The sequence below is a fragment of the Artemia sp. Qi Xiang Cuo genome, chromosome 1 (genome assembly GCF_049724085.1).
Source record: "Artemia sp. Qi Xiang Cuo chromosome 1, ASM4972408v1, whole genome shotgun sequence".
NCBI lineage: Eukaryota > Metazoa > Arthropoda > Branchiopoda > Anostraca > Artemiidae > Artemia > Artemia sp. Qi Xiang Cuo.
Window position 1 is genome coordinate 38,031,846 of NC_142794.1, and position 144,179 is coordinate 38,176,024.

At 36.5% G+C, this 144,179-nt stretch overlaps 6 protein-coding genes across 11 annotated transcripts in view; 4 read left to right on the forward strand and 2 right to left on the reverse strand.

Moving 5' to 3' along the window:
- The window catches only part of LOC148956275 (uncharacterized), a 14,068-nt gene extending 362 nt beyond the window's left edge, over positions 1 to 13,706 (forward strand). The window contains exons 1-4 of one of the 2 annotated variants that reach the window (XM_089101505.1): positions 966 to 1,032; positions 4,370 to 4,570; positions 9,078 to 9,306; positions 13,524 to 13,706. In XM_089101505.1, the coding sequence (XP_088957631.1) occupies positions 4,409 to 4,570; positions 9,078 to 9,266 (351 nt within the window). In that variant the 5' untranslated portion in view covers positions 966 to 1,032; positions 4,370 to 4,408 and the 3' untranslated portion in view covers positions 9,267 to 9,306; positions 13,524 to 13,706. Of the gene's footprint in view, positions 1 to 965; positions 1,033 to 4,369; positions 4,571 to 9,077; positions 9,307 to 13,523 lie in introns of those variants that run through there. The other variant, XM_089101431.1, reaches the window with a different exon arrangement.
- A 7,318-nt stretch (positions 13,707 to 21,024) lies between these two features.
- Positions 21,025 to 36,201, reverse strand: LOC148956276 (uncharacterized). Its single transcript, XM_089101325.1, has 5 exons — positions 36,179 to 36,201; positions 30,955 to 31,998; positions 22,599 to 22,752; positions 21,663 to 21,828; positions 21,025 to 21,231 (listed from the first exon to the last, which is right to left on the reverse strand). The coding sequence occupies exon 2, from the start codon at positions 31,915 to 31,917 to the stop codon at positions 31,207 to 31,209; it is 711 nt and encodes a 236-aa protein (XP_088957451.1). The 5' UTR covers positions 31,918 to 31,998; positions 36,179 to 36,201; the 3' UTR covers positions 21,025 to 21,231; positions 21,663 to 21,828; positions 22,599 to 22,752; positions 30,955 to 31,206.
- Positions 36,202 to 53,246: 17,045 nt separating this feature from the next.
- Positions 53,247 to 53,816, forward strand: LOC148956277 (uncharacterized). The gene has a single exon (XM_089090158.1). The coding sequence runs from the start codon at positions 53,247 to 53,249 to the stop codon at positions 53,814 to 53,816; it is 570 nt and encodes a 189-aa protein (XP_088946284.1).
- A 2,255-nt stretch (positions 53,817 to 56,071) lies between these two features.
- LOC148956278 (HEAT repeat-containing protein 6) lies at positions 56,072 to 111,040 on the forward strand. Of its 4 annotated transcripts, none has more exons than XM_089101614.1 (2): positions 56,072 to 56,146; positions 107,936 to 111,040. In XM_089101614.1, exon 2 carries the CDS (start codon positions 107,941 to 107,943, stop codon positions 110,812 to 110,814), a length of 2,874 nt encoding a protein of 957 aa, XP_088957740.1. In that variant the 5' UTR covers positions 56,072 to 56,146; positions 107,936 to 107,940; the 3' UTR covers positions 110,815 to 111,040. The 4 variants fall into 4 exon arrangements, with proteins under 4 accessions (XP_088957740.1, XP_088957815.1, XP_088957922.1 ...); XM_089101689.1 differs by lacking the exon at positions 56,072 to 56,146 and adding an exon at positions 56,211 to 56,397; XM_089101796.1 differs by lacking the exon at positions 56,072 to 56,146 and adding an exon at positions 59,343 to 59,363.
- Positions 62,496 to 63,164, reverse strand: LOC148956279 (uncharacterized). The gene has a single exon (XM_089090213.1). It carries the CDS (start codon positions 63,162 to 63,164, stop codon positions 62,496 to 62,498), a length of 669 nt encoding a protein of 222 aa, XP_088946339.1.
- Positions 111,041 to 126,117: 15,077 nt separating the features above from the next.
- The window catches only part of LOC148956280 (diphthine methyltransferase), a 65,644-nt gene continuing 47,582 nt past the window's right edge, over positions 126,118 to 144,179 (forward strand). Inside the window, exon 1 of one of the 2 annotated variants that reach the window (XM_089101949.1) lies at positions 126,118 to 126,281. In XM_089101949.1, the coding sequence (XP_088958075.1) occupies positions 126,260 to 126,281 (22 nt within the window). In that variant the 5' untranslated portion in view covers positions 126,118 to 126,259. Of the gene's footprint in view, positions 126,282 to 141,995; positions 142,105 to 144,179 lie in introns of those variants that run through there. The other variant, XM_089101915.1, reaches the window with a different exon arrangement.

Sequence of the window (144,179 nt, forward strand, 5' to 3'; positions counted from 1 at the left end):
GTTGAATGTATTTTACATGATATGCAATATGATCTGAGTTAACATATTTGATACAAGTACATTAAACATACACTTTTATATACTAATTACATTAAATCGCATTGTCCAGCAAAATAAGGAAAGATCCTGTAGAGTTGCTGGTCAGTGATGATGGGGAGTCACTGGTTTGGTGGCGTCCCACTCTGTTTTCCATGGTTTGGTGGACCAATTCTTATCAATGGCAATCTTGAATGCATTGACAGAGGGAGCGGTGACAGCTGCATTGGGAAGACTGTTCCAGGGGCCCACCTCTATTGGAGAAGTAGTGGTTGCAGAGTCTGCTGTGAGCTATCTTCCTGAGTAGCTTCTTACTATGCCCTCTTGTCCTGAATGAGGTATTTATTTAGCCTTGTGACACCTGATAAGGAGACATGTTAAGAAAACAATTCTTACTTTAAAATATGTATAATGATCCTAGTTCTTATATTATCCAAGGGAACAACCTTTATCATCAAGTCTTTCCTCTAAAAATCCTCAAAAGAGAAAAATTTTCCAAATCTCACCACATTTTTAATTCAATGCTTAAGTCTTTTGAAATTGCTGCTGTAAACTGCTGCCAAATAAGTTGTTTTATAGATAGAGTTTAGCACATGTGTCAAAAAACATGTTTAAAGAAAAAGTAGTGGTAAATTGAAATTATAGAAATTCCGTGCATCTTTTGTAACCAAAGCTAAGCTAACCAGTGCTATTAATATTTTGTATTTATGCCACTGCTATTCGCCTTTCGCCACTGCTATTAATATTTTGTATTTACGCCACTGCTATTTGCCCTTTGCCACTGCTCTTTAAAAAAATATATTAAAAAGACCCGCATGAACGCTATCTATAAAAGAACTTATTAGGCGGCAATTTAAAAAGACTTAAACATTGAATTAAAAACATGGTGATATTTGGAAACTTTTTCTCTTTTGAGGATTTTTAGAGGAAAGGCTTGATGAAAAAGGTTCTCCCCTTGGATAATATAAGAACTAGGATCATTATACATATTTTAAAGTATGAATTGTTTTCTTAACATGTCTCCTTATCAGGTGACACAAGGCTAAATAAATACCCTGAATGATTTGTCAAGTTGTAAAGGACTCTGAGAAGAGGTCCCAACACTCGTCTGTAGACGAGTGTTGGGAGCTGTAGTTTGTTCAGGTGGGATGGATAGTTGAGGTTCTTGCATCCATCAATAGCTTTGGCTGTGTGCCTTTGAACAGACTCTATTTTCTGTTGGTCACTCTTATTCAGAGGCGTGGCAACACACATCCCAAAATCCAGCAATGGTCGTAAAAGACCCTTGTACAGCTTCGTCATGACTTTAGATGATCTGCTACGTACTGTACACTTAATTATTCCAAGGGTCTGAGATGCTTTGGCAACCGCTGTTTGGGTGTGTTTGTTGAATTTTAATTCTTCATTGAAGACTATTCCCAAATCTCTTTCAGCTACCAAGAAACCAATCAATTGTCTAGAGCCATAACCCACCTGATGACAGACAAAACCCACCAGACTGGTTATTTCAAGAGACCAGTGGAATGCAAAGATTAGTTTTTATTGTATTTACAATATTTAAACTGTTGTTTTTTGGGTAAAGTTCTATGAAATCATATTACTGAGTTAGGACTAAAGTGAATACATCATTCGATGCCTTTTTTTATGCTGATTACGAATATAATAAGCATTTCTATCGGAAATGGATTTCACCCCCCCCCCTATATAGGCTAGACCTAACCCTTAAGTGGCATATGTAGGGGGGGGGGGCTGAAATTCATTTCCAATAGAAATGCTTATTATATTCGTAATCAGCATAAAAAAAGGCAAAAAATGGTGTATTCACTTCAGTCCTAACTCAATAATATGATTTCGTAGAACTTTACTGTTTTTTGGGGTTTAGGGGAGGAAAAAGGTACCTAGGTTATGAATTTAACATATGCTATGCTTTACACCCCCTCCCCCTAATGTTCAAATATATAGCCCAAATTTGTTTCTAAACTATTGTATATTCATCCTATTTGTATTTCATTAGCATTAACCAAACTTGACTTCTTTAGCTATATATAAAAGAGTATGTTTAATGCACCAGTACCACATATTTTCTAGGGGGAGAACCTTTATCCTCACTTCTCTTTACAACTTTGCAATAAAATTTATTAGAAAAGCCATGCTTTTGATAAACATTTTGTCTGTTTTCAAATTTGTGCTGAATGATATCTCATCCTACAATTTTTTTGTATAGATGGCTTACATTGTGGCTGTTCCTAGTTTTATACAATCCTAAAAAGGGCTTATGCCAGATCTGCCTCTCAATCAATTGGACTATCTTTCTTGGCTTTAGCCATGTCTTGGTGCATACAAAATACTTGATTTCAATTCAAACCTGTCTTGGCTTTTTCTACAGTTTGCCATGTCTTGATGCCTGCAAAATACTTGATTTTAATTCAATGATATTGAAATTCACTTAATTGAATTAAAATCAGGTATTTTGCTGGCATCAAGACATGGCAAACTGTAGAAAAAGCCAAGACAGACAGTCCAAGTGATTGAGAGACAAACTGGGATAAGCCCTAATACATGTTTACAAACCTGCCCAAGAATATTTTTTTTTGGGGGGGGGGGGGAGATGTGACAGTTTTATTTAAGGGGTAGGGGAAAAGCTTTCAGTATGGGTGCTACCAACTCCTTGCTGCACCCATGAGTAATATTTTCTTGTAAAACATAAATCAGATTGTCAAATTGTTAGAATTTCAATAGTGGGGAATTTCAATAGTGGGGAATTTCACTCCCCACTCACTGCCCTTTCCAAACATAGTAGTCACTACTGTTATAGTTGTACCCCAGCCCCCTCCCCCTAATGGGTAGAAATAGCATAGTTCTTGGCAATAAACAAAATATTTGTGCTTCTAATGGGGATTTATTTTAATTGGCATTATGAAACAAATTTTTATGAGAACTACTTGCAAAAAATAATTCAAACCAGCAAAATCAGAAAACCTTTGGGTAAAATTCTGGTTGGAGGTACTTTTTGTTTTCTTAGGAAGGAGTTAGATTAGAAAAATGAAAACTTCCAGGATGGGTGTACAGACAAAATTTTTCCTTGGAAAGTATTTTGAAATACCTACCTCTACTCCTTCTCACTCTAGAGGGCAATGGTATCTCTCTCCCTAGCTAGCTGAAGTATTTTTAAGGTCTAAACACATTACACAGCCTTAGGTAAATTCCTTGTTGTTTTGTAATTCCAAGCATTTGCACATAAGGGCTTTAAACCTCTACAATGTGGTTCTCTGATACTAATGGGGTTTTATAATAGTGAAATTGATTTTAATTTTATTATAATTATATCACTCATAGAATTATTTGGATTGATTCACATAAGTATTATCAACCATCTCTGTGGCACAATCTTATGTATGGAGAGTTTTATGGTGGAATTCCCTAAACTATTTCCATTTGGAACCTGTTTAAAGAGACTTTATTGTATCTTTAATACTCAACAAGTTTTGTCTTCCATATATATGTGGAAACCACCTCAAATAGAAACACAGTGCTGTGAATAAAGTCTAAGGAACTGTTAAAGTGAGATGGTATTTTAACCAGTACAAAATTGTTTTAAAGGTGTTTTTGCTTATCTGTGATTAATTGTCTGGAAACATTTCTGGAGTGAATTAATGGATCCATAAGCAGTGAATAAATGCTGGATTTATTAGCACAACTGCAATAGTCTGGATTTATCAACTTAAATGCAATAGTCTGGATTTATCTCCTACTACCTACACTAGCCTACCTATCCATAAAACCAAAGGCCCTTTTTGTGGCTACCAAATTTGGAAAAAAAAAACACTTGTGAATAATAAGAAACTATTCCTTTTCAGTTTTTTTTTTGCTAAATAGCAAAACTTTTGTCTGGATTGAACAAAAGTATCAATGAAAAATGAGAATAGTAGGGTAAATTTGGGAGGAAAAAATGTATATTGCAAAAAAGCAAATTGGGTCTAAACACTTGGACAGCAACATGATTACATTGTTGAAGCAAATCCCATCTCTTTTGTCAGAATCATTGAATGCACATTATTTGAATGCATCTCTTTTAGTGAGAAGAAAAATGACTACTGAAGCTCTGGATTCTTTGATTTTAAGTAGTTAAAAAGGACTGATAGATAAAGAATGGTAGATGTTGGCATTCCTTGTTTTGATAAGGACTAACGTTTAGATAAAAATCCTGCTTCAATGTAACTCAACAAATTTGTTACCAACTAAAAATATAAATATTTAAATGACCTTAGAAGAAGGAAAATCCAAAATTGATTATAATTTCAATTCTTTGATGTAATTTTTTTGTATTCCCAAGGTATATATCACAGAGAGGGAATAGATACCATTGAGTGTGATGCCCCGCCCAAAGAAAAACTTATGCTTGCAGGAGCTGACTGACCTCTTAGAAAAAGGAAAAACATGGAAAGAAGTCTCTGAAACTCTTGGCATTAGTATAAGCACTGCCAAAAGAAGACTTTTGCAGAGTGGTCAGTCCAGATCTGTTGTTATATTACAGGTTAGTGAGTATTTTCTTATCACACATTCATTCTCAACTTTTGACATAAATAGGGTAAAAAAACAGTGGTGAAATGATGTTTATTATGTTAAAATATAACACTAATAGCTTGTTAATAAATTCAAAATGAACTGAAATGTATATATCATTGAATAGCTATAATTAGAAACTTAATAAAATATATTTATTACAAATTCCCTAAGAAACAGCTTCTTTGTTTGATTATTTACAGGCTCTTGGCATGGAAAAGGAATTCAGAAGTAATTTGGTTTTACATAATATGGCAAATAGATGCTTGATGGCAAATAGATGCTTGATTATTTTTATATTTGATTTAGTTCAAATTCTCCCTCAATATTCTGTCAAATTTTCACCTTCATATACATAGTCTTAATTTTACTAGTATCAAAGTAGTAGTGGTAGTAGTATGAACAGTAGTAGCAGTAATAGTTTATTATTAGTAGTAGTAGCAATAGTACCTGGTACATTTTGCCTCTTGGTCAACTGAACATCCCACTCATGATGTCCCTGAAGTTTCCTCTCAGTACAATAAGCTTTCCATAAAATATTGTTGGTGGGCCCTATCAGCTATCTGTATATGCTTAGTGTGTTTTGATTTAGTTCAACTTTCTCTTCAACAGTTTCTCAAATATTTTTCCAATATCCTCAGCCTTAGTAGTACTTGCTACAGAATTAGTAGTTTTAGTGATAGTAGTTGTAGTAGTAATAGTAGTTGTGGTAGTACTAAAAGCAGCAGTTGTAGTAGTAGCATGCAAATATGGCCTTTTGATCAATTGATCATCTCCCTTATATTTTATGAAAGTTCTAAATTAACATACTCAGTCATTCCTGAAATAAAACCTTTTGACAACCCATGTACGCATAATAAGTTTTGATTTAGTTCAACACTCCTCTCAACATTTCCTGAAAGACCCATTTTAATACCCTTTGTATTTTTAGAAAGTAGAAGTCCAACATGAATGCCTTTTCTGAATAACATATACAATATGTAAACAATGAACAAATTGCATAACTTACAGCCCTTGACCTGTGGCCTTGGGATAGGGGGGGGGGGGAGGGGGAAGGGTTGACATCCCCAAATGCATAATTACTTAACCTTTCAACAATGCTGATAAAAATTGATGCCTCAAAGTTTTGTTTGGATTTTTGTTTTGGGGGTGGGGGGTGGGTGGGGTTGATTGCTCTTAAAAAGGGCACTATAAATTCCATTTTCAATTCAAATGAGATCAATCTGAATTTCATATGACCACCCATTCCATTAAAACCTTATATGCCCCCAGGACATAACTTTAAGCCCTTGCCCCAAGGTTCTGGAGCAAAAAGGGCACTGGAATTTCTGTTTACCAATCCAATGATCCCCCTCTGAAGTTTAAAGAGCCACTCTTTCTATAAAAAAAAACTTTTATGCCCCCAGGACATAACTTACAAATAGTGCCGAGAGTGCTGTGGGGGGGGGGATGTCATCCTCAGACATTCTTTCCATACACTATGTTGAACCAAATGGCTATCTCAAAATTTTGATTGGATGTGTTTTGGGAACTGATGGCCGTGGGAGGGGGTTCATTGCCCTTCAATCACTTTCTACTGTTAAAAAATGGCACTAGCCCTTTCAATTTCCAATTGAATGAGCCCTTTTTGAAGTTTCTATGATAACTTCTTTGATACAAAGTGCCCTGGTAAAGAAAAATTAATATATAATACATTGTGCCAACATTGTTCTTTGTTTAGGCAGCACTATTGTGCTACCTATGATTCCCCACCATTGGAGATGACCCCTGTTGAGTAGCATGCATGCATGCTACTAAAGAATAAATCATACCATTTAGCTCAAAACATAAGATAATCTTGGATAATTGTGTGAATACCCATTTCCCAATTATATTCACGTTTACGCTGATGCTACTGTTAAACATTCAAAAGCTGGTGCAGCTGATTGTATCCTGGACCTAAACTTGAATGTTTTGTTCCTCTTACAAGCAATTCTTCAGTACTTTCTGCTGAATTGTGTGTAGTACAACTTGCATTAGATTCTGTAATTGGTCTGTTAGATACTTTATTTGGGTTAGACTACCTCTTCAAGGAACATCCTGTTCCTGTCAGAATCTCTTTTAATCAATTCATCTTTTAAGTCATCTTTATTTAATTTTTCAATTCTTTTATGAAATAACAGATGATTTTGCAAGTAAGGCTTTTTGAAACCGTAACAATCACATGTTTGTTATGCGAAAATTTTATAGTTTTGTACTGTACTGTAAGAACTTTGTGCTGACATTTATTATTATATTCAGTAACAGCATTGGATTCTCGATTGTATGGTATGTTTAATTTTTAAGTATCTTGTACCTGATCCATTGTAAAAATATTGATATAAACCCACCATTGAGCTTGCTGGAATAATAGCCTACAATCTAGTATCATCTAGCCTCTATGACTAGGCTCTGTACCTTTGGTTGTTGCCCAAGAGTAATTGGTACTCTAAGAGTGATTCTTTTAAGCTTTAGTTTATTTTTCCCTTTTTTAAATTAGCTACTGTCACTGGCCATTCTCTAGTTCCTGCAGCTGCAACAAAATAAAATTGGATGGTGATAGACACAATTATGCGGTGATCCACGTTTTTTCTATTTTTAGATTTTTTTTTTTTGCTTGTTTTTTGTATGTTTTGAAAACTAAATTAGTATCAGTTTTTTTCTAAGCCAGAGTTTTTTGGGTCCACAATTCCTTTTTACATTTGTTACCATGACTAAAACTCAGACAAAATAATGACAAGACATCAATCTTATCTTCTCTTAAATATTCTTTGAATCTAAATGATCAACAGTGAGACTTTAATTTTCCCAAGAACTTAATTGATCCAAAAAAATGGAGAATTTAAAATTTAACTGAATTTTTAATTCTAAAACTTTAATTAAAATTAATTTACTTGCACTACCTTATACCTATTTTACAAGTCATTTATGTCCCCGTTCTTCATTACAGTACTCAGAAGAAAAAAAATTTTATGTACACTTTACTATTGTTTTTCCTTCAATGGCATTGAAACATAAATTAATGTCAAGAATGTGAAATTGGACTTTACAGTTCCTACTGGTGGTGCTGATCTCTGTTTTCTGGCCCTTCAGCAAGAAAACGCAATGCGGTGGGGGGGGGGGCAGCCATCCTTTGGTTTTGCAAAACCTTCTACCTTCCCCAGTTGAGTTTTAACTGTGAGTATGCTGACCTTTTCTTCATCATCAAAGGTTGCAAATTGTTTAGATTTTATTGCATCTTATTCTTCCTACTTCATTTGATTTTTCTAGACTGTTGAGTTTTAAATCTGTTCTCATTTAGTCGCTAAAAACTAGTCTAAATGTGTACTTTTTCTCCTTTATATTTGTCATTTTGTGCTATTAGTCAGCACACACACACACACACATATATATATATATATATATATATATATATATATATATATATATATATATATATATATATATATATATATATATATATATATATATATATATATATATATATATATATATATATATATATATATATATATATACATATATATATATATATATATATATATATATATATATATATATATATATATATATATATATATATATATATATATATATATATATATATATATATATATATATATATATATATATATATATATATATATATATATATATATATATATATATATATATATATATTTCTCTAGTGTTTAATGCTCTTATTGGTAAGAAATCTACATGTCTATCTCTCATAAAATATATAAACCACAAGTATTTGCTCTCATGTTAGCAGCTTTCACGTGAAAAATTCTAAGGGCTTTAGGCTGTCAGATGAGCAAGATTGGTGTCTTAGTATAACTTTTTGACTCTTAATTGAATATAAACATCTATTTTTATATATGGTAGCATAAACATTCAATTAATCAGTTTTTCCACTTACAGATGAACATCTTGATTTGATAACAAATCAATTGGGATCTGAACATCCTTCTTGGGGCAGGCGAATGAATTAAATATTTCGTATCTTTCGTCATAGTATGTTTCAATTTATTACTTGCCGTTCCTCAGGACTGAGCTCTTAGCAGGAGAGACCAAGAAATTCGATTAACCTTATCTTTGAAAATTTGAGACCTTTTTCTTGATGGACCAAAAGTTTCGGTTAGCTATTCGGGACCTTTTCCTCATCTTGTATTTTAACTATTTGATGATTTGCTGAAAGGTCAAAAAGTCATATAACTTGTAACAAGGTTGTATCCAGTGGGGGGGGGGGGGGTTATAGTTTTTGCCCAACTCGCGAAAAAGTAACAAAAATTAATCTAAAAAAAGATTTATGCGTTTTTGAATTTTTTTTGTACCCGTCACCACCGAAAAAATATCCTTTTGTAATCCTCCCTCCAAAAAAAATTGTATACGGCCCTGACCTGTAACATTTCAGACAAGCATAATGGCGCTTTAACGGCTTAAGTATTTGCTTTTAGGAAGATTTTGAAACCCGTTTTCATCAGAATGATGCGCATCAGGTGACTGTCTCCGTCGAAATTATAAATCCCACATTGTCCCCAGTCAAAGAATCTGCCATATGCATGATCAGGGAGCAAGTGGAAGCTCAAAGGCTTGAAGCTAAAGAAGGCTATATTGCAGTGCGCGAGGTCCTGAAGGATTTATAATCCAAGAATTGACCTGGCTGTTGACATCATTTTAGTTTCGGTAAGTCAGTTTTTTGAAGAGATTTTCCACCCACTTTTAAGATGCAAATTGACAAGTTTTCCAAACTTATGTATTCTTTTTTTAAACTTTTTTCCTTCGAGCCAAATGGGATTCAATGAAATTTTGAAGCTGGAAATTCAAATTAAGTAAAACAAGGTACCGTCAGGTTTTTATTTTGGGGGTCTTCCACCCCCCCCCCTCAACCCCCGCTTTTTCCCTTGGAAAGAAATGCTTTGCAACACGAACGGGGTTGCCCCCCAACTGTACCTCTTAATCCCTGTAGGTTTGAACTTGTGACTCAGCCTCTTTAACTCTTTAGAAAACGTAGTTTTTTTCAAATAATTTCTGCACGTTTTTGTACAGTTTATTACTTATTATTGCTTGACTAACTATTAGCTGATCGTGTCAGGAGTTAAAGTTGGGGGGCTACCGCCCCCCCCAAACCCCCCGCTTTTGAAGATTCTCTTGTTAAGGCTTTTAGTTCCTGAATACTCAAATCAAATGCACTGTAAGATTTTCTTTTTTCAACTTTTCTTCGAGCATGCAGGTATACGGCATGTTATCAAAGCAGTGGAGACTTACCTGTAAGCTGAAGGCCGACTGTGATATTCTTCTGGAGACGCCTGTTGAGCCGAAAGATTTAATAGATTGGATTTAAAAAAGAAACTGAGTTTCTTTTTTAAACTTTAAATTTAAGGGATACTACTTTAAATTCAATATATAAAAAATTTACTCTGATGGGGAATCGAACCTGGGTCCTTCGCATGACAGACAAGAATAGTGACCACTGTACCATCAGAGACTCTTGTTAAATTGTTTTTAGTCTCTGCAATCTATTTTCGACGCAAGCAAATACAAAATAAGATTTTCGTTTTCCGACAAAAAAACTTCTGGGAAAGAGATGGAATTTTGAAAGCTTGCAGTCGGTCTTGTCAGGTTAAGAGGACTATTTTGATCTAATTTAATAATGAAATACTATGCTTTTAGGAATTTCAAAAATTAACATGGGCTCTTATAGGAAAACGAGGTTTTTCGTAAATGTAAATTCGGTGGTTATTTTTTTCGGTCTGAAAATATCAAAAGGCCCTAACAGGTCGAATTCCGCTTCGAATGAGACCTCATTCACCCGGATCCGTTGCCAACTGTGGCCTGTAGGCGTGTCAGATAAAAAAAAAACTCGACATTGTGTTTTTGGAAAACAGAGAAGGAGTAATCGGATTGAGTTGAAATTTTGAAAATAAGGTCCCAAGCCCCAGGAAAGCTTATACTCTAAATTTCAGCCTGATCTGACAACGTTAAAGGGGGCTGTGGTGGATAAAATTAACATGGGCTCTCATAGGAAAACGAGGTTTTTCGTAACTGTAAATTTGGGGGATAATTTTTTCGGTCTGAAAATATCAAAAGGCTCTAACAGATCGAATTCCGCTTCGGATGAGTCCTCATTCATCCGGATCCGTTGCCAACTGTGGCCTGTAGGCGTGGCAGATAAAAAAAAAAAGATGAACATTAAGTGGCTATATTTGGTTTTTGGAAAACAGGGAAGGAGTAATCGGATTTAGTTGAAATTTTGTGGATAAGCTTCCTGACCCTAGGAAAGCTTATCCTCTAATTTTCAGCCCGGTCGGACAACGTTAAAGGGGGGGCTGTTGTGGGAGGTTTTAAACTTCCGGCCCACTTTCCCCCATGAAGATAAAGTGGGAGGGGGTGGGTTTGTGAAATTTTGCATGTTTCTTAGTTTGAGCTTAGGCTACAAAATGTGATCACCGCCGTCTCTCTGCGACCGCTAGGACCGGAAGTCGCTTAACATTGTGGTGGGTCGCCTCTTTAAAGAGGCACAAGTGTGCCTCCTTGATAATGATGCTCATTTGATACTGCTTCTGATTCAGTTAACTTGTCGAGAATTACCGCTCGCGTTGTCATGTGTTGTCTATGGGTACTGCAATTAACTCGTCAAGGATGACAGATTGCGTTATTATGCTTTATCAATGCTTCTAATCATAATGTTGATCTTTGTTATAGTCAGTCATGATACTCATAATTATAGTATTGGTGATTAAGTTAACTAGTTGATAATTACGTATTGAACTGTCTGTGCTTTTACTCTTAGATTGTTATTCGTGGCTGTAGTCAATAATTTCAAAACGACAGTGCTTGTAAGTTAATTCGTCGAGAATTAATGCTCGCGTTATTATGCGTTGTCTGTGCTTCCACTCCTGCTATTTTAATGGTCATTTTAGTCAGTAATGATAGTCATTTGATAATACTAGTGATTCACTTGACTTTTTGACATCCCTAAGTCACCCGGACTATATTAGTCGAGATGATTCATATATTTTTTAATGATGTGTTCATCTACATTTGCATACGTGTTTTCTCCCTCCCTCTCTCCTAAAATCTCGGGTTTCTTCGCGTTTTTGCCGATAAATATTTTATAGTTCATATCTAATTCACCTATTTTCTGTTTTTGATCCACCTTATGTAATCTCTCGAGGGGAATTAGATAAACAAAAATTTTGGTTTTGAAGAGGGGGTGTTGATTTGAATTTTCGCCATTCCCGAAAAACTGACAAGTTATTGCGTCAGATGTGTTTCACCATTCACTGGGAAAATCCTTTGATATAACTAGAAAGAAGGTTTGTCCAAAGAACTACTACTCTCCTCTTTTTATGGAAAATTGAATTCTGTGAAAAATGAAGATTTCAGCTTCAAAGATATTTTTAGGGAATACATGCGTTTCTGTGGGTAATAATATATGCTTCTTTGTCTTTCACCATCCTACATATTTACATATCTCTTATTTAGTTTTAAATGACGCATATGAAGTTAGGAAGTTTTGTCGAACTTATGTTCTTTTGAAGCAACTCGATGGGAAAATCAATCATTTTCTTGTTTTGGTGCTCCCATCTCGTCACATAGAAAGTTTTTCATATTTCATGTGAATTTGTTATCCCTATCACCCCCCCCCCCCAAAAAAAAAAAAAACAATAAAGAAGTAACTAGGTCTTGTAAATCTATAAAAATTTTAACCATCCCACTTTCCTCAAAAAGAAAAATTAAAGGAGTTGAATTCTTGTACTTGAAGTTAATTCATAAGGTATCAAATCTTACTTTAGGCAAATTTGGAGAGGCATTTGAAGAACTTGCTTCTCTTTATGCGGACAAGGCCCAGATTTAGATGAAGAGAGATCTCAGACTTATCAAGCATGTGAGGCCCTTCCATTCCCAATTCCTTATCATACAACAGATAATAAAAATATATGTTAAATATAATATGCTGTGAATAAGCATGGTTCATTTTATAGTCATCCCTGGAGAAATCTGGGGAAGGTAAGCAGGAAGGGTGTGGGAAAGCACAGGATGGCTGGCCCCCAACCCCCCATTGTACTTCCTGGCTGAAGGGCCACGAAACGGACATCAGCACCCCCGGTTTGGACCTTAAGGGTCTAGTGCCGTCACACTTACTTACATCCCTGTCATTTGAAATTTAAGTCTAAATACAGACAACCTGTGACAATTTTTGATTTTTTTATTATAATTACCCGTATTACTATGGTATATGATAAATCTATGCATTATTCAACTAACGTTTAAAAAAAGATTCGTGAATACAAAGTGTTTGGTTAGCTCTTTTTTGTGTTATGCTTTTGCTAATAATTCCGACCATCATCGGGATCTTCCTCTGGATTTCTTATTATACGCACGTTTTTTTTTGTTTTTTTTTGAACCGGTGTTTTTTAGACAAATTTACGAGTCAGAGAAACGTTTTTATTATAAATATTATTTTTAACTGCATTTTAAGGTAGATATAAGAATAGACGAAAGTTTTCTCCAAAACTTCGTTTCAAAACCGTAGTAATCCATCGGGGGTCTTAAAAGGTTGAGTTACCTGGTGAATTTTTCGATGAAAGTCAATTCTCATTGATAACTATTTTTCTGAATATGGTTTTGATCACACATAATTGCGAATGCTCTATTTAGGAAAAGTGTATGTATTTTTTAAGTTACTAACATTCGTTCTAGCAGATAGATATGATTCGGAAGGTATTGTTCAGTATGTCTTTTTATTAAAAAAATCTGAAATTTCTTTCTCTCCTTAGACGATATTCTTTTGTATTCTGTGTGCCTTGTTCATAGACATATTATATAGATATAGAGGGCCAACTAACTAAGGATTGATGGAACTGAAATATTTTTTATTGATTTGAATTATTTTATAGCTGTTAGAGCCATCGACTGCCAAAATCTTTTGGTGTCAGGAAAAATGAATTCCGAGTCCCAAAGCCTGCTGGTGAGAAAATACGAGTATCAGTCCTCTCTGTCTACTTAATATCAAATGGGCCTTGTTTGACAATCATATGCTGTGATTCTTGTAACTGAAATCAATAAAACATATATATGAGTATTCTCTACTGTTTAAGTAAAAGAAATATAATGTTTAGTAAACATAGGCTCGACATTCTAATGACGGTTCAAGCAGAATTCTGAAAATCTTTGTCTAGCGTATAGTAGTGTAGCCAGAAGGCAATTCTTGAGTCAGTGTCTTCTCCTTCCCTGATGTTAAAAACTAAATAGAAACATCTACTTTTCAATTATATTGTGCCCTTAAAGACATATTTTATAGTTCCTCCTCTCCCCTCCAATGAGAACTCCCAAATTCAAATTCTGACTACGTCCCAGTAGACTCGGCCTTGATTGTAATTATAAAGGTTATGTTTGTTTCGCTTTGTTTTTCTTGGTGCTTTAAAATCAAAAGGAGTCCCCCTCATTAGACAAACGATACATAATATACATGTCGTAACTGAACATTTTTATGATTGACTGGTAAATTTTGTGCTTGTGTTTATCTGTCTTTGATTTCATCCAAAAATATTTTCATCAATGTTGCCTTTTACAAACACTTGATCTTCACAAAAAAAATAAAGAGAATTTAAATTACGTTTGGCCTTGACACAGACTTCCATTCTAGAGTGATTCTAGAATGAAGTGTTCTAGAATAGTGATTCTGCCGTCAAACTAACTTTTAATCAACATTAAGTTTACTCTAGCTAATTTAGGAAAAAATTCTTCTTCTTCTATTTTACAGCAGGCGGGCTTTTCAGTAAAACTATTAAGCCCTTTTCCTTCTGCTTCACTCTGTGGGCTACAGAGCTACTGGCTTGATTGCCTCATATTTATTAGATATATTCAGATATCTTTCAGCAGATCTTTCGACTCTAGGAGTTCAAATATAAGATGATAGATGTCGATTTCTATGCTCTGTGTGCAGGTATAGTTGGCTAGGCTCTTGACTGATAGTGGGATTTTGTGGTGTTTGAAGTATTTTAACAGTTTAGAAAGCAAGGTATGTTGTGCAGACGTCAGCATATTACATTCAAATAGGCAATGGTCAATTGTTTCATTATTCATATTACAATGCCTGCAAAGAGGGGACAGGGGAATTGAACCACTTGAATTAGAAATCTTATATGAGAATGCAAGGAAATTTAGTCCATTTGTTCCAGAACGAATTCTATGATAAATTTTAGAAAGATACTTATTGGGAAAGGGGGAAAGAATAGGATTAATCTTATTAAAATTAATATCTGATAGCCTCTATCGGTAAATATCTCTAATTGGGATTGGTCTCCCACTTGGCTGGTCAATATTTAGAGCATTTTTTGCTATTTCATCAACCTGATGATTACCACTTATGCCAGAGTGGCTAGGAATGTACTGAAAGTAAGTGCTTATGCCACTTGAAGCAAGATTATCAATAATACTGAGACAATGATAAGTGTCAATGTCCAACTTATATTGAGGAGCTGAGGCCAGCAACTCAAGGCTTGATAAAGAGTCGGAATAGATGATAATATTATTCAATTTTTCAATCAAAGATTGGTTTTGCTTAAGGTGTTCTAATGCCATGATTATGGCATTTAACTCAGCAGACATTATAGATAAATTATTAAATACTCTCTCGCCCATTGCAATTTTCAGGTGAGGAAGGAAAACACCACTTGCAACCTTCTCATTCATTTTTGACCCATCAACAAACATTTGGAAGTGATTTTTATAGGTAATTGTATTAAGTTCTGCAAATTTTTTCTGAACAAAAGCAATGGGGGTTAAATCTTTATTCCATTTTGAAAAATCAGTATTTATTATGGGAGAGGACCAATTCCATGGAGGGGATTGGGGGAAAGTAGGTGCAATAGACTTTGCTGGTACAGGAAACTTCTTTTGAATATTGGCATACTCATCTGCAATACCTCTATACATGGTTGGATTTCTTAACCAATTATGTAATGTGTGTGAGCTATTTGATTAAATTTTTGTAATGTTTTATCAAGAGAAAGCTACGTCTATCCCTTATTGTTGTTAATCCACTCTCCATAAGCAGAAACTTGGTGCTTGTGGGTTTCCTAAGACCAAATATGAGACGTATTATATCATTTTGTGTTGTTTCAATTTTTTGCATCTAGGTCTTTGCACATGCACCATAGACAATGAGCCCATAGTCAATATGGGGTCTTATATGTGATTTATAAAACTGGAGTAAGGTTTTCTCCTTACAACCCCAGGGTGTGGAAAGAAGTCTTTTTAGTATATTTGTTTTTCTATAGCATTTTTTTATTGTGTTTGAAATGTGGAGGTGGAAATTAAGTTTTTGGTCAAACATGAGACCTAGGTAATTCATATTATTATCTTCTGGAATAGTTGTTTTATTTAGAGTTAATCTTCTGAATGTTGAGAGAATTTTTCAAACTGGAAAAGTGACTTTTGCAGATTTGACTGTGCTATCTGAAAGGTGTTGCCAGATGACCATAGCACCAGATCATCAGCATATTGTAGATTCGTGTGGGGTAGGTTCATGTCCCAGAGATATAGGGCAAATAGGAGGCAACTGAGGACTGCTCCCTGAGGTAGGCCTTTGGATATTGTCTTTTGGGGTGAAGAGGCTGAACCAACACAAACAATGAAACTTCGCACTTCTATGAAGGATTTAATAAAGGATACTAGCTTGGGAGGTACTCCAAGGTTTGCAAGTTTATTTAAAAGGATTTGGTGGTTCACATTGTCATATGCTCCTTCAAAATCAAGGAAAGCTGCCACTAGGATATTATTTTTTGAGAAAGATTCATTTATTGCATTTGTTAGCAAAATGAAAGCATCTGTTGAGGAGTGGTATTTCCTGAATTCAGTTTGAGTGTGTGGGATCATGTTATTTTTCTGAACAAACCAGAGGAGTCTGTGATAAATCATTTTCTCCATTATTTTCCCCATCACAGGTGTAATCACTATGGGCCTATAAGACTCAGGGTTATCTTTTGGTTTATTTTTCTTTAGGATTGGTAGAAGGGACGAACATTTCCATACATTGGGGAACCTAGAAGATGCCCAAGCGTGATTATAATAATTTAGCAGTTCTTGTTTGTATGAAGGTGTGAGATTCTTTATCCATGTAGGGTGTATATTGCCATAGCTGCTGCTAGTTTTGAACCTAATATGATGTATTGCATTATTCAATTCCTGGATTGAAAATGGATTAGTTATGTACTCGGATCCTGGGCGTGGTTGGTAACTAGGGTTCATAGGAATTGTGGACAGATTGCTTTGATTGTTTGACGTTAGCTTATTAACAAAAAGAGTTGCAAATAGGTTAGCCTTTTCAATATCATTGTCATAATGGGTATTATTATGTATAAGCTCATACAGGAGTGGGTTGGGAGAAGTCTTTTTCCCACATATGTGGCTTATGACTTTATGTATAATTGGCTCATGCGTTTCTCTGGAGAGATTATTTGCAAAATTATTCCAGTATTTATATTTAGCATATATTATAGTCCTTTTTAGATTAGATTCTGCTTGTAATTTTTTTAAATATGTAGTAGGTGATGGTTTTTTATGAATTCTGTCCTAGCTGCCTTTTTTATTTTCCATTTATTTAGGCACTCATTTGTCCAACATGCTTTAGGAATTTGTTTAGGGAATGTTTTCTTAGGTGTTGTCCTGGGGATAAAATGATTAGCTGTTTTTATTAGTAAAGATGTCAAGGCTTCAGCATGTGTGTCAACTGTTGTGTTAGAAATGCATGAAATTTGGGTGAAACTTGTAATTTCATCATTTAGCTTATTTTGGAAAATAGACCAATTTGCTTTAGCGTTGATATATTTGGAGGTATGAGATGAAGTTTCAGCAGGTTCATTTAGGGAGCAAACTATAGCAAAGTGGTCTGTACACAGACTATCAATTTTATTTATGTAAATTTTGTTCAAAAAATTTGAAGACACAATTTGTAGGTCAATTGTGGAGAATTTGGCACTTTTGGGGTTAAAATATGTATCTAGGTTTGGAGGGGTAGCAACAGCTAATTCATTATTATTTGAAGTCATATGCTCAATAAATTTACCAGCTTTATTTGCTGGTTTATTCCCCCACAAAAGGCTGTGGGCATTGAAATCACCACAAATAATGATGTTTTTTATCATATTAGAATTATTTATATAATTAAAGAAATCCTTGGCATCTGAAGTTTGGCCATTAGGGTTATAAAAGCTTATTATGTAGGTTTTTAAATTATTCAGCCAAACACTTGTACCAATTACATCAACATCATTTTCAAAATCTGGAAAATTGATGCCACAAAATTTTATATTATTATTAACTAATAAAGCTACACCACCTCCTTTTCTCTCTGAAGATCTATCCTTTCTCAGGATAGTGTATCCCAGAGACTTAATTTGTTGATTTTGGGTTAAATGAGTTTCCTGGAGGCAAGCAATATTAATGGAATTATTATTCATAAAGGATATTAGTTCATTTAGCTTATTTTCTGTAACTGATCATGCATTCCATTGGAGTATTGATAAATGTTGTGTTGTTGATTTATTCTTCATATGACTGTGTATCAATGTTCAGCTCTGTTAAAAGTAAAGCAAGATTTGTTTATGCTTGAATGAGCATATCATCTGGGATGTAGATTTTTGCCAATTCTGCAATAATTTTTGTTTTCTGTAGTTGATGTATGTTCATGGCATGAAGTGCATTAGAGTTTAGAATGAATAAGCATATATTTGGGGATTGCATTTTTGGTAGTGCATCCTGTTTGTTTGTTAAGGGATTGATTCCTGGTAGTGTTTCTGGTTTGTTTCTTCTTGGAAGGGAGGGACAGGCTTGCCTCATCTAACCGGAAAACGAGGCTTGCTGGCTTGGTGATTCTTTCTGATAGGGATTTGAGCTAGGGGGCTTAGAAGATATTGTTTTATATGGGGTGCTTGATGCATTTGGGGCATTTGACTTGGGGGTTTTGGTTGGTTTCATTACAGGCTTTATTTGGTATTGTTGGGCAGCATTTGCTTCCATTGCTGCAAAGGGGTATGGGATGGCCTTCTCTGTTGATATTTGGAGTGTTAGAGCTCTTTTCTTGTATGCAGGGCATAATGATTTATTTGTAGATTCATGAGGACCTTTGCAATTGATGCATGTAGGCTGGGTGTTTTTGCAAGTTGTCAGCTCTTTAGGATGGAAAGATTTACAATTACTACACTCTTGGAGAATTTCATTGCATTTTTTTGTCGTGTGTCCCAGTTTGAAACACTTCTGACACTGAATAGGCTTAGGTTTGTATTCCTTGTGTGGTTTGATTTGCCCAAATAGGAATAATTTTTCTGGGATATCAATTTTATCCTTTAGTGTGAATAAGAAGGATCTACTAGTTTTTAGGCCAGTAGAGTTAGGTTGACTTGGTTGACTTAGGTTGACTAGTTTTTAGGCCAGTGGAGTTGACTTGATAATCGATGAACTCTTTTTCTTGTTTTTCATCTGACTTCCGCTTCTATCAGCGCAAGTTTAAGACAAATTTATCTTTAAATCTTAGTCGTCACATACACACTTCTTTTATTAAATAGCAGCCAAGCCGGACACACTTCAAACCACCATACACTAAAAAAAAATTATATATAAAAAAAAAATCCTTCGCGTAATAGATGTCATCCTCCCACCGAAGGATACCCTTCTTACAATGGCCTTTCGCGCTATTTCAGTTTTTTCAAATGGTGGTTTGTTTTATCTCCCACACAAAAAGGAGAAACTCTTTTATTCTCAATTAGGAAGATAATAAAAAAACCCATTTAACTTAATTAATAAAATGACGAAGGAGAAAAAATCGGTTCCTCAGGTCTGATGACAGAGGACAGATTCCGTCGTCCTTGAAGACTCGACTGGTAAATTCTACCAAGGAAAATAATTTTATGATCCACCAGAAGACTGTGAAAAAAGAAATTTAAGTGTCTTGGAGAATCAATTGGTCAACTGGAGGACCGCCTTAATGTGACTGCCAATTTATGACCCTGATTCTCTTTTCTGTGTATTTTGTACTACACGCAAAATTAGCAAATTTTGCATTATGCTCTACTAATAGTGTTTTGTATTCATGTTTTTTTTTTATGAAGTTTCTCTTGTACTGTATTGATAAGTTGAAATGATTTTAGATTCATATCTATTTTCTTCCTTCAAATCGTGTCAATACTAAATTTTCTCCTCCCTATTTCTATTGGATTGACAAATTTAGCCATAATTGATAACCAAACAGATATTCTGCCTTTCCGTCGCTTTACTGTTACAGAGTTAATTTTATCCCCTAACAAAAAAAGTAAAGAAATCAAACCGACTAACCCATCTCCTAAATACTGACTTACGTGCTAAAATTATTTTCAGTTAATTTGCTTGATGTTATAAAATTGTGTTTTTGATTAAGGTACGAATTTGTTTTATTAAACAATTTACTTGATTAATCGTATATCTTTACCACAATCGTAGTTCTTTGGAATGTTTTTTTTTCTGAGAGTTCAATAAACAGGGTTCATTCTAAGTCTAGATTTCAAAGTAAATTTTCTTCTGTAGTCTTGCGTAAATGTAAAATGAATTTTCAATGAAGGTTGCAAAGTCTTCTCTGTCTTCTAATTACAAAAGAAATGTTGAATTTATAGTTGTATACTTAATTGGTCTTATCCCACCCTATATACGCCGGCTTCTCTTGCCCCCCCCCCTCCCCTCTCCCAGCATAAAGATCCTGGATACGCCCTTGCTTAGAGGCTTTTTGAAACCCCCTCGCTGCCACGGTTAAAGGTGATATTTCATTTAATCTAAAGATCTTATGTTATTGTAAATTAGAGTTGCGGAGTTTCAAAATTAGGAATAAGGTGTAATAATGAAAGTACCATCGATTAAGGTTTTGATGAAGGAGTTTTATTTTTCCTGGGTAAGTTGACATGATTTTAGATTCATCTCTATTTTCTTCCTTCAAATCGTGTCAATACTAAATTTGCCCCTCCCTGTTTCCATTGGACTGACAAATTTAGCCATAGTTAAAAACCAAACAGATATTCTGCCGTTCCGTCGCTTTACTGTTATAGTGTTAATTGTATCCCCAAATGAGGGAAGAAATATTCAGGCCTAGGGAAAGTATTGATATTATAGACGGCACTATTTGTAATACATATTTCATGCAATCTCGATTGAAAATTGTATTGAAAAGTAAAAAAATTCGTATAAAGCATGTATAATTCGTATAAAGCTATAATTATATATATATATATATATATATATATATATATATATATATATATATATATATATATATATATATATATATATATATATATATATATATATATATATATATATATATATATATATATATATATATATATATATATATATATAAATATCACTGATCTGTGAATGAGTTGCATTTCAATGCACTGCAAAAATTTGTTTAAAAAATTTCATAATTCTTGCATTCCATGGGGATTTCCAATTCCATGTTGCATGTTGAGCCAAATGGCATATCTTCTTCAATTTAGCCAATTTTCAGCTCCATTCCGCGGTCGATAAATCTTGTACTTGTTGCAAAAAATAGGATAGTAGAATAAGCACTTGAAGGACCTAAAAAGAAGAATCTACTAAATTTTATGTATCAAATTAACCTAAGAATTAGCTTAGCTACATCCAAAAATCTATCTTCAATCGCAGATTGGGCTAAATTCTGCACGAATTTTTAGAATAGCCATTAGTGCAGGTGACATGACAAGTTTCACATATTGCAGGATTTGAGCCCCTAAGGCAAAAGTATACGACAAAAGATATGTATGATTGGGTAACTCCTTTCATAGTTATCAACCGCCATATCTTAAGTTTTTTGCTTTAGCGCGGGGATAGCTAAAAAAAAAATCAGTTATGAGTCCGAATATTTCCGAAAAGAAGAAAAATGGGGATCTAGCAACCTATAACCAATGGTATTATATCGACGATCAATCTGAACTTAATCAGTCAAGTATGAAAGCAGTAATTGAAGTCGAGTACAACATGGTACTTACTTTCGAAGTTTGCCAGGAAAACTTCATCCTTCAGCATTTTCTCAAAGTAGTTTTTAGCTTCCTCTTCTTTCAGAGTTTCACAGTTATCATAGCTTAGAATGCCGATAAAGGTTTGATAACTTAAAGGGGAAGGAGTCAACCAGTTAGTTGCTTCAGCAGGAAACCTCTGGAAATGGTAAAGAGATACATGATTATTACTGCCCACATAGGAAATTATAATTTAAAGATTTGATGGATTAGGCTCATGGATTTAATCAACATGCAAGTTGATGCAATAAGAAGATAATCTAGTGAGCAAGAATTGCCTGTAAGTTTCAAAACTCTTTTTTACAAACTAAGTAATCGATAACTTTGGTAAGTTATCACCAGGTACTGCATGTGTGATAAGTTTCAAATACTGGTCAATTTTAAAGAATGTATTTCCTCCTCTCTGAGAGATTAATAATAAAAAGTATTTTTTTTCAAAATTAAAATTGCTTTCGCGTATGTTTCAATGATTCTGCAAGATTTGGAGCATTAAATTTTCTCAACAACTTCTGTTCAAGTACCACCCCATATAAGTTGAAGACTACGGACAAAGATCTATTTTGTGCACGAATATAAATGTAATGAAAACCCAACATCACCAAACCTTTACAAAAAATAAAGCCTCCCCCCATTCCCAGTTTTTAAACTATTGTAGGGGGGGGGGTCGACTAAACTTATAAACTGTTTTAGGTCTGCAATTAATTTTTATAAATTTGGATAAAAATACGAATTAAATTGCAGATTTTATAAGGAAAACACTCAAGGACACTTTATGAGCTACTGACCAATGTTACAACATGCTTTTGACTTTCTGGATTTTTTAAATTAATAAACTCTAACAGATTACACAAGCAACTTTTGCTTATACTTAAAAGTAATGTATAATTAGTAAATACAAACAGTTTTTACCTCCATAAGCTCAAACATCTTTGTATGCTTAAGACCCTTCTGAAAAGCTTTCATTCCTTTGGATTTCGATGTAAACATCAAGTGTTCCAGAATGTACTGAACAATGATTTTCTGGTACAATCATGCTGCTTGAAACTCCACATAGTTGAATTATCTGAAAGAATATCAGGCTAGAAGACTGTACTCAAGGGGGGAAGGGGGGGGGTTTGGAATTTCAACATTTCCTGAAACTTTGGAATTAACTCCAAGAAAAACCATATTAGGAACTTTGAGGAAAAGTTTAAAGCTTGTGAAATCATGCTCTAATGAACAGCTTAGGTTTTAACGGGTTCTGTTAATTGACAAATTTTAAGCATTCCTCCTCTTCACCTCCTTAGCTCATGCAATCCAAGCCCATTCATTTGATATGTTACACTGCATCAACAATGAAGAGATAAGTGGAAAATACTTCCTTTTGATATTTCCAAACAAAAAGGTCTGTTACAGAAAGTGCTGGACAGTCAAGTTTCTTGGTTTCAATATGCACTGTTTCACCCAACTATATTGTGCTTGGTTTTATGGCTAGGTATATATAAGAGCCTATCTTTCCTAACCCCAAAAATCTCCTAGAAACAACCTTGTAAGTCTAGGCTCATTCAGATTAATCAAAGAGCAAGACCTCAAACAGATGTTAAAGATTCAGGAGGGGTGTTTGAATTACAGTTATAATTATCCCATCTTGAATGAACCCATTTAATGTCTCAGGTAGTTCAATATAGACTTAGGTTATATTTTTATTGTAAATTTTTTAAGGCCAATTCATTCCTTTTGTGCACTGGCGTACCAGAAGAAATGAATTGCGCTAAGAGATTAGATTTGATTCTTCTGACAAACAGTCCAAGAATCAAATAGAAGAATAAGAAGGAGTAGAAAGAAGAAGAGGTGAATGGTTGAGTTTATCAACAACACAACAGCAACCTTATAAGAAAATCGAAACATATTTTCTTGTGATTATTATCGCTTCTAATCAGCAGTTGTACCAAACCTATCCTGCTCAAGCCATCCTCAGGGCTATACTGTGGTGTTTATCCTCCCCATAGTATTTTGCATACGTTTTGATTTAATCTATTTTCCATTATTTTTTTAGTGTTATATTTGTTTTTAAAGCTTTTTCCAATCGGAATTTTTAAGATGTCTTCTAAAAAAAAACATCCCCCCAGATCCCAAATCAAATTCCATAGTGAAAGATACCCAACCTGGCTGGTCAAGCACATTATCTGAAAGTTCTAATGATAGCTCCAATTCGGAGAATAGGACAATGATAACTGTAGGTCCTAATGCAACCATAAATGATGATAATGGGTTTCAAGAGGTCCTCTCTAGAGCTCTAAAAAAAGGAAAAAAATCTCCTCAATTAAAAGCATTTCCCCTCTCCCTGCCCAAGATCCTCCCTCAAAAAACTTAGGAATTTACCTTAAAATTACTCCCACTACCCCCTTTGAAATAAAAATGATCACTGCAATAAGAGTTGTAATTTTTAAATTTGCTAAAATCAATGTTCTCTCTTAACATTAACTGTGATGGATCTCTGCTAATAGCTGTAGAAGATCAGAAATCAGCGGATACAATAATAAACCTTAAATCCCTTCTGAATATCCCCATTATGGCATCTAATTGGAACCCAAAACAATGACCAACAAAAATTGAAGTTTATAATGTTCCCCCAGAGATATCTACTCAGGAGTTAAAATAAGGCCTCTCAGATAGGGCTGGTAACACAATCCCAGTTGAGGATGTTACCCAACTTGGAAAACCTAACTCTACTGGCCTAAAAACTAGTAGATCCTTCTTATTCACACTAAAGGATAAAATTGATATCCCAGAAAAATTATTCCTATTTGGGCAAATCAAACCACACAAGGAATACAAACCTAAGCCTATTCAGTGTCAGAAGTGTTTCAAACTGGGACACACGACAAACAAATGCAATGAAATTCTCCAAGAGTGTAGTAATTGTAAATCTTTCCATCCTAAAGAGCTTACAACTTGCAACAACACCCAGCCTACATGCATCAATTGCAGCGGCCCACATGAATCTACAAATAAATCATTATGCCCTGCATACAAAAAAAGAGCTCTAACACTCCAAATATCAACAGAAAAGGCCATCCCATACCCCTTTGCAGCAATGGAAGCAAATGCTGCCCAACGATACCAAATAAAGCCTGTAATGAAACCAACCAAAACCCCCAAGTCAAATGCACCCAATGCATCAAGCACCCCATATAAAACAATATCTTCTAAGCACCCTAGCTCAAATCCCTATCAGAAGGAATCACCAAGCCAGCAAGCCTCGTTTTCCGGTGAGATGAGGCCAGCCTGGCCCTCCCTCCCAAGAAGAAACAAAACAGAAACACTACCAGGAATCAATCCCTTAACCAACAAACAGGATGCACTACCTAAAATGCAATCCCCAAATATATGCTTATTCATTCTAAACTGTAATGCAGTTCAGGCCATGAACATACATCAACTACAGAAAATAAAAATTATTGCAGAATTGGCAAAAATCTGCATCCCAGATTATATGCTCATTCAAGCAAAAAAAGATCTTGCTTTACTTTTAACAAAGCTGAACATTGATACGCAGTCATATGAAGAATAAATCAACAACACAACATTTATCAATACTCCAATGGAATGTAAGATCACTCACAGAAAATAAGCTAAATGAACTAATATCATGTATGAATAATGATTCCATTAATATTGCTTGCCTCCAGGAAACTCATTTAACCCAAAATCAACAAATTAAGTCTCTGGGACATACTATCCTGAGATAGAATAGATCTTCAGAGAGAAAAGGAGGTGGTGTAGCTTTATTAGTTAATAATAATATAAAATTTTGTGGCATCATTTTTCCAGATTTTGAAAATGATGTTGATGTAATTGGTATAAGTGTTTGGCTGAATAATTTAAAAACCTACATAATAAGCTTTTATAACCCTAATGGCCAAACTACAGATGCCAAGGATTTCTTTAATTATATAAATAATTCTAATATGTTAAAAAATATCATTATTTGTGGTGAATTCAATGCCCACAGCCTTTTGTGGGGGAATAAACCAGCAAATAAAGCTGGTAAATTTATTGAGGATATGACCTCAAATAATAATGAATTATCTGTTGCTACCCCTCCAAACCTGAATACATATTTTAACCCCAAAAGTGGCAAATTCTCCACAATTGACCTACGAATTATGTCATTAAATTTTTTGAAAAAAATTTACATAAGTAAAACTGATGGTCTATGTACAGACCACTTTGACATAATTTACTACCTTAATGAGCCTACTGAAACTTCATCTCATACCTCCAAATATATTAGCACTAAAGCAAATTGGTCTATGTTCCAAAATAAGCTAAATGATGAAATTACAAGTTTCACCCAAAGTTCATGCATTTCTAACACAACAGTTGACACACATGCTGAAGCCTTGACATCTTTACTAATAAATACTGCTAATCATGCTATCCCCAGGACAACACCTAAGAAAAAATTCTCTAAACAAATTCCTAAAGCATGGTGGACAAATGAGTGCCTAAATAAATGGAGGATAAAAAAGGCAGCTAGGACCTAATTCATAAAAAAACCATCACCTCCTACATATTTAAAAAAATTACACGCAGGACTTAATTTAAATAGGATTATAATAGATGCTAAATACTAATACTGGAATTAGTTTGCAAATAATCTCTACAGAGAAACACATGAGTTAATGATACATAAATTCATAAGCAACATCTGTGGTAAAAAGACTTCTCCCAACCCACTCCTGTATGAACTTTTACATAATAATACCCATTATGACAACGATAATGAAAAGGCTAACCTATTTGCAATTCTTTTTGCTAATAAGCTAACATCAAATAATCAAAGAAAACTGTCCACAATTCCTATGAACCCTAGTTACCAGCCAAGCCCAGGATCCGAGTACATAACTAATCCATTTTCAATCCAGGAATTGAATAATGCAATACATCATATTAGGTCCAAAACTAGCAGCAGCTATGACAATATACACCCTACATGGATAAAGAATCTCACACCTTCATACAAACAAGAGCTGTTAAATTGTTATAATCACGCTTGGGCATCTTCTATGTTCCCCAATATATGGAAATGTTCGTCCCTCCTACCAATCCTAAAGAAAAATAAACCAAAAGATAACCCTGAGTCTTATAGGCCCATAATGATTATACCTGTGATGGGGAAAATAATGGAGAAAATGATTTATCACAGACTCCTCTGGTTTGTTGAGAATAATAACATGATCCCACACACTCAAACTGGATTCAAGAATTACCACTCCTCAACAGATGCTTTCATTTTGCTAACAAATGCAATAAATGAATCTTTCTCAAAAAATAATATTTAGTGGCAGCTTTCCTAGATTTTGAAGGAGCATATGACAATGTGAACCACCAAATCCTTTTAAATAAACTTGCAAACCTTGGAGTACCTCCTAAGCTAGTATCCTTTATTAAATCCTTCATAGAAGTGCGAAGTTTCATTGTCTGTGTTGGTTCAGCCTCTTCACCCCAAAAGACAATATCCAAAGGCCTACCTCAGGGAGCAGTCCTCAGTTGCCTCCTATTTGCCCTATATCTCTGGGACATGAACCTACCCCACACGAATCTACAATATGCTGATGATCTGGTGCTATGGTCATCTGGCAACACCTTTCAGATAGCACAGTCAAATCTGCAAAAGTCACTTTTCCAGTTTGAAAAATTCTCTCAACATTCAGATTTACCCATTGCATCCACCAAGTCAAAAATAATCCAATTTCACCGGAAGCGAAACCATGTTAATGCAAAACTTACTCTAAATAAAACAACTATTCCAGAAGATAATAATATTAATTACCTAGGTCTTATGCTTGACCAAAAACTCAATTTCTACCTCCACATTTCAAACACAATAAAAAAATGCTATAGAAAAGCAAATATACTAAAAAGACTTCCTTCCACACCTTGGTGTTGTAAGGAGAAAACCTTACTCCAGTTTTATAAATCACATATAAGACCCCATATTGACCATGGGCTCATCGTCTATGGTGCTTGTGCAAAGACCCAGATGCAAAAATTGAAACAACGCAAAATGATATAATACGTCTCATATTTGGTCTTAGGAAACCCACAAGCACCAAGTTTCTGCTTATGGAGAGTGGATTAACAACAATAAGGGAGAGACGTAGCTTTCTCTTGATAAAACATCTTAAAAAAATTTAATTAAATAGCTCACACACATTACATAATTGGTTAAGAAATCCAGCCATGTATAGAGGTATTGCAGATGAGTATGCCAATATTCAAAAGAAGTTCCCTGTACCAGCAAAGTCTATTGCACCTACTTTCCCCCAATCCCCTCCATGGAATTGGTCATTTCCCATAATAAATACTTAATTCTCAAAATGGAATCAAGATTTAACCCCAATTGCTTTTGTCCAGAAAAAATTTGCAGAACTTAATACAATTACCTATAAAAATTACTTCCAAATATTTTTTGATGGGTCAAAAATGAAAGAGATGGTTGCAAGTGGTGTTTTCCTTCCTCACCTGAAAATTGCAATGGGTGAGAGATTATTTAACAATTTATCTATAATGTCTGCTGAGTTAAATGCCATAATCATGGCATTAGAACACCTTAAGCAAAACCAATCTTTGATTAAAAATTCGAATAATATTATCATCTATTCTGACTCTTTATCAAGCCTTGAGTTGCTGGCCTCAGCTCCTCAATATAAGTTGGACATTGACACTTATCATTGTCTCAGTATTATTGATAATCTTGCTTCAAATGGCATAAAAACTTACTTTCAGTACATTACTAGCCACTCTTTCATAAGTTGTAATCATCATGTTTATTAAATAGCAAAAAATGCTATAAATATTGAACAGACAAGTGGGAGACGAATCCCAATTAGAGATATTTACCGATGGAGGCTATCAGATATTAATTTTAATAAGATTAATCCTATCCTTTCCCCCTTTCCCAATAAGTATCTTTCTAAAATTTATCATAGAATTCGTTCTGGAACAAATGGACTAAATTTCCTTGCATTCTCATATAAGCTTTCTAGTTCAAGTGTTTCAATTCCCCTGTCCCCTCTTTGCAGGCATTGTAATATGAATAATGAAACAATTGACCATTGCCTATTTGAATGTAATATGCTGACGTCTGCAAAACATACCTTGCTTTGTAAACTGTTAAAATACTTCAAACACCACAAAATCCCGCTATCAGCCAAAAGCCTAACCAACTATACCTGCACACAGAGCATAGAAATCGACATCTATTATCTTATATTTGAACTACTAGAGTCGAAAGATCTGCTGAAGTATATGTGAATATATCTAATAAATATGAGGCAATCAAGCCAGTAGCTCTGTAACCCACAGAGTGAAGCAAAAGGAAAAGGGCTAAATAGTGTTACTGAAAAGCCCGCCTGCTGTTAAATAGAAGAAGAAGAAATGAAATCAATAACTCAGCAGCAACTCTATAAGAAAATTAAAATAAATTTTCTTGTGAATTTTATCGCTTCCAATCAGCAGTTATACCAAACCAATCCTGCTCAACTCATCCTCAGGGCTATACTGTGGTGTTCTCCTCCCCATAGTATAGTGAAGACGGTTTGATATCATTCTATTTTCCCTTCTTGCTTTAGTTTTGTTTTTTTCTGTTTAAAGCTTTTTCCAATAGGCAATGTTTAGAAGTCCTCCAAAAAAAAAATGTCCCCCCAGATCCCAAATCAAATTCCAGTGAATGTGCCATAGTCAAAGATACCCATCTTGGCTGGTCAAGCACACTTCCTCAAAGTTCAAATGATAGCTCCAATTCGGTGAATAGGACAATGATAAGTGTAGGGGCTAATGTAACCATAAATGATGATAATGGGTTTCAAGAAGTCCTCTCTAGAAGCTCTAGAAAAAGGAAAAATATCTCCCCGATCAAAAGTATTTCCCCTCTCCCTGCCCAACATCCTCCCTCCAAAAACTTAGGAATTTACCTTCAAATTACTCCTACTACCCCCTTCGAAATAAAAATGATCACTGCAATAAGAGTTGCAATTTTTAAATTGCTAAAATCAATGTTCTCTCTTAATATTAACCGTGATGGATCTCTGCTAATAGCTGTAGAAGATCAGAAATCAGCAGATCCAACAATTAACCTAAAATCCCTTCTGAATACCCCGATTTTTGCATCTAATTGGAACCCAACATAATCACCAACAAAATAGTAGTTTATTATGTTCCCCCAGAGATATCTACTCAGGAGTTAAAAGAAAGGCTCTCAGATAGGGCTGAAAACACTATCCCAGTTGAGGATAATACCCAACTTGGCAAACCTAACTCTAATGGCCTAAAAACTAGCAAATCCTTCTTATTCACACTGAATGAAAAAATTAATATCCCAGAAAAATTATTCCTACTTGGGCAAATCAAACCACACAAGGAATACAAACCTAAGCCTATCCAGTGTCAGAAGTGTCACAAACTGGGACACACAAAAAACAAATGCAATGAAATTCTCCAAGAGTGTAGTAATTGTAAAGCTTTCCATCCTAAAGAGTTGACAACTTGTAACAACACTCAGCCTACATGCATCAATTGCAAAGGCCCACATGAATCTACAAATAAATTATTATGCCCTGCATACAAAAAAAGAGCTCTAACACTCTAAATATCAACAGAGAAGGCCATCCTATACCCCTTTGCAGCAATGGAAGCAAATGCTGCCCAACAATACCAAATAAAGCATGTAATGAAACCAACCAAAACCCCAAGTCAAACGCCCCCAATGCATCAAGCACCCCATATAAAACACCATTTTCTAAGCCCCCTAGCTCAAATCCCTATCAGAAGGAATCACCAAGCCAACAAGCCTCCTTGTCCAGTGGGATGAGGTCAGCCTGGCCCCCCCTCCCAAGAAGAAACAAACCAGAAACACTACCAGGAATTAACCCCTTAAACAACAACCGTTCTTTGGGTGTCAATACCCTATCACTGGGATTAAAGACTTTAAACTGTACTTTAGCTAACTTTTCCATCTCTGCTTTCTTTTGCTAATCATCCAATTTTGTTTTTAATGACAAATACCTAAGTTTGATTAGATTGTAAAAACTTTGAAACTTAAGATTTGGAATAATGATAAGTATGAACAAAAAAAAACCAAAAAAACAGCACAAGACTATCTGATCACTTTATAGAGTAAATAATTCCTCAAAAGTATTAATTAGAAATTGACTTTAGCAACAAAGAGCCATGAATGATGAGATTGATTGTATGCAAAAAAAGAAACAATAGTACTCACTCCCAAATCCGAAGCATTTGTCAGATCAAAAATATCTTCATAGTCCTCTTCTTTTTCAGAGAGCAGCTTTGTAATTATTTTTGCTTCTACTGATGCAGCATTTTTCCCAATCCCTTCTCGAAGAAGCTGGACATAATCCAATATGCTGTTTTCTGAATCCTCATTCAGGAGCCTATTAGCAGTAAATGGGCAAAGATAACCAAACCTTGGCCCATCATGAAGGAGAGAGTATCCAATTGCTAGTCCAACAACTTACATGATAGATTTATCTGTGCAAGAAAAGTTGAAACCACCTATGCTTTTTTCAAAATACTTCTGGACACATAGCTCAAAAAACTCTGACATAAACTCCCTAAAGGGACCACCAGCATCCATGGCTGGCTCTCCAACAAACGACACATATGGTGACGAATAAATAAAAGTTGGATTGCGACTAGCTCTCTTGAAATGTGCAAAGCCCATTTCAAAGATCATGGATCGTTGCACTGCAATAGCGCCTCTAATAGCGGTATTTATTGCTGCTTGTCTTAGTGTACAGAGTTCACTATCAAAAGTCATAGGAGCCTTTTTGCAGCCTTTGTCAATATGGGCAACCAGAGATAGGATGTCAAACTCTTTGTTACAGTTTGCACAGAAGTCAGTATCAATTGATTCTGAGGTTGATGGAGCATCTAGTGCCACAGTTACCACTGGCAGATTTGAAATAAAAGGATTAGAGTCAACCAATTCTGGGAGAAACTCATCATCTAAAGATGCCCCACATGATTTTAACTGCATTGGTAGCTCAATCACCGGAAGGCTTGCTTCACAGTGTATAGATACTTCAACAGCTTTGCTTAGTTTTGCTGCTGGTTCTCTTAGTCCCATAGTCATTACAGGCAAATTGGACGCAAAAGAAGTAGAACCTACAAATTCTGGGATGAAGTCATCATCCAAAGATACCCCACATGATTTCAAGTGCATCGGTAGCTCAATCACAGGAAAGCTTGCTTCACAGCGTCTACATACTTCAACAGGGCAATCTGGAGATGGTGTTACCTTTACCTGGAAACAAGGGAAAAGCCTTAGAGCATATTCAGGCCTTCTTACTTTAGTAGCTACAGTATACCCATGTCATTAGTAGAGGCAAAATCAAAAAGATTTGCTGAGCAGCTCCTATATCAGATCATTAGAAACTTTTAGGATTTTCTGTAGCTCCACCTCTACTTATGCTATGGGGCATTATATAGTTATTAAGGTAAGAAGGTCCAAACTCAGCCTTAGCAAACACTATTAATACATGGGTTATGTGAGATAATTCTAGAGGCAACCTATTTTCATTAAATATTAAGTCATAAAATAAGTAAACCTGGGGGTAGTAACTGACTTTTTTCTAATATGTTTGAAATAAAAGTTATAAAAAATGAAAAGAGACAGACAAAGTTAAATTTGGTTTGCATGAAGTAGTTTTTATTTTGGTTTGTTGACATTGTCTAGAGATTTATATTTTCTTTTACCCATTTGTTAAATAAAAAAAAAGCTTTTTCTAAACATCTACTAATTTTGCTTAAAGATGCAACATATTCTCTGTGACAGCACTTTCTGAAGGAAGAGCTTGAGATGTTACTGGTAAAAAGTAATTAAAATCCTAAATGGGAAACATGTAAGGGAAATTTTGCTTGTACCTGGACTTTATTTGTCTTACATTGGTTTATTTTATTACCATTGTATTTTTCAAAACTGATTCTAGGAACTTAAAATATCCAAATCTGTGCATACAAAATACATAATGTATTGCAGCAGAACTCACCTCTACAATTTGTGCTTTTAATAAGTTTAATAAATCAATTTTTATTTTAAGTATAGACTAAACTACATGGCCAGAGGGGTGATGCTTTATGTTCAATTTAAACTTAAATTTTGCTCTTTCCTTTCATCAGAAAAAACCTATTTTTACCTTTGTTAATGAGAGATTGCAAGTAAACTATACCACTTCCAGGATATTTGGAACGCAGCCTTCTTGGATTCATGCCATGACCTGAAGTATCTTGAATAAGTTCCAAACTTGCAGCCTTAGAGCCAATGCAGGTTCTGAGAAAACTAAAACCTCCATATCCCTTGAGTTTTGTATAAGCATCTTCAATCAGTTTTATAAAGTCTCTAGAGCACAGGTCTGGGTTATCAATGATTACAGTGGAATGACCAAGGCCTGCTTCATTGTACTTTGATCTATCTTTTGGTACAATTTTTTTATTACAATATACAAGACAGAACAATCTCGTGGTGCCATTTCTTTATTTAATACTGTTATCAATTGGGTTTGCAGTGGGTGAAAACAGTCTTTTCTGTTGTGACTGTGCCTTTTGTAATTGCAAATTTTGGCATTCTGATAAAATCCTGGATGCTTTGGCCATTGTGAAACCCTTATTCACCAAGGAGTTAATGGTCATATGGGAAACTTCTTCAGTGCCCTCATCTTCCTTGAATAAACTGTAGTCAATAGCAAAATTGGAACACAAAGATTTCAGGTCCATATTTCTGCAAAGGAAGAAGTTATATTAGCAATTTTTACATTGAAAATTCTTTGTTGACTCATGATGTCCTGTAAAGAAAATAAAAATGTATGCATATAAGGAACAAAAATGCTTGGCTTTGTAATGTATGGTAAATGGGTATTTTTAGCATTATTCCTAGCATTAACAATTTAGACCAGTGGTCGAGCTATGGGGGTGGAGTGTTAAAGGGACAACCCCCCCACAAAAAGAAACAACAAAAAACATAATGCTCATTCAATGATTGTGACAAAGGAGGTAGGTATTCCTCCAGTAAAGCAATATAATCATGTAACTGTTGAAATGTTTTGACCCATTTGGCCAAATGATTTTATATTTAAAACCAACCCAGTTGGTTTTAAATATAAAACTTTGGAAAAGTATGTAGAATTCTGAGGATTCATGAATATATGTTTACAATTAGCAATATATGGGTGGTTTTGACCCAATTTGCCACATTATTTTTAACAATGCTTTTCCCCAAATTTAACTTTGGGAAAAGAGGGTTGGGGGGGTCTAGTTGTCATTGGATCACTTTTGACTCTTAAAAACAAAATTACAACTTTCAATTTCTAATCATTTCAGTCCTCTCCAAAGTTTATACAACCACCTCTTCTATAAATAAAAACTATATATACCCCCAGGGCATAAGTTACAACCCTTCCCCTGGGATAGTTATGTTGGCCCTGAAGTTTTGTTATCTGATTGTTGGACTATTTTTAACAAACTGGATATCTCAAAATTTTGATCAGATACATTTAGGGAAATGATTGTGTGTGTGTGTGGGGGGGGGAGGGGGGAGATGTCCTCAGATCAGTTTTGACTCAGAAAAACATAGCTAGAACTTCCAATTTCCAATCAAATGAGCCCTCTGTGCTGTCCAATCAAATGAGCCCATAATGCTAATGAAAAAAAAATGATGAAAATAGAATACTTTATTAGCAAAATTATGAAAATTACAACTTGGAAATATGCTCCCAGAACATGGAAATGTCCTCAAGAATCATGTTAAAATGAACTTGGCCTTCTGCCTTTACTGCTGCCTGCCACATGTAGTCTACTAAGTATGAATGTAAATGATGGTGGGATGTACCTTGGTAATGATGTACATTTGTTAACCAGGAAATAAATGAAACAAACTACAGCAGCAAATGGTATTTTTCTTTTAGAAAACCATGTATTGACACACAAATTGATTGATGGTTTTCAAACATAGCCTAGTGTTACACTTCCAAAAATGTTACTTCTAGTAAGAGTACAGAGTCATGGTGTGTTCATTGATGCAGTGTTTTGGCATTCAATGTCTATGTCTAGGCAACTATGTCCAGAATTAAATGTCTAGGCAACAACTGTTCACAAGTAAAATTTGGCGCTTAGCTAGACACACTAGACAATGCGCTTGGCTAGACACAGAGTTCTAGCAGCTAGAACTCAATGTCTAGGATTTTCGATGATGGCCAATCAGCATGTTGCAAATTTCACTACTTTCATCTGTATTTACATTTTAAAATTGAAAGTAATTTTTGAAATAGAATATATTAAAAAATTTGTGCCACATGGAACAGAAAAAATCCAAATATTGGGAAGAACTTAATGTATATATAGAGTGCAATCCATGTTAATATTTTAAAAGTGACCCAAAACATATGGACAAAATTTTTATTGAAAATGTCTGGAGGTGCATCTCTGAAAAAATGTCTTTAGCCTACCCAGGCACTTCATCTAAAGATGTTCAATTAGACTTCCTGTCACTAAGAAGGAAATTCAAAAATGAACATTTGAGGGTTTTGAGGAAGAAGAGTAGGAGTGGAGTAGGGAAGGAGTCAATGTGGGACCTATACAAAAACCTCCAATTCCTCAAACAGCATGTGGAGATTTGGTCTGCTCCTGATGAAAGACATCAGAACATTTTGCAGTCTACCATTATTCAGGTATATCAGCCATATCCCAATTATTTTCACTGACAATTTTTAGATAATGTAATAGGCCTAAGCTATATTAGGGTAAGACACCCAGTAGTCGGCCACCTGCCTATTCTTGGACAGAATGTAACTAACAGGGAACCAACCTCTAGGCTAATGTGCTTAGAAAGTTTATTATGCTAGAAAGTTTTTATACATAGCTGGTTTCCCTGGTCACTATTAGATATCCATATGGATATCTAATAGTGCTCAGAAAGTTTATTATGCTAGAAAGTTTTTATACATAGCTGGTTTCCCTGGTCACTATTAGATATCCATATGGCTATCTAATAGTGACCAGGGAAACCAGCTATGTATAAAAACTTTCTAGCATAATAAACTTTCTAAGCACATTAGCCTAGAGGTAGGTTCCCTGTTAAGTTACATTCTTTCTGAGAATAGGCAGGTGGCCGACTACTGGGTGTCTTACCCTATAGGCTATATAAGCTTATATGCTATAGGCATATAGCCTAATTAAACAATTAGACCTATAGTTGAGTCACTATTTTCCATAATAGCTAATTGATTAGGAGTTGCTTTTAAAAAGGAAACAAGCTAATAAAAAAAGAGTATGCCTATTATAAAAATGTTACCCCAAAACTATTTTCAAAAATAATAATTTCTTCTCTGATGATGTAGTCCCCTATTCCACCTCCTAATAGTGCCACATATAGCCTTATATAATATAATTCTACTGCTCTGTTATATAGCCTACTATTTTTAATATTTTACCAACTGTAAACCAGAGAAGAGTAGGCTAGTAAATTATATTCTGTAAATTTATCACTGACAATTTAATTTTTTTGTTTGAAACAAAGTGCAATTGCCGATTATGACATTGAGGTGTGTGTGTTTCGTTTCATTAATGCTTGCAAGTTATCTCAACCCATAACTATACATACGTTTGGACCTGAATTAGACCACTCTCAAAAAATGGACCAATTCCTAGTTTAAACTTGTACCAGTACCAATGTGGGAGAGTGTGCAAAATCGGGTCAAAACCTTTGAACAGTTACATGATGACATACCTTATTAAGCATTCCTAAAACAAGACAAAACCCATCTCCTTCATCACAATCATTGAAAAAGTATTATTTGAATGCCTTGAAATATGCTTCTTTTTAGTATATAGGAAAATATTACATAGTGTATGTTTCCCAAATTAAAATACTATAATATTCATTGGAATAGATAAGGACGTAATCGTGGAGACTCTCTGCTCGATCAGAGGGAGGACCGGGTCAAATTGATGAAGGTAGTGTATAGAATAGGGCATAAATTATCTAGGACAAATAAAATAAAATACATTATTAAATAAGGGTTTTTTTCAATATTAGAAAATAGTTGTTTTAGTTAAAGGAAATTTTCATGAGTGATTATATAGCCTAAATTATTTTTTTGTTGGCATGACCTTCCTAAGACCATAGGCCGGCATGCCTTGTTTGCATCTCATTCCAGGCAATCTAATGGTCCTATGTAAAATTTAAATTCTTGGTCAACCTGCCTGAGACTTTAGGCAGGCATGCCTCTCCAGACACTAACACACAAGTGTATTTGTCCAATCAGAGAGTCATACTTACTCCCACCATTTACCCATGCCACTTAAACATTTGCCTCTCAATTACTTAGACTATCTTGGCTTTTTCCACATTTAGCCGTGTCTTGATGTCTACTGCAAAATACTTAATTTTTCATTCAAAATCAATGGACTCAGTCAAGGCCTCTGGCCTTGACCTCAGCACAAAGAAACATTCTACAACAGAAATAGAGACACTTTTGGAGTGGTTATTTATGGTCAGCAGTATTTGTTTTGTTTCTGTTTCTGACACTGCCCCGCTCTACTCTCCCCCCTCCCTCAGTTAATTGTCTCATATATCTTTAAAACATATGACAAGTAAGCCGAACTAAAAAATGATATAAGTAATACTATAGAATATTCAACAATTATCAATTAAAATCAGATAATTCAATCAATAATAAGAAAAATCAATTTAAACAAACATGCTGGACTCATATGAGATAATTACAAAACCGATTGACCAAGGCCATCCAGTTTACTAACTGCTGCTAGACTTGAAAGGTATTAAAACTTAAAACTATAAAAAAGTATTAATAATCTAGTACTGATTGCTCATTTTATGACTAAAAAGTTCAGGGTATCAGTTAGTAGTATATGCCCCTGTTGAACCAAATGATGGAGATACTAGTGACTTGGATTAATTTTACTTACAGTTCCAGGAGCAGTAAACAGGATCTAAATAAGAAGACTAAGTCACTAAGGCTAGGAATAAGTGAATATGAAAAGGTGACATACGGTAACAAAAAGATTGATCAGGTGGGCAGCTTCATTTACCTAGGTATAATTATTAATAAAGATGGTGAGAACAGTGAAGATGTTAAAAGTAGAATAGCCAAGACTCAGGGTGTTTTTTCACTGTTAAAAAAGTTTCAAAGAATTGGAAGATAAGTCTACAAATTAAGATTAGAATAATGGAAGGTACAATGATGATAGTGGTAAAATATGGCTCTGAGGCATGGGTGTTCCAAAAAGTATATAAAGATTTACTAGATGTTTCCCAGAGGAATTGCTTATGGATTGATCTGGGTACCTGGGTGACTGACCATATTTTAAACAGTAGACTGTACAAAAAATATGGCTCAATCTTGCTTTCTAGGGCTATAATGAAAGAAAGTCTGAGATGGCTAGGGCAAGTTCTGGGGATGAAGGATGACACATTGTCCTTTTCGGACAACTGTCTAGGGCTAAATAGAAAGCAGGTTGTCCTTGTCTGGGGTGTGAGGATGTCAATAAAGAAAGATTTAAAGGAAATGGGAACTTCCTGGGAGGGTATAAAGAGGGAGACTTTGAATAGATTGGGATGGAGGAAGAGTGTGTGTAGCATTGTTGAACCAAGGCAGCTTGGTGCTGCTGTGATCTGTTAGGAGTAGTAGTAATAATGGTGTTTTATAATTTTATAGCATTTCCTTTTAAGTAGGCCTAACTGTTAGCTAATAATAACTAGTCTGTAAGACAAAAGTTAGCCTACCACTGGGTAACTTACCTGGTAATGGTAAGGTTTAGGTCAAACTTACTTGTAAGTTTAATTTTTTGATGAACAAAAATCTTCTCAATTGAAACAAATCCATCCCTAAGAGAGCTGCCACTTCACTAAAATCTATCATAAAATACTTTATTCATCAGATTCAATGCATGAGTGAAACCTCTTTGAGCTTATGCTGATATTGCTCTGTCAGACTCCTACTTTCTCAAGCCCTGACTGAGTAAAAAAAAAAGGATACTTTATGAGTCAGTCAGTCTTAATAAATAAGAAGTTCATAGAAGAGGTAAGTTTAATGTGGTGAGTTTTTGACTTTTGACTAAAATTTTTTTGACTGGCTATCTTTAACTGCAGAATAAATATTAAGAATAAATGAATATTTGGCTGTAATACCAGAAGCAAGGCATAATAAGAGAACACTTTCATGTCCTACCAGTCTATTTGCAGGAAAGGGTTTTGTGACTCTTTATGGTCTATGTCAATGGATAGAAGGTGTGATATAAATGAGGGCATTCAGGATATCAGGAAAGTGCTTTACAATGAAGTGAAACTGGATCAATTAGCAGCCTGTCTGAAATTGAAGCCAATTTCACTTGGGTGCCACTTCTTTGAAGGAGATGAAGCTCAGCTTTCTGTATCATCCTGTACTTCAATTTGCTACAGCAGCGTTTCCAGGAGACTCTTGTTTGGAAGGATGGTGATTCATTTAATGAAAGATCTAAAGCTGACATTGTCTGGGTCTTGAACATCGAACTCTGTAGCTACATCTACGAAAGTGGCCCATTTTCCAAATCATTGTACTCTGAGACTACAAAAGCTGTCAAATTGGCAGTTTGTTGATGGGCTTGTTTTTTTGCAAAGTTGTTGCTTACAGAAGTGGCTGTAAAAATCTCAGTAATTTGTTTTACTGTAGCCTCCTGCAACAGAATCTGGTCAGGCTATGGACTAGTACAGAGAGAACATAGAAACTGCATCAAGCATGATGCAAAATTCTCAAAACAGTAAACAAAATTCTAATGGTCTATTGGTCATTCAATAGCAAAAAAAGCATTGCTGTGCCGCTTCAGAAATGCCTGAAAATTGATTTGAAGGGTAGAAGGGATGTTCATGCTACCATCATGTCTTTCTGTCAATAGTTAACTGCCATATGTTAGTGGATATAATCTGGTGGAAGATGATCTACCAAACATAGCAATTGAAGATGCACCAGAGGAGAAGGTGGAGCAGCATCTTTATCTTATCTCTTAGTATCTTGGCTTCATCTATCAGGCTAGTAAGAGATAGTCACCTCTTATAGAAAATATCTGAATACTAAATTTTTTATAGTTTGTCACTTGTGTAAACAAGACATTAAATAATCAAATAAAATGATGCAAAAATAATATATTTTTTTTAACAATATATCAGAGACAAGATAATAGTATCTTTTAAAGTCATGAGTATTTGAAACTAACCACTTATGCAGTAACTTACCAAATTTCCAAGTCACTTATTTGTTAAAAGTAAGTTTTGAAACTTACAGAAACTCTTGCACACTACTACACAACCAGCTGACCTACTAGTGACGAGCAATTTTGATGCTACCTCCTGACATGGGGTTTCTCTTTAATTTATAAGTTCACTTTTTACTAAGGGAGTTTTTACATCTTCAGGTTGTTTCTTATTTTTCCTTTATAGGTAGCATAATGAAGGGTTTGAATCACTCCTCCTCTGAATTGTATGAAATGGGATATGATTAAGTTTTGTGACATCTATCTTAAGACTAAGGACTATGTGTTTAGGAATAATATGTTAATTTTATGATTCCCAATGAGAGCATTACCTAGAGTTTGCGAGAGGCTTGTCTGACATCTGACAATACAAACAGGAAAATCATAATAAACAATAAATTTATTAGTACTCACTTAAAATGAACAATTGACAACTGGACAAATATGCATATGAGTTGTCTCTGGATACATTCCTAAGACTGACTTTATTCATAACATTTTCAGTGTTTCTCTACTGTAAAACAACTTGTTTGCTGACCTCTCCCGTGTGTGGTACGATACAAAAAAAAGACTAACACATTTGAATGCTGTTTAGATGCACATCTGACTGCGAAAAAAGTTAGATTTTAATAAGAAAGTGCAAAAACACTACAATTTATATGACCACTCCAAGAAATTTTATTTGCTTCAACTAAATAAGGATGACAGCAAAAGAATTTGAATTCCTACTTGGGAAATTCAAGATAGGCAACACTCATCAAGTATGCTATACTTTACACGTAAGCCATAGCTATTTCAAAATTGTATTTTCATTTAAAACAGTACTTTTTTCAAAAGATGTAATTTTTTTCTTATATGCACATGAAACGCTTTTCTTTTCTATACAGTACATTTCATATCTCCCTTCCCCCAGTTGATGATGCCCAAATCATCTACTTAAAATATTTTATGTTATGGGTGTATTTTTAAAATTAAAAAATTTTTCATTATTTTTATGTAAAAGAAATATAATTCATTCAACATGGGGGATTAATAATTTAAAAAAAAATCCTTTTTACTGAAAATTAAAATAAAATTCATTATATTATATTACTACATTTTTGATCATAATAATGTCACTTAAATGTAAAATAATATTTTAAACCCACTGACAATAATTAGTTTTTTTTTGTTTCTTTTTACTAAAAAGATTTAATTTTTTCTAGTATTTTTAATTTTATTTAAGTTTTAGTAGTTTTGGTTTTTTTTAGGATTACATGATTAAGTATATCTTTGTTCAATTGATGTTGTGTATTTAAAATTATAAACATACATTGTAACCAAACTTAAAAAATATAGTAAAACAAATATTCACAATATTACACTTATTTTCTGGCATATTAATTTTGTTCACTTAATTTTTATTGTACATCTTTTTTTAATCTGTTCTGTTTCACATCTTGCAATGATTCTACATGCCTCTTATCTACACTTTAAACTTGTTGAATTTGAGTGATTACTGTTATTGGTTCAAAGGCAAATTTTAGTCATTTTTCCCATTATCACCATAATTAAACATGACATTTGTAATAGGCTTTAAATTTTATTATTATTGTAAAAAGTTTTAACTGGTTCCATATTTTCCAATGTTTATAAATCAAGTTATATATAAAATCCTTATTTTGTAATGTTCATTTAATAAGTATTGGAGTTTATGTAAGGTAAATATTATCTTTTTTCTTGATGAATTTTTTCTTATAGATTTCATGCTGCAAATCAATTTTCTACTGCTTCATGACTTGTATGACTAAGAGTCTCATTTGATTGTTTTGCTGACTTGTATGACTAATGCTTTTAATTTGATTGTCTTCAGTTGATTATCTTGGATACTTGGATTTGGTCTGCATGTGTTTGACTTCTTTTAATTTGGTATGAGTATCTTCTAGTTTGAGGACTATTGTGAATTTATAACCTTTTGTTGGGGAGTATATGACTCTTTGTTGAGTCATTCTTGTCTTCCTAGTTCTCTATAATATGGGGAACAGAATAGTTACTTTATGATGACTGGGTTACGTAGGTGCCATCTGTTGGGATGCAGCATGACTGTGAAATATAAAAAAATGTATCTTCTTGGTTTTTTTTGGTGGTTGACAAATTATGACAAAGAATGTTACATTGATTAAGACCATGTTTTTATATTTGAGGCATGACAGTTCTTGTAATAAAAACTCTAAGCAGATGTGTTCAATAGCATGTTACTTAGTGCATAAAAAGAAGGTATAAAATACATCAATAAATATATTGTTTATTGTTATATTGTTTATATTGTTATATTAATATATTGTTTCAAATATTTTTTTCACTGGTCCCATTAGTGTTCCTGGCTAAGTGATTAGCGCTCTGGGTTGAGACTCCTTTCTCCAAGGAGCACAGGTTGAATTCCTGGCATTGCCAGTTTATTTGGTTTGGAATATGGGTTTGAGATGGTACTCTGTAAGCTCAGCCCTACATGACCCAGCTTTACATGTGTACCTGGAAAAATCTGGGGACGGTAAGCAGGAAGGGCATGCAAAAAGATAGGATTACTCACCCATAGCTTCCAGTTGCACTTCCTGGATAAAGCGCCACAAAATGGGGATCAGTGCTATCAGTTTGGACCTTAAAAGTCCAGTGATACCATACTTACTTACATAATGGTGTTCAGTTTGCACAAAGCATTTTATCTTCACTGATTTTCAAAAGTATTTTGACAATCAGCCAAAGGCCTCAAAGCATGATTAGGATTAAATAATTTATCAGGACATTCTGACTTTCAAACAAATTTGTTGTGCTGTGTTTAAAGTAGAGATTTTTAAGCTATTAATTATTGAGGAGCCCTTTCTCTAGTTTTGCCAAATTTTCAGGCAATAAACATTTTTTATCACCTTAAATATTTCTGTGGGTCTATTACCAGTGGTTGCTCTTTCAAGTGCACTTAATATTGATTGACATATATTTTGGTCACTAAAAATTTTGAAAATCTAATCTTTTTTACCAATTTAAAAATGTTCAAAAATTAGGAAAAAAATATTTAAGTACGCCTACTGACTTAGCCACACAAAAATTCTTTTAAACACATTAAATGTAAGTAGAAATGAAGAAATGCAAGTAAGATGGTCCTTACTTTTGCCTGAACTGTGGATGTATGGATAAGAGTGTAGGCTATGTCATGAGAGATGGCTGATGAATGTAATAAGGGTTGAAGGTTGTTCAAGATTTGAAATTTAGGACAATTGCTCAGGTTGGCAATTGAATACAGGAGTGACAATTTGTGATTTGTTTTTCTTTGTTTCTATTATGCTTCTGTAATTTCAAGAAATTTAAAGCTAATTTTCTTTTTTTGAGTTGCCATGACCCTATGGATTTAGTGCAATAAAACTTACTTAAGTCCATAAATTTTCTCTAAACAGATAGGAGGTTCATGTTTCCTAGCTTCAATGAATTTAACTGTGATTTTGAGAAAATGGATTCCAAAGTAGGTCAACACTTGCAAATTGACCTCAGGTATGAATAACTTATTTGTAATAAATGTGTATCAATTTAGGGATTTAAAAAAATCTTTTAGGACAAATAGAACCAAATAAATAAAAGCACTCTTTAACAACTATTTAATGAAGAATTGTAAATATATTTCACCCTTAAGATTAAAATGAACAAAGTTTCAATTATGAATCCGTTTTGTTTAAACAGACAGGAGGGGAAAAACCAAGCTTTACAAAATTCAAACTAACTTTTGGCTTTTTTCTTTTGAAAAGAGACTTTCTTTAGATATTTTTAATCACAGCAAAAAAAAGTAGTGAGAGCATCAAGTACAAGTGACCATCTACTTAGCATACATACCCGCAGAAAAAGCATGCAGCTCTATGCTATAATTTCCACCAACCTGCATAGTCATTGAATATATAGCCAACATTATATGTTTCTAATGCATTCTGACACCTGCCAAATGGTTTTACTATTGATTCAATGCCCTGTCTGTCTCTCATAGGTACATAGGTTGAGGGACCTATTTTCAGACTTGATGGGAACTGCATTATAAAATGAGGGGGCACTCCCACTTATGGACATAATAAGTCCTACTTGCTTTTATTTTTAATGTTGTTCCTTATTTTCAGTTGAAATCTTATATTTTATTTTATTTCTGATTTTTTTTAATAATATTTGAAATTCTGGCTCCCCCTCCATGGAAAATTTCCTTCCCCCACGAAAAGATGCTCACATGATGTGGGGGGTTAAGTCATCTTAACAGACATATTTATTACCCTTTTTGACAACGCTGAAGAAATGGCTATCAAAAAATTTCGATTGGGTGACTTTGAGGAAAAAATGAGCATGGAAATTGGGCTAGCTACCCTCCAGTTTTTTGGTCTCTTGAAGAGTACACTAAAACTTTTAATTTCTATTCACATGAGCCCTCTCCTCACCTTTTGCAATTTCTGATTTGATACTATCACCCATAGGAAAAACAAACAAAAATAAAAAAGCATCCATGATCTTTCTTCTAGAAAAAATTTCAAATTTTTTTAGACAGGAGTTTGAAACCTCTATAGTAGGGTTTTCTGGTATGCTGAATCTTATGGTGTGATTTTCATTAAGGTCAGTTGATGTTTTGGGAGCATTTCTTCCACTTTTTCAAAAGTTGGGCAAAATTTCTCAATTTGTTAAATAATTTGTAAAAGAATCAAAATGTTTTTCTTTTGCTGAATCTATCTTCACAAAAAATATGTATTTTAGATTTTTTTTTTCTATCTATTACATAGGATCCTTACTCACATTTTTTTACCACAAACTTCTTGACAAAAAAAAGAACAAGTTTTTCCCAACAAAAGTAAGAAACAAATTTGAAACTAAAAAAAAACAGAAATTATCCCATGTGTGAAGGGGGCCTCCCCTTGTACTGTATCCCCTTGTACTTGTACTATAATTTTATAGTTTTTTTTAAACAGTTTTTTTTATCAGTGCCTTTAGAAGGGGCCTCCCGGTCATACAGATTACTTACTTTTATAATTAAGTTATGATGTTTTAACTTTTTTAATTAGAATTTTTTTTATTTTTTTTTTTTGTATAACCATTTTACAAATCTGCCATTACCACCCCTACGCTCCCCCCCCCCAAAAAAAACTGCCCGCTCGGGTGGACCCTACTCTCCACCAAATTAAAAAAATTTACCAAGAGCAAAAAGGATACAAAGCTATAGGATACATCAAAACCAAGACAATCACATAACTAGCAATCCCTTACCCAGCAGATATGGGTGGGAGTAAGGTCATATCACCTTCAACGTAAAGTTATTGGACCTGACAAAAATTTTAAATAAAAGGGCTTATTAACAACTTTTATCATTGTCTTTCAGTAAAACACAGTCTGCTGGGGGGTAGTTGCAAAGACTATGTGGGGGGTTGTGTGCGGGTATTTTTTGTAATTAGTATGATTGCAGATTAATAATGTCTTCTTAAAGAATAAAATCTCAAGTGAGTATTAGTTTAATTTATTACGAACATTCTAATTCATATTAAGTCAGAAAGAACAAACAGTGATCTGAAACTTGAAAAAATTATCCTATATGTAAAGGGGCTGCTGCCTTTGATCGTAATGCTGGAGGGTCATCACAAACTGCATTGATAGCATGGCTGATGCCTATTTATTGGCATATGGGCTTAATACTGATGTAAAATCACCATTGAATGCAGACTGGTCAGTAAAATAAGGTAGTCCCAAGCCTGGAGACACACTGTGTGCACTCTTAGATAACCAGCTTAGCCTAAATGTCATAAACTACTGTGCATATATATTGTTACTAAATATTTAACAGATAGAGTTGGTTAGGTTAGGTATTTAAAATTATTCATTCTGAGCACCTTCTTTCCATATTTATGTGTTGTTGTTTCCATAATTATGTTAATAATTCTTCATATCTTCAATAACAGTAGTTCTATGTATGGCCTAGAGCTGTGTTTGTACCCCTTAGGGGGGGGGGGGGGTTAGGAGGCATTGATGACCATAGTGATTATAATATTTGGAAATTGCATTTCACTGAATATTTATTGGTAGACTTTGTTTCAATTCTTGCCTTATACTATAAGCTATGCATGTTCAAATTTGTGAAAAGTAATGCAACAATACTTTTATCAAAGCAGTATATGATTAGAAATACTTGCAACGCTTTCTTGACCCTAATATTTGTTTTAAAAATTAAGTTTTATTAATGAAAAGTCATAAAATAATGTAATTGCTTTATTTTATGCCATGGAAGTCATAAAATAGGTGAAGCTATCAAGAAGAGTTTACTGGAAATGAATTTTGTCCATGGATTTACAAGTAAATATTTACTATAAATAAAATTTAAATAAGAAACTAAAAGCCAAGTAGTCTATAGTTTTTATAGCATTTAGTTTAAAATAAAAATTTTCAATCCTATAACACAAAGATTATTAAAGGTCATCAAAAGTCATTGCCCTCTAAAGTGAAAAGTAGAATCAAAGTCACTGCCCTCTAGAGTGAGAAGGAGCAGAAGTAGGTACTTCAAAATATTTCCTGGGACATAATTTTGTCTGTAGAACCATCCCTAAAATTTTCATTTTCCTAATTTAACCGCTTTCCATAATAATAAAAAGTAGCTCCAAACAGAATTTACACTAAAGTTTAAGAATAATAGTAATACAATCTTTGGATAGGCTGTAAGGATAACTATGGCGTAAGTTTAAATGCCAAGAAAAAAATTGTTGTCAATCGATCTCAATTAGACTAGGGTGAAATGTATGAGTAGTCCATTACATAAGAAAACACGTAAAGAAAATCAATTCTTAATTCATGATATTAAAAATGATCCTCTTTAACATACTTTTAAGGGGGAGAACCTTTATCTTTACTTCTTTTTCCAACTTTGCAATAAAATATATGAAAAAAGCCATTCTTTTAATAAACGTTTTGTCTGTTTTCAAATTTGTACTGAATGATATTTTTTTATAGATGGCATTCATCCTGGCTGTTCATAGTTTCTGTAGTTTTGTATTTTTGCCACTGCGTTTTCAACAAACATTTAAAAGGATTGGTAAATCAGAAGTTCTAATGCCATTTTATAGGGTCAAAGTGATCAGAACACAGCATCCCCCTCCCTTCTATTCACACCTGTCATGTTTTCGGACGATGGATCCAATAAAAATTTTGAGACAGTCGTTCTATTAAAAATATTCCAAAAATCACATAACGAAGCTGGTGGAGTTGATACAAACCACCAGAGCCTAGGGGTAATAGTTATCAGTTATGCCGCTGGGGCATTTAAGATTCTTAAGAAGGGATGGTCTTACAAACATTAGAGGCAGTTCATTTGGTTGAAATTAGAAGTTCTAGTTCCATTTTAAAAGACAAAAGTTATGGAGGCCAACTAGTCCTCCCAACTATCTCCACCAAACATATCTTATTGAAATTGTGCAATATCAATTTTGTTCAGGATTGACACATCACCCCAGAACCCTGGATCAGGGCTTTCAGTTAGGTCCTTTGGGTATATAAGGTTTTAATGGAATGGGTGGTCATGTAAAATTCAGATTAATCTTATTTGATTTTAAAAAGGAAGTTATAGTGCCCTTTTTAAGAGTCATTGATTTCAGAGCAACCAACCCTAACCCCCTTCCCCGACCCAAAAAAAAAAATAAAAAAAAAATAAAGAAAACAAATTTTATAAGCAATATTTTAAGGGTAAGTAAATATTCCATTTGGGAGTTCAACCCCCCTCCCCCAACCAACCCCAGGCCTCCGGTCCCGGGCGGTAAGTTATGCACTTTGTTCAGTGTTTTTCCATAGTATATGTTATTGAGAAAGGTATGCATGTTTGACTTTTACCTTCCTAAAATACAAAGGTCATTAAAATGGGTATTTCAGGAAATGTTGAACTAAATCAAAACTTTTTATGTGCATATGGGTTTGCAGAAAGTTTTATTTCAGGAATGACTGAGTTTATTAATTTTGAACTTTCAGAAAATACAAGGAGATGAACAATTTATCAAAAGGCCATATATGCTGGCTACTACTACTACTGCTGCTTCAACTACTATAAATAAAACTACTAATTCTGTAGCAAGTACTACTTAGGCTGAGGATATTGGAAACATATCTGAGAAACTGTTGAAAGGAAACTTGAACTAAATCAAAACACACTAAGCATCTACTGCTATCAATACTGCTGCTACTACTAATAATAATAAACTATAACTGCTACTACTTTTCCTACCACTACCACTACTACTTTGATACTAGTAGAATTAAGACTACATATATGATGGTGAAAATTTGACAGAACATTGAGGGAGATTTTGAACTAAATCAAATATAAAAAATAATTGAGCATCTATTTACCATATTATGTAAAACCAAATTACTTCAGAATTCCTTTTCCATGTCAAGAGCCTGTAAATAATCAAACAAGGAAGCTGTTTCTAGAAAATTTGTAATAAATATGTTTTATTAAATTTCTAAGCATAGCTATTCAATGATATATACATTTTAGTTAATTTTTGATGAATTAACAAGTTATTAGTGTTATATTTTAATATAATAAACATGGTTTCATCACTGGTTATTTACCATAATTTTGTCAGAAGATTAGAATGAATGTGTGATAAGAAAATACTCATTAACCCTGTAATATAACAGCAGATCTGGCCTGACCACTATGCAAAAGCCTTCTTTTGGCAGTACTTATACTAATGCCAAGAATTTCAGAGACTTCTTTCCATGCTTTTCCTTTTTCTAAGAGATCGGTCAGCTCCTGAAAACATGCATTTTTCTTTGGGCAAGGCATCACAATTAATGGTATTTATTTCCTCTCTGTGATATACATAAAGAATTATAATTATAATCAATTTTTGGATGTTCTTTCTTCTAAGGACATTTAGATATTTATATTTTAAGTTGGTAACAAATTTTGTGGGTTACATAGAAGCAGGATTGTTATTTAATGTAGGTCTATATCAAAACAAGGAATGCCAACGTCTACCCTTCTTTAACTATCAATTCTTTTTACTTACTTGAAATCAACGAATACATAGTTTCAGCAGCCATTTTTCTTCTCACTTATAACACTTACGTTCAATCAATGTGTACTCAATGATAGGGACAAAGGAGATTCAGGGATTTGCTTCAGCAATTTAATCATGTTCTTGTCGAACTGTTTAGACCCAATTTTCCAACATTACTTTTTAGCAATATACATTTTTAGCCCCCAAATTTGCTCTACTACTCTCATTTTCCATTTCTACTTTTTCCTTAATTTTGTCGTAAGATATTGGGAAAATGTATATTTGGATGGATGATAAATAGACTTAGGCTATCTACCAACAAATGAAATGACATCATTTTTATAAAATCCTACAATGGGCTTATCCCAGACTTGCCTTTCAATAACTTGGACTATCTGTCTAGGCTTTTTCTATAATTAGCCTTGATGCCTGCAAATAGCCTACTTGATTTTAATTCTTCCCCTGGAAAATATGTTAACTAGGGGTAAATTTTTACAAAATCATATTACTGACTTACAAATAAAGTGAATATACCACTCAATGCCTTTTTTTACACTCTTTCCAAATATAATACTCATTTTTATCAGAAATGAATTTTACCCCCATTCCTATATAATAAATCCGTGTATAGGCTATATTTGCAAATTTAGGGGGTTGGGGATATATTTTAAAGTTACCTACCATTTACATCAAAAATAAAAATGCCCCCCCACCCTCTAATGGGCAAATATATACCTTGAATTAGTATATATAAGTGTGGGGGTAAAATTCATTTTTCCAACAAAAATGATTATTGTATTTGGAAAGAATCTGAAAAAAGGCATTGAGTGGTATATTCACTTTATTTGTAAGTCAATAATATGAGTTGGTAAAGATATACCTAACTAGGATCATTTTGCATAGGCCCTATCATAAGGTAAGAGTTGCTTTATTAACATGTCTCCTTGTGTAATGGACTGCTTATACATTTACATCTTAGCCTAGTCCTAATTATCTAAACGCATGTGCTACGGCATTTAGGCTATAATTTATCACAATTATTACCTACCCCCCCTCCCTTATGGGACCAGATATAGCCCAAGACTATAGGATAAGACCCCCAGTACTCACACAATTATTTTGATCAAGATTTATCTTCCTAAACAGGAACAATAGAATTACAATCTTGGACTTGATTTAAACTATTTAAAAAGAGTATTTAAGATATTGGCTAATCTAATAAATTGTAAAAAGAACATTTAAAATTAAAGCACTTAATGATTGTGACAAAGGAGATGGGTTTGGTGTGCTTTACAATGCTTTAAAGGTAGGTCAGCACGTAACTGTATCCCGTTTTAACCCGAGTTGTATGAAGGTCTACTTTGGGTCAATACTTCCCAAAGTCTCGTAGATAATTTTCCCAATTTTCGTTGAAATTTTAAACGAAATTTAGGGAAGTTTTGACCCGACGGTCTAAATCGGGTCAAAACTTCCAAAATTTGCGTTGATAATCAACGAAATTTTGGAAAATTATCTACGAGAATTTGGGAAGTTTTGACCCGACGGTCTAAATCGGGTCAAAACTTCCCAAATTCTCGTAGAAATATCTACGAGAATTTGGGACGTTTTGACCCGATTTAGACCTTCAACTGATTATTTTCCAGCCGATTGATACCAAAGTCTGTCAAAATCGATAGCGTTTGCCACAAAAATCAAGTTTATTTCACTTAGAATAAATAGCAAGTGTTATCACAGCGTTGCCACTTAAATAATTCTCAATGATCAAATAATGATTTCAATATATGGAAAAGAGCTAGAGCTAGTATAGAAATATATCTATAGAAATGAATTACATTTTTTTTTTTGCACACTGAGCAGAGCACACTGAAGTTGAAGTAGCCTTAAACTTTGACTTGAAACTTCATAACTCGACCACTTCTTTCAGAAAAGAATTTTGGAGGGTTATTCCGTGTTGATAAGAAAAGAGGGTAAAGGTGTAGTTTAGTTCCCCCTGTAGTTTAGGGTGCAGGAGCCCTATGGTAAAGCTGTAGGTTAGTTCTCCCTTATAAAAACTACTTATTTCAGCATATACAAAGATTAAGCTCATTTGCGGCATTCTGTGGGACCCCAAGGTCCAATGCTAGTATCAGATCCCGCGAGTGGCAGTTTCCACTCGTCAAGTTCTGGCTGTACAGGCCACAAGTGCCCCAGCTAAACGGCTTTTTAGCCCGACAGGACTGATAGTGACTGCAAAACGATCAATGGCTCCAGGCAGAGTGAACAAACTCACTTTTGTTGCATTAATTGTAACTGAAGTGATGTAACAGCTGTTTTAAAATTTTTGGTGCTGTTAAGCCATGGTATCTGACTTGTATACAGTGTTTTTTTTATGTTGTTATTTGTTTTGTTGTTTCACTTCCTTTTCGTATTTATTTTATGAACAGGAGATGTTTGAACTTCAAACTTTGAAATTTTTACCCAGATTAGCCCAAATCATTAAAACGAAGACAAAGACTAAACACGGGGTTTTATAGGAACAATGCTGTGTTAAACATAAACCCAACATAGATTGCCCTGGGTCTAGTGGCTAAAAATGAGAATTCTACCTGGTCTGATCGACGGTGAACATAAACACTTTCTGCACGGCCCAACAAATTCCGGTTTTGTCATATTGTTCTTGTATGTTTTTAGCCAACCATTTAAAATCCTTACTAAAATCAAGTTGAGGTTGAACGTGCTAGGTGAAGTGGAATTTTTATTATTATCTATAATCAGAGAAATCGGCGCGCCGCCAAAAAACTTTCGGCGCGCATGGCGGCGCGCTGCCGCTGATACTAAATCACACATTCGCCGCCGTCATGTCGGCGTGGCGCGGCTTCGGGGATTACTCTAAAGTGTCCTGTGTTTATTGATTTGCCTTTTATTTTTGACGTATTACTCATCAACTTTTGGTTTAAAACACCAATAATGGCAAATAAAAACAACAACAACAACAAGATAAGCAAAATAGCAGCCTGGGGTTTTATACACGCATCGGTGGAGGGGGGGGTGTTTCTGTTGTGCAGGTAAACTGGAAGCAGCACTTACAGTTCAAGAAATAGGAATTTCCTGAAGGTAAAGAAGCAGGAATTGTTATTATAGTATACTATTTAGGCACCTTTTAAAAGTTGGAGGGAAGATTTTTAATGATATTACGTAGAAATATATTTTTCAAATTATACAGGCAACAAATGTCCCCTCTCCGCTTTAAGTACCGCTCCTGATTGCAAAATTAAGGCACCCTGTTGTAATATTCCTACCTTTCTGTTCTAGGTGACCTGGGTTTCTATTTCAAATAAATAAACATCGAGACTTTCTACATGGTGTCAGATCCTCTAAAACAACATGGAAGCCAACGTCCCCTACCCTGCAATGGATTGGACAAGTGATAACCTTAAACAGGCGTGGACAAGATTTAACAACCATGCAAAACTGATGTTCCAAGTACCCCTTAGCGGAAAGACAGAAAAAGTGCAATGCGCCTTCCTGCTGATCTGGCTTGGAGATAAAGGGCGAGACATTTTTAGTACCTTTACAATTACAGCTGATGAACAGGTTAAAAAATTCAACCGTTCATGGACAAGTTCAGTGAAAAGTTCCTCCCTCAGTGAAATACAGTGTTTCAAAGATATCTCTTTCATAAACATGATCAACGAGATGGTGAACCAGTGAATCAATACATAAGTGATCTGAATCTTTTGGCTCGTGAATGTGCATATTCCACAACAGCCATGAGAGATGAAATGGTAAGAGACAGACTTGTATGTGGCATCTCTTCAGCAAAAGTCAAAGAGAAACTCCTCCAAGCAGGTTCCAATCTAACTCTGTCACAAGCAATTACAATAGTGCGAACACATATACAAACCCAGGTGCAGCTCAGGACAATGTCACAGCCTGATACATGTGGCAGCCAAGCTTATCAAGAAACATGCATAAAGCATGAAGTGGATTTTGTCAGACGGGCAAAGAAATCAAACCATGCCCCATCTGTAAGACAATGCTATTTCTGTGGAGGGGATTATTCACCTTCCACAAATGCCCCTCAAAAGGAAAAATATGCAGTAACTGTGACAAACCAAACCATTTTGCAAAGGTTTGTAAAAGCAGCAAAAAGATGGTGAACAAAATAAATCAACGACATCAAACAAACGAGCATCAACCAGACAGCAATGATGAGCTCTTCATTGACACCATAAACATGAACAAAGGGGATGATCAACCATATGTGAAGCTCATAATCAACGAACACATCAGTATCATTTTCAAAATTGACACGGGTGCACAAGCCAACATCATACCTGAAGCATTATTTAATACCCTTAAACCAAGGCCTAAAATCAATAAGACACTACAAATTCTTACTAATTTTGGAGGACAGAAGATCCCAACGCTTGGCGTTTGCAGCTTTAACTGCGCATATACCAACGGATGCACTGAGACACAGCCCTTCTTCATAGTGAAAGACGCCCCCGTTCCAATCCTAGGCTTCGAAACCAGCAAGAAACTAAAATTAATTAAGCTGATACTTACTGTGACAAAACCAAACGCATTCATCGAGGAATTCAAAGACGTATTTCAAGGTATAGGACAGCTCGAAGGTGAGTGTCACATAACACTCAAAGAAGGAACCGAACCTAAGGCTGTACCAGCCAGACCAATATCTCTCCAAAACAGGTTCAAGAAGGAACTAGACAGGATGGAGGCACTTGGGGTCATCAAAAAGGTTACTTACCCCCTCAGATTGGGTAAATGCTGCAGTTGTGGTTAAAAAGCCTGACAAAAGCCTCTGGGTCTGCATTGACCCACAGGACCGGAACAAGGCCATCAAAAGAACCCACCCCCCAATGCCCACATTTGGCAAAGTGATACTAACACACTCTGGTGCTAAATTTTTCACCAAGCTGGACACCTGTCTAGGATATTGGTGTCTCATCCTTGACAACGAATCATCTCAACTAACAACATTTAACACCATCTTGCCGATACATGTTCAAACGCATGCCAGTTGGGTTGATTTCAGCGCAGGATGAATTTCAACGCCGTATGGAAGAGGCATTTGAAGGCATTAAAGGTTTTTCCGTCGTAGTCGATGACATCATTATATCTGGGGAAACCATAGAGGAGCACGACGCAAATGTTCGCAGTGCACTAATCAGAGCACGCAAAAGGACTGTGAAATTCAACCTAAAAAAATGTGTGCTCGGGAGCAACAGCATACCATACTTTGGACACATAATATCAAAAGGTGATATCCAACCAATTCCATGGAAGGTCTATGCACGGAAAGAAATGAGAGCCCCATCTACCAAGGATGAACTACAGACCATACTGGGAATGATGACCTACCTAGCAAGGTACATTCCCAATCTAGCATCACTAAATCAGCCCCTACGTAACCTGGCAAAACAGCGACAGCTCAATTGGGAGCCACAAGACGATATAGCATTGAACAACATCAAAGAATCCATCTGCAGCTCATTGACATTTTTCGATCCAAAAGCAGGGAACATCGAACTACAAGTTGACACTTCGAAGTTTGGCCTAGGAGTCACCCTTATTCAAAATGGGAAGTCAATCTCCTTTGCATCACGCTCTTTGAACACCACCGAGCAGAACTACTCGCAGATAGAAAAGGAACTATACGCTATTCTCTTCGGCTGCATACACTACCACCAATACCTCTATGGCCAAAAGTTCATAATCATATCGGATCACAAGTCTCTCCAAGTGATCCTGAATCGTCCAATATCAAAGTCGTCACCGAGACTCCAGTGGATGCTACTGAGAATCCAACCATACGACTTCACCATAACATTCCACCCAGGCAAAGAGATTCCAGTTGCCGATGCCCTGTCACGCATGCATCTCCCTGAAGAGGATGGAGAGATGCAAAAAAGAGATCGAATCATATGTGCATTCTGTTATGTCAATCCAACCAATCAGCAATGACAGACTTAAAAAGCTCAAACTAGAGACAGCAGCTGACACTCGATTGGTTGAACTGGCTAAGACAATCAAAAGTGGTTGGCCAGCATCCAGAAGAAACCTCCCAGCAATTCTCACCCCATTCTGGTATGTCCGGCATGACCCAACGGTCATAGACCAAATTATACTAAAAGGAGATCGCCTGGTCATACCCAAAAACTCCCGCAAAGATATCCTCAACTGCTTACACGCATCACATCTGGGTATCGAAAAAACTAAACAGCGTGCTCGCTCAGCCATTTTTTGGCCAAGGATGACAAAAGATATTGAGGAATATATCAAACACTGCTATGCATGCACCAGACTCCAGAACTCTAACCAGAAAGAGCCCTTGAGGCCACATGACATCCCTGACTTACCATGCGAAAAAATCTCTTGCGACCTATTTTAAAAAAACGGAGAATACTTCCTCATTACTGTCGACTATTACAGTCGATTTTTCGAAGTCGAGAGATTGGGAACCAGTACATATGCTCACCAAATAAATTAGTACCTGAAAAAGCACTTTGCTCGTTATGGAATTTCTTGTATGCTCATTACCGACAATGGCCCACAATTCACATAATCCGTCTTCCAAAAATTCATATTGGATTGGGAAATATCTCACACCACATCCTCACCACATTTCCCCCAATCAAACGGATTGGCAGAAAGGTCCGTACAGACGGCCAAATATATCCTGAGTAAAACCGATATTGCTGGAAATGATTTTCAGCTGGCGTTGCTAGAGTACAGGAACACCCCAGTTGATGGTCTGGCCTCCCCATCACAATTGCTAATGAGCAGAAATCTCAGATCAATAGTCCCATGCACCAAAGAATTGCTTGCACCAAAGACCATTGACCACAAGCAATTTTTTCAGAATCGAATGAAGCAAAGGAGGAAGGATGTAATATTCCTACCTTTCTGTTCTAGGTGACCGGGGTTTCTATTTCAAATAAATAAACATCTAGACTTTCTACACTGCCTTGAAAAGAGACTTTCTTATCAAAAGTTACGTTTTTAAGAGTTGGACCTTACGAAATGTTTTCATCTGGTGGCAACCCTGTGTAGAATCTTCTTGTGGAGCCTCCCTTTAAAAGCTGATATTGAGTTTAAAGTTTTTCACTCTAGGTACTTATTTACTGCCCAAACCATTCTGAAATGCTTACGTATAATTCTAAGAGCACATCACCTTGTTTGTCCTCACCCCCTAATAGCCTATGCAAATATAGAGCCTGGATTATATGGGTGCTTGGTAAAATAAAGTGATTTGTTTTTAGGGGTGATTATAGCCTAGTGTTTCTTCTGGAGAGATTAACCACTAGGTTAAATATAGGCTACACTGTTGGCCTCTTCTGAGTGAAAGCTTCTGAACAGTCCAAGTTAGTACTATTAGATCTCTTATTTTATGGGTATACCACCAGGTGGCTAATTTGACAGTGTATATATGTACAAATCTTGAATTAGCCAACCAACCAACCAGTATTTTACACCTAGGAGTCCAGCTGGACATAAGGAAACATATTAAGAAAACAATTCTTACTTGATTATATGCAGAATAATCCTAGTTAACACATTTAGCAGGGGGAGAGCCTTAATCTTCACTTCTATCCTTGTTTTTCTAAGAAATTCATGAATTTTTTGGAACCTATATATTCACAGAATATATACCCCCACCCCCCTAATGTGCAAATATATACCCAGAATTGCATCCTGAATATAAACATAATATTCATTTGCATCACAAATGAACTTTACTCCCTAATTAGCCATGTGGTGGATGTCCTATTTTATGCTTTTTATAAACAATTTTGTCTGATATTTTTAAAAACCATTGCCAAAATATTATTTGGAAATATTTCAGTGTTTCCACTTTTGCAGTGTTTCCACCATACATCTATAGAATTTGATATCTGTCTAAGGACAAAATAACACAATTATAAGAATCTACAGAATACCTACAGAAAAGTAGAATCCTATTGAAGATATTATTTTAACCTTTTTCTTATAATATTTACCCAAAATCACCAGAGAATTCTGCTTATAATTTTCAGTTCAATGCAACAAGTTGTCATACCAAAATATTGATAAAATGTGTTCTGCAACTTTTCTTGTCTATTGTATTGGGCATTAGGCTAGTACTTTTTTTGTAAAGGGATTTGGACAAAACCCTTACAGAAAAATAATAGAACCTTACTAGGTAGCAAAAGAGAAAAAATTTCAAATCTGGGAAAAATTCTAATCTTGTAACTGTGAACAATTAAGTTGATAAAAGCTGCTAGGTTTTTGCAGTCATGTACTTAGATAATGAAGCATTTGTTGCACCTAGTGGCTTATGGAAAATTCTACTGAATCCAAAACACATTTTTGAATTTTCTATAGAAAATATCCAATGTTTAACAGCTTATGAAAAGGAGCTAGGGGAACCACTGAAAGATTTTGAAAAGTAGATCATCAATGGAAGGAAACATTGTGAAATTCTAGTTTAGGGGACACTTTGCTATCTTGGGAAATACTTGAGCTAGACAAATGAAACTTTAAGCAGTGTGTACAAAGCCTTAGTGATCTCCTGGGAATATATTTTGAAGTATCTACCTCCACTCCTTCTTTCTGTAGAGGCTACTGATCTAAAGCCTAATCTTTGTATTATAAAAGTTAAACCCTATAAAATAAATCTTCTGGTCAAATGAGGTTAAAAAAAAGCAGGTGATAACATCATTAAAGTCAGGGGGGCAAAACTGGAGCCAGTTTTCCCAAAGAAACTTTTTTATCTACTTATTTTAGCTAATTGTGTTCTTATTAAGAAAATTTAAACAAATTCAATGGCATAACAATCCAATTTTTAAGTGGTACAATAGAAATTATACAGTGATTTAACTGTTAAAGTAGGGATTAGCTTTCCAACTAATGGTTATCTCACCCCATTATTAAGGCTATATATGGGACCCTTAGGATAGGAATGGGGGGGGGTAATAATGTCAGAAAAAAAAGGACATTTGAAAACATCATTCAATAAGGAATCTAATGATACCACTTTTATTTGTTTAGAGATTTCCCTCAGAAGAGGTCAATCACTAAATATTTTCTCACATGTTCAATAGAGCTTATTGGAATAATTTATTGAATAAAAATAGTTAATGAGCTGCACCAGGGTGGTAAATGTGTTCTACATATCCCATTAGCTTAACTAACTAGTCTTGCTACTTTTCAGCATTGTGCTTGCACACTGTGAAGGTTTTAGAAGTGTACCAAATGTCCCATGACTATAACCAATGGTCCAATGAAATTATGATTTTCATGTGTTAATAAGCATACTTTTTCTCACTTTTTCTTCTAGTTCCTTCTTTTCAATAGGGTTTCAGGACCAAGGTAGAATAAAATCTTACCTTTTTATAGATATACAAGTTAATACTTGTGACTATAAGTTTAGCCATTTCTCCCTTATGAATAGATAAGAATAAACAGATCGATTTTCATATAAGTTCAGTAAATATTTTTTTTCTACCTTCCTCATTAGTTATTTTGTAGTTTTCGATTCATGTCAGGTTTCAGATAGGATTATATTATGGCTTTATTATATATTCAAACTCAAAGAAGCAGAAACTACCACAAAGAGGAGTAGGTCTAATGCCCCCCCCCTGCCCCCCCCCCCCTGTGCCTTCTAAAGACCAGAGCATAATTTCCACTTTACTGAAAACAATCTTTATTTTGAGCTGTGTTCCTTTTCTTTGACAATTTCTTCTGTGGAAAAAGTTTGTAAAATTAGTTTCTATTTGTTTTTGACTTAGTCTTTTTCATTGGCTCAGAGAATATATTTTAAATCATCTGGGTTCTTCTCTATAAGAATCAAGGTGTAACATATTCTGTCTTCGGAGTCAATAGTTGAATTCAATTATTTAATGGAGACCCAACACCTATAAATAAAGTGCATAAGCATAAGCAAACAACACAAAAGCAAAGCAATCAAATCAATATGTTACATCTTCTTTCTCATGTAGAAATGGCTTCCATCACTGCCAGACTGGACAGAGGTGGATATCAACATGACGATCAATGCTCAGGTTCATACGCAAAGGTGGTTTGGAAAGTCTACCTGAGAGAGTGACTCTTCCTGCATCTGGCGGGGCTTCAGCGTTGGTCACAGGGGGTATGACTGTATCAGTAGTTGACTGACATCATAGACTTAATGCTCTTTCCTCCTTCCCCCTGACGTTTGGCCTTTCGGCTACGGTGAAATCATCATCTTTGACTACTGACGGGTTTCTTCATCAGTACTGCTGTTCAATTCTGCACTGGATCGATCTGTGACAGGCGTCGTACTAGCTCCAACTGTCGCTGTTCCATCCGGGTAAGTATGTAATTCTGGGCACTGGGTAACACGGCCTGCATGTAATGGGTGGGATGGTATAGGCCCCGGCTCGGCTATAAGTGGTTCCGATCTGTGACGTAGGTGGTGCCTGTTTTTCCGAAGAGTACTGTTGTCTTGCAGATGCACCAGGTAAGAGTGCTCTTGTTGTCTCAACTTTTTCTCGACTTCACCCTTGTACAATCTACTACTTTTGTGAAATTTCACCCATACTTTCTCTCCTATGCTCAATTCTTTCAGCTCTTTGGTGTTCTTGTTGTGAGCTCTCTGCTGTCTAGACTGAGCTTTCTCTCTTGCTTTCTCGAAAACTGGCTTTGCAATTATTTTCGGCTGCAGATGGGATGGCAGCGCTGGGACCATTGACCGGGTTTTCCTGCTCATGAGCAGCTGAACCGGTGTGTATGCTCCATCAACTGGGGTGTTTTGGTATTCCAGCAATGCAATGTATGGATCTGTTTGGCTTTCTGTTGCTTTCGTCATGATCCGTTTTGCCATCTGGACCGCCTTCTCGCTCATCCCATTGGACTGTGGGTATCGGGGACTCGATGTGACGTGGTTGATATCCCAGGATGCTGCAAACGTTCGAAACTGCTCCAAGCTAAATTGTGGCCCATTGTCTAAAGTAATCTTCTCTGGTATACCATATCTGGCGAAATGCATTTTTAATTTCGAGATCACTTGCTGTGAGTTTGAAATGGCAAGTTTATCCACCTCGAAAAATCTACTATAATAGTCTACAGTGATTAGGTATTCCATACCACTGAATGTAAAGATGTCCAGGCCTACGTGTTGGAATGGATACTGGGGAACCTCTGAGGATATCAATGGCTCTTTCTGTTGATCCATTTGATGCATGGCGAATATTTCGCAACCAGATACTAGTTGCGTGGTATCTTTCATGATGTTAGGCCAAAATACAGAGCTACGAGCTCTTTCTTTTGTTTTTACAATGCCAACGTGTGACAAATGAAGCTGTCGCAGTATGTCTCCACGCAGTGCCTTAGGCACAACAATGCGTTTGCCTTTCAGTATAATACCATCGTTGATAACCAGCTCGTCTCTGTAGTTCCAGAATGGATGGTACATCTCTTCAGTCGTTAGGCCAGCCAGATTTGACAATGTCTGACAGTGTTTTCAGCTCAACATCTCTTAGGGTTTCCTCACGGACTTGCTCTAGTTTATTTCTGCTTACTGGAATATCTCTAAAGAATGTATGGATGGCTACTTCTCCTTCAATTTGAATTTCTGGTCTTGGTCAGGTAAGTGCATTCGTGATAAGGCATCAGCTACCGGGATTTCTTTGCCGGGACGATACTGGAATGACATTTCATACTGCTGGAGCACTAGCATCATTCTTTGCAATCGGGGTGGTGCCCTATTTATTGGTTTGGACAATATCGCCTCTAAAGGTTTGTGATCCGTTGTCACAGTGATCTTTCTACCACAAATATATTGATGGAAATGCGTGCAGGCAAACACAATTCCCAGAAGCTCCTTCTCGATTTGTGAGTACCGTTTTTCTGTGGCACTAAGAGATCTAGAAGCAAAGGCTACTGTGGCGTGATCCGCAACCAGTTGAGCACCTAGCCCGTGTTGTGATGCATCTGTTATCACTTCCACCTGGGCACTTTTGGTATCAAAATAGGCGAGGTTGCTGCAAATGGCTTCCTGGATTTTGACTCGGGCATTGTTGTGTACTACTTTCCACTTGAACTCCTTTGCTTTGGCCAGGTCCCTAAGTGGCTGGTTTAGGGTAGAGAGGCAGGGAATGTACCTTGACAAATAGTTGTACATCCCTAGAAGAGTCTGCTATTCATCTTTGTTCTTGGGGGCTGGAATTTCTTTCATTGCCCGAATTTTGTTAGGGTCTGGTTCCATACCTCCCTTTGTCAGTATATGTCCAAAGTAGGGAATGGCTACGGCATCGAAAAGGCATTTCTCTTTATTAAACTTGATGCCTTTTTCACGAGCCCTCTGCATAACTGTCCTTAGTTTCCTATCATGATCTGTTGTACTTTCAGCCATTCCAGCAACATCATCCACAATCAGACCAATGTCAATACCTTCGAACGCCTCTTCCATTCGTTTTTGGTACTCATCCTGGGCTGATATGAGCTCAAAAGGATATCTCTTGAAGCGGTATCTTCCAAATGTTGTGCTGAATGTAGTGAGGTCAGCAGATTCCTCGTCTAAAACCATTGACCAGTAACCATTTCTAGCGTCGGTTTTGAAAAATTTTTCTGCTCATGCACATCTCACTGCTACATCATCAAAGCTAGGAATGGGGTGGTAAGGACGCTTGATACATTTGTTTAAGTCCACTGGATCTAGACAAATTCGGATTTTTCCGTCTGGTTTCTTTACAAGGACAATCGAATTCACCCAGTCTGTCGGTTTTTGTACCTTCTCTATGATGCCAATATTTTCTAATCTGTCTAGTTCTTCTTTTAGCTTCGACTGAAGGGCATACGGAACTCTTTTTGGTGGCTGGACTGTTGGAACAGATCCTTCCTTCAGGTAAATGTAACATTTTCCGGGCAACGTCCCAATACCTTGGAAGACATCATCATATTCCTCGAGGATCTGTCGTACTTCAGGTCTGGTTGAAACCGTGGCTGGGTCTTCAGTCATGCTACATGACATGCTAAACACAAACTTGATCAAGTTCATCTGTTCGCTCGTTTGTCTACTAAGAATTGGTCCTTTGTTGGTTTCATCAACATGAAACACATGAACCTGCGGTTCTCGGTCCTTATACTGAATCACAATCTGTGCAATTCCATGTACTTCAAGGCTGCATCCACTGTAGGTTGTCAGGATATCTATGTTGGGAAGCAAGGTAGGTCTTGGTTGTAGGGACCTAAATTCACTTGCTGGGAGAACGTTTGCATCAGCCCCTGTATCAATTTTGAAGGTTATTTCTCGTCGGTATTCAGGTAGGTTAACTTTAATCATTGGCTTTTGGGTTGAATCCGTTCTGCTGTCAACAGACTCGATGAAGTATTCATTGTTTCCTTCGTTCTCAGCTGGCAGGGCTTCAATTTCGTTGACAGACCTGCTTTTGCAAACCTTTGCAAAATGATTTGGCTTCCGACACTTGGAACAGATCTTCCCTTATGCGGGGCATTTGTGTTCGTGGGAGTACTGGTTCCCACAGAAATAACAGTGTGGTGTCATTGTCTTTGGCAACATTTTTTGTTTGCGTGTGGCTCCCACTTCTTGCTTTACAGCACTAGTACTTTGTTCATTTCTCATCTGTGCATGGGTCTCCACAACTGTTTCAATTGCACGGCTAATATCAATAGCTTTTGCCAGTGTAAGCATTCCACCTTCACTCAATAGTCTTTCTCTTATCCGGTCACTCTGTACTCCAAACACCAGTCTGTCTCTCACCATTTCGTCTGAACTATCTCCAAAACTACAATCAAGGGCCAGTAACTTCAGAGATGTCACATATGATTCAATTGACTCTCCTTCTTTCTGATTTCGTTTGTGAAAAACGAATCGGGAAAATATGGGATTGGAACTGGGTTCAACATGCTCACTGAATTTTCTCAGATATACATCCACTTTATTTTTGTCTACTTCTGGAATCTGGAATGTGTTGTATATATCTCGTCCTTTTTCTCCAACCCATATCAGCAAGTAGGAGCACTTCACAGCGTCGGCTTTTCCGGACAAGGGTCCTGTGAACATCAGTTCAGCATGCTGGCGAAATCGCTTCCACGAGGCTTTGAGATTGGCTGACGACCAATCAATTGTTGGATAGGGTGTGCTGTCCATTCTGACACCATGTAACATATTCTGTCTTCGGAGTCAATAGTTGAATTCAATTATTTAATGGAGACCCAACACCTATAAATAAAGTGCATAAGCATAAGCAAACAACACAAAAGCAAAGCAAGCAAAGCAATCAAATCAATATGTTTCACAAGGTTTTGACCTACTTTTATATGCTGGACAATATTTTTCAAATTTTGTTAATAAAAGTAGTTCTATTATGCGTTTGATTAATAAGGAAAAAATATTCAAATATATGGATTTGAAAATCCACAAAAATTTTTGTGGTTCCATAGGGCTAATTAAATTTTAACTTCTGTCATGTTACAACCTGGAGTGTATAAAACTTTTAATCAACTATCCCCCCCCTGCAGGCCTTACCTTAATTTGCACTTCAGAGTGAAATTAAGGTCCATACTGGATCTGTTGTGCTCCAGGTTAATGATGGCAAAATTTTATTACTGTGTTAGGGCCTAATGACACACCATAAGAGAGGTCGGCTGGAGAGATGCAATTTAAGCCCAAAGCAGCATCAGCCTCCTAGCAAGACACTCATTATGAGATCTTACTCTCCTGATAATCCTGTGGACCACCTCCCCTCAAATAGTTCCCCTTCCATACTAAAACCTGTAATGCTGAATGTCAAGATATATCTTCCAAACCTGATTCTTTGCAATGCCCAGTCCCTAACCAACAAGGTTTATGAATTAGAACTTGTCTTGTGTATAAACTTAGCACCATTAGCAGTAATTACTGAATGCTGGGATATGACAAACAAAACGGGTGTAATCAAAAGATATCTGAATTTTTTTAATACCAGATGCAATAGAGAGGACAACCAACGTGGAGGTGGCATAGGAATCTATTGCTGCAAAGACTTACCATGCAAACAACCTGGTATCCCCTCAGATTTGTGCCATGAGACAATCTGGCTCTTGTGCAAGCCAAAGGGGCTACCAAGGACTTACTCATGCATCATAATAGCAGCAATATGCTATCCAGAAGGTGCGTGTAATAGGCAAGAATTAGTGACATATCTGCAATATCAAGTGGACAGTTTTCAGAAACAGTACAGCAATTGAGCATTTATCATAGCAGGAGACTTCAACTTAACTGACAAAAAATGGAGTTCATGTGTGTTGGACCTTAAACAAGTTTTCAATGTTCCCACTCATGAAAGTGGAAGCATACTGGACCTCATACTGACCAATCTCAAAGCGCACTATGAACTGCCATTTTCCTTAGGACCACTTGCAAAATCTGATCACAACATTTTATACTGGAAGTCAAAGAACAGAAACCATATACCTAAATCAAAAAAGACTAGCATACTGTACAGACCACTGAGTGAAAGCTCCATCCAAGCCTTTGGCAGACGGATTGCAAACTTTGATTTTTCTGCAATCCGTTCTATAACTGACATCAATGAAAAGGTTGAGACACTATATTCGACTCTGCAACAAAAATACTGCAAATTCTTTCTTGTCAAAATACGCTTGGTCTGTGATACAGATAAGCCATGGCTAAATTCAGAGCTCAAAATAATGATCAAAAATCAATGCAATCTCCATGCCGTAGGAGAAGTATCAGAGGGAAACAACTTGAGAAACAAAGTCAATTCAGCCCTCCGCTTATCTAGGAAAAGGTATATACGGGAAGAAGTAGCTCCACTCCTCAATTCAGATTCCCACAAGTGGCATGACACAGTAAAAAGGCTTACTGGAAAACAGAAAGGGACTCAAGTACAAATCAGCAACATAGACAGGAGTTTAATCAGAGCCTCAGAAGTTAACGATCTTTTTACACAAATTTGCACTTCTTACCCCACCATAATTGATGAACAGATGAGCAATATCATCAACAGTTGTAGTGATGATGATATTGTAGAAGTGTCCAAAATATCAGTCTTCTGTTAAATTGAACAACTACATAACAACTGTGCCACATAACCAGGTGAACTCCCTGTGAAGCTATTGAAAGAGTACTCATTTTTTCTAGCCAAACCCATGGCATCAATCATAAATCAGTGTTTCTCAGAACAATTGTTCCCAAAATTGTGGAAAGCTGCCTATGTGCTCTTGTTATACCAGGCGAGATGTTGATAATGTAGTGCAAGATGTTTGATAATATCAGACTAGATTTTGGTAATATCACACAAGATTTGGAAACACTTGGCTGAAATTTTATCAATATTGCAACCAATTATCATATAGCACCTTTCCAAAAAAATAAAAATTCACTTGACAGAACCAGTTGCTAATAACCTGTCAAATTTACATAGAAACTATTTCAAACTGTCTTTGTCGACCTCATTACCAACAAACCATGTGTAATTCTAATATGAAACTGAAAAAACCCTTCAATTTTCAAGATCAATGGAGGTTTCTAAGGGTAAATTCCTTGATTCAAGCTTGTTTCCAGTATTTGACATCAAAAATTTCCTTAAAAAAAACCGATTGCAAGACATTTAATTGATTTAAGTCTGCAATTTTTCTCAATTTCTTACCAATTTAATAACCTATCCTCCTATGGTTTCCCCTCCTTAATATATTTGCTTGACATAACCATTTGCTTATAATCTGTAAAATTATGTAGACATCATTGCAAATTGTCTATAACAACCTCATTATCACCATATCATGTCCAATTCTAATATGAACCTGTCATCATGTTCTCTCTTAATAGTGTAGCTATTCTCTTCTCTTAGTTTGTAACCAGTAGAACAATCATTAATCCATTTTGAGTCATACACAACTTTTACTATGGTGTCACATACAGGATCAATATGCAAATTGACATAGGTATTATTGGGTTCATTGACTCTATCTGTTGGTATACAATCAATGGTACTAATAATGCTCACAAGCGCTTTGTTTTTCATCAGTTCGTCTTTATATTCCTCGATGATATTATCTGCCAATGCCCTTTTTGTTTTCGATTTCTCTGTCTATTACCATATTATTTTTACATAGTTTGCAGTTTTGGCACAAAGACAAGATATGGTTTATGATATTGGTAGTGGAATTGACTATATTTTTATGCTCACATTCTATTTGAGTGTTATCACCACTACTACTTGTTTCTTAGTCCAAATATTTGTCTTTGTCAGCATTCAATGCAACAATAACTTTATCATGTGCACACAATTTCTTGGAATATTACATCTTCACTTTTTTAATGTATGATGTAAGCGTTTATCCTTCCAATGTATAAAAAATACTGATTGGAAACACACAATAATCTAGGGAGTGTTGATGACTAGCCATGGAGTACCACGGGGGCAGCCGCATAAAAAAAAACAATAAAAAAACATGTTCACTAAGGATTACATGTCATTCTAAGACACGGGAAAAAATTATATTATTATTATTATTATTAATCAGAAATGGAATAAGCCATAGGCTTGTCTCATACAGCACAATAAAGATATAAGTCCCAAAAAATCCCAAATCCAAAAAATACTAAGGCCCCAAAATTCTAAGTCCCAAAAAGTTCCAAGTCCAAGAAATGGGGGGGGGCAAAAAGTTGGGGGAGGGTATTGGGTCCCCTTGGAGGTGGGACAGGGATGACCATAAGTTCCCTCTAAGAAAATGCCTTAGGAATTGATTCATTGAGGAACATAGGTTCGCCGGTTTAGTTTACCCAAGTGCGTGTCGTAAGAAGAAAGGGGTAGAAATTTTGCAAAATCAGCCGAAATTTAGCAAAATTCTTGATTTCTGCAGAAAATTCGGCCTAAATCAGGTGTGATTCGGTAAAGTTTACGAAGATCCCCCCCCCCCCAATAAAATGAGCCTCAGGACGCCCCTAGCTGGACCTATCATAAGCACAAACTGGCAACCTAAAATCTGACTGTGTATGTCTTCAACTCAAGGGAAGGTACATGCAATCTGTAAGACCACCCTTAGGGCAAATTCCAATGAGATATGTTGGTTCTGCTCAAATTGAAAAAGAAACAGAGGGTCTGATGAAGCTCTACTTTGTGACGAACTGTTTTGGTGGCTAGTTTAGGAACCTGTCATGGTTTTGATATGTGTATTTTCGACAACGACTCTTCTAAATGTTTAGAAAGTAAATCATGTTTTTCAGGATTCATGGCACACGCAGTTAGAGAAGTATACAACAGATGGCTGGTAAGCTGCAAAGACTGTGCTAGTGTTTAAGATTGAGGGAATGTGTATCATCCACCTTATAGCAAGAATAGACTCATTTCAATAAATTTTAAATTTTATTGACAATTACTAGCATGCACAGTCTGATACAAAAGAAAAATGATACAAAAGCAAATGACTTAGTGCTATGAAATGGAACAAGATCAATGTTATTTTTGTGCTAAAAGAGGCTCCAAATTTAGTTCAATTGAGGTACGATTTTGAATCTCACTTCAGGGGATTTTATGTCAGCCCATGAAGTACAAATGCCTCTGGATCTGAGAAAACAGCTGCAGGAAGCTGATCCAAGACTTTTTTTCCTCTTACCCTGGCTAAACAAAACGACTTGCAAGATCTTTGTGAGTCGATGATTATGCTTTACATCTGTCACGACCTTTACAACAAGATACCATGTTCCAAAGTGGTGAGACATGCTACTGAAGGGTCGAATATTAACAAATTTGATCAGCAGGCTCTTAATGAAACAGAATGTGGAATGTGGAAGAAGTTAGCTGAAGCCTTAAATCGGGAGGGGATTGACCTTGCCAAGAACTCCCCTTCTAATATTTGAAAATTATCAATTTTTGGTATTCTCTTTGAAAAATGGCTCTTTTAGCATTTTTTAACAGAAAAAAATAACCATCTAGATTTGAAAAAAAATCAATTTTGACCCCACCCCCTAATTTTCGTGTATTAATGCTGCTAGAAATGAGTTTAATTTTATGGATTTGTTTTTATTTTAATTGATTTTGACTGAATTGGGATATCTGATAGAGGGTCAGTAAGGTACAATAAGCATATTTTCTTGTCCCGCGTACAGATCGTAAGTAGCAAAAGTAGGTAAACCGTTGGGGATAGACATTTGTTTTAAGAATAATACTATCTAAGTTTCCTATCTCTGTTAGGAAACCTTAAAAGCCTGAAATGAGTTTGCAAATTTAGAGGATGAAAAATACTTCCCCTTTATAATCTGTAAATTCACATTTATAACCTTTAGGTGATATAACATTGAATTAACTACGGAATATTTTCTTTGAGAATTTTATTCCAACATCATTTCCATCAAGTTGGGAACAAGTAAAACAATAAATTATGTGAAGACAAATACAAATTCTATTGCCCTCTCAAAAAGGCTGTCATAGCCCCACCTATGCCTGTGTATTTTTTAGAACATTTACGTAAGAGATATTTCCTAATGTTCCATTGGTACTAATGTGGCTATTTTCACATCAATCCCAATAAAGCCTCTCCAGCTTTTTTTTCAATAAATGTCGTCAGTCGGGGTGATGAAAGGAATAAATACTCAGCCATTTTCACCGACAACCCAGCTCCAAGTTTTAGTTGGCATAATTTGAGATTTAGATGGTTGTACTTCAACCATAAAGACAAAAAAAGAATAGACTGCAGGTTCAAACAAAATTCCACGCTAAGTTTTTAAATAACGAAGTCAGAGCCGAGAATCCAGCCCAAAGACAAAAAGAATATGATACAGATGTGAAAGTATTTAATCTTCCGCTGTCAAAAAAGGGTTGGGTATCAGGGTGCATTTTGGCTATATATAAAGATGTTACTGCGTGCTAAAAGCCTGAGAAAGATAAGATAGACAGGCACAAGCACAAAATTGATTGGTACCGAAAAATTGTTTCACCCCAAACAGTGTTATCAATTTACTTTTGGAAGACTACAGGAAAGCATTTGACCTTATAGAGCACCTCATTGCACTGACAAATCTAAAAGAGATTGAAGCTGAAAAAAAACTTGCTGTTATTAGTGAGAGATTTTTTGCAAGGGCGACGGCAATCAGTATATCCGTTATTTTCCAATGATATCCGCTCTGAGTGGACTGAACTTACTTGTGGCTGTCCACAAGGAACGAAACTAGCTACCATTTTATTTCTTGCAGTCATCAATAAAATCCTTGCAGAATTTGAGGAGTGTTTCAAGTTTGTGGATGATTTGTCTTTGCTTCTCAAATACATAGTAGAAAACGCAGTAGCAAAACAGCAGTTTGAACCAACACTTTTTTCGGACTTACCAGTGTAAATCTTTTGTTAACCAGTGTAAATCTCATAGCCTGCAACTGAACGAGCAGAAATCGAAAGTTCTACGCTTCAACCTGCTCAACCGAGATATTACAATACAAGATGTTCCCTTCCCAACTGTTTTGTCCGCGACAATGCTAGGCGTGACTTTTAAAAGCAATTGCTCATTTAAACTGCACGTAGACAATATCGTGCGCAAAGGACACTACTCAATCCAAAGTCTAACGAGTATGCATAGGCTGGGTTTCTCCGATTGTCAGCTCTTACTGGCTTACACGACATACATCAGGCCAATCCTTGAATATTGTTGTCCTGTCTGGGGTCCCCAAGCACAAAACACTCCCTACAATTCAGAGAAACTAGAAGACGTTCAAAAACGTGCTACTAAAACAATTCTTGGACCCAGGTATGAGATTTACGAGCATGCCCTTGTGGTTATGAGCTTGCCCACTTTATTCGCCTGAAGACACGATTTGATAATGAGATTCGGGAAATCACTCAAGTCAAACGAGAAACATTGCTCAATTCTTCCGCCAACAGCACCAACCCCCAAACTCGCCAGGCATCAGAACAGACTACAACCTGTCAAGTGCCGAACGAAAAAATTTGCAAATTCCTTCGTACCTTATTTTGTTAGTGTATTAAATAAGTGATATTTTTTTTTCTTAAATGACTGTAAAAATAGCATTATTTAGTGTTCAGTTTTGTTTGCTACGAAAGCTATTTGATTAAACGAATACGAATTATGATGAAGTTGGCATCAGTCGGTAGTTGAGTGGGACGGACAGTCCAACTCATATTTCCATGGCCTGTCATTCCATCCCTTGTCCAGTCTGGACTTGAAGGACGTAGCCGTGGGTGCAGTCGCCGTTTCAGCTTGAAGGCTATTCCAGTCGTTGACAACACGCTCGGAGAAGAAGTGTTGCCGCGTTCATGTATTGACAGAACGTTTTGACAGCTTTTGTGAGTGTCCTCTTGTATGGTGCTGACCTGAATGTTTGGTAAAAAGGGGGCTATTTGGTTGTGCGTTATGCTTGTAGGTCAGCATCATATCACCACGGCGGCATCTGAAGACGAGTCTTGGCAGCTGCATGTGTTCCAGTCTCTTGTTGTATGGGAGATCTCGTAGGCCAGCTATGCACTTTGTGGCACGCCTCTGAACTCCCTCGATTAAACTGGTATCATTCTTGTAGGAAGGGGAGGTGAGACATGTACCGAAATCCAAAACAGGCCTAACTATAGCCTTACAGAGCCTTAGAAAGACTGTACAGGACTGTGTGGTTATGGTGCGTTTGAGGAGACTAAGGCTTGAATTTGCTTTTGAAGCTGCTTGTTGCCAGTGGCCGTGGAACTTCAATTGTTCATCCATCAGCACTCCTAGATCTTTTTCTTCGGGACTTGTCTTTAGTACTAAGTCAGCCAGTGAATTGGGATCAGACATGTTGTACTGGTGACAGGGGTTGTTGCTTCCAAAGTGAAGGACACTGCACTTCAATGTGTTGAATTTAAGTAGCCAATCTTGTGCCCATGTTTGGATTTTATGAAGGTCACACTGCAGACTTTGTTGATTTGCAGGCCCAAACAGCTTGGAGTTGTCGGCATACAGAGTGATGCTTTTTTCTGTTCCGTTCACCATATTGTTGATGTATATGAGGAATAGGGTAGGGCCCAAAACAGTACCTTGGGGGACTCTGCTTACAACATCACATGGTTCGGAGAAAACCTTGTCGCCATTAGATGTGAAGAGTCGAACCTGCTGAGTCCGATCAGTCAGAAAGTGCATGACCCAATCGATCACGTCCGCGTGGGTACCTGCTGCCGAAAGTTTCAATCTGAGACGGTTGTGTGGTACCTTGTCAAAAGCCTTGACTAGGTTCAGTAAAATCAGGTCCACAGGGATTCCTTTCTCCAGGTGACCAGTTATGATGCTGTATGTCTCAAGGAGATTGGTCTCAACCGATTTTTCTGGCTGAAAGCGGTGCTGGTTGGGGGAAAGTATATTATTGGTATGGAGATGTGTCAGAATCTCACCATTCACAATCTGCTCAATGGTTTTTGCCACCACTGAGGTCAGACTGATGGGTCTGTAGTTTATGGCTTTAGTGCGGTCACCTTTCTTGAGTATTGGGGTGACATGGGTCAGCTTCCAGTCCATGGGTACCTTTTTTGACTCAAGCGACAGTTGGAATTTATTGCATAGTGGTTGTGCAATTTCTTTGGCAAGCTCCTTCAATAGTCTTGGGTGCAAGTTATCAGGACCGGCGGACTTATTGACGTCTAGCGCTTCAAGTCGCTTTTGGACGACAGGGGGAGAGTACAATAGGTGGCATTGGGTTAGGGATGTAGTATGATGGGCTATGAGGAAGAGGGCCATCTGGTTCATTGGTGAAAGCCAATCCAAACTGCCTGTTGAGGAGTTTGGCAATATCCTTCAAGTTGGTCAGTTCCTTGCTATCATCCGTACTGAGTGCTTTTACTGACCGTCTGCTATGGTCCTTACTAGATACGTAGAAAGTTTAACATGCCCTGGAAGTTTTTACTTAATTCCCTTAACTTTTCCCAAGATATTGCAGATATACCCTTTTGACAACTTTGAATGCACATAGTGCATTTTCATTTAATTCAATTTCTCATTCAACAAGCTTGAACAATATTAACTTAAAACCCTTAGCCATTCCTTAGATGTGGCAGACATGCCCTTGGAACAAAACTGGATGCAGATACTGTCTTTTGATTTAGTTTAACATACCCTGAATGTCCAACATAATACACTGAGTTTTTCCTAGGGTATAGCACAGACACCCTTTTGGCAGTGTGGGTACACTTAGTTTGTTTGGATTTAGTTTACACCTTTCTTTGAAAGTTTCAACTTAATACTCTATTGTGTTCTTGAAATATTCCATCTTTGCCATTTGGAAAACCTGGATGCACTTAAACTCTTTTCATTCAGTTCAATAGTAGCAGTAGAAGTTGAAGTGGTAGTAGTAGCAGTTGCAGTTAAAAGTAGTCGCATTAGCAGTCACTAGTACTTGTAGTTGTAAGTAGCTGCAGATGCAAGTAGTCGTTGCAGTCAAGTTCACCTGTAGTTGCAATTGCAGTTCTAAGTAGTCACAGTCACAAGTAGTTGGAGTTGCAGTTGCTGAAGCAAACCTGAAAGGCTAAATTTAGTGCCCTTGGCCATTCCTGAGATATCACTGAAACATACTTTTGATAACCTATTTCCATATTGTGCTATTTTATTTTGTTCAACATATACTGCAACATCCCCTAAAAGTTTCACCTTAACATCCTTAGCCATTCTAGACATACTGTATATTTGTCCTTGCAACATCTGCATCTATTTAAAGATCCCTTTCAACATGCCATAAGAGCTTTGAATTTACCTTTATCCATTTAAAGACATTGCAAATACACCCTAATGACAAACATAGAAGGACATAGTGTCTATTGATATTTGAGCATTTCAAATAACATGCTCTGAAAGTTCTAATGTAACACCCCTAACTGTTACAGAGATATTGTAGGTACATCCTTTTGACATTTTGTATACACATTGTACCTTTTGATTTAGTTTTACACCCCCTCAGTTTTCCCTGAAAAATCAAATTTAGTGCTTTTTTATTTCTAAGACATTATATCTATGCCATTTTGACGACCTGGATACAAACCCTTTTGATTTAGTGCAATAGTAGTAGTAGCAGCATTGACTTGACTTTATTGAATAAAAAACACACAGCTCCAGGGACTGACCAATAGTCTCTTAGGCCTAAATGTTAGCCCTGGAGAACATTAATTATTTATGTTAATAAATCCCAAAATGGGTCACGTAATAATACATATTACATCACAAAGTATTAAACCAAAGGAGATGAGATGAGATGTCTTTTATTTTCAACTAATAATTACATCATACTTAACTGGCGCTTACCACATTTTTTTTTAATAACATTATCAACAAACGTAGAAATGGTAAGAACATATGACGTTTTATTAAGCCACTATTGTGGCTTGAGCAGCGTCACACAATCTTTTATCATAAACCAAACTCATTCACTCTTCCTACTCTTTTCATACCATTCAATACAATTTAACTCTCCCAAATAAAAAAAAAAAAAAAATTCCCACCCAACAAAAACTTTTTTAATCTAATTTTAAACTGAAACTGGTTTTCTGACTCCCTAATGCTCTCCGGGAAACCATTCCACAAATTAACTGCATAATTTTTAATTGCAGAGCTAGATCGACTCGTACTCCTTACTTCTGAGACTAAGCTTCCACGACCTCTAGTCCTATGATGATGATAATCAGAATTAAACTTAAAAAAATCTGTAAAATATTCTGGAGATAATCTATTAAGCACTTGGTAAGTAAACACTCCCGCCTGGCGGTCCCTGATCTGATGAACATTTAAAATTCTAAAACTGATAAAACTTTCACGCGTATTCTCATACTGAACAAACTCACCCAGTACTCGAAGTGCCTTATTCTGAAGAATCTGCAATCTTTTAATATTTGAAGTAAAATTAGATGCATAAATACAGCAACCATAAACAATAAAAGGATGAAAAATAGTATGATATATATTTCTTAAAACACTTAAGGGTAACACGTGTTTCAAACGCCGCATCACTCCAAGACCTCGTGCAAGTTTAACATAAAATAATTTAATTTTATAATCAAATAATTTTAACATTTTGATCACTAAATATCAGTATATGTATATTAAACTGACAATGTACATTCATTTGTATTTTTTCAGTAAAGTGCAAATTTTGTTCTGGCCTTGGGAAGGCATAGGGGTGTTGCGCCCAACTTATGTTAATTTCTGCTCGTTTTGAGTTTGACTCGGTTATTTATTGTAATTTCTGTTCGTTTTGGGTTTCATTTATTTATCGATGCTGATTTATGGTAGTTTTGAGCTTGGTAGGTTATTTGATTTTATTTTTGCTCATTTTTTGTTTAATGGAGTTGTTTACTTTTATTTGAAAAACTTATTTTTTGGAAAAATTTTTTTTTAACTAATATATGTTAGTTTTATATTGACATAGTCTTTTCAGGGAAAAAGAAAATAACACTTTAAATTTTTTAGTTTTTTAAGACTTTATAGTTTGGCCTGCTATTTGTGTGCTGGAGAAACATTTTCAGCAAATTTTAACAACATACACCCTTTTAAAAATCTGGACACAAATAGTACTGTTTAACTTAGTTTCATACCTCCTCTAGTTGACCTGAAATGGAAAACTTGATACCATTTGCAAAAAAATCTGTTTACTTTCATTGATAGCTTGGATACACTTACACTATTCTGATTTGGTTAAATTTTAAGAGCAAAAGCAGCCCTGAAAGTGTAAACATAAGACTTTCAGTTGTTCTTGGGATACTGCTGAGATGCCTTATTGGGAATCAACATTATGGTAACACAGTGCAATTTGACTTAATCTTAAAGCAAAATTTAGTTTTTAAACATAATGGGCGAATGGGAGGGTGGGAGTGGAAGGGGGATTAGTCGCCCTCCTATCGCTTTCGACTATTAAAAAGGACATCAGCCCTTTCTATTTTCAATCGAATGAGCCCCTTTCGAAGTTTCCACGACAACTTCTATACGAAGTGCCCTGGTCTAAACAACAACAACAACAAAAAATATTACTAATAACTTTCGACTATTAAAAAGGGCACTAGCCCTCTGAAATTCAAATCAAATGAGCCCTTTTCTGAAGTTTCTACGACAACGACTTCTATAAAACCTTATATGCCCCCAAGGCATAACTTAAAACCCCTGCCCTGAGGGCTCTGGCAGAGTATCCTCCTCAAAAACATATTTTCTATGTGTAAATCAACTACGCTGAACAAAATGGCTATCTCTCTTATCCGGTCACTCTGTACTCCAAACACCAGTCTGTCTCTCACCATTTCGTCTGAACTATCTCCGAAACTACACTCAAGGGCCAGTAACTTCAGAGATGTCACATATGATTCAATTGACTCTCCTTCTTTCTGATTTTGTTTGTGAAAAACGAATCGGGAAAATATGGGATTGGAACTGGGTTCAACATGCTCACTGAATTTTCTCAGATATACATCCACTTTATTTTTGTCTACTTCTGGAATCTGGAATGTGTTGTATATATCTCGTCCTTTTTCTCCAACCCATATCAGCAAGTAGGAGCACTTCACAGCGTCGGCTTTTCCGGACAAGGGTCCTGTGAACATCAGTTCAGCATGCTGGCGAAATCGCTTCCACGAGGCTTTGAGATTGGCTGACGACCAATCAATTGTTGGATAGGGTGTGCTGTCCATTCTGACACCATGTAACATATTCTGTCTTCGGAGTCAATAGTTGAATTCAATTATTTAATGGAGACCCAACACCTATAAATAAAGTGCATAAGCATAAGCAAACAACACAAAAGCAAAGCAAGCAAAGCAATCAAATCAATATGTTTCACAAGGTTTTGACCTACCTTTATATGCTGGACAATATTTTGCAAATTTTGTTAATAAAAGTAGTTCTATTATGCGTTTGATTAATAAGGAAAAAATATTCAAATATATGGATTTGAAAATCCACAAAAATTTTTGTGGTTCCATCGGGCTAATTAAATTTTAACTTCTGTCATGTTACAACCTGGAGTTTATAAAAGTTTTAATCAACTATCCCCCCCCTGCAGGCCTTACCTTAATTCGCACTTCAGAGTGAAATTAAGGTCCATACAGGATCTGTTGTGCTCCAGGTCAATGATGGCAAAATTTTGTCACTGTGTTAGGGCCTAATGACACACCATAAGGGAGGTCGGCTGGAGAGATGCAATTTAAGCCCAAAGCAGCATCAGCCTCCTAGCAAGACACTCATTATGAGATCTTACTCTCCTGATAATCCTGTGGACCACCTCCCCTCAAATAGTTCCCCTTCCATACTAAAACCTGTAATGCTGAATGTCAAGATATATCTTCCAAACCTGATTCTTTGCAATGCCCAGTCCCTAACCAACAAGGTTTATGAATTAGAACTTGTCTTGTGTATAAACTTAGCACCATTAGCAGTAATTACTGAATGCTGGGATATGACAAACAAAACGGGTGTAATCAAAAGATATCTGAATTTTTTTAATACCAGATGCAATAGAGAGGACAACCAACGTGGAGGTGGCATAGGAATCTATTGCTGCAAAGACTTACCATGCAAACAACCTGGTATCCCCTCAGATTTGTGCCATGAGACAATCTGGCTCTTGTGCAAGCCAAAGGGGCTACCAAGGACTTACTCATGCATCATAATAGCAGCAATATGCTATCCAGAAGGTGCGTGTAATAGGCAAGAATTAGTGACATATCTGCAATATCAAGTGGACAGTTTTCAGAAACAGTACAGCAATTGAGCATTTATCATAGCAGGAGACTTCAACTTAACTGACAAAAAATGGAGTTCATGTGTGTTGGACCTTAAACAAGTTTTCAATGTTCCCACTCATGAAAGTGGAAGCATACTGGACCTCATACTGACCAATCTCAAAGCGCACTATGAACTGCCATTTTCCTTAGGACCACTTGCAAAATCTGATCACAACATTTTATACTGGAAGTCAAAGAACAGAAACCATATACCTAAATCAAAAAAGACTAGCATACTGTACAGACCACTGAGTGAAAGCTCCATCCAAGCCTTTGGCAGACGGATTGCAAACTTTGATTTTTCTGCAATCCGTTCTATAACTGACATCAATGAAAAGGTTGAGACACTATATTCGACTCTGCAACAAAAATACTGCAAATTCTTTCTTGTCAAAATACGCTTGGTCTGTGATACAGATAAGCCATGGCTAAATTCAGAGCTCAAAATAATGATCAAAAATCAATGCAATCTCCATGCCGTAGGAGAAGTATCAGAGGGAAACAACTTGAGAAACAAAGTCAATTCAGCCCTCCGCTTATCTAGGAAAAGGTATATACGGGAAGAAGTAGCTCCACTCCTCAATTCAGATTCCCACAAGTGGCATGACACAGTAAAAAGGCTTACTGGAAAACAGAAAGGGACTCAAGTACAAATCAGCAACATAGACAGGAGTTTAATCAGAGCCTCAGAAGTTAACGATCTTTTTACACAAATTTGCACTTCTTACCCCACCATAATTGATGAACAGATGAGCAATATCATCAACAGTTGTAGTGATGATGATATTGTAGAAGTGTCCAAAATATCAGTCTTCTGTTAAATTGAACAACTACATAACAACTGTGCCACATAACCAGGTGAACTCCCTGTGAAGCTATTGAAAGAGTACTCATTTTTTCTAGCCAAACCCATGGCATCAATCATAAATCAGTGTTTCTCAGAACAATTGTTCCCAAAATTGTGGAAAGCTGCCTATGTGCTCTTGTTATACCAGGCGAGATGTTGATAATGTAGTGCAAGATGTTTGATAATATCAGACTAGATTTTGGTAATATCACACAAGATTTGGAAACACTTGGCTGAAATTTTATCAATATTGCAACCAATTATCATATAGCACCTTTCCAAAAAATAAAAATTCACTTGACAGAACCAGTTGCTAATAACCTGTCAAATTTACATAGAAACTATTTCAAACTGTCTTTGTCGACCTCATTACCAACAAACCATGTGTAATTCTAATATGAAACTGAAAAAACCCTTCAATTTTCAAGATCAATGGAGGTTTCTAAGGGTAAATTCCTTGATTCAAGCTTGTTTCCAGTATTTGACATCAAAAATTTCCTTAAAACAAACCGATTGCAAGACATTTAATTGATTTAAGTCTGCAATTTTTCTCAATTTCTTACCAATTTAATAACCTATCCTCCTATGGTTTCCCCTCCTTAATATATTTGCTTGACATAACCATTTGCTTATAATCTGTAAAATTATGTAGACATCATTGCAAATTGTCTATAACAACCTCATTATCACCATATCATGTCCAATTCTAATATGAACCTGTCATCATGTTCTCTCTTAATAGTGTAGCTATTCTCTTCTCTTAGTTTGTAACCAGTAGAACAATCATTAATCCATTTTGAGTCATACACAACTTTTACTATGGTGTCACATACAGGATCAATATGCAAATTGACATAGGTATTATTGGGTTCATTGACTCTATCTGTTGGTATACAATCAATGGTACTAATAATGCTCACAAGCGCTTTGTTTTTCATCAGTTCGTCTTTATAGTCCTCGATGATATTATCTGCCAATGCCCTTTTTGTTTTCGATTTCTCTGTCTATTACCATATTATTTTTACATAGTTTGCAGTTTTGGCACAAAGACAAGATATGGTTTATGATATTGGTAGTGGAATTGACTATATTTTTATGCTCACATTCTATTTGAGTGTTATCACCACTACTACTTGTTTCTTAGTCCAAATATTTGTCTTTGTCAGCATTCAATGCAACAATAACTTTATCATGTGCACACAATTTCTTGGAATATTACATCTTCACTTTTTTAATGTATGATGTAAGCGTTTATCCTTCCAATGTATAAAAAATACTGATTGGAAACACACAATAATCTAGGGAGTGTTGATGACTAGCCATGGAGTACCACGGGGGCAGCCGCATAAAAAAAAACAATAAAAAAACATGTTCACTAAGGATTACATGTCATTCTAAGACACGGGAAAAAATTATATTATTATTATTATTATTAATCAGAAATGGAATAAGCCATAGGCTTGTCTCATACAGCACAATAAAGATATAAGTCCCAAAAAATCCCAAATCCAAAAAATACTAAGGCCCCAAAATTCTAAGTCCCAAAAAGTTCCAAGTCCAAGAAATGGGGGGGGCAAAAAGTTGGGGGAGGGTATTGGGTCCCCTTGGAGGTGGGACAGGGATGACCATAAGTTCCCTCTAAGAAAATGCCTTAGGAATTGATTCATTGAGGAACATAGGTTCGCCGGTTTAGTTTACCCAAGTGCGTGTCGTAAGAAGAAAGGGGTAGAAATTTTGCAAAATCAGCCGAAATTTAGCAAAATTCTTGAGTTCTGCAGAAAATTCGGCCTAAATCAGGTGTGATTCGGTAAAGTTTACGAAGATCCCCCCCCCCCCAATAAAATGAGCCTCAGGACGCCCCTAGCTGGACCTATCATAAGCACAAACTGGCAACCTAAAATCTGACTGTGTATGTCTTCAACTCAAGGGAAGGTACATGCAATCTGTAAGACCACCCTTAGGGCAAATTCCAATGAGATATGTTGGTTCTGCTCAAATTGAAAAAGAAACAGAGGGTCTGATGAAGCTCTACTTTGTGACGAACTGTTTTGGTGGCTAGTTTAGGAACCTGTCATGGTTTTGATATGTGTATTTTCGACAACGACTCTTCTAAATGTTTAGAAAGTAAATCATGTTTTTCAGGATTCATGGCACACGCAGTTAGAGAAGTATACAACAGATGGCTGGTAAGCTGCAAAGACTGTGCTAGTGTTTAAGATTGAGGGAATGTGTATCATCCACCTTATAGCAAGAATAGACTCATTTCAATAAATTTTAAATTTTATTGACAATTACTAGCATGCACAGTCTGATACAAAAGAAAAATGATACAAAAGCAAATGACTTAGTGCTATTAAATGGAACAAGATCAATGTTATTTTTGTGCTAAAAGAGGCTCCAAATTTAGTTCAATTGAGGTACGATTTTGAATCTCACTTCAGGGGATTTTATGTCAGCCCATGAAGTACAAATGCCTCTGGATCTGAGAAAACAGCTGCAGGAAGCTGATCCAAGACTTTTTTTCCTCTTACCCTGGCTAAACAAAACGACTTGCAAGATCTTTGTGAGTCGATGATTATGCTTTACATCTATCACGACCTTTACAACAAGATACCGTGTTCCAAAGTGGTGAGACATGCTACTGAAGGGTCGAATATTAACAAATTTGATCAGCAGGCTCTTAATGAAACAGAATGTGGAATGTGGAAGAAGTTAGCTGAAGCCTTAAATCGGGAGGGGATTGACCTTGCCAAGAACTCCTCTTCTAATATTTGAAAATTATCAATTTTTGGTATTCTCTTTGAAAAATGGCTCTTTTAGCATTTTTTAACAGAAAAAAATAACCATCTAGATTTGAAAAAAAATCAATTTTGACCCCACCCCCTAATTTTCGTGTATTAATGCTGCTAGAAATGAGTTTGATTTTATGGATTTGTTTTTATTTTAATTGATTTTGACTGAATTGGGATATCTGATAGAGGGTCAGTAAGGTACAATAAGCATATTTTCTTGTCCCGCGTACAGATCGTAAGTAGCAAAAGTAGGTAAACTGTTGGGGATAGACATTTGTTTTAAGAACAATACTATCTAAGTTTCCTATCTCTGTTAGGAAACCTTAAAAGCCTGAAATGAGTTTGCAAATTTAGAGGATGAAAAATACTTCCCCTTTATAATCTGTAAATTCACATTTATAACCTTTAGGTGATATAACATTGAATTAACTACGGAATATTTTCTTTGAGAATTTTATTCCAACATCATTTCCATCAAGTTTGGAACAAGTAAAACAATAAATTATGTGAAGACAAATACAAATTCTATTGCCCTCTCAAAAAGGCTGTCATAGCCCCACCTATGCCTGTGTATTTTTTAGAACATTTACGTAAGAGATATTTCCTAATGTTCCATTGGTACTAATGTGGCTATTTTCACATCAATCCCAATAAAGCCTCTCCAGCTTTTTTTTCAATAAATGTCGTCAGTCGGGGTGATGAAAGGAATAAATACTCAGCCATTTTCACCGACAACCCAGCTCCAAGTTTTAGTTGGCATAATTTGAGATTTAGATGGTTGTACTTCAACCATAAAGACAAAAAAAAGAATAGACTGCAGGTTCAAACAAAATTCCACGCTAAGTTTTTAAATAACGAAGTCAGAGCCGAGAATCCAGCCCAAAGACAAAAAGAATATGATACAGATGTGAAAGTATTTAATCTTCCGCTGTCAAAAAAGGGTTGGGTATCAGGGTGCATTTTGGCTATATATAAAGATGTTACTGCGTGCTAAAAGCCTGAGAAAGATAGGATAGACAGGCACAAGCACAAAATTGATTGGTACCGAAAAATTGTTTCACCCCAAACAGTGTTATCAATTTACTTTTGGAAGACTACAGGAAAGCATTTGACCTTATAGAGCACCTCATTGCACTGACAAATCTAAAAGAGATTGAAGCTGAAAAAAAACTTGCTGTTATTAGTGAGAGATTTTTTGCAAGGGCGACGGCAATCAGTATATCCGTTATTTTCCAATGATATCCGCTCTGAGTGGACTGAACTTACTTGTGGCTGTCCACAAGGAACGAAACTAGCTACCATTTTATTTCTTGCAGTCATCAATAAAATCCTTGCAGAATTTGAGGAGTGTTTCAAGTTTGTGGATGATTTGTCTTTGCTTCTCAAATACATAGTAGAAAACGCAGTAGCAAAACAGCAGTTTGAACCAACACTTTTATCGGACTTACCAGTGTAAATCTTTTGTTAACCAGTGTAAATCTCATAGCCTGCAACTGAACGAGCAGAAATCGAAAGTTCTACGCTTCAACCTGCTCAACCGAGATATTACAATACAAGATGTTCCCTTCCCAACTGTTTTGTCCGCGACAATGCTAGCCGTGACTTTTACAAGCAATTCCTCATTTAAACTGCATGTAGACAATATTGTGCGCAAAGGACACTACTCAATCCAAAGTCTAACGAGTATGCATAGGCTGGGTTTCTCCGATTGTCAGCTCTTACTGGCTTACACGACATACATCAGGCCAATCCTTGAATATTGTTGTCCTGTCTGGGGTCCTCAAGCACAAAACACTCCCTACAATTCAGAGAAACTAGAAGACGTTCAAAAACGTGCTACTAAAACAATTCTTGGACCCAGGTATGAGAGTTACGAGCATGCCCTTGTGGTTATGAGCTTGCCCACTTTATTCGCCTGAAGACACGATTTGATAATGAGATTCGGGAAATCACTCAAGTCAAACGAGAAACATTGCTCAATTCTTCCGCCAACAGCACCAACCCCCAAACTCGCCAGGCATCAGAACAGACTACAACCTGTCAAGTGCCGAACGAACAAATTTGCAAATTCCTTCGTACCTTATTTTGTTAGTGTATTAAATAAGTGATATTTTTTTTTCTTAAATGACTGTAAAAATAGCATTATTTAGTGTTCAGTTTTGTTTGCTACGAAAGCTATTTGATTAAACGAATACGAATTATGATGAAGTTGGCGTCAGTCGGTAGTTGAGTGGGACGGACAGTCCCACTCATATTTCCATGGCTTGTCATTCCATTCCTTGTCCAGTCTGGACTTGAAGGACACAGCCGTGGGTGCAGTCGCCGTTTCAGCTTGAAGGTTATTCCATTCGTTGACAACACGCTCGGAGAAGAAGTGTTGCCGCGTTCGTGTATTGACAGAACGTTTTGACAGCTTTTGTGAGTGTCCTCTTGTATGGTGCTGACCTGAATGTTTGGTAAAAAGGGGGCTATTTGGTTGTGCGTTATGCTTGTAGGTCAGCATCATATCACCACGGCGGCATCTGAAGACGAGTCTTGGCAGCTGCATGCGTTCCAGTCTCTTGTTGTATGGGAGATCTCGTAGGCCAGCTATGCACTTCGTGGCACGCCTCTGAACTCCCTCGATTAGACTGGTATCATTCCTATAGGAAGGGGAGGTGAGACATTTACCGAAATCCAAAACAGGCCTAACTATAGCCTTATAGAGCCTTAGAAAGACTGTACAGGACTGTGTGGTTATGGTGCGTTTGAGGAGACTGAGGCTTGAGTTTGCTTTTGAAACTGCTTGTTGCCAGTGGCTGTGGAACTTCAATTGTTCATCTATCAGCAGTCCTAGATCTATTTCTTGGGACTTGTCTTTAGTACTAAGTCAGCCAGTAAATTGGGATTGGACATGTTGTACTGGTGACGGGGGTTGTTGCTTCCAAAGTGAAGGACACTGCACTTCAATGTGTTGAGTTCAAGTAGCCAATCTTGTGCCCATGTTTGGATTTTATGAAGGTCACACTGCAGACTTTGTTGATTTGCAGGCCCAAACAGCTTGGAGTCGTCGGCATAGAGAGTGATGTTTTTTCTGTTCCGTTCACCATATCGTTGATGTATATGAGGAATAGGGTAGGGCCTAAAACAGTGCCTTGGGGGACTCCGCTTACAATATCACATGGTTCAGAGAAAACCTTGTCGCCATTAGCTGTGAAGAGTCGAACCTGCTGAGTCCGATCAGTCAGAAAGTGCATGACCCAATCGATCACGTCCGCGTGGGTACCTGCTGCCGAAAGTTTCAATCTGAGACGGTTGTGTGGTACCTTGTCAAAAGCCTTGACTAGGTTCAGTAAAATCAGGTCCACAGGGATTCCTTTCTCCAGGTGACCAGTTATGATGCTGTATGTCTCAAGGAGATTGGTCTCAACCGATTTTTCTGGCTGAAAGCGGTGCTGGTTGGGGGAAAGTATATTATTGGTATGGAGATGTGTCAGAATCTCACCATTCACAATCTGCTCAATGGTTTTTGCCACCACTGAGGTCAGACTGATGGGTCTGTAGTTTATGGCTTTAGTGCGGTCACCTTTCTTGAGTATTGGGGTGACATGGGTCAGCTTCCAGTCCATGGGTACCTTTTTTGACTCAAGCGACAGTTGGAATTTATTGCATAGTGGTTGTGCAAATTCTTTGGCAAGCTCCTTCAATAGTCTTGGGTGCAAGTTATCAGGACCGGCGGACTTATTGACGTCTAGCGCTTCAAGTCGCTTTTGGACGACAGGGGGAGAGTACAATAGGTGGCATTGGGTTAGGGATGTAGTATGATGGGCTATGAGGAAGAGGGCCATCTGGTTCATTGGTGAAAGCCAATCCAAACTGCCTGTTGAGGAGTTTGGCAATATCCTTCAAGTTGGTCACTTCCTTGCTATCATCCGTACTGAGTGCTTTTACTGACCGTCTGCTATGGTCCTTACTAGATACGTAGAAAGTTTAACATGCCCTGGAAGTTTTTACTTAATTCCCTTAACTTTTCCCAAGATATTGCAGATACACCCTTTGGATAACTTTGAATGCACATAGTGCATTTTCATTTATTTCAATTTCTCACTCAACAAGCTTGAACAATATTAACTTAAAACCCTTAGCCATTCCTTAGATGTGGCAGACATGCCCTTGGAACAAAACTGGATGCAGATACTGTCTTTTGATTTAGTTTAACATACCCTGAATGTCCAACATAATACACTGAGTTTTTCCTAGGGTATAGCACAGACACCCTTTTGGCAGTGTGGGTACACTTAGTTTGTTTGGATTTAGTTTACACCTTTCTCTGAAAGTTTCAACTTAATACTCTATTGTGTTCTTGAAATATTCCATCTTTGCCATTTGGAAAACCTGGATGCACTTAAACTCTTTTCATTCAGTTCAATAGTAGCAGTAGAAGTTGAAGTGGTAGTAGTAGCAGTTGCAGTTAAAAGTAGTCGCATTAGCAGTCACTAGTACTTGTAGTTGTAAGTAGCTGCAGATGCAAGTAGTCGTTGCAGTCAAGTTCACCTGTAGTTGCAATTGCAGTTCTAAGTAGTCACAGTCACAAGTAGTTGGAGTTGCAGTTGCTGAAGCAAACCTGAAAGGCTAAATTTAGTGCCCTTGGCCATTCCTGAGATATCACTGAAACATACTTTTGATAACCTATTTCCATATTGTGCTATTTTATTTTGTTCAACATATACTGCAACATCCCCTAAAAGTTTCACCTTAACATCCTTAGCCATTCTAGACATACTGTATATTTGTCCTTGCAACATCTGCATCTATTTAAAGATCCCTTTCAACATGCCATAAGAGCTTTGAATTTACCTTTATCCATTTAAAGACATTGCAAATACACCCTAATGACAAACATAGAAGGACATAGTGTCTATTGATATTTGAGCATTTCAAATAACATGCTCTGAAAGTTCTAATGTAACACCCCTAACTGTTACAGAGATATTGTAGGTACATCCTTTTGACATTTTGTATACACATTGTACCTTTTGATTTAGTTTTACACCCCCTCAGTTTTCCCTGAAAAATCAAATTTAGTGCTTTTTTATTTCTAAGACATTATATCTATGCCATTTTGACGACCTGGATACAAACCCTTTTGATTTAGTGCAATAGTAGTAGTAGCAGCATTGACTTGACTTTATTGAATAAAAAACACACAGCTCCAGGGACTGACCAATAGTCTCTTAGGCCTAAATGTTAGCCCTGGAGAACATTAATTATTTATGTTAATAAATCCCAAAATGGGTCACGTAATAATACATATTACATCACAAAGTATTAAACCAAAGGAGATGAGATGAGATGACTTTTATTTTCAACTAATAATTACATCATACTTAACTGGCACTTACCACATTTTTTTTTAATAACATTATCAACAAAAGTAGAAATGGTAAGAACGTATTATTAAGCCGTTTATTAAGCCACTATTGTGGCTTGAGCAGCGTCACACAATCTTTTATCATAAACCAAACTCATTCACTCTTCCTACTCTTTTCATACCATTCAATACAATTTAACTCTCCCAAATAATAAAAAAAAACTGTTTAATTCCCACCCAACAAAAACTTTTTTAATCAAATTTTAAACTGAAACTGGTTTTCTGACTCCCTAATGCTCTCCGGGAAACCATTCCACAAATTAACTGCATAATTTTTAATTGCAGAGCTAGATCGACTCGTACTCCTTACTTCTGAGACTAAGCTTCCACGACCTCTAGTCCTATGATGATGATAATCAGAATTAAACTTAAAAAAATCTGTAAAATATTCTGGAGATAATCTTTTAAGCACTTGGTAAGTAAACACTCCCGCCTGGCGGTCCCTGATCTGATGAACATTTAAAATTCGAAAACTGATAAGACATTCACGCTTATGCTCATACTGAACCAACTCACCCAGTACTCGAAGTGCCTTATTCTGAAGAATCTGCAATATTTTAATATTTGAAGAAAAATTAGATGCATAAATACAGCAACCATAAACAATAAAAGGATGAAAAACAGTACGATATATATTTCTTAAAACAGTTAAAGGTAACACGTGTTTCAAACGCCGCATTACTCCAAGACCTCGTGCAAGTTTAACATAAAATAATTTAATTTTATAATCAAATAATTTTAACATTTTGATTACTAAATATCAGTATATCTATATTAAACTGACAATGTACATTCATTTGTATTTTTTCAGTAAAGTGCAAATTTTGTTCTGGCCTTGGGAAGGCATAGGGGTTTTGCGCCCAACTTATGTTAATTTCTGCTCGTTTTGAGTTTGACTCGGTTATTTATTGTAATTTCTGTTCGTTTTGGGTTTCATTTATTTATCGATGCTGATTTATGGTAGTTTTGAGCTTGGTAGGTTATTTGATTTTATTTTTGCTCATTTTTTGTTTAATGGAGTTGTTTAATTTTATTTGAAAAACTTATTTTGTAGAAAAAGTTTTTTTTAATTAATATCTGTTCGTTTTATATTGACATAGTCTTCTCAGGGAAAAAGAAAATAATACTTTTCATTTTTTACGACTTTATAGTTTGGCCTGCTATTTATATGCTGGAGAAAAATTTTCAGCAATTTTTGACAACAAACACCTTTTTAGATATCTTGACAGAAAGAGTACTGTCTAACTTCGTTTCATACCTCCTCTAATTGACTTGAAATGGAAAACTTGATACCATTGGCAAAAAAATCTGTTTACTGTCATTGATAGCTTTGATACACTTACACTATTCTGATTTGGTTCAATTTTAAGACCAAAAGCAGCCCTAAAAGTGTAAACATAATATCTTCAGTTGTTCTTGGGATACTGCTGAGATGCCTTATTGGGAATTAACACTATCACAGTGCATTTTGATTTAATCTTAAACTAACATTTAGTTTTTAAACATAATGGGCAAATGGGAGGGTGGGAATGGAAGGGGGATTAGTCGCCCTCCTATCGCTTTCGACTATTAAAAAGGACATCAGCCCTTTCTATTTTCAATCGAATGAGCCCCTTTCGAAGTTTCCACGACAACTTCTATACGAAGTGCCCTGGTCTAAACAACAACAACAACAAAAAATATTACTAATAACTTTCGACTATTAAAAAGGGCACTAGCCCTCTGAAATTCAAATCAAATGAGCCCTTTTCTGAAGTTTCTACGACAACGACTTCTATAAAACCTTATATGCCCCCAAGGCATAACTTAAAACCCCTGCCCTGAGGGCTCTGGCAGAGTATCCTCCTCAAAAACATATTTTCTATGTGTAAATGAACTACGCTGAACAAAATGGCTATCTCAAAATTTTTATTGGACGTGTTTGGGGGAATGATGGGCGTGGGGGGGGGGGGTGTTATTTGCCCTCCAATCACTTTCAACTATTAAAAAGGGCACTAGCCCTTTGAATTTCCAATCGAATGAGCTTTTTTTAATTTTCTACGACAACGCCTTCGATAAAAACATTATATGCCCCCTGGGCATAACTTAAAACCCTTGCCATGAGGGTTGTTGGGGAGTGTCCTCCTCAAAAGCATATTTTCTATTTGGAAATAAACTATGCTGAACAAAATGGCTATCTCAAAATTTTGATTGGATGTGTTTGCGGGAATGATGGGCGTGGGGGGGGGCTAGTTGCCCTCCAATCACTTTCGACTATTAAAAAGGCCACTAGCCCTTTGAATTTCGAATCGAATTAGCCTTTTTTGAAGTTTCTACGACAAAGCCTTCTATAAAAAACCTTATATGCCCCCAGGACATAACTTAAAACCCTTGCCCTGAGTGTTGTGGGGGAGTGTCCTTCTCAAAAACATATTTTCTATGTGTAAACAAACTATGCAGAACAAAATGGCTATCTCAAAATTTTGATTGGATGTGTTTGCGGGAATGATGGGCGTGGGGGGGGGCTAGTTGCCCTCCAATCAATTTTGACTATTAAAAAGGCCACTAGCCCTTTGAATTTCCAATCGAATGAGCCTGTTTTGAAGTTTCTACGACAACGCCTTCTATAAAAAAAACTTATATGCCCCCAGGGCATAACTTTAAACCTTTGCCCTGAGGGCTGTGGGGGAGTGTCCTCCTCAAAAACTTATTTTCTATCTGGAAATCAACTAGCCTACGCGGAACAAAATGGCTATCTCAAAATTTTGATTGGATGTGTTTAGGGGAATGATGGGCGGGGGGGGGGCTAGGTGCCCTCCAATCACTTTAGACTATTAAAAAGGGCACTAAAGTTTGACCCTTTTCAAAGTTCCTACAACAGCTCCTTCGATACAAAGTGCCCTAGTCTAAACAACAACAACAACAAAATAATGCATTATACCCGCATCGATCTTTACTATATAAAAAGTCTTCCAATCACTTTCGACTATTAAAAAGGACACAAGGCCTTTCGATTTCGAACCTTATTCGAAACCTTATATGCCCCCAGGGCATAAGTTTCAGCCTTTGCAGTGAGGGCTCTGAGGGGGTTATCATTCTAAAAGGCCAAATTGCTAGATCTATCAACTATGTTGAACAAAATAGATATCTCAAAATTTTGATTGGATGTGTTTGGGGAAATGGTGGGCGTGAGAAGGCGTTAGTCCCTCTGCAATCACTTTCAACTGTTAAAAAAGACACTAGCCCTTTCAATCTCCAATTGAATGAGCCCTTTTGAAGTTTCTACAACAACGCTGTAAATATAAACAGTATATGCCCCCAGGGCATAACTTACAACCCTTGCACCGAGGGCTCTGAGGGGGTTATCATCCTAAAAGACAAAATTTCCAGAACTTTCAACTACGTCTCAAAATTTTGATTGGATGTGTTTGGGGAAATGGTGGGTGTGAGAGGGGTGTTAGTCGCTATCCAATCATTTTCAAGTATTAAAAAAGGCATTAGCCCTTTCAATTTCCAATTGAATGAGCCCTTTTAAAGTTTCTACAACAACGCTTTCAATAAAAACTGTATATGCCCCCAGGGCATAACTTACAACCCTTGCCTCGAGGGCTGTGGGGGGAGGGGTTTTCCCTTGCCCTGATGGCTGTTGGGAAGTGTCCTCCTCAAAAACAAATTTTTTATCTGGAAAATCAACTACGCTGAACAAAATGACTAGCTCAAATTTTTACGGTACGTGTTGGGGGGACTAATGGGCGTGGGGGGGGGGTTATTTGCCCTCCAATCACTTTTAACTATTAAAAAGGGCACTAGCCCTTAGAATTTCCAATCAACTTAGCTTTTTTTAATTTTCTACGACAACGCCTTCGATAAAAAACATTATATGCCCCCTGGGCATAACTTAAAACCCTTGCCATGAGGGTTGTGGGGGAGTGTCCTCCTCAAAAGCATATTTTCTATTTGGAAATAAACTATGCTGAACAACATGAATATCTTAAAATTTTGATTGGATGTGTGGGGGGAAATGATGGGCGTGGGGGGGGGGCAAGTTGCCCTCCAATCAATTTTAACTATTAAAAAGGCCACTAGCCCTTTGAATTTCCAATCGAATTAGCCTTTTTTGAAGTTTCTACGACAACGCCTTCTATAAAAAAAACCTTATATGCCCCCAGGACATAACTTAAAACCCTTGCCCTGAGTGTTTTGGGGGAGTGTCCTTCTCAAAAACATATTTTCTATCTGGAAATCAACTATGCTGAACAAAATGGCTATCTCACACTTTTGATTGGTTGTGTGTGGGGTAATGATGGGCGTGGGGGGGCTAGTTGCCCTCCAATCAATTTTGACTATTAAAAAGGACACCAGCCCTTTGAATTTCCAATCGAATTAGCCTGTTTTGAAGTTTCTACGACAACGCCTTCTATAAAAAACCTTATATGCCCCCAGGGCATAACTTTAAACCTTTGACCCGTGGGTTGCGGGGGAGGGTCCTCTTCAAAAACTTATTTTCTATCTGGAAATCAACTATCCTACGCTGAACAAAATGGCTATCTCAAAATTTTGATTGGATGTGTTTAGGGGAATGATGGGTGGGGGGGGGGGGGGGGGCTAGGTGCCCTCCAATCACTTTAGACTATTAAAAAGGGCACTAAAGTTTGACCCTTTTCAAAGTTCCTACAACAGCTCCTTCGATACAAAGTGCCCTGGTCTAAACAACAACAACAACAAAATAATGCATTATACCCGCATCGATCTTTACTATATAAAAAGTCCTCCAATCACTTTCGACTATTAAAAAGGACACAAGGCCTTTCGATTTCGTACCTTATTCAGAACCTTATATGCCCCCAGGGCATAACTTACAACCTTTGCACTGAGGGCTCTGTGGGGGTTATCATCCTAAAAGACCAAATTTCCAGAAGTATCAACTACGTTGAACAAAATGGATATTTCAAAATTTTTATTGGATGTGTTTGGAAAAATTGTGGGCGTGAGAGATGCGTTAGTCGCTATCCAATCACTTTCAACTATTAAAAAAGGCATTAGCCCTTTCAATTTCCAATTGATGGAGCCCTTTTGAAGTTTCTAGGACAACTCTTTCAATAAAATCTTTATATGCCCCCAGGGCATAAATTAAAAGCCTTGTACTGAGGGCTCTGAGGGGGGTTATAATTCTAGAAGAAAACATTTCCAGAAGTTTCAACTACGTCTCAAAATTTTGATTGGATGTGTTTGGGGACATGGTGGGTGTGAGAGGGGCGTTAGTTGCTATCCCATCACTTTCAAGTATTAAAAAAGGCACTAGCCCTTTCAATTTCCATTTGAATGAGCCCTTTTGAAGTTTCTACAACAACGCTTTCAATAAAAACTGTATATGCCCCCAGGGCATAACTTACAACCCTTGCCCTGAGGGCTGTGGGGGGAGGGGTTCTCCCTTGCCCTGATGGCTGTTGGGAAGTGTCCTCCTCAAAAACAAATTTTTTATCTGGAAAATCAACTACGCTGAACAAAATGGCTATCTCAAAATTTTGACTGGATGTGTTTGGGGGAATGATGGGCGTGGGGGGGGGCTAGGTGCCCTCCAATCATTTTCGACTATTAGAAAGGGTACTAGCCCTTTGAATTTCTAATCGAATTAGACTGTTTTGAAGTTTCTACGACAACGCCTTCTATAAAAACCTCATATGCCCCCAGGGCATAACTCCTCAAAAACACATTTTCTATCTGGCAATCAACTACGTTGAACAAAATGGCTGTCTCAAACTTTTGATTGGATGTGTGGGGGAATGTTGGGCGTGGGGGGCTAGTGGCCCTCCAATCAATTTCGACTATTAAAAAGCGTTCTAGCCCTTTGAATTTCCAATCGAATGAGCCTTTTTTGAAGTTTCTACGACAACGCCTTCTATAAAAACCTTATATGCCCCCAGGGCATAACTTAAACCCTTGCCCTGAGGGTTGTGGGGGAGTGTCCTCCTCAAAAACATATTTTCTATATGGAAATCAACAACGCTGAACAAAATGGCTATCTAAAAATTTTGGATTGGATGTGTTTGGGGAAATAAGGGGCGTGGGGGGGGGCTAGTTGCCCTACAATCACTTTCGACTATTATAAAGCGAAGTAGCCCTTTGAATTTCCAATAGAATGAGCCTGTTTTGAAGTTTGTCTAACAACGCCTTCTATAAAAACATTACATGCCCCCAGGGCATAACTTAAAACCCTTGCCCTGAGGGTTGTGGGGGAGTGTCCTCCTCAAAGACACATATTTTCTATCTGGAAATCAACTACGCTGAAAAAAATGACTATCTCAAATTTTTGATTGGATGTGTTTGCGGGAATGATGGGCGTGGGGGGGGGCTAGGTGCCCTCCAATCACTTTCGACTATTAAAAAGGGCACCAGACCTTTGAATTTCCAATCGAATGAGCCTGTTTTGAAATTTCTACGACAACGCCTTCTATAAAAAAAACCTTATATGCCCCCAGGGCATAACTTTAAACCTTTGACCCGTGGGTTGTGGGGGAGGGTCCTCCTCAAAAACTTATTTTCTATCTTGAAATCAACTAGCCTACGCGGAACAAAATGGCTATCTCAAAATTTTGATTGGATGTGTTTAGGGGAATGATGGGCGGGGGGGGGGGGCTAGGTGCCCTCCAATCACTTTAGACTATTAAAAAGGGCACTAAAGTTTGACCCTTTTCAAAGTTCCTACAACAGCTCCTTCGATACAAAGTGCCCTGGTCTAAACAACAACAACAACAAAATAATGCATTATACCCGCATCGATCTTTACTATATAAAAAGTCTTCCAATCACTTTTGACTATTAAAAAGGGGCACTAGGCCTTCCGATTTCGAACCTTATTCGAAACCTTATATGCCCCCAGGGCATAACTTTCAGCCCTTGCAGTGAGGAGCCTGAGGGGGTTATCATCCTAAAAGGCCTAATTTCTAGATCTTTCAACTATGTTGTACAACATAAATCTCTCGCAATTTTGATTGGATGTGCTTTGGGAAATGGTGGGTGTGAGAGAGGCGTTAGTCGCTCTCCAATCACTTTAAACTATTAAAATAGGCATTAGCCCTTTCAATTTCCAGTTGAAGGAGCCCTTTTGAAGTTTCTACAACAACGCTTTCAATAAAAACTTTATATGCCCCCAGGGCATAACTTACAACCCTTGCACCGAGGGCTCTGAGGGGGTTATCATCCTAAAAGACAAAATTTCCAGAACTTTCAACTACGTTGAACAAAATGGATATCTCAAAATTTTTATTGGATGTGTTTGGGGAAATGGTGGGTGTGAGAGGGGTGTTAGTCGCTATCCAATCATTTTCAAGTATTAAAAAAGGCACTAGCCATTTCACTTTCCATTTGAATGAGCCCTTTTAAAGTTTCTACGACAACGCATTCAATAAAAACTTTATATGCCCTCTGGGCATAACTTACAACCCTTGCCCTGAGGGCTGTGGGGGGAGGGGTTTTCCCTTGCCCTGATGGGTGTTGGGGAGTGTCCTCCTCAAAAAAAACTTTTTATCTGGAAAATCAACTACGCTGAACAAAATGGCTATCTCAAAATTTTTATTGGATGTGTTTGGGGGAATAATGGGCTTGGGGGGGGGGGTTATGTGCCCTCCAAACGCTTTTGACGATTAAAAAGGGCACGAGCCCTTTGAATTTCCAATCGTCTTAGCTTTTTTTTAATTTTCTAAGATAACATCTTCGATAAAAAACATTATATGCCTCCGGGACAGAACTTATAACCCTTGCCCTGAGGGTTGTGGTGGGACTGTACTCCTCAAAAGCATATTTTTTATATGGAAATAAACTATGCTGAACAAAATGGCTATCTCAAAATTTTGATTGGAGGGCTAGTTGCCCTCCAATCACTTTCAACTATTAAAAAGGCCACTAGCCCTTTGAATTTCCAATCGAATAAGCCTTTTTTGAAGTTTCTACGACAACGCCTTCTATAAAAACCTCATATGCCCCCAGGGCATAACTCCTCAAAAACACATTTTCTATCTGGCAATCAACTACGTTGAACAAAATTGCTGTCTCAAAATTTTGATTGGATGTGTGGGGGAATGATGGGCGTGGGGGGCTAGGTGTCCTCCATTAACTATTGACAATCCAATAGTGCACTAGACCGTTGTATGTCCTATCGACTAGGACGGTATTAAATTTTCTAAGGCAGCACTATCTATATAAACCTGTGTTACCCCCTGGGTAAAGCTTAAAACTCTTTATCGGAGGATATTGGAGGAGTTTCCTCCTCAAAAACACATATTTTCTATCTGGAAATCAACTACGCTGAACAAAATGACTATCTCAAAATTTTGATTTTATGTGTTTGGGGGAATGATGGGCGTGGGGGGGGCTAGTTGCCCTCCAATCACTTTCGACTATTAAAAAGGGCACTAGCCACTCCAATTTCCAATCGAATGAGCCCTTTTCGAAGTTTCTACGACGACTTCTTCGATAAGAAGTGCCCGGGTATGGAAACAAAAACAAAAAACAACACATTGTGGCCACGTCGTTCTTTACTTAGGCAGCGCTAGCGCGCTGTCTATGATTAATCATCAAAGGGTTATTCCACATATATTTTCTTAGATCATTCAGTGTCTTTTCAATGTTTTTAAAAAGGGTTTCAACAGATCTAGCTCTGGATAATGAAACCATGTTATCTGCAAATGATATTGTCAAACAACCTTTCATCAAATTTCCTAATTTGGCAGTATAAATAAGGTAAAGAAGGGGCACTTGAATCAACCCCTGTAGAATTCTGCTAGTTATTAGGTGTTCTTGTGATCTTTTGCTCCAACCATAACCACCTGTGACCTATCTGATAGATATGATTCAATCCAATAAACAATCCATGGTGGAAAATCATATTTCTTTAACTTTTCAATTGAAAAATTATAGTTTACTATATCAAAAGCTTTCAGCAGGTCAATAAATAAGGCTGAGGTGGAAAAATCCTTATTTATAATTTTTTCACTTTACAAATAAAATGGGTAATAGCATGATCTGTCAAGCTCCCTTTCTGAAACCTATATCAATTTGGTGGTATGATTCCTTTTTCTTCAAATTTACTAATTTTATCATGCATAATTTTTTTTAAAAGTCTTTGAAATAAATTGTAAAATTGAAATAGGGCAACAATTATTTATCTTTTCCTTATTTCCATCCTTATGTAGAGATATAATATGGCTTTTCTTTAGACTTTTAGGAACAATTCCTTTTCAAAAAGGCAAATTGATTAGGAAAAGCAAAATATGGGATATCACTGGAAAAATATGTTTCAGAACTCGTTTTGGCATGTGATCAATTCCAGGAGCCTCCACTGGTCTCAAAGAATTCAATCTTCTTCGAATTATCTGCAGAAACCGGTTCAAAAGCAAAAATACTACCATCATTATCAAAATTTGAAAAAAAATTGACTTTATTCTTCCATATTACTACCATTATCAAACCGTAACGAAATAGTTTGACCAATCTTGGTGAAAAAGTTACAAAAATCATCAGCTATAGATTGATCATTTTCTATTCTTTTCTCATTTGGCTTAGCTATCTCGTTAGGGATCTTAGTATCTTTACTTTTGGCCTCGAAATTCGATTGATACTTTTTCACGTTGAATATACATCATTCCTTGCAACCTCAAAGCAGTTAAAAAACAATTCTTCTTAGCATCTTGTTTCTTCTTGTTGAAAACATTTTGATAACTAACAAGAATATCTTGGTTTTCTTTAAACAAGCAGAAAGGAAAATGTCGTCAACTCTTGTTGCCAGAGACACACCTTTTGCTTTTTAGTCTTTTCACTTGTCTGACTTTCTTCTGTTCCAGGACTAGGGCTTTTTGGCAGATACAGCTTTTATCCTAGCAGTAATGCATTCTTCCATGGGGGTGTCAGTGAGCACTTCTGAGTTTTTCATATTTTTTTCTGTTGATTTTTTGGGTTTGACTTGATTGATACACTGCTGCAAGTAAAGCAAAGAATGAGAGGCAGTCATCCAGCCAGAAGTATTTTCTGAGCTGATCATGATGGTTCCTGGTAAAGCTCCCCTGAGTAAAATTTCCGGACACTGTTTTTGTGGAGAAATAAGTAGAGGAGGGACTGTGTTCTCAACGCATTAACACCAAGAAAAAACGTGGTCAACTGATCTTTTTCTGCTGACGTGACCTTCCCTACTTATTTCTGGCCTCGCTTTGCAATGATTTTACCAGGCTTGTGGATTTTTTCAGACCTGATTCGTCAAAACTTCCAATGTACTGTGGTCTGAACATGTGTTTATGTGGGCTTCAATCCAGGTTGTTAAAGAAAGCTCCTACACTGTGACCGTTGAAAGAAGTTGTCCGTCATAAGCTTGTACTTATTGGTGTTCTTACTGATAGAGTTTTAAGTCAATCCATAAATCCAAGGTGCCAATCTTTACCTGTAATTCCTCCACTGTTTCCACTACCTTTGCAGTTCTGTTATCCGGTACTTTTATGCTCTTAATAATGGCATAAGTGTATGCAAATTTACACGCTTCTAGGGGAATACAGTCGAAAGCATATAAGCTATCGTTTTCAAGTAAGTATTTAGTCTTTTTGCTTGTTCCTCTGTAAATATTGATCATGGGTTGTAACAGGGTGTAAGGAAATTCAGGTCCAGACTTTTTAGAGGGATATTCAGCTTCTCAACTTTTTTTTTATGTAGTCTTGCAGTGTTCCTCTAGGGACACCCATCGTACTTTCAGAGAATCCAACTAACTTCTTGTAGAATAAGACAGAAAAAACTGCTATTTTATTTTCTTCTGGATCACAGCCACCTTTCTTTCTTTTCTCTTCTGTTTTACTTTTAATCATTTTATCTTGAATGAAATTTAACAGAAAAAAAAAGAACTTCAGTTCACCTACTGTTCTGACAGGATTAAACAACGTCAGAAATAACACAGTTTTGGGTATTAAGCTTGACTTCAACCTTTAAATATGCTGTTTACACAGCTTTTACAAGCATAGCCCACTTTTGGACACCTTGGTACGGCATGCCGAATTTACCCTGGGTATTGTGGCCGAACATGGGAGTTCACTATCCCACAGGATGAAAAAATACTAACAGCAAACTGGTGAAGATGACACGTCTCAGAAGTTGCCAAAAACAGGCAAATAATAGGAGAATACTATGTGAGTTTACAACGCGAGTTTTCTAGTATTCGTAATTAGGCGTAGGCTTTCAGACAAATTTGAACAAAATTCCAGAGTTAATCACCATAAAACCTGATCCAATCTGAAATTTTTGGTAAAAGTATTAATTAAGGCAGACTTTTTTTAAAAATACACTGCAATCTGTCAGAGCGTTTATAATCTACCAGAAGCCCCATAGGTTTTTGTATTGAAACTGTTTGCTTTGGCTAGACGTGGGCCAGTCTCCCCTTTACCAATATTAATATTTAATTTTTGCCAAACTGTAAACTTTCGAGTTGAGTTCTTAGAAGAAGCTGTTATCTAACCATAATGTGATTTGTGTCAAATCGCTTTTGTGGTGTTTATGTTTTCTGGAAATTAGAAGTAGGATAGTGGGTCTCTTATGTTATACTGTTGCAGGAAAAGTAGAACATGGAAAATGTTAAAGGCCGAGTTTTAGTGAAATATAGAATGACTAGTTTCTAAAGACCTATATTAAAAGGACCTCGAGAAGTATTAGTAAGATCCCTCCCCCCTCCATCACAGAAGCGGCTGCCCCCCCCCCCCTACACAAGATGCTGCCTACGCCCATGATAATGACTCCTCCATAACATTGTTAATCCTTTCGTTTAGTTCATTATCACCTGATAATTTATGTAAAAAACCGGAAGTCACTGGACTATTCACGAACTCGAGGGTGTCACCAATAGTCATGCTACACGTAGGCATTTGTATGCTCTCATGGAATATTTTGCAATTAATGGTGGATTTTCTGAACTCTGATACTTGATCCCCTAGTGTAGTAATAATTGCTTCGTTGTTTTTAAGTCCTCTTGTAATTTAGTGATTTTTGATTTAAGGGTCACTTGATTGTTTTCTAGATTGTAGAGTTCATCTTCCATAAGAAGGCGGTGGGAATTATGGGAGTTGATATTTTTACTTATTTTTTTAATTTCCTGATCACATTCTTGGATTATATTGTTACCAATTTTCTGGTCATTGAGAAATATGTCAACTTGTTTTTTTTTTTTTTTTCACATCTTCTATGGCTACTTCATGGTCTAAATTCTTCTCTAACTAAGAATTGTATTTAGCTCAGAGATCAGCCAGCTGTTTGATATGTTTAACACAGTCATCACAAGGGGGGACTTGGGAAGCTTGATTTTTTTAAACTGATTTTAGGGTTGTAGGTTTTGTGACAGACTTGGGTGTAGAGCGTGGTTTATAACCAGGGGGTAGAGAAAGTGGTGTTAAAGGCGGTTCAGGGTCGTCATTCAAAGAACGAGGAACTGGCAGTTTAAACATAACCGCTCACCACATTGTTTTCTCTCCTCAATAGAAGTACCTGCACACCAGAAGCGCATCCAGGACTTTTGTTTGGGGGGGGTACATAAAAAACCTCAAATAACGCATACAAAATTTGTTTTATGTCCATTTTTGTTACGTTTTTACGAGTCAAACAAACATTTCGGGGGGGGGGAGGGTTCAAACCGGATAGCCCCCCCTGGATACGGCCTTGCTGCACACTCTGGATGAAACCACTGTTGACACAGACTGCACTGCACTGTTCCACTAGCGGCACGAAGTCTGCACTCTGGGCATGTGAACTTCATGGGCCTTGACATAAAAGTTCGAACAAAATATAGTTCGAAACTGGTCAATAACTGAATTTGGGATTATAATAACTTCCGAAACGGGTTTCAAAAATTTAACCCAGCATAGGTGTTTACAGGTCAAATGCCAGAAAGAGACTGAATAGCAACTATGATAGCATATTTGTTAAAAATTCTGTATTCACATTATTTCCAAGCTGCTGCAAATTATTGTTAAAATCTTCCGTTAGCATACACAGCTTTGTACGTGCCCCTAATTTCTGACAAAGATTCTCAAAATGCTGAGACGTTTCTGAGGGGTTAGGACGCCACCACTTTTTTTCACGTGGATGATCTAAAGGACGGAGCTTAATATACTGTAAATAATTTGTCAAAGTGAGGGGTCCTGGGTCATGGGACTAAACTTCTGTAACAACATAATAACTATAGCATCCTTTGGGTCTGAGTCCTATAAAAGTTCGGTAAGGTAGTTCAAATTTAGTCTTTCAATATTGGTCATTAGAAATTTATGAGAATTAAAACGACTTGAGGAACTCGACATTTGATGAATTTGAGTATTTCATGGGTAAGGTTAAAATTTTAACACTGGGACCTTGGAATGGCAGAGTTGAGGGTTGAAACATTTAGGTTGTGGAGATGTGGAGAAAAGGACAAGAATAGGGATGGGGAGCAATCACGATGGTGGTCATGGTTTTCATTTGACAGCAAGGGAGAACAGGAGTATGCTTTTTTCTTTTATTTACAGGGTGCCTCAAAAAGAACGCCAGATTTGCTTTTACTATAACCAAATTTATTTATTTATTTGAAAGAAGCAAGAAAAAAACATCAGTCTCTTCAGACCATGTTGCAATTACGCTTGAAACACAATATCGGGCATATGCCCGCTCCGCTCCTGCTAGCCCTTCCGGCACTTATTCTGTCCATGGAATTATACACCTGAGAAAATTTGCCTAATTTTCGATAAAGAGGGGAAACACATCTAGAATGTCACAGAATCCTAATGAAAATCGCACCATCTTATTCAGCATAACAGAGAAGCCTACTCGAGGGGTTTCAACCTCTCATATGCAAAAATGGTTCTGGTCTGTTGCCAGCAAGTATTTTGATCTGGTAATACCAATTTTGGGGTTTATCCTGGCATAGGTCTTTACCTTTATTTTTATAATAAGTTCTGGCAGATTTTCTAATTTTTTTTTTCTAAGTATTTTCTTAAATTATTTGCTTCCTCTATTTTACCTCTTTTGAATAAGTTCAATTTTTTCCGGATTAACATTGTAATGCGATCATTTATATAGGGTTTATTATTAGAGCATTTTCTAAGCTTTTTTTCTGGAAAATGAGCCATATAATTGTCATTCAGTTTTTTGTGGAAAGTAAGGATTTTGTCATCAAGATTATTCAGATCAAAAATGTCGGACCAACATTCCTTAGACAACCAAGAGCCTAATGAAAAAAGACCCGAATCACTGAGGGGACGGTAAGATCCGCTTGCGGTTGCGAACGAGTGTAGAAAAGACGAGGAAGGGGATAAAATGAGACAGTAATGGTAGCTACCACCTAATGGAGGCAGGGCTTGGGGAGGACTGTAAAACTTGTTCATATTAGAACAAATGACATCAAGGGATGTCATTTGTATTCTTCTTAGAGGTTCTTCTCGGAGAGAAGATCTCGGAGAGAATAATCGGAGAGGTTCTTGACATCTTGTCAGATGTCAAGGGACGTATTTCCTCTTGTTGTCTGAATTTCAACTAATTGCTTAATATTAAGACAAGTACAAATAGAGTCCATCTTGAGGTCATTTGCATCACCTAGCAAAAATATACCAGCGTTTGGATCCTTGGATAAAACAACGTCAGCACCAGTCTGGAAATACTGTATAAATTTACGTTTTTGGTCGATATTTTGGTTTGGGGAATAATAAAAAACTGCTGCTACTATTATGTTAAAAGGACGAGGGAGAGCCTTTGGCCTTCGACTAAGCCAGAGGATTTCATCCTACTCGGATAGGTTAGGAGTGGAAATTATTTTCGACTGAAGGTTATTTTGAGCAAAGAACAAAATACCTCCCCCTTTTTTACCGAGAGGGTGGTCAGAAGGGCAAAGCTTAATTAGCTGGGAGTAATTTTTTCTTTTAAGAAGTTCAGGGTTATGTGTCTGAACCTATGTTAAAGCTATGACGTCAATACTTTGAATTTCAGTTATGCCCTCGAGTTCAGTTAGTTTTTCGAAGTTTAGGCTCTCGGCATTGGTAAGTAGGAACTTAGGAAACTTGAACCGATTAGCATACCGAGATATTTTTTCCGTTGGGGGCTGGGGGTTAAGGGACGGGTTTTTAGCACTATTTATAAGTTTCGGGGTAGGGACAACGACTCTTGGGGCTGGTGATATGAGATTTTGATATGGAGAAGTAGGGACTTCTGGGTGGGTTGGAGCAAGGATGGTTTGGGAGAATGGGGCCACATCTTTTAAACCTGGGTCACTCTAGTCTGATAATATTTGGGAGGGAAATAAGACGGTTGTATTTTTAGGGGGATCAACTTGGTGAGGTAAAGGGGAGGGGGAATAGAATAGGGACAGGGCTGGTTGTTGATTGGCTGTTGATGAAAATGGATAGGTGGGGGAGGAGGAGGGAGGGGAAGTAGATTTTTGGGAGGAATATGAGTAGGGGGGTTTGAGTATGGTCCGAATTGAGTAAAGTGGTTGTGGGGGTTGGGTTGACTGGGCACGCGTAAGTACTTGGGGCGGAGGATTGTTTCGAGGGATGGAAACTTGAGGTATACTGCTCTGTATCGAGTATGCAAGGGGATAAGACGGAAAATCGAATACAACACGAACTAGGGGAGTGGGGTCATGAATGATTTTGGCGTCACCCTAAAAAATGTTGGGTTTTAAACCCACGCTCCAACCCTGAAGATGTATGTGAAAAAGTACATCACTTGTAAATACAAGATAAAACAGAACACAGATCAACATGGTCAAAAATACACTTATCAGACACACAGACTCTCGTAATAAAATGACGACAAATATGTAGAAACTTGCAGAAACCATTATCAAAATGATTGCAGATCACATTTTCCTTTCTGCTTATTTTTACATTATTTCCCTTTTATCCATCACTTTCGTAATTTTTTCAAAAATAATAACAGTGTCGTCGTCTGGTAATGACTCTTCCATAACATTGTTAATCCTTCTGTTTAGTTCATTATCACCTGATAATTTTAAAAAACCGGAAGTCACTGGACTATTCACGAACTCAAGGATGTCACCAGTAGTCATGCTACACCTAGGTATTTGTATGCTCTCATGGGACATTTTGCAATTAATGGTGGATTTGCTGAACTCTGATAATTGATCCCCTAGTGTAGTAATAATTGTTTTGTTGTTTTTTAAGACCTCTTGTAATTTGGCGATTTTTGATTTAAGGGTCACTTGATTGTTTTCTAGATTGTAGAGTTCATCTTCCATAAGAAGGTGGTGGGAATTATGGGAGTTGATATTTTCACTTAATTTTTTTAATTTCCGGATCACATTCATGGAGTATATCGTTACCAATTTTTTCGTCATTGAGAAATATGTCAACTTTTTTTTTTTTTCAAATCTTATAAAGCTACTTCATGGTCTAAATTCTTCTCTAACTAAGAATTGTATTTAGCTCGAAGATCAACAACCTGTTTGATATGTTTAACACAGTCAACACAAGGGGGGGCTTGGGAAGCTTGATTTTTTTAGACTGATTTTAGGGTTGTAGGTTTTGTGACAGACTTGGGTGTAGAGCGTGATTTAGAACCAGGGGGTAGAGAAAGTGGTGTTAAAGGCGGTTCTGGGTCATCATTCAAAGAACGGGGGAACTGGCAGTTTAAACATAACCACTCAACACATTGTTTCCTCTCCTCAATAGAAATGCCTGCACACTTTGGATGAAACCGCTGTTGACACCGACTGCACTGCAATGTTCCACTAGCGGCACGAAGTCTGCATTCTGGGCATGTAAACTTCATGGGCCTTGACATAATTAAATAAAAAAAACAAGTTTTTTAAACTGAAAGTAAGGAGCGACAATAAAACATAAAAAGAACAGAAAATAATACCTATATGAAAGGGACGGTCCCCTCCCCAACGCCTCTCTCTTTACGCTAAAGTTTTTTATTGTTTTAAAAAAATAAAGTTTTGAGAAAGAGTAAAACTTTAGCGTAAAGAGAGAGGCGTTGAGGAGGGGACAGCCCCTTTAATATACGGAATAATTTCTGGTAGTTTTAAGTTTTATTGTCGCTCCTTACTTTCAGTTTAAAAAACTTGTTTGTTTTATTTAATTTTTGAACTTTTTCGAATAAATGCAGGTTTTGATCTTGGCTCACCGTACATGAATAATTAAAACAAAATTTTCATATTAATTTACTTCTATTTAGTTAAATGGCTTTCTCGAAACTTGTTTAATTATATTTACGAACGTTTTTATTAGTAATAAATATACGTAACTTACGAATTAACTTACGTAACGAACTTCTATATTCATATATTTTTAATTTGTTCATTAGGGGGTTCGCCCTCTAGTTAATACCTTTCTCTTTAAGCGAAAGTTTGAATTTTGCTCCAATTCTTTAAAAATGACCGCTTAATCACAAAGGCCGTTAATTAGAATAAATAGCTCTTATGAAAGTACTAAAAAATCTTTTGCTTAAAGAGCGAGGTATTGACTACGGGGTGAACCCAATCATATATGTAATATTTTCTGTTCGTTTGAAGTTTCGATGTTGCTGCTATTGCAGTTGAAATAGTTGTTTTTTGATATTAAATTTCTGATCTTGCTTTAAATAATGCTGGGAAGTCCGGTGTCCCCTTCATAACAATGTCCCTTCCCCCATGAAAACTTCCTTCATGGAAAGATCCTCCCACATAACCCCCGACCCACCCCCCCCCCACTACCAGGAAAAATCTCCCCTGAAAACGTCTGTATACTTCCCAATAACCAATACTATATGTTAACATTGGGTAAAGCTCATAGCTTTCAGTCATCCCCCCGAGCACTTAGGTGAATTAAGTCATCCTACAAGATATGATTATAATGGTTTCGAACATGCTTAACAAAATGGCTCTCTCAAAATATTTATCGGGTGAATTTGGGAAAACAATGAGTGTGGGAGGAGGCCCAGTTGCCCTCCAATTTTTTGGGTCACTTAAAAAGGGCACTATAACTTTTAATTTCCATTCCAATGAGCCCTCCCACGATATTCTAGGACAACTGGGTCGATACGATCACCCCTGGGAAAAAAAAACAAACAACTAAACACGCATTCGTGATCTTTCTTCAGGCAAAAAATGCAAAATTTCACATTTTTGTCGAAAGGAACTTGAAACCTCTACAGTAGTGTGCTCTGATACGCTGAATATGATGATGTGATTTTCATTAAGGTTTTATAACTTTCTATATATTTTTTCTATATATTTAAGGTTCTATATATTTTTTCGAATATCAGCCAAATTTTCTCAGGCGCCTAACTTTTGATGGGTACAATTAAACTTATATATTTGAAATGAGCATTAAAATCTGATTCTTCTGATGTATCTATTTGTATCAAAATACCGTTTTCTAGAGTTTCGGTTACCATTGAGCCGGGTTGCTCCTTACTTACAGTTCGTTACCACGAACTGTTTGATAGTTCGAACAAAATATAGTTCGAGACTGGTCAATGACTGAATTTGGGATTATAATAACTTCCAAAACGGGTTTCAAAAATTTAACCCAGCATAGGTGTTTATAGGTCAAATGCCGGAAAGAGACTGAATGGCAACTATGATAGCATAGTTGTTAAAAATTCTGTATTCACATTATTTCCAAGCTGCTGCAAATTATAGTTAAAATCTCCCGTTAGCATACACAGCTTTGTACGTGTCCCTAATTTCTGACAAAGATTCTCAAAATTGCTGAGACGTTTCTGAGGGGTTAGGACACCACCACTTTTTTTTCACGTGGATGATCTAAAGGACGGAGCTTAATATACTGTAAATAATTTGACAAAGTGAGGGATCCTGGGTCATGGGACTGAACTTCTGTAACAGCATAATAACTATAACATCCATTGGGTCTGAGCCCGATAAAAGTTTGATAAGCTAGTCCAAATTTAGTCTTTCAATATTGGTCATTAGAAATTTATGAGAATTAAAAAGACGTGAGAAACGCGAAATTTGATGAATTTGAGTATTTCATGGGAAAGGTTACAATTTTAACACTGGGACCTTGGAATGGCAGAGTTGAGGGTTGAAACATTTAGGTTGTGGAGATGTGGAGAAAAGGACAGGGATAGGGATGGAGAGCAATCACGATGGTGATCATGGTTTTCATTTGACAGCAAGGGAGAACAGGACTATGCTTTTTTCTTTTATTTACAGGGTGCCCCAAAACGAACGCCAAATTTGATTTTACTAGAAACCGAATTTATTTATTTATTTGGAAGAAGCAAAAAAAAAAATCAGTCTCTTCAGACCATATTGCAAATACGCTTGAAACACAATATGGGGCATATGCCCCCTCCGCTCCTGCTAGTCCTTTCGGCACTTATTCTGTCCATGGAATTATACACCTGAGAAAATTTGCCTACTTTTCGATAAAGAGGGGAAACACCTCTAGAATGTCACAGAATCCTAATGAAAATCGCACCGTCATATTCAGCATAACAGAGAAACCCACTCGAGAGGTTTCAAGCTCTCATCTGCAAAAATGTGGAATTTTGTGTTTTTTTTTTTTTGCCAAAATCAGAAAATTTTTTTCTGGCAAATTCTTCTGGCAAAAAAAAACAAAATTCCACAGTTTTGCAGATGGGAGCTTGAAACCTATAATATTCTCTGATATGCTGAATATGATGGTGTGATTTTCATTAAGATTCCTTGACTTTTGGGGTTTGTTTCCCCTTTACTCGAAAATCAAGCAAATTTTCTCAGACATTTAACTTTGTGGACAGAATAAGTGCCTGTAGGGCTAGTATGGGGTGATCCTATGCCCAATGATACGTTTCATGTTTAATTGAAACATCCCCTGAAGAGACTGGTGTATTTTGTTTGCTTGTTTCAAACAAATAAATTAGATTTATAGTAGATTCAAATCCGACGTTCTTTTTTGGGGCTCCCTGTTTTGTTTTTGCTTTTTTTGGGGGGGGGGGGCAGGAGGGCTCATATTGAACCAATTGTCCTTGAAGATTGGGAGAGGGCTCATTGGAACAGAAATTACAAGTTCCAGTGCTCTTTTTAAGCGACCAAAAATAGTGAAGGGTGGCTAGCCCCCCTCTCACTCCCCCTTTTTTCCTCCAGATCAAAATTTTGAGATACCCATTTGGTTTATCAGATTTGAAAGGTTTAATAACTATGCCTCTGGGTATGACATGACCCCTCACAGCCCCTGGGAAAGGGTTGTAAGTTATTCAATTTGCTCATTGTTCACTTGTTGTATTTGTTATTGCGAAATATACGGAAATTTTTCGGGCTAGGGAATTTTCTGTGGGGGGGGGTTCCATGTTCAGGAAAGTTTCCTTGGGGAACTTCTGCATGAGAAATTGTACGCGGTGGAAGAAGGGATCTCCTGGAATAATTTGAAAAATGCTCAGAAACTAAATTTAAAAGAAAGTTTTTTCAACTAAAAGTAAGAAGCAACATTAAAACTTAAAAAGAACAGAAATTATCCTGTATGTGAGGGGGGATGCCCCTTCTTGTCCTCCCACTTTTTACGCTAAAAATGGACAGTTTGACTTTCTATCCCAATTCCTTAAAAAAATTTTCCTGTAACACAAGGGCTGTTGATTTTGAATGAAAGGGTTTTCATAGAACTCTAAGACTTCAGCGTAAAACGCGAGGGTTGAGGAAGGGACAGCTTCCCTCATATACGGAATAATTTAAGTATATTTTTCTTACTTTTCTCTTCAAGTTCGTTATGCTTTGCATAGGTTTGGGATAGAATAAAAGCATGGCTTTTCAATGACAGACTAACTCTGTAATAACTGTTTCAGGCAGTTGTATGTTATATAGTGTATAATAAGCAATCATATGTACATGCAAGCAGAAAGTAGAATATGTACAAGGATTTGCAGGAATGAATAGGCTGAAATGCTCCAAAGGTGTTATTTGTGTCTTTAGAGGTAATTTCATTTAAAATATTTGCAGGTAATTAAACAGTAGAGTAAGCTGTATCACTAATTGATGTTTGCCACCGTTACGTGTTAATATGTGGGTTTATCCAAAGTTTAATAATGAACGTATAGGTAAAACTAAAGTTAAAATGAGCATATCTATGAAAAGCTATGGTATTCTCCTATCTAATACTCGACACCAATTGAAAACTACAAAGTATTTAATGAAAAAAAGTAAGAAAAAGTGTGTTTATTCAACTTTTATGAAACTATACCTTTTTTCTCGTGTGATTTCAACACAGGGAAATGAATGGACACAGTCAAAGTTGGTATATCTTAGAAAAGCCAAGATTTCATTATAAGTAGGGTTGTGTTTTATCCCCACTTATATGGATGATTTTATGATCTGTGGCGATTTTGATGGATTCCAGTACATCAGGAACATTAGAGGTATAAAGTTGAGATTTTCATGGAATACTGAGGGGGAAGTTAAACTAAATCAAAACACTCTATGGATAGTTAGGTTGTCAAAAGGGTTTATGTAGAATATCTCAAAAATGACTTAACTTGAAATGTTCAGGCAGTGTTGAGGGAATGTCGAACTCAATAAAAGACTTTATCTGCATCCAGGCTGTCAAAATGACATCTTTAGCCATAAAATGTCCAGATCAAAGCATTAAAGAATAAATGAGACCTAAACGAAGAGCATCCATTAGATAGTAATGGTATTCAGTCTTTTCTCATTGACTCACCTGCTCTCAGATTTTCATCAGTTCAGCCAACCATGTACCAGATTAAGGGAAAAGGATATAGTAATGTACCAGATATCTTGTTTTTATTAAGACGCGACGAAATCTAGTCTGTGGAATATCTCAGGGCAATGACATTATATTCGGGAACTTGTTGAATTAGCAGTGCAACAAAACAAGGAAAGTAGAATATACTCATAAATATCTAAATCTGTCTGAGAATAAGATATATTTCTGGTTCTTTCTTTGGATTTTTTGCAGTCCTAATTAAGCTGCTTCTCCATTGTTCTTGTCAATCCTCTGGAAGATTCCGCAGACGATATTCTGTATGCATTAGACTCTTAACAAAAAAAGATACAATGTACGTTAGTATAGCCATTTCTCTTAATCTAGTAAATGATTTGCTGAGCTGATGAAAATCTGAGAGCAGGTAAGAGCCAGTGAGAACAGACAGAATACCACCATTGTTTAGATGGGTCCTTTAAAGTAGTTGTGTATTTGTTTATTTATTTATCTTTTTTTACAGAAACCATGGAACATCTTAGAAAAATTCTGGAAGCTGAAGATTCTTTAGAGAGTAAAGCCTCCAAGATTCTAATCTGGCTTGATGTTGGTCGTTCAAAAATTGATGGGCAGTCGTCTTGTCTTCTTACTAATTGGATTGAGAGGACAGCTCTGTCAAATTTACCAGTTGAAATAGTTATTGAAGTCGTCGAGGCGCTTTTGACCAAGGAGAAGGACCAATCATCAACTGAATATATAAAACTTTTTGAGATGTTACATGAAAATTTGTTTTGCTCTTTAGATAGCGAAGGTGATGTTAAGAATTATATTAAATATTTAAGATCATTTCAAAGCATTTTATCAGCAATGCTAGTAGACAAAGAAACTATTCCCTTTTTTATTAAAGTGATATCTCTTAATGTGAAAAATTTAGAAAGCCCACCTCTAAAAGAAGACTGTAAACTATTTCCCAAGTTTGTCGTAACTAATATCAGTTACGTGAGCTTTTTAATTCTAAAGATTGGCTCTGAAATTCATGACATTTTGCCCCGTCTTTTAAGCTGCTTGAAATTCTACCTTTTTCTTGGTTTAATGCCTCTAAATTACCCAGTTCCTTTGCTTAGAAGCTCTGTCGTTTCTATAGACTTGGAGGGTGATAAGAGAAGTGCAGGACAGAAACAAACAGTATGGCAAAGAAAGCAAACCACGCCTCGAAAGCAGAAAATATTCGAAGTTGATAATCGTCCAGTTTTATGCTCTTTTGAAACCAGTGACTCAGAAATATCGGAAACCGAAAGTAAGTCACTGAAGAGTATATTAGCTGATTCACGAGTTGCTTGTATACGATGCTTGATAAATGTTTTTCATTCAGTTACATATTCTTTGCTAGTTCCATACTGGTGTCACTTTTTAGCTGATGAGTCAGCTGTATTTGAAAGACCTAAGCTGACTTCGAGTTTAGTGTGGTTTGCTGGGAAAGATCATGATTCACGTGTACGAAAGGCAGCATATTATGTCATATCTCTTATATTGGTAAGAGGATCCATTGTTTGGAAGTCAGCTGAGCGTTTTGCCACTAAGTCCTTTACAAGTTTTTCATCTATGCTAGCCTCTTATGCTTTGACCATGAGAAAATATATATTGCAGTTTCTCTCTGTTGAGAAATCAGACTATACACGTATTGCGGGTATAAAGTGTTTAACAGATTACGTTTCAGTAATGCCACATAAGAAGCTACCTGATGATAATGTGTGTAGCATTTTGAAGGTTTGCTCTAAATTTCTAGAGCACAGATGTGTGAGTATACGGGTTACAACACTGGTTTTATTTAGAACTGCTCTTACTATTGAAGACCTTAATATCAACTCAGTTTTAAGCGAAATACCCGACTTAAAGGAAATCTTCCCAGTTAACAGTCAAAGTGAATCTGGTTGTGATGACACGCTTGAGGTCGATAGTGAAGATTTTGATAACCCAGTCTTTATACATGAAATTGATAGTGCTTCTCATAATGTCTGCTGGCTGTCTACTTATGCAATATTTATGCTGGAAAGATATACAAGACTCAATAAGTCTTCTCATAATTGTGCTGTTGAATGTGCTTTGATTCTTGGAGAATTGTGTAAAACTAGGTTTCACTTGGTTGAAAATCAAGTTTCAATCATTTTTAACAGCCTGAAAAACTATTTTGCCTCATCATTGGATCCCACTGTGCAAACGCGTGCAATTAAATCAATTGGCAAAATATTTGCAGCTGTTTCACAAAGATTCCCTCATATTAAAGTAGATCCTGAGAAACATAGAGAAGAAACTTCTGGCTTCTGGGTAGAATTTATCCAAAACGTATTATTCAGAGTCGTGGGCTCACAACAACCTTTAGTGGAAGCTGAAGCTATAACTACCCTAATATTCATTGGTTCAGAATTTGTCGAGATGCTGCCATCTAGACAAAAAATAATGTGTGAAACACTTCTGCTTGAATCTACTTCTAGTGAATATTATCAAGTTCGTTCTTCAGCTGTGCGTGTTATTGGAACATGGACATCTTTTAAGAGCTTAGAAGACGAAGTTCTCTTTTTCTTGGATTCTTGTGATGCTATAATTAAATTATCATTTGATATAAAATGTGCTGAAAATACTGTATGGGCACTTTCAGCAGTGACTGACAAGCTCTCTGTGTTTAAGAGCACTGGCGAAATTCCTAGTAACTTGCCTCTTCATTTACTTAATGCTTCTACTAGTGTATTTCATAAATTCAAGCCGTATCGTATTCACGCAGTCAGAGCTTTGGGAAATTCGTGTTCTCATCTATGTGAGGAAGATATTATAAAAAACAAAGAAAGCATTGATAAAACAATTAATATAATTCGGGAGGCGATTGTGAATGGCCCAAATGACAAGCTACGTTGGAACGCTTGCTATTCTGCTGGAAGGCTGTTTACAAACTCACTACTCCTCTCTAGGTCAATTGAAATTATTCTGCCTGCTTTGTTGCAAGCCATTGAAACTTCAAAAAACTTCAAGATCAGAATTCAAGCTTCTAATGCGTTATTGAACATTACATCATGGAAAGATTTTGGTCCATTCTGGGCGACCACTTGGAGGATTTTACTTGTATCATGCTCTTCCGGAACTGAATTTTGCCCCAATAATGAAATTACTCAGTTGAACAATTACCTCAAATCTGCAACCTCTGTCATTGAGCACCTTTCAAGTCTTATTGATTGTGAAAAATCTCTTGAGATGATTTCAAGTATTTTGCTTGATAATGCAGAGTCAGCAGTCATTGGACTTGATCGTTGCTGTGAAAGGAGTGCATCCCTCCCTAATTCCGTACTTAATTTTGAAAATTGTTACCCTGAAGCTGTCAAGTGTCTCAAATTGATTTGTTGTTGTGGATGAATAACTGTGAGCTCTTCTGTGTTCCAGAAGGAAATAAATTGACAAGTATTCCAATTTGGGATCTTCGTAAGGTTTTTAATAGTCGATTTAACCTTATTGGAATTTTGAGAGTGGGACGAAATATTTCGCAATCAGAAAGCAATGGCAACAGTAATGATTAAGGGAACTGTACGTGTTATGTGGAGTCTTGTACTAATATAAACATATATAAACTGTGGTTTGTGCATTCACTGGAAGCTTGTTTTAAGGGTAGGGCACAAAATATTTGTTGATTAAGCTCTTTTTTTTGGAAATTAGCCAAAGATTCGGAAACTCATAAGTCTAGTCTTTATAAAAGAGGATTCCAATAGCATCTAAATGCTTTCGATTTAGTCATAACACTACTACTTGTCAAATGTTTTGGATTCAGTAACCATGCTTTGCTTGAACGGTGTTGTTGAGCACCATTATGCTCAAAGCTAGATATGGTTGAATAGACATTTTTCAATGGAGGAATAAATTCTTTTCAATAAAAAGTGAATGACAGTAATGACTTTGAGAAGGAGAGAAGGGGTAGTATCACTTTTGTTTTTGAACCCTGATTAGCTTTGTCTTATAATTTTTTGCTGCTTTTGTTTTTATGAATATTAAAAAACACACTCCTTGAAATAAAAATCCCTGTCAGTAGCGTGCAAATGAAAAAGATTCGCATTTTGGCCAGGATTTTTCATTGACACTTGTCTTATTGATAGTTCTAACATGGTGAGTGTTTTTGATTGTACTTGAGCCATGCTATGTCCCTGAAGTCGTATATTTTCACAAGGCTCTTTAGCAGAAGACGCATGCTTGATTCTTCAGAATTTAATTACATTTTAACTTTAAAAGGAGGCGGACCAAATAATATTTTTCAGTGTCTGCAAGAATAAAAACCAGCAAATATATCTAATGTGTATGGTGGCATTGATTTCAGTAACAACGTAATAAAGTCGGAAGAAATGTGTTTGACCGAAAACGCGAGAAAATGTGTAGGCTGTTGAGTGACTGAAAATACCTGATGGTGAAAATCGTTGTAGATTCACATTCATTATGGCTTTGTTCATCAACAAAACCGAGCAGGGCAAAACGCCACAAAGTGTACTTTTTACATGTAATTTTTACACAAATATAAAGTATACTGTTTTTATGCAAACAGTCTAGTATTTGCGTAAACTGCTATTTGTACAGTTCAATAGAAGTGTACAGAGTGGGGCATATATTACTTTTTTGAACACTATTTTTTTTTATGAAAAATTGTGTAGCAAACGCGTAAAATTCGTAACTTGATCTTGTCTTTCGAGAAGAAACTCTGTTACGGGAATTCCGGAATTGATCGAAAATATACAAATAACAGTTCAATTGGGACAATTTTTTTTATTTGACAGTGAAACAGCAGAATACTAACTGTATATTTTGGTCACATATACGGTGTCCGTCATCAGCAGATAAAGTTTATCTCTGGGTTCCCACTGACGCGATTTCACGCAGAAACGGCCGTTTGGGTGTGAACCAACAAATTTCCTCCGTTTTTTACTGCAAGTTTATGCGTCACAACGGATGAACGGCTGCATGGAAGTATTTCTACCGAGACGTTGAGAATCGCATCCACTATTCAGAATTGAAAGCTTTTTAGAACCATAAATTGCGCGTAACTGGTACACTATATATGTTTACTAGAAGCTTTCTGTTAAAATTTGACAAAGAACATGAGGATCATGTATTTTTAATCCAAGATTTTAATCCTTAGTGCCCGGGAAATATGTCCAGAGAAATGAACATAAAAATAAGCATTATATTTTTAATTAGGCATAGCTAGCCTAGGCTAATACAGGCTAGCCCTTTGAATATTGTTCTGGGCTTCTAGAACTTGATTCAGCCTATTCCTATGCATTTGCTGTTTAAATATCTTATTATATTTTTTGTGCTGCAACAGTTGCAGCTTTCAGGGTTCGAGTCCTAGTGTCGCTGGTTATTTGGTTTGGAACTGGTTATTGGCCAATGGTGTGACCTGTAATCTCAGCCAGAGTCGAACCAGCTCTAATTGGGTACCTGGTGAAATTTGGGTGGAAAATACGGGAAGCGTCGGATGATTTGCCCCCAACCACGCATTGGACTCCCGGCCGAAGGCATCGAATCAGGAGACCTGGACACCGCAGACATTGGTCAGCATGCAAAAAAGTTTTTTTTTTTTTTTAAGTTTAAATAGAACGGCTGCAGTGAATCATTTCTTTGTGAACATTTTTGTGATTTTCCTGCATCCGCTATCCCTGAGCTGTTTTCCGTTGAAAAAAAAATCGCATCAATGGGAACCAATGGTTATCCAGAGGCTTACATTCCTCCGTCGTTAATTCTCCTCTTCCCAGCCCCTCTAGTAAGCGAAAACTAAAGAACGTGTAAAAAAAACTGTCTAAGGGGAAAAAATTAATTTGAATTTGAGTGAGAAATACGAAATTCATTCTTGTTCAGCTTTTAATTTTAAAACAGTTTTTTTTTTGAAAAATGAAAAAATTAAGGAACAGTGATGTTCTCTCTTTTCGTTTTTGCTTTTTTCTTTTCCAGTCTGGAACATCGTAGAGAGTGGTTTAGGATCTCATTTGATGAAAGCTAATGCATATGTCTGTATGTTTTTTTTAACTTGTTCCGACAGCGGCATCATAAAGTGCCATTTGGCACCAAAAACACAACATTTTGTGTCCTATCTGGAGTGAAAAGACCTCGAAGCATAAACATTGTTGCACACCAAGGACGATAATACCGCTGCGTTAGTAAGAGAAAATAAAAATATAAACGCGTTCTAACAAAAATAAATTGCCTTGGCGAAAAATATTTCATTAAATTTGAGGCTGATTCAGGAATAATTGATGTTATTTATGTTTGTCTTAATGCTAAAAGTCAGTTATGAAAAATGTATTTTCGGGAATTTCAAGAAATAGTTTGAAACCCTGATTTGTCTCTTTCTCCAGTGACAGTGGGGCACTGGAAAATCGTATGGGCGCTGAGATGGGTAACCAAATTCAACAATTTATTTTTTAATGCTGGGCATTCCTAGACTGTAGACTACATCGTATTAGAAGTTATCGTATTTAGCTCGATCAGAGAAAAGGCATTATCTTCCCCAGAGAAGGAACTTGACATTTTCTGGTAAGTCCTAAAATAATTTCCTTTGTTTGGAGTGAAATTTTACTAAAGTGTAGCTTCTACCAAGACATATCAAACAACTAAAGTCAGTTTGAGAGATATAAAGCAAAACTAGCAAGGGGTCAGCTACGTGCACGAAGGTTTTTGCTCAGTGTCTTCCCCCTCGATTTTTTAGTTTTAGGTACTTGTAGACAACAGGCTACATCGTATTGGGATTTCAGACCTGTGGGTATTCCTGATTATCTGAGTCACCCCCCTATTTTCCTTATTTGGCCCACGTTGCTTGAAGCAGAGCTACTTAAAAATTCACCATTTGTTTTGCCATACATCTTGCTTCCCAAATATAATTATCACTATCGTTGCAAATTCCATTTAGGATCCGTAATGTGACTCTGAAACTGCATTTTTATCACCCTCTATAGAGAAAAAATGATTGAGATGGATTTTTGAAACGATGCAACCTCTAATTTAAGAATGCCTAAAATCAAAAAACAATTTGAAAAATATAATTTTCCTTTTGGGGGGGGGGGTGTAAGGCACACCATATTACACAAAAGCAAGATATTGCTGAACCCCTGTTAAATTTTGGTTCAAAAATCTGACACAAGATTTCCAGCTTAAACTTTTACTGGGCATCTCTGTAGACTCCTGTCACTGCTGCATATGAATAGGTAGAATACCTCTTTTTGATATGTGCCGTCCCCCGCGCAATGTCTTTGACGTTAAGTCTAGGTGTCATTCACCTGCCTGCATGTCATGGACTTGCATTTTCATTGGAAGATGATAGAATAACTGATATTCTTTCAAGGTTATTGACATTGAAAGAGTCCTTGTTTATGGAGTATTATGCGAGGCTCCCACGGCGTCAATAAAGTTAATAAAGCTGTCCAAAAAAATAATAAAGCGTTTTCCTCGTATTAATTTGTTGACTTTATTGCTGTCCGAAAAAAGTTAAACTTTTTTTTAGCTTTTTCAAGAAAGTCCGGAAAGTTCAGCCAGTAGCAGAAAACTTGTGGAAAATTTCAAGTCAACCACGCACAAATTAGTATACACATATAGTGTATACTTGTTTAAATATTTTACTTTGTAAAAGAATAAGGTCTAGAGAAAAAAATGCTTTCGTCTGTTATTAAAAGTAAAAATGGTTATGATTATTTCATGGTATGATTGTTCCAATTATTTTCTATGAGAAATTGCCATAAACTAAAAAAATTTAAATTCTTATGTGAGTGGGACAAACTTTATGGTTCTCAATATCATGAAGAACTTTGTTAATTGTATTGACGCCATGGAAGCCCTGCATTAGAGTTTTAGCCGCGCCATCCTTTCTTATTTTTCATGACACTAAACTCTCTGTGGACTCGTCTCTTAAGGGCAGGGGACACGTAGCTGATTTTGGGAACTGATTTCCAAATCAGCGCCGATTTTTAAAAGAAATCGGTGTCGATTTCAGCTTGAAAAATGTTCTAGTTTTCGGTGCCGATTTACAAAATCAGCGCCGATTTTCATCGCGATCATCACAAAAAATAAGGATACAAATAAATAAAAAATAATTAGTCAGCCAGAGATGTATGTGGTGAAAGAACCAGCTACTGAGCTGAGAACTAAACTGAGATCAATCATGCAACTATTAATAAACTCCAGTTGACTATTTGTGTCCATGATTTTTAGTTTTGAAAATCTCGCGCTATAATTTTTTCTTTCAATAAATTTTTCTTACCGCTATCGTTTGTCCACTGAGCTGCTGAAATTGGTTCCCGAAATCAGCTACATGTGTACATGACATGTCTATATTCTAAAGGCTTCAGAACAACAAGATAAATTCATGAAATTGGCTATAGCCTGATTTTTCTTTTTCTACCTCTTCTTCTAGTGGTTAAAGTCTTGTAAGTGTTCTTCAAGACTTTTCTTTTCGGCAGTAAAAACTGCCTGTATCTTCACATGCCTTTATATTATGATTATATTTGATGTCTGATAGGAATTCGATGGCTTTTTTGAGGATCTCCATCTGAGGCGAAACGAAAAATAGGTTCCCGAATGGGATGTGGAGATGTCGTAAGAAAGGATTTAAGGGAAATTGAAACTTCTTTGGAGTGTGTAAAGAGAAAAGCTTTGAATAGATTAGGACCGAGGAGGCGTAGGCGCAGCTGTGTTGGCCTCGGGTGACTTGGTGCTGCAGCGAGTTGTTAGTAAGCTAGTAGTAATAGTAGTTTGAACTGTTCAAATTTAAAGATTTTTCGATGCGGTAAAAATTTTTGTTTGCTAGTGTAGGTGATACATAAATAAAATAACTACTTGTCGAATGTAAATAAAGTATTACTGCTTAAAAGAGGTGGGGTTTAAATAAAAGACAGAGGCCAAAAGATTCATTAAGTTTAATGTCACCCATTAAAAGCTTCGAGACTCAAAAAATTTGCCTGATTTTTGAAAAAGGGAGGAAAAACACAATAAAAGTCAAGTAAGTTTAAAGAAAATCGCACCATCAGATTCAATCTATCAGAAAACCCTGCTGCAGAGGTTATGTTCCATCTGTAAATATGTGGAATTTCGTATTTAAAAAAAAAAATCTAGAAGAAAAATCGCGGATGCATGTTTACTTTTCCTTTCTCCCCAAGGGTGACCGTATCGAACTAAAAGTTCAAGAAGGTCAGAAGAGGGCTCTTGGAACGGAAACTGACTCTTACACATCGATATTTGCTTAGACAGCGCTATTGCACTGTTGATGATAAGAAGCTTTCCTAAAATACTACAAAATAAAACTGTAGTGTAAAAATGATGGAGTGAGGAGGGGATAGTCCCCCTCGTATACGGAATATTTCTATTCTTTCTAAGTTTTAATATTGCTCCTCATCTTCAGGTTAAAACTTGTCTTTTATCTAATAATATAAAACGCAGCAATGTATTTACCACACATGGGCGCCCATAAGCTAAATTTTAGGGGGGGGGGGTACTTACCTGGTCTAAATGGCGCTTCAAATATTGTATAATAGAAATCTCAAAACAGAAATATAAGACAGCATCATTCAGCCAGGGGGCTGTCCCCAACCCACCCCCTGCTCCCCCACCCCTTATGAGTGCCCATGATTTACGACATAATCAGAAACATCAAAATTGGAAATGCCTTTTTTTCCTGTTTTACAAACTCGTTACTTCTTTCAGGAATAAATAGAGCTGATAGGTTTTCTCAGGTTCGTAGCTTTTAATGGATGACATTAAGCTTGATGAATCTTTTAGCCTCTGATTGGAATCAGCATAAAAAGCCAATTCTTTTGGTGTACCTATTTTTATGAGAATTCCGTTTTTTAGATCTTTATATTACTATTGGTCCGAGTCGCTCCTTACCTGCTGTTTTGTTACCACAATCTGTTCGATATTCACCTTATTAATTTTAATGCCCAGAAATCAAGATCTGTAACACCATTATTAATCAATTAAGACTAGCCACAATGCCAGTTACGGCGGGCTTTTAGCTTTTAGAAAAACTTTTATTCGCCTCTTTCCCTAGCACTAAAACACTTAAGCAGGGGCGATTCTCCAGCATTTTTATTGGGGTGGGTGGGGGGGGCAAGAGGGGTCCATATCTGGATAGTCAAAGGGCATGCGATGGATGTATAATATTTTTCTTTTCACATTATTGGGGGGGGGGGGCATCTGCCCCCCTTGCCACCCCCAAACGACGCCCCTGTACTTAAGTGTTAAATGTTAAGTAAAGAAAAATGTAGGCAAGATTATGATTATACTTACTTCGTCTGGGAACAATTAATGTTGGTTTCTGTAGCTTAAAGCTTACCATTTTTATTTAAAATGCGGAGTAATGACGTAAGTTTGACTTTTATTGTAACTGACTAAACGAAATAAAGTGTCTCGGTGTCATTAAACACCTATGCTGGAATGTATTTTCCGCGGACTTCTAAAATACCTTTTTTGTGTTTTCATTAAAAAACAGTAAAATCGCTCCCTCCCTTCATTTTTGTGAATTGGTGCCCCTGGAAGCTCTTAACCGAAGAACCTACCTAGCTGGCTAACAGTCAACGGTCAAAGCCTTGCCCGCACCCATTACTTCGCTCTATCATCTTAAATTTACAAACGAACCCTTAAAGTGAAACAGCAGAGAAAGGCCAAAGACTACTTAAAAAAAAATACTTGACAGATTCCTCGGGCATTGTAATTTAAATAATTTCAAACGCTGAATTAGTTCTTCTGTCTCGAAGTTTTTCTTTGTAATTTGCTCTTTAACTTATTTTACCACCCCCGGGCGTACCACCCAGTGTGGTTGCCCCTTTTTAGATCCAGCCCTGTATTTGTGGCTGCTTTCTTTTTCTTATTTATTATGGTGAATTAGTAAATTTGTTCTTACTGTTTTGTGTTTCTCGTTTGATTTTTATTATTACTGCAGTTTTGTTTTTAACTTGAATATTGAAATTTGATGATAATAATATGGTGGCTTTGATATTTTTCATTTGTTAGGTATCAGAAGTTTTTTTATTTCTTTTTCTTTACAACCCCAACTCTTCTAAGTAGTACTAATTTCTTTACGTTCGACAAATAATTATTTTTTTTATTTATCACCTATACTTAGAAACAAGATTTTTTAACGTATCAACAAATCTCTCATTTTAAAATTACCATTGTTACTACTAATAACAAATCATTGAAGCACCAAGGCACCCGAGGTCAACACAGCTGCGCTCAAGCCTCCTCCGTCCCAATCTATTCAAAGCTTTTTTCTTTATGCCCTCCTGAGATGTTTCAATTTCCTTTAGATCCTATCTTACGATCTTTTCCCACCCCATTCGGGACAACCTGCTTTTTGTATGGCCTCACATGGAGATCCTAAAGACCATCGAACTCATACCAGAAATTGGGATCAAAATATAAAGTCATGTGAAGATGTATGTGGTTTTAAGGGCTGGGCACACGTAGATGATTTCGGGAACCGATTTCAGCATCAGTGGACAAACGAGAGCGGCAAGAAAAATTTTTTGAAAGAAAAATTTAATGCGCGAAATTTTCAAATCGAAGAATCATGGACACAAATAGTCAACTGGAATTTATTAATATTTGTATGATTGATCTCAGCTTGGTTCTTAGTTTAGTTCTCAGCTCAGTAGCGGGGTCTTTCACCACAGACATCTCTGGCTGACTATTTATTTGTATCCCTATTTTTTTGTGATGATCATGATGAAAATCGGCGTTGATTTTGTAAATCGGCGCCGAAAACTAGAAAGTTTTTCAAACCCAAGTCGACGCCGAATTCTTTTAATCGGCGCTGATTTGAAAATTAAGAGCTAGGCACACGTAGCTGATTTCGGGAACCGATTTCAGCAAAGGTATATTCCACGTCGATTGATAATAATTAATAATTCTAAGAGGCGAGGCTTAGTAACGTTTTTCGGTGATTAATCATCATTAATTAAGATTAATTTACGATAATCATTAAATACGATTAGTTACATGCCTAAAGCTTAAAAGCCCTAGTACATTCCTTGTCTAGAACATGATTAATGATAATTAATCATCAAAAACCGTCACTAAACCACACCTCTTAGCATCATTAATTAGAATCACTCGACGTGGAATACACCCTTGATGAAATTAGTTCCCAAAATCAGCTACGTGTGCCTAGCCCTGTGTTGCCACTTATGCCACATTTCGCGGCATTACGCCGCGATTCTGAGAGAAATTCCGCATAAAATTTTGATTATGCCGCACGCCGCGATTATGCCGCGATATGGCTGTTTATACCACATTTGTTCCCGTATGTAAAAATTTGTCCAACTTAAAGTTTCTTATCTTTCGCAAATGATTTTGTTGCATAAAATGATGATTTCAAAGACGCGTCCGACTCGTTTCGTGGAAGTCAACTACGGACCTTAATTAATGACCCGTCGGCGGTCGGAAGCTTGTCCCCTGGGAGGCCAGTGTGTTCGACGGGGGTTGAGTTATTTTTGCAGGTTTGACGAAACTTTGACGTTTGAGTTTCTCAGTTCATCTCATGATTTCATGACCATTGTCAGGTCAGCCCAAGTGTTTTCAAGCTAGCAATAAGGACCAGACAGACATGTCTTATTTCACAGGCTTGTCTGATGGTATTGATGGTATGTATTAACTATATTGCAGTAGCCTAGGTGTCGTAAGATTCGTTGTAAGCCAAAATGTGGGGGGGGGGGGGTATTTATCGAAGGGCTGGTAGTTTTTACCGACATTTTAATGCAGACAAAAACGACTATTTTTGAGAAAAAAACGACTGTGTTGACAAAAATTCGGCTGATTTTAAGAAAAACAACTATTTTCAAGAAGAAACCGACTGTTTTTAAGAAAAATTTACTATTTCCAAGTAAAAAATTGACTGTTTTCACGAAAAATAGCGGCGCTGCGCGTTGACTCGGCTACTTTTTAACGACTGGCCGACAATATTTCAGGGGGGGGGGGTGCCTCACGCCTAGTCGTTATGACCCTGAATTTAATCGGGTCAGAAAGAGTTTATTGAGCCAAAAAGTACTGGTCTATCCTAGGGGGTGGGCAGCTTCTATGATTTGTTTTCTGTTTACCAAAATGCGTATTTTAACTAGTTGCCAGCTCGTTACTTCATCATTTCAAAATTTGAATTCATCATATGGTATCAACGAGAGGTGTAGTTCTTACCGAAAGTTTTGAAAGCCCGATTCTCACTAGAAGAGATCATCAAAATCACGATGATGAAACAGCTAAGAAATATAATTTTTTTCGAAATTAGCAATATCCTTGTTAGCACTTGTCGACTGAGTCCAGCTTTTCTACTCTCCGACGTGGCTGGCTGGACGCATTATATCTGATGACTGAATGTGCCTCTGTGAAAATGAAAATCAAGACCATAGGTTCTATGGGATCCCAAAAATTCAATATTTAATCCAGACATTGGGTTTTGTCTTCGCTAGATCCAGTCTTCGCCAGACTCCTTGAACATTTTTACTCTTAAATATCTAGAAACGGATTAAGGCCGAATGGCTAATCCTCTGAGAAAACCATGTTTCGATTTGGATTCAGCATGTGTGTTTACCTCTATAAGTCATATCTATTTTGACGATGCCGATCGAAACGATCGTGCCTTTTGCCAATTTTCCGATTTTACCGAGATTCCGGAGCTACCTGTCTGGCGAAAAATTGAAGCTCAAAAACGAATTTAGTGTATCTCCTTGCTCCTATTCCCAACATCTACTCAGCTTCAAATAAAAAATATACATATAACAAATTATCAGGTTTCAGCCGGATTCCGGACGAAATATATGTCCGGCTAAAAAACGATTGTCATATACGGTTTCAGCATGCTCTCTTACCCTGAAATTGGACATCTTATCAACTTCAAATAAAACGTTTACTTTTAACAAACTTTCCGGTTTTGATCGGATTCCGGGCGAACAACTTGTCCGGCAAGAAGATGGTTTGCATTGCCATTTTCAGCATGTTTTCTTACCCCATGATCGACTCTCTCAGTAGCTATTTAAAAATATTTTGTCTGTCCCTTAATTTAAATCCCCACCCCTAAGTGTAAGGCTACAGAGCCCATCTACGAACTCGACCTTTCCCTTGACCCAAAGGATCCTCCCACCGAGTTTCATCAAAATATCTCATTCCCTTCGACAGTTATCGTGCTTAGGCTACAGACGGACAGACGGGCAACTTTTGTAATGTCATAGGTATCCCTCCACTTACGTTTTGGGATCCCGACAAGCAAAACAAAAGAAGTCCAAAACGGATGATAGTTGAACAGGCATCCAAAATGAACAAGACCAAAGTTTTCTTTCGAATCCCAAAATTTAATCTGTGACCCAAGCACTTGGCTCTTGTATCCGTTCTTCAGCGGACTCCTTCAAGTTGAACTGAAAATTTTTGTATGTGTATTTTAAGTGAATACAATGCAATATTGGATTGTTTTAAGTGGAGTTTTTGGCATTTTTACTGTTTTCTCTAGCATGTTGTTCAGAATATTTAAGGCAATGCTCACAGCGCTAAGTTCTACTATGACGTGGAAACTTTGAACCTCAATACAAACTTGGCTTTTCAGTGGCCCAATCAAATGAGATTGGTTAATACTGATCAGTGTGTGAACACCTATTTGTCGTAAATCGTTTTCGTCAAGCATGCAACACAGCTACTAGCTGTAGAGGTACCCCAAATCTGACAGGGAATATCACTGTATGGAATTTTATTAATCGTGAATATATTCAAGTAATGTATACAACAGATATTTCGGCCCTTCTTGGCCGGGGTCCTCGTCTGGCTGTCAAACCTCATGATCAACCTTAGGGAAGAATACTTTCTCCGAATAGGATCGTAATTGCCGCATCCGTTTAATTCGTTGTTTGAATATGTGTGTCCAAGTCAGTATGGGCCCAAGTTCTACCAACGAAGTAACGCATTTTCATTTGGTCTTTCAGCCCTTTTCGGTAAACAAATTTTACTTTTCAGATTTGGAAACAGGATTGATCATCGAGTGGTTTTTGTTGTTGTGTCTGTTGTTTTGTCCTCTTTCCATGTATGCACTTTGATTTCTCCACTATCTACGAATAATATAGTAGGTCATATAATGCATTAATATATGACAATAATTGCGTTTTCGAAGATACCTTGTTAGTCGATATAAGGTCTAAAGTTGTGTGTTTAGCTAACGTAGTATACGATAACACGGTCAAAAGGCGGTTTTGTAGGTTTCGTGGTATCTGGCCTGCTACCGCGGTAACTGATATTCAGATATCACAGTCCGACCGTGGGATCTGCTCGTGGTATCTGAAAAGTCATCTCATTTTCATCAAATTTTGTCAAATTGGTGAGAAAGAAAATCAGCACTTAGTTATGTAATTGGATATCAGTTTTTATTTTGGGATGACTTTTGAAAAGTGCAATTTTGGCAATATAATAGTCGTTTTTGCAGTGAACCGTATATCAGATATCACGGTAACTGCAAAACAACTAACTACAAATGCGCAGCCACCGTGGTAACAGGGGTATCAGCAAAACCGCAACATATGTGTGTTTACGTCATATCTACTGTGAGCTGACGTCATATCTGCTTTGACGAAACTGATCAAAACTTCCTGCCTTACTTCTGCCAAATTTCTGACTTCAGCCGGATTCCCGGCGAAGGATTTATCCGGAAAGAACAAAGGGTTCTCAGCAGGCTGGCGCTGGAAGAAATTAAACTGATGCAGGTTCATTTCTTCCACCAGCAAGTCAATCCATGAAAGAAAGGACATAATAGCTAACTATTTCTCTTGTTTATAGACCAAACGGGTTACAACATATTGGTAGAAGTGATAGATATCGATCAGGAAAATGAGGACGGTGATAAAGACTTGGACGATAGTGAACCCTCCAACAAAAAACCGGGGATCACAAAGAAAAGGGCAGAACAAAGACTGAGTGGGAAAGAGAATCTGACTTTAATGAATGGTTAAGAAAAGGAAAGGTGCAGACTGGTCAAAACAGTGGATATTTAGCTCACTGTCTTTACTGCAAAAAGGATTTCGTTTGTAAAAAAGGGAAACAGGACGCAAAAAGGCACACGTGTTACAACATAAAAGTTGTAAGATAAAAGTTGTAAAGGGCACACGTGTTACAACATGTTACAACAGACCAAAGCTCACGAAGAAAATAAAAAAGCGTGGATAACTTCGTCTTCTAAGACCATGGCATTGAGTCTTCATTTTTCTGGTGATTCAAAAATCGAAAGAGTGGCCACTGTTGAAGCGAAGCTAGTGACATTTCTCGTTGAGCACGATCTACCCTATTTGCTTTCTGGAACTTGTGAAAAGTATGCCAGGCTTAGATGTTCTAAGCCAGGCCACTCTTGGTAAAACTAAAGCAACTAATATTGCTCGACAAGCGTTGGACCCTCATTTTCATGAAAAGCTTCTTGAAAACCTGAAAACGAATCTTTTCTCCGTAGTAATTGACGAGACCACAGATTCCTCTGTAGCCAAACAACTTGCTGTTTGTGTCAGCTTTTGTGACGAAGAAATGAATGTGCAGGTAAATTGGCTCGCTCTTGTCGACTGCAGCGACGGATCAGCATCTGGTCTATTCTACCAGCTAGTGAAGGTGATGAATGATGTCAAGAAGGCGGGTGTTCCTCTACAAAACTGGGTCGTATTCTGCTCTGACACAACGAATGCTATGATGGGGATAAACCACTCAGTCAAAACACTTGTTGAAGGGAAATATCCCTGGTTACAGTTGTGGAATGTAGCTGCCATCTGTGTGCCCTAGTTGCAAGTCTTGCTTGCAAAAAAACTGTCCAAGAGCCTCGAAGATCTATGTCGGACTGTGTGTAATCACTTCAGGCACAGTGCAAAACGCCAAGATGCATATAGGAAGGAATTTCAAGTCTTTACTCAAGTGGAACAGCCCAGATTCCTTGCTTTGGCTCCAACACGCTGGTTGTCGTTTCAAAACTGTGCACGCCGTATTCTTGAACAGTGGGATTACTGGGATACTCTTATGATCTTACTCTACTTACTCTATCTTACCCTACTCTATCTTACTCTACTTGATGATCCCTCACATGCTAATGATCATGTAAGAATGACACTAGACAACCCATACTCGAGGGTTATGATGTTTTTTGTCGAGTACTTGCTAGGAGAGCTGAATGAGTTCAACACCATCTTCCAGTCTGAAAAACCCCAATTCACCTTATGAAAACCCAGTTGGAAAAAATTCTTCGGACATTAGCCATGAACTTTAGGAAGCCTTCATATGTTAGAACAGTCAACCCTTTTGACATCAATCCGTATGACGAAGTGAACTATCTTCCCGACAAAAATGTCTATATCGGCTTCAAAGAGTACGATTTCCTTGTGGGGCTCGAAACGAGAGTAGTTACCAGGCCGTTTTGTAGCGGAAAGTCTCCGAATTTGTCGCTCCGCGAGGGATCTCTTCGTCGAAGCTGTTCGACAAATTCTTGACCATTTTCCATTCTCTGAAAAGATCTACGAGCTGGTACACTTGCTTACCCCAAGCTCTAGTAATGAACTGAAAATTCCCAGTCTTCGTCAGTTCTTTGACTACTACGATTCTGTGCTTCAGAATAAAACCAAGCTAGAGCAGGAATGTTGGTCTATACCGAGTGTAGCTCTACCTAGTACTGTCGATCTTCCTGACGTAGATGACTTGGACATTGTTGTTTACTGGCACCACATCTTGCAAACGAAGTCACCAAATGGTAGTTGGATGTTCCCAAATGTCAGGAAAATGGTTCAGTGCTTTTTCTTACTCCCATTCTCAAACGTTATTGCCGAGCTCAAGTTTGCTCAAGGAAGTGAATACTGATAAGCGAAACCGACTGAGTGCAGTGACTCTTTCGGCAACACTGAAAACCAAGTGTGGCCTTAAGCACAATTCTAAAGGAGGGCTTGACTCGGGCAAGTCAGTGCTGGAGCTATAACCTGGACTAGTCAAGCGTGTACTCAAAGTGAAGGATAGTGCCTCTTCTCGTGACTGTAACGTTTTGAACCAAAGCATTGTGTATTGTCTGGCCAAAGATATTGTTTGTGACACACGTGAACAGTCCGATTAATCTTGTCTGTTTGTCTTGTATTATTTATCTGAATGTTCCTTCTTGAAGCTTTTGATATTGATTTTCATTAAACATTTATCGAAAAAGGTTAAGATACCAGAATCTAGTTACCCATCAATTACTCTATTGGATGGGCTTGAAGGCCCAAGGGAAAATCGCTTTTAATTTCTTCACTATTGACTTTACATTTATACGGTTTTCCCACCGTGGACTTTCCCTGCTGTGGTACCTCTGCACTTTTACCTCTGTTGCGTGCTTGACGAAAACGATTAACGACAAATGTTTGTTCACGGACTGAGCTTACCGTACTTACCTTTGACCGCTGAAAAGAAGGATAGACAGCACGTGATTTCTCAAATTTATGGCAGATCTTCACCACACTTTACTTTACACTGAATCAACATTCATATTAAAGCGAGACTTTTTACCCATTCTCTCTCAAAAATACAAAACACAGCTTTTCCGAGAATTTCGGGCATGCCGCGGTTTTTACCGTATTTTGGTTCAAGGATACCACGGAAATGCCGCTTTTTGACGAGGCCGGCGCCGCGGAGCGGTCACGTGGCAACACTGGCCTAGCCCTTTAGTTCCTGAAATCAGCTGCGCGTGCCCAGCTCTTTACTGCCAAAACGAAAAAATCTTGAAGAACACGTACTGGACTTTAACCATTGAAAGAACAACAAGAATAAAAAAATAAAGCGATTTATCTTGTTGTTTTGAAGCCTTTTGAATACAGACATGTCACAGAACACTGATGAAAGTTAGTAGCCTACATTTTTCAATGGTATTAGGTGGACATCCCCACATGGCTAATATGGGATTAAAACTCATTTGTGATGCAAATGGATGTTATATTTAGATGGGAAGGTGCCCAATGGATATTCTTAAAAAAATTACATTCTATAGAATGTAAAAATAATATCCAACTACACTTAGTATCAAGATAAAATATCATGCTAGACAGATAATAACATTTTTAAGACTCTTACACCTTTAACTACCTAGCTGAATATTTGACTGTCTATGCAATATACAGAATATCTACCTAGTTGGATAATAACATAGCTTTATGTTTTTGATAGACATCCAAATAGGCGGATAAGAAGATTCTCTAAGCAGTTTTGGGTTAATATCCAATTAGCCAGATAAATTGTTTCTGTTAGGCACAGCAAGAATATCAACCTAGTTGGATAATAATGTAGCTTAGTGTTTCTGATATATATATCCAACTAGGCAGATAAGAAGATTCTCTAAGCAGTTTAGGGTTAATATCCAACTAGCCAAATAATTCATTTCTCTTAGGCACAGCATGAACATGTAACAAGGTGGATAATACCAAGTCTTAACACTTCTGATATATCCAACTAGGAGGATAAGTAAATTTCATTATACAGTTTTGGGATAATATCCAACTAGCCAGATAAATTGTTTCTCTTAGGCACAGCAAGAATATCTAACTAAGTGGATAATGCTGAATCTTAGATCTTCTGATATATATTTAACTAGGCAGGAAGTGACTTAACTAGCCTACCTAGTTTGATTAATATCAGAAGGGCTAGGATAAAGTATTATCTACTAAGTTAGATGTTCATGCTATGTCTAAGAGAAAAAATTGTCTGACTAGTTGGATATTATCACTAATTTGTATGAAGAATTAACTTATCTGTCTAGTTAGATATATATCACAAGCATTAAGTTAAAGTATTATCCACCTAATTAGAGATACTAAGTTGGCTCTTATGCTCTATTGTATTTGGCTAGCAAGATAAAACTATTTTTCTTTTAAATATTAATTATTTTCCTAGTTGGATAATTTCTTATTTGCTTAAAAGGATTTTTCAGATAGCTAACTAGTTGGATAATTTTGGCAATAACTAAGTATGGTTGGATATTATTTTTACATTCTATAGAATAGAATTTTTTAGATAATATCCATTGGGTATACTCCCTATTTAGATTGAGGATGCAATTCTAGGCATATATTTGCACATTAGGGGGGTGGGGGTATATAGTCTGTGAATATATAGGTTCTAAGAAATTCATGAATTTCTTAGAAAAACAAAGGAAAGAAGTGATTATAAAGCCTCTCCCCCTGCAAAATGTGTTAACTAGTATTATTTTGCATATTATGGAGAAAGAATTGTTTTCTTAATGTGTTCCCTAATGTCCAGCTGGACTCCTAGCCTAGGCTTAAAATACTGATTGGTCAGTTGGCTAATTCAAAGATTTGTATATAGACTATATACACTGTCAAATTAGCCATCTGGTGGTATCCTGTATTAGGTCAATAAGGATTTTGGTTTTTCTAACTCAATAACTAGGCCTAAAGGAAAACATCATTTTTTTTTTTACTTCTTTTTGTTCAAGAATCATTCAGAGAGCAACTTTTAATGATCAAATAATTAATTTAAATCAAAAAATTAGCCTATAAGTACCTAAAGGAGTAGGGTAAACTTTAAAAATAGTGGCTAAGCATCTAGGTGGGGCAATAACTTAGCTAGGATAAAAGTGAAAATATCATTTGATGCTTTTTTGTATGCTCTTTCATAATTCAAGAATCACTTATAGGGCTAATTGCATCTTAAGCCCTTAAATGGGCCCCAAAGATATTTTATCTGAATTATGAAAGAGCATAAAAAAGCATCAAATGATGTTTTCACTTTCATCCTAGATAAATTATATGGCCAACTGCAAATTTACCATAAAATTTACCCACTGCCATATCCCTAATGTGCAAATATATGCCCTAAATTTTCAACAGAAAAGTTTCAAATTGCAAAATTAAGTGCTATTTTTGTCAATGGCATTCAAAAAACTTTAAACAGCAGGGAAAGCTGTTTAAGCAGCATGATTTATATTTGATTTGCCTAATAAATCAGGTTTGAATTGTTATAAATAAGTATTTTTTGAATATATTACTGTTGAACAACTTATTTTGAAACTAGTGATATATTTTTACACTTTTCAATAACTTAACTAGGCTAGTGTTGATAACTTCTTTGTGTGGTTACAAAAATGAAATACCTTTGGGGTCCCTTTAAGGGCTCAAGATGCAACTAGCCCCAGTTGTTATTAAAATGGCAAGGGCTTATGTTTCTACTAGTAAAAATATAAGCCTAGTAGTATTTTATGCTGCCAATTTTACCAACTCACAATTTGTCTTAAACTTTTGATCTGAAGTTCAGTGTACAACTTTAAGAGTCTGGTTGAGCCTCACTATAAATGGCACAACAAGATTCATAAAACATCTATATCTTAAGAAGCTTGTAAATTATTGAAAATCATTAAATCAACACTAAAATCTCCAGCAACAAAATGAGGGTTTGTACTAATTGGTAGTTGATCTAGCAGGGACAGCAAACACTTGTGGAATTCTCTAAATGTTTACCACCAATATACTAGAATTTCCATTTAATAATTCAATGAGGAGTAGGGCTCATGATGAATAAGGAAGCTGCTTAGTCTTGTTTAGGCTGGGAAGGTATTAATAATAGAATACTACTTGCTCATTTTATGACTAAAAAGTTCAGGGTAGCAGTTATAGTAGTATGCACCCCTGTAGAACTGACTGACAGAGATACTAGTGACTCAGATGAATTTTACTTACAGTTACAGGAGCAAATAGACAGGGTCCTAGGTAGAAATATGATGCTATTACTGGGAGATTTTAACGCCCAAGTCGGTAGAAATAGAGATAGATGGTATCCTAGCCTAGGTAAATTTGGTGTAGGAAAAGAAAACAGTAATGGTTATAGACTTTTGCAATTTTGTAGGTATAACAATCTAGTTATAACCAATATAGTGTTTGGTCATAAAATGACTCATAAGTTAACATGGTTTTCACGTGATGGTAAGACAGCAAACCTTATTGATTATATTATAGTAAACCAAAGACTGACAGGATCAATACAAGATACTAGGGTATATAGGAGTGCTGTTATTGATGTTAAAAGTAAAGATCACCATCTTGTAGTGTCAAGGGTTAATTTAAAGACTCCAGGATGAGAATTTGAGAGAAACTTTCCAGGAACAGTTGAATACTAAATTTGAGAGTTTAAAATTTGATAATGTGGAAGATGGTTGGAATAATTTGTGAAGTTGCTGAGGTGTATTAGGGAAGAAACCTAGAACTGCAGCTAAGAATATTAGTGAAAAAGCTTTATGTTTAATAGAAAGGAAAAAGGACTTGTACAAGAATTATCCGAGTGATAGATCATATGAAAACCAAAGGAATGTAAAGAAAGTGGAGAAAGCATTAAAATGTGAACTAAGGATGTGTGAAGTGGAGGCCATGGATAAAATTGCCAAGGATCTGGAAGATGCAGATAGACAGCATAATAGTAAAATATTGTACTGGCATGTTAAAAAATTGAGAGGGAGTAGTCAATCCAGACTTGGCCCAGTTAAAGATAAGAATTGGGCTGCAATTAGCAATAAGGAAAAAACTAAAGAGAGATGGACTGAATATTTTGAGAATTTGCTTAACCAAGATAGAGTTGCAGGAAAAGATATAGAGGAAAATGAAAAAGTTTGTGATACCTTGGATGCGAGAGATGATTTTCGCTGTGAGGAAGAATTTGTGACAGTACTGAAGGATTTAAAACATAAAAAGACTCCAAGCTCTGAGTGTGGTAAAAAAGTTTCTTCAATATAGCGGCTCGGAGGTTAGAAATAAGTTACTGAAGATTATGAATATGATTTTTGAAAAAGGGGAAGTACCTAACAATTTTAGGAAAACCTTAATTAAGCCACTTGATACAAAAGGTGATAAAAATGAGTGTGGTAATTATCAAGGCATTAGTCTGGTCTCTGTAGCTAGTAAATTACTTAGTAATGTGATACTTTTTAGACTGAGAGATGCTGTAGACAAAGTTTTAAGAGAAGAACAGTGTGGTTTTAGAAAAGTTAGGGGATGCATCGACCAAATTTTCATTCTTAGGTTAATAATTGAGAAGTGCCTGAGTTGTCAAACACCTTTGGTCCTTAGTTTTATAGATTATGAGCAAGTGTTTGATTCTGTTGATAGAAGAGCTTTAGCAAAGGTTTTATCCTTGTATGGTATACCAGACAAATACATTAAAGTGATTAGTGCTATGTACAAGAACAACACTGCTGTAGTTAAGGTTGGAGATGAGGTTAGCAGCTGGTTTTGTATTAAATCATGAGTTTATCCCCCTTTATATGGATTATTTTGATGGACTTTGTTTTAAGGAGCACAGGAAAGGCAATGGGAGACTACAGAATCAACTGGGGAGGAAAAATTCTCCTGGACTTCGATTATGCTGATGATTTAAGCATCCTAGATGAAAGTGTGAGCAAAATGAATGAAGTTTTAGAGGTTTTGCAAGTTCAGGGTGCTAGAATTGGTTTGAAAATTAATGTTAGGAAGACTAAGTCACTAAGGCTAGGAATAAGTGAAGATGAAAAGGTGACATTGGGTAATGAAAAGATTGATCAGGTGGGTAGCTTCACTTGCCTTGGTAGTATCAAACAGTTTGTGGTAACAAACTGTAAGTAAGGAGCAACCCAGCTCAATGGTAACCAAAACTCTAAAAAATGAAATTTTGATACCAATAGATACATCAAAAGAATCAGATTTTAAGTCTGATTTCAAATATATAAGTTTCATCAAGTTTAATCTTACCCATCAAAAGTTACACACCTGAGAAAATTTGGCTGATTTTTAAAAAAAAGGGGAAAGACCCCCTAAAAGTTGTAGAACCTTAATGAAAATCACACCATCATATTCAGCGTATCAGAGAACCCTATTGTAGAGGTTTCAAGATCCTATCTACAAAAATGTGGAATTTTCCATTGTTTGCCAGAAGAAAGATCAGGGATGTGTGTTTAGTTTTTTTTTTTTTTTTTTCAGGGGTGATTGTATTGACCCAGTGGTCCTAGAATATTGTGGGAGGGCTCATTGGAATGGAAATTAAAAGTTCTAGTACCCTTTTTAATTGACCAAATAAAATGGAGGGGAATGTCCCCTCCTCAACGCCTTGCTCTTTATGCTAAAGTTTGACTCTGTCTCACAACTTTATTTTTTAAAACAATAAAAAACTTTAGCGTAAAGAGCGAGGCATTAAGGAGGGGACAGCCCCTTTCATATACGGAATAATTTCTGTTTGTTTTAAGTTTTGATGTTGCTCCTTACTTTCAGTTTAAAAAACTTGTTTTTTAAAATTAATTATTATTAAAGATGGTGGGAGCCGTTAATATGTTAAAAGCAGGATAGCCAGGGCTCAGGGTGTTTTTTCACAGTTAAAAAAAGTTTGGAAGAATAGGAAGATAAGTCTGCAAACCAAGATTAGAAAATTAGAAGCTACAGTGATGACAGTGGTCAAATATGGCTTTGAAGCATAGACACTCCAAAAAGTGGATGAAGATTTGCTTGATGTTTTCCAGAGAAATTGCTTAAGGATTGTTCTGGGTACCTGGCTGACTGACTGTATTTCAAACAATAGGCTATACAAAAAATGTGGTTCAGTACTGCTATCTAGGGCTATAAAGAAAGAAAGGTTGAGGTGGCTAGGGCAAATTGTGTATATGAAGGATGACAGATTGCCAAAGATTGTTCTTTTTGACCAACCATATAGGGCTGAACAGAAAGCAGATCCTCCCTGTCTGGGGTGGGAGGACATCATAAAGAAAGATTTAAATGAAATGGGAACTTTGTGGGTGGGTGTAAAAAGGGAGGCTTTGAATAGATTGGGGTGGAGGAGGAGAGTGCGTAGCTGTGTTGGCCTCAGTTGGCTTGGTGCTGAGGTGAGTTGTTAGTAGTAGTAGTAGTAAACTTTCAAAAATCATCATGGTTGCAGTGGCAGCTGCAACCTAGTAAAGAGCAAACCATGGTCCATAGTAAACAAAAGTTAAAAAACTTGCCTAGTGAAAAAAATTGACATCCAACACTGATTCAGGAATGGTAACTATCATTTTGGCTCATATTAACATTGAAAGTTTATTGGGAAAAGAAATGTATTATCATTTCGAAAAAGAGCCTGAAACCCCTCAAAAATGACATCAGATCAAAATGAAAAGTGTACCATTGAAATCAGCATAGTTGAAAACCTTGTTCAAGGAAATTACAGTCCCCAACCTTAAAAAATAAGAAAAATCACTTTTTGTATGGGTAGCACTGATACCCATACAAATCCCTTTTTTTCTGTTTTTTTTTTTTTTTTTCAGGGCTATAGGTTTACCAGAAAATCATAGAGAGATGCTTAATGGTACATTCAAAAGCTGTTTCTCACATCTATGTGCTTTTTATAAATTCCAGCATCTGCAAGTACCATATGGCAGAAAAATGGCACATTCTGTGCCATTTCTCGGGGGGGGGGGGCTAGCAGGCTGCAAAAACATCTTAGACAGATGTTTAATAGATCACATTAAAGCTATTTCTCATATCTGTGTTGTATTTATAAATTCCACCACCTGCAAGTGCCAAATGGCAAATGGCGCTATTGATGCGATGTCTCAAATGGAAAAGCTAGGGGCCAGTGGGCTGCCAGAACTTCTTAGAGAGGTTTTTAATGGCTGATTTGAAAACTATTGCTCATATCTACGTGCTTTTAATCAGTTTTGCTATTCATAAGTTCCAAATAGCACAAAAACAGCACCTTTTTGCCATTTCTTAAGTTGAAAAGCTTCAAAGTATAAAATGGTACCATTGTAAAAATTATGGTCCAAAATCCTTACCTGGAGATTTACAAGGGACCCTTCCTGTATACTCCCCCTCCCAGCCCCCTTAGTAAGTCTTGTTAGTCTGTTGGGAGAATTTACTATAAACTTTTTATCATGGTCAGAGTCAAAAAGTCAAAAATCATGTTTAGGAAAAAAGTGCCTAGTGGAAACAAATTGCCATCTGAAAATTGATTGAGGAATTGCAAGAAGAAATGTATGATGATTTTGAAAAAAAGCCTGAAACCCCTCAAAAATGGCGTCAGATCAAAATGAAAAGTGTACTATTGGAATCATCATGGTCAAAAACCTTGTACCGAGAAATTACAGTCCCCCTCCTTGAACAGCAAAGAAAAATGACCTTGTCCTTGTTGTAACACTGATGTGTCTCCTGTTTTTTTTTTCTAGCAGGGCTAGGGGCTGACCAGAACATCATAGAGAGATGTATAATAGCTCATTTGAATAGAAATTAAATTTGCTAGTGTCCTTCTTAAGTGACCAAAAAGATTAGAGGGCAAATAGCCCTCCCCTCCTGGAAGGTCCCCTCCCCCCAAAGTCATCCAATCACAATTTTGAGATAGCCATTTTGTTCAACATAGTTCAAAGGTCAAATATCTTTGGTTTTGGTGAGGATATAACCCTCCATAGTCCCTGGAGAAAGGGTTGCACACTGTATTGGTATTGGGTGTATTTATATCATATGTATTGGCGTGAGCATATTGTTATTTGGCAAATTGGTATTGCATGTATCTAGACAGATTTTTAATAGCTCATATTAAAGATTTCGCTCATATCTATGACCAGTGGCGTAATTTCGTCAAAATCCTATGGGGGGGGGGGTGCAAAGTTGGATCCAATTTTCCCAAATCAAGTGAAAATGGAAAAATGAGCCATATATTACCAAGAGCCAAAGGTATACTAAAGAAAACTGACCTGTTTCTCTGGATGCTAGAATTATGAAGGTTTATTTTTAATTTTGACAAGATTTTTTTTTGCAGAAACTAAATTTCAGCTGGGTGCAAAATGAAGTCTGTGGGGCAAACTTGGGTCTGAAGGAGGCAGTTCCCCCCCTGACCCATATCAAATTACGCCCATTTCTATGTCCTTCATAAATTCAACCATCAGCAATTAACTTAAAAAAAACACAGAGAATTGGTAGCATTAGTCTATGCCCTCTTGAAAGAAAAAATACTGGTATTTATGTATTATACCAAACTATAATTTCGGCTAAATATTTGCACATTAAGGGGGGGAGGGTAAAATAAATCTCAGAAAGGGGTTAAAAACTTAATTCAAACTAATCTTACTCCCACCCCCCTAATATGCAATTATATAGCCTAAATTATACAAGTCCAATGCATTCTGTTGCCCATCATTTATCCTTGTGGCTATGAAATCGGTTTGTTCAGATCATACATTCAGCAAACTTCTTGATTGTTTGGTATCATGGTTGCAGTGGTAGCTGCAACCTAGTAAAGAGCAAACCACTGCCCATAGTAACTAAAAGTTAAAAAATGCAATTTGAAAAAAACTGCATAGTGAAAAAAACTGTCATCTGACACTGATTAACAAATGGTAACAGGGTTAATGTCCAAGAGAATGTTTGTGTTCAATGCAGAGTAGGCCAAGGAGGCATGTTACCCCCTTATGTTTTTTAAGTTTTGTATTGCTAGAGTGCTCTCTAAGATGGCTTGTACTTGCTTTCTTGGTTTTTCTGATGTATCATATATTGCTTACGTGGATGACATCCTACTTATTAGTAGCAGCAAACTTTCTTTGTCTAAAATGGTGGATAATGTGAGAAAAGATTTTTTAGATATTGGACCTAATTTAAACGTTGAAAAGTGTGAGTATCTTTGGTTCAATGGTAATACTACAAATTCTTCTTTGAATTGTAATTAAATAAAAAAACAAGCTTTTTTTAACTGAAAGTAAGGAGTGACATTGAAACTTAAAACGAACAGATATTATTTTGTATATAAAAGGGGCTGTCCCCTCCTCAATTACTCACTCTTTACGCTAAAGTTTTTTATAGTTTTAAGAAAAAAAGTTGTGTGACCGATTCGAACTTTAGCATAAAGAGCAAGGTATTGAGAAGGGGACAGCCCTTTTCATATACGGAATAATTTCTGTTCGTTTTAAGTTTTAATGTCGCTCCTTACTTTTAGTTAAGAAAAACTTGTTTTTTTTATTTAATTCCTGAACGTTTTTGAATTAATGCAGCTTTGATTTTGGCTCACCATACATGAATAATTAAAACGAAATTTGCATATTAATTTTACATTGGCTAAATGGCTTTCTCGAAATTTTGTTCTGACGTAACTTACGTAACGGACTTCTATATTCGTATGTTTTATTACGTATATTAGGGAGTTTGCCCCCTAGTCGAAACCTTGCTCTTTATGCTAAGTTCGAATTTTGTTTGAATCACAAACCCCTGAAACACAAAGGCTGGTTAATTAGAATAGATAGTTCTTTTGAAAGTACTAAAAAAAAAACTTTAGTGAAAAGAGCAAGGTATTGACTAGGGGGCACCCCCCCTCATATACGTAATGATTTCTGTCCGTTTTAAGTTTTAATTTTATTCCTTACTTTCAGTTGAAAAAACTAGTTTTTTTTTATTTAATTTCTGATCGGTTTTTAAAAAATTCTGGGAAATCCGGCGCCCCCTTCATAGAAATGTCCCTTCCCCCAAGGAAACATCCTTCATGGAATGATCCTCCCTGATAACCCCCTCCTCCGACACCCCCCCCCCAATCAGAAAAAAATCCCTCCTGAAACGTCTTTATACTTCCCATTAACCAATACTATATGTAAACAATGGGCAAAGTTCATAAGCTTTGATTTTGGCTCACCATACATGAATAATTAAAACGAAATTTGTATATTAATTTTACATTGGCTAAATGGCTTTCTCGAAATTTTGTTGTGACGTAACTTACGAATTAACTTTCGTAACGAACTTCTATATTCGTATGTTTTATTACGTATATTAGGGAGTTTGCCTCCTAGTCGAAACCTTGCTCTTTATGCTAAGTTCGAATTTTGTTTGAATCACAAACCCCTGAAACACAAAGGCTGGTTAATTAGAATAGATAGTTCTTTTGAAAGTACTAAAAAAAAAACTTTAGTGAAAAGGGCAAGGTATTGACTAGGGGGTAAACCCCCCATATAGGTAATGATTTCTGTTAGTTTTAGGTTTTAATGTTACTCCTTACTTTCAGTTGAAAAAACTTGTTTTTTTTTATTTAATTTCCGATTGGTTTTAAAAAAATGCTGAGAAATCCGGCGCCCCCTTCATAGAAATGTCCCTTCCCCCAAGAAAACATCCTCCATAGAATGATCCTCCCCGATAACCCCCGCCTCTGACACCCCTCCCCCCCTCATCAGAAAAAAAATCCCTCCTGAAAACGTCTTTACACTTCCCATTAACCAATACTATGTGTAAACAATGGGCAAAGTTCATAACTTCCAGCCCTTCCCCCTGGAGCTGTGGGGGATTAAGTCATCCTGAAAGACAAATTTATTAAATTTTCGACTATGCTGAACAAAATAGCTATCTCAAAATTTTGATTGGGTGACTTTGGGAAAAAGATGAGGATGGGAGGGGGCCAAGTTGCCCTCCAATTTTTTTTGTCACTTAAAAAGCGCATTAGAGATTTTAATTTCCGTTCAAATGAGCCCTCTTACGATATTCTAGGACAACTGGATCAATACGATCACCCCTGGAAAAAAAATAAATAAATAAAAACGCATCCATGATCTTTCTTCTGACAAAAAAAATACAAAATTCCACATTTTTGCAGATAGGAGCTTAAAACTTCCGCAGTAGGGTTTCCTGATACTCTGAATCCGATGGTGTGATTTTCATTAAAGTTCTATGACTTTTTGGGGGTGCTTCCCCCTTTTTTCGAAAACAAGGCAAATTTTCTCAGGCACGTAACTTTTGATGGGTAAAATTAAACTTAATGATACTCATATATTTGAAATCATCATAAAAATCTGATTCTATTGATGTATCTATAGGTATCCAAATTCCGTTTTTTAGAGTTTTGGTTACTATTGATCCGGGTTGCTTCTTACTTACAGTTCATTACCACAAACTGTTTGATTATTCTTCTGTATGTTCAGTTGACTGCCTATGTTGGCTTGGTAATACTCTGTGTAATAATATATTTTGTTTTCGTCAGTCAGCTGTGTACCAAGCCTGTACCAAGATTAGATGTGGGTATTCCAAGATTGTTGCAAATTGGTCAAAATACAATTGCAAAGCTTTAGTGTTGCTGTATTCTGTTTTTCTGTGACCATGCTATTTTTTACCTTTCAGGTATTTACATTTTGCTTAGGAAGAATGATCTATCTAAATTAAAGAAATGCTATTATTTGTATTGCAAATTTTTGTTGTATCTTCTGTTGTCATTGTGACCCTGCTATTTTGTACCTTTCAGGTATTTACATTTTGCTTAGGAAGAATGATCTATCTAAATTAAGGAAATGCTATTATCGGTATTGCAAATTTTTGTTGTATCTTCCGTTGTCATTTCATAATCGCCGTATTATCAAAAAGTATAACGCACCTGATATAAGTGAAAAACTTTGTGATAGACATATAAAACTGTCTGGAAATGCCTATGAAAAACTGTCCCCTCACCGTGGTCTCATTCATTTGTTTCACTGAATTTTATTTTTATTTGTTTATCTTACTTTAAGTGCTGTGTGTGTTTATTTTTCTTTCCTTTTTCTCTTTACTCCACTATTTTTCACATTGTTTGTGCAGTGGGTTATAAATAAATTATTATTATTATTATTATTAACTATTATTTCGGTTTGTCTTAAAAGTAAAAGTTTATTGGAAAAAAAATTTATGGTGATTTCGAAAAAAAAGTCTGAAACCCCTCCAAAATGATGTCAGATCAAAATGGAAAGTGTAACATTGGAATCAGAATTGTCGAAAACCTTATACAGGGAAATCACTGTCCCCCTTCTTGAACAACAAGGAAAATCGCTTTTTTGTATTGGCAGCACTGATCTGTCTTCCTTTTTTTTCTTTTTTTTTCTCGAGTCCTAGCGGGTCACCAGAACATCGTAGAGAGATGCTTAATAGCTCATTCAAAAGTTATTTCTTATATCTACGTGCTTTTTCTAAACTCCGCTATGCCACATGCATGGCGGAGTTGCCACATATGCAAGTGCCACATGGCACTAAAATTGCACTTTCTGCCATTTCTCAAGTGGTGTCACTAGTAGGCTACCAGAACATCGTAGACAGATTTTTTATAGCCCATGTAAAATCTATTGTTCATATCTATGTTCTTTCAATAAATTCATCCTCTACAATTTCCAAATAGCATTAAAAACGGCACTTTTGTGCCATGTCTTAAGTGGAAAAGCTGAGGCTATTGGGCCAGGAAAACTTATAAGAGTTATGTTTAATGGCTCATTTGAAAGCTAGCTGCCAACCAGAACAAAATGTTGTCAGATCAAACTAAAAATTGTAACATTGGAATCAAAATTAGATTTTTGATAGCTCATTTAAAATAAATATTGCTCATATTTACATTCTTCCTATAAATTCCACTATCTGTAAGTTTCAAATGGTACTAAAAATGGCACTTTTTTTGCCACGTCTCAAGTGGAAAAGCTGGGGTTAGTGGCTACCAGAACTTCTTAGAGTGATGTTTAAAGGCTCATTTGAAAAATTTTGCTCATATCTACGTGCTTATATTAGTTCGACAATTCGTAAGTGAGATATAGCACTGAAAACAACACTTTTGGTTCCACTTCTTAAGTGGAAAATCTTGAAAGTATAAAACGGCATAATTTTAATAATTATGATTCAAAACCATTAACTTGAGGTTTGCAAGAACACCTTCCACAGGTTCCTCCTCCATGCCCCCTTAACAAGCTACGCAATTGAAGTCCTACAAAAACCAATATATTAAGTCAGGTTATTAAAGGCGTGGTTCTCTTAGTACAGCGCTGGACTTCAAATTAGATTATCGTGCGTTCGATTCCTCCTTGTATTTTTTTTTTTAAATCATGGTTTGTCCCTTCTTATCATTACTTTTTAGTTAATCCACTCTTTTCGCAAGTTTGATGCACTCATTTTTCAGCTTATCCCAGGAAGACTCATTTTAATGCTATTACTCATATCTACGTGCTCATTATCAATTTTACCACCCATAGGTGTCATATAGCACTCAAAACGGCACTTTTAGTGCCACTTCTTAAGTGGAAGAGTTTGGAAGCATAAGACGGTACCATTGCAACAATTATGGTCCAAAGCCCTTAACTGGAGGTTTATAAGAAACCCTCACATATACTACCCCTTCAGACCCTCTTATTAGGGTTCATAAATCTTCTACTCATCTTAAAAGTAGATTAGTGCAAAAACAAATAACTAAAACTAAAAACTTCAACTAAAAATCTACCAAAAATTAAGATTGAACAATCAACAGTTTTGAATCAAACCTTCAAACTTCACTCTGCGATAAAGCCTATATGCTAGTTCTAATGGCGGTAATTGAGGGGAAGGGAAGTCCATGCCCCTTATTTTTTGCTCCTGCCTAGGTTTTGAAGAATACCTTTTTTTTGGTTATTTCATTGAAAAGGGCACTTTTTTCATTGGAAAAAAATGGGTGGAAAAACGGAAAGTGCGCTTTATAGTAATGTGCTATCAAAACAAATTTATAAAAAGTGATTAGGCATAAATATAAGCTTTTAAATGCGCCCTTAAACAGCTACATTAAAACTTGAAACGAACAGAAATTGTTCCGTATAAATAAAAAAGATCATGACAGCGCTGTTTCTACATTAAATTTGAATCAAAAACGAGGAAAAATTAATAAAAAAACAAAGTTTTTCCAAAAGAAGTAAAGAGCGAAGTTAAAACTTAAAACGGACGAAAATTATTGCTTCACAGCCTATCTAATATATATATCAATCAAACTAGTGCAAATAAATCAACTAATTATGTTTCTCTGTGTTTCTAGGATTATAGAAAACTAGCACTTTACTGAAAACACAAAATAATATAGGAGTTTTAGTACAGTAAAAGCCAACCAATTAAGTACACTTTTTACGGAATAAAAATATTATCAATCCCTTTTAGGATCAATCCCTTTTAACATAAATAACAACTCATTTTAGGATTGTTGCTTTATTTGTTTTTTTTTTTTTTTTTTTTTTTTTTTTTTAATATGGTATCACTTCTGCACAATGGCTCATTTCAATGTCTGGCTGTCGTTTCAGTTTTAGAAAGGACATTCCAAGATTAGTTTGTAGAAACGCACAAATCAAAGACAACTTTATAGCATTAAGATTAGGGCTATAGATTAGTCTTAGAGTTTGTATCATAGCTTAAAACTCACTGTGGTATAGAGACAAATAACCGCATTTTCATAGTTCATATTATGTCTTATTTGATCTCCATTCCAAGTAATACTAAAGCATATTTCTTACATTTGAAGATTGTTTATTAATCACTATTGATATTATAGCTTATAGCACTATTGAATATTATATGACTTTGCAGTTATTAAAAAAATATTTCATTTTGCTCTTATGTTTTTAAGATAATTTTAATTGTATATGGAAAGTTACTGATGTCACAACTGGTGTAAGACTATGAAAACCTTTATAGATTAGTTAATTGTTGTCAGGTTTCATACTCACTCTTCATTCCCAAATCAATATTCCTGTTTTCAATACTTGATTTTTAGGTTTTCAGTAAAGTGGTAGTTTTCTATAATCCTAGAAACACAGGGAACCATAATTAGTTGGTTTATTTGTACTAGTTTGATTGATGTATATATTAGGTTGTGAAGCAATAATTTTTGTCCGTTTTAAGTTTCAACTTTGCTCTTTACTTCCCTTGGAAAAACTTTGTTTTTTTTAGATTAATTTCTCTATAAACACATAGATCATCCCTAGTTTGGGACTGCAAATTTTTACTCACATATGCTCCTAGTCCCCCTCTCTACCTAGAAAGCCTAGGCTTCAATAAAAAGTTGTAACCAGAAATTTCCAATAAGGAATTACTAGTAGAGGTCAACCAAATTTCAGTTAACCTGAAAAATAAATTTGTTAGCCAACTCAGATACAAATTGAAAGCTTGTAAATTACAGAGAACACATCCTGCTTTGTCTTTATTCATGTATAAGATGATTAGATGAGTCAATAGTCATACCTGCCTCTTCTTACCTTCCTTATTGCCTCTCTTTTCCTAATAATTCTTTCATCACAAGCCATTATTCCAATTGAGGTGGGATTTTAACTGTTAAAAAAAACTTTTATTTGCCTCTTTTACTGACATTGAGTTGTTTGAGTGTTAAATGCAAACTAAACAAGAATGTAGGTAAGCAATGGTTAGGCTAATGCTGCCTGCAGACAATTAATGTTAACTTCTTTAGCTTAAAGCTTTCCACTTTTTATTGCAACTGATCAAACATTAAAGCAAAGATTAGTGTCATTAGGCACATGTGCTGGAATCTATTCCATGTAGGGATGGTTTGTTGAAACCCTAAAATCAGGCAAATTATAGAGAAACACAAGCAAACACGGAGGAGCACCAATAGAGAGCAGAATATGGAAAAAAGCTTGTTTTTTGTATTGTCATTAGGGATAACAGCTTTGTGTCTAGATTTTGAAACCTTTTTTGTGTCTTGGGTTAAAAAATTATGCCTCCCTATATTTTCATGAATTTTAGCCCCCTGAAAACTTAAGTTATTAACAAGGGGACCTATCTGGGTCACCTACCCAGCTGGGCAGCAGACAACTTACAAAGCCTTGTCCATGGCCATTACAACACTGTGTCATCCAATGCACAAATAAAACCTTAAAGAAAAACAGGATGGAAAGGCCAGAAACTGCTAAGAACGTGTAACTATACTTGACTAAACACTGAGGTATTACCATTTAGATAATTTCAAGTGTTGAGCTAGTTCAGTTTTCGAGAAATGTTTCTTTTATAATTTTATTCTTTAGCTTGTTTTGTCCCGCCCCCCTATGGGTGTGCTGCCTGGGCGCTAGGCCCATCCTGCCCTCCTCCCCCTTAGATCTGGCTCTGAGTAAAATTGTGTATGAATATAAACTTAGCAGCTTCTCACCAAAGAGGAATATAAAAAAATTTATGTGTCATGGGGGTTACTACTAAAATTATTAAAGAATAATCACTGAATTATTAGCTAATTGAGTTACCTGCACGAACATCTTTTCAGAAAGACCGATTATTCTATTTTGTTATATTTATAATTTTTGTGTTTCAACTTTATTTGACGTATCAATACAATCCTTATTTTCTTCTAATTTCAAAAATATCACTTGTATTAGTCCTGCTTCGTTTTATTACATAAAGCACAAATATTAACTTTTTTGCTTCAAATGCCAAGATAAAAGTCCACAAATATTATATATTTGTATTCATAAAACTATTTATTGAAAGATCACCCTCTGGGTGGTCAGTGATTTGTATCCACCCCTCAGTGGTATCACAGGCAATTAGACAAGACAAATGCATTAACAGAAAATACAGTGTGATATACAGGGTGAGTTTACTAAGGGGCTTCAGGTCACAAAAATTTGGGGAGGGGCAATTACCATTGAAATATCTGTAAGAAAGGGCCTTTCAATGAAAATATCAAAAAGGGTATTTTTCAGTGAAAATATCCAAAAGAGTATTTTTGACTGAAAATACCAAAAAAGGTATTTTTCGAAACCTAGTTGTCAGGCTGAGAAATCTGGGGAACAATACTACTCCCCAGTTGATGCCACAGGGTTGATTAGACAAGGTTTATCTAAGAAAATGTATCCCCACTCCAAACTAATCCCTCTACGTTTATATATGAAAATGTATTGTTGAAACCTATGTTTACAGTTAAACATAAAAAAATATATTTATATTCCTTCCTTACCTGATTGTTTCTGTTGCTTGAAACAGAAAAAAGAAAGGAGGGGGCGGATAGGGGAACGTCCTACAGATATTTAGGGTACCTCCATTGAGTAGGAGGCACGTACCAAGAGGGGACTCAGTCCCTGGGGGTCTTTAATTGAAGCTGGGGCACCCTCGCTTGGGGACCTTAAATACAGGCGGAGTAGGAAGAAGGCCCCTCGGATGTACACTCAGCAGCGCCCACCGGCTTGTGGACATGTCCCGTTAGTTACAAACCTTCTCCAAACAATGGGTTAAATTGTATTGTGAAGCAGAACCCCATCGTGGGAGGATCCCTGGCTTGCCGCCACCACCCATGTAGCCAAGAAACCACCTCTCTTGAAATCATGAAAAAAGGACTCAATATTATATGAACATCTGCTACTGCGTCTGGGCTAACCGACAAAATCCAATTTTGAATGATGCTAATGTGATTTTACATGTTACCGTTTCCAGGGTAACCACCGAAACTACTGCGTCCAGGGTAATCGGCGATCCTAGGCCTAGGACGAACCCCACCCAGGGCGAAAATCTAAACGGTTGTTACATTCCGACAAAAACCACCCTATACTTTGGCATGCTAAACATCCGAACACTTGCAAAGTCGGGAAACTAGATCCTGACCTTAGAGAACTACATAGGTACAATTGGGATGTTATTGGCCTCTCTGAGACTCACCTACCTCGAACAAGGGAGGAAAACCTCTCTGGAACCCCCTCTTGTTGTCTGGCCACAAGGTACGGATAACACTGGTCGGTCCGATATAATGGAGACTTTTGGTCACGGAAAGCTCAATGCAAGAGGCAAATGATTGCTCGACTTCTGTCGAGAAGACGAGTTATTTGTAACGAACACAATATTCAAACACCGCCATCAACGTAATGTGACCCGAGAACATGATCGATTATATGCTGATATTGAAGCGCTGGAAGTCCTCCGTACGTAGCATTACCTGGAGCAGACTTCGACTCTGACCACACCCTCCTGATGTCAAGGTTCAAGCTAAGAATGAGAAAACTGCAAAAAGCAACAAAAAACCCAAGATTCCGGGTA

Coding starts and splice junctions, on each gene's coding strand:
- LOC148956276 (XM_089101325.1), bottom strand. CDS start 31,917: ATGCACTTGAAATCATGTGGGGTATCTTTGGATGATGACTTCATCCCA.
- LOC148956277 (XM_089090158.1), top strand. CDS start 53,247: ATGAACAAAGGGGATGATCAACCATATGTGAAGCTCATAATCAACGAA.
- LOC148956279 (XM_089090213.1), bottom strand. CDS start 63,164: ATGGACAGCACACCCTATCCAACAATTGATTGGTCGTCAGCCAATCTC.
- LOC148956278 (XM_089101614.1), top strand. CDS start 107,941: ATGGAACATCTTAGAAAAATTCTGGAAGCTGAAGATTCTTTAGAGAGT.